Below are 135,397 nucleotides of genomic sequence, written 5' to 3'. Positions count from 1 at the left end.
ATCTGCTGTCATCTTCCCATCTTCCAACCCCTCACCCACCAGCAGTAGTATACAATACCCCTTTTTGATCTTTCTCTTACTGCTTGCCACTATTGCTCAAAAAGTCCTGTTCAGTCTGGGCTTGGTGATGTTTGCCCTGTAGTCACTGATTGGGGGAAGGTGGAGGCTTGGCAAATCACTATAGCTCAGGAGCTCATACCTTCAGTAGTACTAAAGCCCATCAGGTGTGTACACTAGGTTTTGCATTAATATGGTGAGACCCTGACATCAGAGAGCCACTGAACTACCTGAGGAGGGTTGAATTGACCCAGGTCAGAACTGGAGCAGGTCAAAGCTTCTTTACCAATCAGTATTGGGATTGGCTTATGAGCAGCCACATCTAGCCAGGGTGAGATAGACTCAATCTAAAATAAAATAAAATAAGTGAAAAGGCAGCTCTATTTCTTAGCCTTTTCGCCCTGACTTTTAGTTCATATGAAACAATTTTCACAAAACAATTTGTACATGTATTTTAACAACCTAAGTTGATTGATAAGTTTCTTGCACATTCTCGTCACACAACTTAGCCCTTACCTCATGTAATACTCCTTTGTCGTTCAATTGTGTCTAACTCTTCATACCCCCATTTGGGATTTTCTTGGCAAAGATACTGGAGTGGTTTGCCATTTCTTCTCCAGCTCAATTTACAGATAGGGAAACTGAGGCATTCAGAGTCACACATGCTAGTTAATATCTGAGGTCAGATTTGAACTCTCAAAAGATGTTTTCCTATTTCCAAGCCCAGTACTTTATCCACTTTGCCCATCAGTCTTAACTAAAATCCCTTTTTCTATAGGAAGACTTTTTCAGCCTCTCAACTCTGGTGCCTTCCTTCTTCTCTTTTTTCTTTTTCCCTATTTATCTTGTATATATAACTTGTTTGTGCATATTTGTCCATTAGACTGTGAGATTTTTGAGGGCAAGGATTGTCTTTTGCCTCTTTTTTTATCCCCAGGGTTTAGCACAATGACTTGCACATTGCAATGCTTATAAATGCTTATTGACTGACTGATTTCTAGTAGAGCAGGATCTCTAACAGATGTCTGGGATAGTTGAAATCTCTTACCACACTATATCATGCCTCTGAGTCAAGAGATTCATTCCTTGCATTCATCATTCATTTCTTCCTGCTGACCAGGTGGTCTTTAGTATATTTTTACTACAATACTACTTGAGTTTCTTCTTCCATTGAGGTTCTTCCAAGTAAGCTCCACCTTGCCTCTCCATTTGCTTCATGGATTTCCTCATATGAGCATATATTCCAGTGTACAGTGTTGCTTTACTACTCCTTTTTTCTAATTTTTTCCTTTTAAATAAAGGTAGAGTATTCTACAGCAGTTTCCCAGATTATAAGTTATATCCTATCAAAGTCTTAGCAAGACCTGGGAAGTCAAATCTGCCCCCTGGCATTATGATTTCTACTTTCTAATCCTTATTGTTATCCTTGATGCTTGAGCAGAGATCAGCCCCTCAGATTAACTAGTTCTCATAGGAATTCATAGAATTTGAGTTGGAAGAGACCATAGGGAGCAGCTGATCTCACCCATTCATTTTACCGATGAGGGAATTGAAAAAGAGGAAGGAATTTGCTTAAGACCATAAAGGCAGGAAATGAAAGAGCCAGGTCTGAAACTCAGGTCTTATGATCCCAAATCCAATATCCTTTTTACAATACCACAATGCTAGAGAACAGTGCCTTGAGTAAGTGGGATGTGACAGAGACAGTCCGTAAATATTTATTAAGCTCCTGCTATGTATCTGGCACTATACTAAGCCCAGGGGATACAAAGAAAGACATTACCTGCCCCAGAGGAGCTCACAATCCAATGGGGAAGTCTACATCTAAACAGCTATGTATAAACAAACTATATACAGGATAAATAGGAAGTAATTATTAGAGGGAAAAATTAGGAGAGGTTAGGAAAAGCTTTCTGTCTTAGGGTGAAGAGGAAGGAAGGGAAAGCATGTTGTGGAAACCAGGACTTGACTGGATGTAATATATGTAACTTGTGGAGTCAGTGGGCCATACTACAGTACTTGTCACAGTGCTGGGTATTTAGTAAGTGCTTAATAAATGCTTGTTGCTTCACGGGGGTGGGGGGCAGGTTCAGGATGAGTTTGAGGGGACTACAGGTGGAAGGTTACTTTCCCTGGCTTCCCACTTTTCCCTGGGTATGGTTCTCTATACTTCTTGCTATATTCCTTAATGAATCTGGTTTTAGATAAAACTATTAGGGCTATCTCAGAGTTCCAACCTCTCATCCCAAATGCCATGATTTTCCCAGCTACAGCCCTGGTCCTGTGAGAACTGCATATAGGTTGCACAGCATCCCAAGGTCAATAGACCACCACTATTTATTGTAGCATTTGTGTATTTCTTAACCATTTAATATATATAAAACTGTGCTACCATTTTTTATTATGTTCCTATCCTTTTCTTTTTAGTGTGTTACTAATGAAGTTTTAGAGTGTTGTGCTCCTAACCCCATTTTCCCCATAGGCTCATGATTTTTAGTGCATGATTTTGAATAGCCAGGTGATTTTCAGGAATCCATATGTTGTTATAAAAGAACTGAATGTGGTTATTGCCAGAAATACATGGTGCCATAATACCAATAATGGTTGATAGGCAGATATCACAAATCCTTCTCTATTTACCTAGTTTGACCAGTTTAAAGGGATTCTTTTGGTTTCTCTTTCAAAATTTAAAGATGAAGAAACTGAGACCAGAAAGGCTATGACTTGCCCCAGACTAGACAGATGGCAGAGCTGGAATCAAATCAAGTCCAGCTTGGACTCCAGATTCACAGTTTTTCCCCCACTGGACTTTAAAGTGACCTGTAAGAAGTTATAGGAGTGTACAAACCATTTGCATAAATAATATAAAAAGAAAATATAATTAAGATAAGGGGTTTTTGCTGTATGCCTTATATCCCCCATGAGAAGTAAAGCACCATCTCCTTTACGATTTTACAAAATAATACATACAACCAAACTGTAGATCTTTGGTTCTCAAACTTTTTTTTTGCTCATGGAACAGCATTCTTTGCCATAAAGATTTGTGTTGCAGGGAATATTTAAAAGTTAGTGACAGTATGGGAGAATTGGAAGAGTCACAGACTTGCAGTTTTCCTTCTATAAGAACAGTTGTTTTGCTGTGTTCTTTTCCAATTCAAGGTCTGAAGTGTTTTTAGGTTAGTGTTAATTCTAACAGGCAAGCTCTCTTTACTTTGTGAATACTTAATGAGCTTTATATATGCCAGAGAAGTTTATAATTTATATTAAACAAAATCATTTGTACATTACTTTTTATCAGCAACAATCTTGCTCTCTAAATTTTGCAGCATGCCTAGTGAAACTTATGACATGTCCTTGGAGAGCCATTTGCTGTCATTCCCCCAGATTTGAGAGTTTTGAGAACTCATTTTAAAACTCATTCAGATTTTCAATAGGTTTCTTGACCTTTGCCATTTCCTTTTTCCAGTTTGCCTAGGAAAGAGTACAGTTGGGTTTGGAATCCTCAGAAGGAAGACCACACATTGTATATGTTCTATAGGGCCATATCACAAACTGTAAGATGATAGATAATAGGCTATTAAAAATCCAGATGTAGGCGTGGACTTGCAGTGGACAGTTATTCAGAAGGTAGTTTAATGTGTGAATTAAAGTGACTTTACAATCTCCTCCATTTAGTTCACAGAAATAACCTGGGAAGGACAATTTGTTTCTTGTTTTTCTTAAGAGAACATTTCATATTGGACTTTTCCCATTTTCCTTTAATTTTCCATAGTGCAAAGCATAAATTTAGTATCTCTATATTTATAAGTGTGTATAAACAAAGATGTGAGTTCCTTGTCTCCTCACCCATCCCTTTCCCAGTCTTCAAAGACTCACAGAAGGTCAGATGGTCTGTGTGGGCCTATGGCCAAGCACCTTTGGTGGATAACACACTAATAAAAATGATGAAGGAGCAGGCTGTATATTATTATGTTTGCTTAGTAACCTAAGGATATATTTTTAGGGAGGAGGTAAACTAAATTAAGAAAATAAAACCTGGTTGGTTTTTCTAGGTAAGTGACAGAAAGCTTCAGGCCTGCTCTTTTTTTCCAGCATGGCTTGCTGATAAGTCAGAGGCTAGCTAGCATGAAGGTGGAGCCGTAGGCTGCCCCGAACTCATGGCCCCAGGTGAAGCCCCTTCTGTTACTAGGGGTTTTATCGTCCTCCTGGTTCTACAAATAATGAACTGCAAGCCCTTTTTGAATTTCCAAGCATACCAGTTGTGTTTGCACTACTAGGGTCTGCTTCCTCCCCTCTCCCCACCCACAGGCCTTCTAACCATCCATCCCTTTGGCCCCTTGCAATGACATCGGTGTGCGCTGTGCTGGAGGCTGCTGGCAGAGGAGCCCCAGGTCTCCCAACAGTTAATGGGATGGAAGAAATAGAACCGAACTGATGCTGGTCCAGCTCTTTTAACTGGTCCCTCTGTTCCTCTTTGGTGTCATGTGGGTAAATTCAGTCCAGAAGAAGCTGAATGTTGAGTGGAATTTGTGCCTTCATCTCTTGCAGCTGTGGAGACTTTAGACTAATCACCGCCCTCCCTGGGATGCTATCATCTTGGTAATTTGAAAAAGAATCAGGGGCCTGAAGGCTTGGAAAACCTTGAGAAACTGTTCCTGAAAATACATCATCACATGTGGAAAGACTGCTTGCTGCCTCATCCTTGAGTGTTTAAGAATGCTGAAATCAAGTTCTTCTCTGGCGGGATTTCAAGTGGCCTAAGACATCTGAGCACTTGCTTTTTCTTAACTGCAAAACAGATCCTTTCCTCTTCCATCAACCTCATTGCTGTCAATGGGTCTTATGTTTGGTGGCAAAAACAATGTGCAGTTTTTTAACGATAGCAGTACTAAGGTTAGCACTGCCATAGCAGTTTGTCTCAAGGATCTAAGAGGGTGTTTAAGCAATGCCCCCCTTTTCTCTCTCTGTATATACATATTGTATAGATATATCTTAATATGTGTATTAAGCTATGTATATAAAACTATATAAATACACATAAACATAATCTAAAAATAAAAATATTTACATATATAAATCTATGATCCTATGACATATACATATATAGGTATATAAATGTACCCCCCCATATGTATATACATATTTGTGTGTATATATACAAATTTATATATGCATGTGTATATATATATGTATATATATACACATACAAATCTATGATTCTATGACATATAGGATCATAGATTTAGAGCTACAGGGTACCCCAGAGGCCATTCAATTTAACCTTCTCATTTTAGAGATGAGAAAACTGAGGCCCAGAGAGATTGCTTTGAACTCAGGTCCTCTGATACAATTACAGTGAACTTTCTTTTGCTGCTCTCCTTCATTTCTGATCACATCCCTCTCTTTCCTCTCCCCTTTTCCAACAAGCCATCCTGTCTAACAGAAATAAATCAAGGAAAAAAAGCAGTTTAGCAAAATCAATCACTGTATCAACCCAGTATAATAGGATAGGGTGTTCCAAAAGTCTTAGTGCAATTTTAAGCTTTCATAGTTTAAAGCACAGTGACTTTTGGGACACCCTCTCTATATAAAATTCCACACAACTGATACGCCACCCCTGTGAGAGGAAGAGGAGGTATAACTCTTGTTTAAGTCTAGCTTCTTAGTTATTAGACTGACCAATTTTCAGTTTCCTTTTTTTCCCTTTTCATTTACCTGGTCAGTGTGTACCTTTCTTTTCTAGGACTGCCTATACATCAGTTCATACATGTTTACCCTTTCTTCCCTGACTTCACATTCATCATTTTTGTGGTATAGTAGCAGGCTATTACATTCATATGGGACATTAGAATGTGAGCTCCTGGAGATCAGGGACTGTCTTGCTTTCCTGTTTGTAGCCTGTGAGACTCTTAGATCACCCACTGAATCCTGGGCCACCTCTAGTCATCCTGACCTTTGTCTTATCACTGAACTAGGATGACTGTGGGGGAGAGACCAAGGCTGAGGACTTTGTCCAACTCTGCCTCACTTAAATCCAATGAAGACATAACGTTGTGATGTCATTGGCCCTCTTCAGGAAGAATGAACAACAGTGGCAACCATTCTTCCTACCTGGCCGATTTCATTAGTGTAAGGTACTCTTAATGAAGAACTTCCTCCATCAATGCAGATCAGCAACTGCTTTGTCAATTTTAAAAAGAGAATTGCCCTAGGGCACAGAGAGGCTAGGAGACTTACTATACATGTCCAGTATGTTTCAGAGGCAGGATTGGAACTCCAAGTCATTCCAGCTTGAGTCCATGGCTGGTTTCTATGCATGACACTACACTGCCTCTTATCACAAGAATGTTGATGTTAAAAAGACTCTAGTTTCATGAGAAGCTTGGGATCACTGAAAGAACCATGCAAATTCCCAAAAGCAAGCCAACATAATTTCTTCTTCCTATGCAGTTCTGGGTTTAATTCATTGTCTATCTGTAGTATCAGATATTCAAATTAATCAGTCAACAAGCATTATTAAGTACCTAGTATGTGCCAGGTACTATGCTAGGTTCTGGGCACATAAAGACCCAAAAAAACAGGCCATGCCCTCAAGCAGCTTAGAATCCAGATTGGGGAGACAACATGTATGTATATGTAGGTATGTACATAGTTTGTTCATTCATTTCAATCACATCTGACTCTTTGTGACCCCATTTGGGGTTTTCTTGGCAAAGACACTGAAGTGGTTTGCCATTTCCTTCTCCAGCTCATTTTACAGATGAGGAACTGAGGCAAATAGGGTTAAGTGACTTTCCCAGGATTTATACAGCTAATAGGTATTTGAGGTCAGATTTGAACTCAGAAAGATGAATATAGGAGGTTTCAGCTGTAAGTCAGATGAAAGAGTCCTTAGGGAAATCCTGGTAGATTGGCTTTTTGGGAAGCTGTCGCTGAAAGGCCGTTGCCTGATGGTGGAGCAATAGAGAAACAAGATAGCGGCACTGGTATAGGAGGATTTCACCTGTGGAATGGCCACTTTGGGGAGGAAGTATGTTATCTGGAAGCTTCTTGGTTTTGCTAATGACTCCTGCTAGCTAGGCACTAGGCTCAGTTGCTTCTGTCTGATGAAAGATTGAAAGTGTTATTAGCACTTTCCAAATTTCAGTCCTTTGAGGGAATGTCCTGGTACCCCAACCCTAGTTAAAGTTCTAGTAAGGGGAACAAACCAACCCCTTTTCCTCCCACCAAAAAAATTCTCCACACAGTTGTTTGAGGTTTAAAAAAGCAGTTTTCTTTATCTGTTAAAGTTCTCCACCATGTTGCCATAAGCATGCAAGACAAGCATTTGGAAATCCCCATTGTAATGCTCAGAAACAGGATTCTGCATGTCAGTAGTCCTATCTCTATGTTGGCATTAATCTGTCCATGTGGTCTTAGAGCTGGAAGAGGCCTTAGAGATAATTTGGTCTAAACTTTTCCTTTTACAATTGAGGAAACTGAGGTCCAGTGAGCAGGAGTGACTCAGACATCTTTTGGCAATGCAGAGATTTTCATTGTAACAGTATTTATTGTGATAGGCTTTGACCCATATTTCAATCAGAGCCCCATATGGGAAATCAAACTCTTCAAGTTCAACAAGATTGTATAAAGTAAAGAGATTATTCCTTTTCCTTGTGAAAATTTATCTTATTTCTTCATCCTGTTTGTTGTTTCAGCTGTGAGGATTTCTAGTGGTCATAAAATCATCTGTCTATCTTTAATACCCCGTCACAAGGTTGGGGATTGCTTATTCTGTGCCTGAGTTCTCCATAGCTTGATGTTAATAAAAAGAGCTCTCTTTTCTCTCTTCTCTGAACTATTGTAGAATTTATTATATTTGATTTTCTGAGTCTTATCATAGACCACATTGACTTGTACTGTAGTTATTTGTATAAACATCTGTGTTGTTAATATATTTTTGCTTAATTTGAAGATCTTTCCAATTCATTAATAGGCCCATGACCTGCTTAAATCACATGGAAGCCTAAGTCACATCTGGTGGGAGGAACTTCTGAACGGGTGGAACAGGAAGGGTGGAGCAGAACTAAGTGGAAGTTGATGAGAACACAGGCAAGCCCAGCCAGTGTTGTGAGTGTTTGTGGCAAGCCCCCAACAGGGGAAAGGGGAGAAGGTTTGAGAATGGCTTTGTCCTGTGCAGCGCTAATGTGTATTGACTTCTTGGGTACCATGATGGATTTGGCTTTCTGGCATCGGGGTTTGGCTTAATGATGTTGAGGTTTGGCTTTCTGGTGTCTGAATAAATGTTTTTCTTCTGTCTTCTATATGGAGAGTGTTATACTTTGTGATTCAGAACTATGCTGGCATATTCTTAATCACTGTTGATGCTGTGAATAATGCCTTGGTGATACAACATCTTATTTCTCCTACTGGAACATAAACTCAGATGGTCAAGATAATATTGTTTGTTTATTTCTATCACCTGAAAATATCTAATGTACATGTTTGTTGAATGAAGGAATAAATGGATGGAAAGAAGATACCTTTGAGTACTTTGAAACCATTCTAAACTCTTTAAATTCCTAATTTTCTTGCATAGGGCACCAGCATTACATTTTAAAGAGAAGCCAGATCTCTGACCTCTGAGATGGAAGCTAAGCACCTGAAATCTGTAGGTTATATATGCTTTCCCTTCTTTTTTTTTCTTCTATTCTCCCTAAAATAGGAGTAGAATACTCTTGCCTAAAGTCTCCATTGTGTTGGATTGCAAAATAAAAAGGCTATTTCTGCACAGTTTGTCTAGAGTGCATCAATAAACCCCACATAATATGCTATACAGAACTGTTTCAACACTCTAACCCCCAGCTCCCTGTCCCTCTCCCCCCCACCCCCCAAACTTCTCCAAATCTAAAAGAAAAGTGTCAGAGTCAATGACCACATATACTGTTATTGTTGGGAGAATGATTCCACCTTAACAGCTAATCATAGATTTAATTGCAGGAGAGATGGGAGGAACTGGGGGGTGAGGGGGTCTGAGTGTGAGTGAAGGAAGGGGGCAAGGGCAATGTGTATTCCCTGAAAGAGGGGAAAGTATCAATAAACGGTTTCAATAATGGTGTTGTTTTTTTCCTTGACTTTTTTTTCCCATCTTTTCTTTTTTCTTTGATGTTGACATGATCCTGGACTAGATAGGATCATAGTCTTGAAGACAATGTAAGGTTCATTGGCATAATAACATTGTACTTTGAAAAAATGTTAACTTTATATATTATTATTTATCTTAATGTGATTATACTCCTCCACCTCCCCCACATATTCAGAAAACATTCCTTTAAAATGTGGCCAGTTATTCTAACTACTGATGAGTCCTTGGCAGCTGATAGCACTCAACCAGATACCTTTATTCCTAAATTCTTTTCCTTAGGGAATCTTTCCAGGTCAGAGTTCATCATCAGTGTATGTTTATAATACTTTTGCCAGTTTTTAGCATTTCACATTTATCAAAATTCCCATGTGTTAAAAATCAGTCCACTCTTTCTTAACAATTTCCAGCAATCAACCTAAAAGCACAGATAAAACCAGATATGCAAGTGAAAGAAAACTCCAATGTGTCCATTCAGCCAAGAAAGTGGGGAAAAACAACCCACCACAATCTTGTCATAGTGAATCAATAGAGCAATACGTTTACTTAAGAACTTTTGATCAAAACATGGGTGAAACAGCATGACAACAAATTCTCCCGCAAGGAAAATCTCTGAATGATCAAATTTTCAAGTCACTTAACTTGTATCTACTTATTTTTCTGATAAATGAAGTTATATAAAATCAAGTGAGGTAGGTATGTGAAAACACTGCAGAAAGTGTTATAAGATACAGTAATTCTCACTTCTGGCAACCTCACCTATCACGACCAGGAATATGCTCTTGACTGATGAGCTAAATGAAAAAAACATGCCCTTTACTCTTGAGAGCTGAACTGTTGTAAGGTCCTCCAAAGGAAATTTTTTTGTAACATTAGGCAGAAGAGAGTTACTGTGGAAAAACAGAAACAAAAAAAGCTGAATTCTTGACCTGTCTCTGACACATATTGTCTGTGAGAGCCTGAGCAAATTTTTAACCTTGCGGTGGCTAGGGGAGGTGCAAATTAGGTGCTTATCTATATTGGTAGAGAGGTTTGGTTTTTTTTTTTCCTTCACCAAGAGTACCCTATGCCAATTCACAATTCTGTGCAAAATAACATGAAAAAGGCAGCAGATTTGAATTAGGGGTACACAACAATGATATCAAGACATAGAAGTTGACCACCTCCTGATGAGAGTGGAGCCAAAACTCTCTTAAGGGCATAGCAGTTTGGGGGGTCATATTTGGGTTTAAATAATAAGGATCAGGGCAATGGTGTATTCAAGCCAGCTCAAATCAGCCCTCTCCTGATCAGATTATTAAAATTTCAAGGTAAGCATTTACAATTGTTTTGTTGATTGTCTAGATGTAAGAAAGTGATGGATAAAATGTTAATAATGCAGATTAAACTTTAAAGTGAATCATGAGTACTTTTCCCCTCTCTGACTAGCCAGTTAAATATTTAATAATAATAATAGCATTTATATAGCACCTACTATGTGCTAGGTACTGTGATAAGTGCTTTACAAATATTATCTTATTTCATCCTCACAACAACTCTGGGAGGTAGGTGTTATTTTATTAACCCTATTTTATAATTGAGGAAACTGAGGAAAAAGAGTGTTAGTGACTTGTCCAAAGTCACACAGCTTGTAAATGTCTGAGGCTAGATTTGAACTCATCTTCCTGACCCCAAGCACAGAACTCAATTGTGGTTAGAGATTTTCTGGCTCAGGCCTCTTGCTGCCACTATATCAAGAGAAAGATTGATGGAAAAGAAACTCTGGCTCAGAATTCTTGCCATTACTATGGTTAAAAAGAGGACTCTGTCCCAGTCGGTATTTGGAGCTTCCAGAAATTATTCCTGAAAACTCAAAGGTCACAACTGCTGCAAAATAAAGGCTGGGAAAGAAGCCACAGCCCCTGCTTTGACTAGCTGGCACATGTCCCTCTCTTGCCCCTTCTGTTACTTGTTCTCAGACGTGTACCCTTATCTTCTGCTTTCTGTAAAAGTCCCCTTTTCTCGGCAGCTTATGTGTTCACATTCTTTATAAGTTTGCTGAAGCTGATGCTCTGTGCTTTCTGCTTTTTCATACAGAGCCTGTGCTCTAAAGGTAAATAAAACACGCAGATAGTTACCTCTGTGTATTGGTTCACTGGCAACAGTATTTAATCAGTCAACCCTTGGATAATTTTTAATCACACTAAACACTGTGCCGCCTAGTGGCCAATGCCTTACCAGCATATCCATAAATCAGAGCAAGAATGATCGTTAGCAGAGCTATGAATTGGCCCAAACATTTTGGAAACCGTTTGAATCATGCCCCCAAAAGTCATTAAACTGTACCTACCTTTTGACTCAGTGATAGCATTATTAGGTGTATAGACTCCAAGGAGGTCATGAACAGAAGGAAAGAAATGTATAGGAAAATGCATTAGTACTTTCTTGGTGGCAAACAATGGGAAACCAACTGGGTGCCCGTAACCTGGGGAATGACTAAAAATATTGTGATATGTGAATATAATGGAATATTACTATACTGTAGGAAATGATGAATATGAAGAATTCAGAGAAACCTCAAATTTGTTTGAATTGATATAGAATGAAAGAAATGGACCCAGAAGAACAATTTATACAGTGTCTAAAATAATGTAAAGAAAGACTTTGAACAACATTGAAAGACTTCAGAACTTCGATCAATCATAATTTTAGAAGACTGGTGATGAAGCATGCCTCCCAATTCTTGGCAGAAAGATGTATGTAAAGTAGATGTATGGAATGAGGCATCCATTTTTAGGTGCAACCAATGTATTGATTTGTTTTTATTGATAGTACTCATTTGATACAAAGGAGGGTCATAGATGAAAAGTGTGGGGAAGTGTTTTAAAAAGAAGAGAATCAGTATAACATAAAAAAGAAGTAAAAAAAAAAGGAGTACTTCCGAAATAAGCACATAGCACACACTTGTGGAGTCTGTTGCTATACCTGGTCGGGGGGAGTATGATAACCTTCCAGAGCCAGACAACTGAACTGTGACAGACAAGTTACTAAAACAAAAGGGGGAGAATTTCCATTAACTTACATTTTTTAGTCCTTCGATAGATCTGTGACCTCATGCAATGAATCCACATCCTCTTATCCTGTGTAGTTTCTTTTCATGCTTGTCCATTAATCCTCCATATCAGACCCATTTAAAGTATGGGAGAAATAGTGTGAGTGGTGGGCAGAACACTGGACTCAGAGTCAGGAGAACTGGATTCTACTCTTGGTTCCCACACTTGCTACCTATATGACTATGAGCAAATCATTTCTTTGAGTCTTAGTTTCCTCAGATGCAAAATAGAGATAATACTTGTACTCTTTCCTTCATAAGTTTCTTGTATGGAACATCTAAGTGGTATATGGATACACTGATTTTTAAGGCATTAAAAAAGAATAGAAACATTAGGATACTATGAAGGTGCTATGTTACCTGTTTCATGAGTCATAAGGGGCTGACATGGCAAGTGAATGAAATGCCTTTTGAGAGTTAGCCTGGGACCACACATGAGGCATCCTAAGCTGTGAATTATAGGAAGGAAGGGATGCTAAGTTGTGAATTATGAAGAAAAGCAATGCCTTTTGGATCCATTTCATTCATTCTATTCCCATGGCCGCTACTTCAGTTCGGGTCTTTAATGACCCATGGCTGGAGCACTCCCCAAAACTTCCTTACTGATCTTTTAGTGCTCAGTTTCTTTTATCTTGTAATCTATTCTCTAGGTTGCTGCCATATGAATCTTCTTAAGGCACTGTTATTCTTTTCTGTTTAATTCTTAAAACCTTTCAATGGCTCCCCAGTGCTGGCTGAATAAAGTCAAAATTCTTTAGGCCAAAATTCAAGACTTTTAGCCATCTGGGTCACATTATCTTTTCAATTTTATCTCCTCAACCTTATCTTCAACTATTCTTAGAACTTAGAATTGAAAGGGATTTCAGAGGTCATTTAATTTAACTCCTACCAAATCAAGAATTTTATCTTGAGGATCCCTACAATTGGTCATCCAATGTCTGCTCGAAAAACTACAACTGTGGGGAAGTCACTATTCCCTTCACTTGCCCTCCTTCCATCTTTCACTTTCCCCAGCACCATCTTTCCTATTTTAGGGGATAGTTCTAGTGGTTAGGAAGGTTTTCCTTCTGTTGTCTTCCTATTACTTCTACCCACTGATGCTAGTTCTGATCTGGGGCCAATTCTAGATCCTCTCCTACACGGTAACCCTTCAAATATTTGAACACTTCTTTATCCCCCTAAATTTTCTTTTCTCCAAGCTGAACTAGAAAGTTTGTTCAATCAATTTTCATATGATATAACTTTGAGTCCCTCAACACTCCTCTGGGTGTGCTTCCACTGGATATACTCTAACTCGTCAAATGTCTTCTAAAATATGATTCTCAGGAGACACAATATGCCAGATGTGGTCTGATGAGGTCAGAGAGTTCTAGTCAGAGCTTATTCCCTGCCCCTTCCCCTCTCTCCCCCCACTCCCCCACTGGACAATACTCAATAAAATTCACTTTGGCCATCTACATCAAATTGCTGAATCAGAGTTTTCAGGTCAGTAGAACTCTTTGGTTGTTGTTGTTGGTTTTTTTTTTTTTACATCAACCACTTTCTAAGTCTTTTTTCCTCTCTTGTAGTTGATTGTTTGAACCAAAGTGCAAGACTTCACATTTAGTGTAAACTAAATTTCAGTGATTGAATCCTCTTCTTATAATAGCTTCAATCTACTGTTGACCAACTGGCCTCCTAATTCTGAATTCTCTGTTTGAAGTACTATCTAACTTTTAAGGCTTAATTCAATTATAATCATTTCTGTGATGACTTCTTTCATTTCCCAAATCAGAAATGACCTCTCTCTTATGCAGTCTTTTATTTTGTATGAGTCTTGTGATATGTTATTTTAATACAGTCATTTGTGTACATGTTTTATCTCTGCTAGTAGATTATAAATTCCTTAAGAACATGTAATTTATAATCATCTCCCTTCAAACCATCATAACACATAGCAGGCAATCAACAAATATGTTGAATGACAGAATAAGTTTTTAAAGTTGTAATTTGAGAAGGGAAATTGAGATTATTCCAGGCTCTTAAAGTTAGAAACATTAATTTTATTTTGAATACACATAGAAATAAAATGAACAAGAACATTCAGAGACCCCTGGGTTGTTTCAAGTTTTTTTTTTTTTTTACACAAAAAGAAACCTCCAGTTGCTTGAGGAAGAGCCAATGTGGTACAGAGGAAAGAGTATTGACTCTGGTGTTAAACAACTTGAGTCCAAATCCTGCTTTTGACTCTGATTACATGTGTGACTTTTGGCAAAACACTTAACATGCTGGGCCTTAGTTTTCTCATCTGCAAAATAGGTGAAGTTGGACCAGATGGCTTCTGAAGTGTGTTCTCCAGATCTATGGTCCTGTGATGTCACAAAAAGAGTATTAGATATGGAGTTGGATTTCCATCTTGGCCCTGCTATTCAAAGCTGTGTTAAGTCAGTGAACAAGGATTTATTAAGCACCTGCTTAATGTGCCACTGGTGAGCGGCACTGTAATGGCACCTGCTTCTGCATCACTGGTGAGTTCGAAGGATTCAAAGAAAGGTAAAAGCACGATGCTCTAATTCTAATGGGGGAGACAGCATGCAAACAACTATATGCACGTATAAGATATATTCAGAATAGAAGCCAGATAATCTCAGGCAAAAGTAAGATAAGGTGAGAGCAACATAACTTCAGAGGAAGTAGGAGGAGCTTCCCTAACTTTCCATACTTCAGTTTCTTTATCCATAAAATGAAGGAATTGGACTAAATGACCTCAAAAACCATTCCAACTCTAAAATCTTATTTTTATTATAACAGTAATTATATTTATAATCATTTCCTAGAACCATTACTTTTTGTCCAATTCTATTGGTGCCATTTCTTGGCAATATTGAGCCTGAATCTGTACCGTGTGGTGGGAGAAGAGGGCAGGCTAGCATAAACATATTGTGGAATCCATTGATGGAGCAGTAAGTGTTCTCAGGCAAGAGACCTAAGAAGTGATTTCCAAACCAGGCTGGATAGTCCTTGGTGGTCATAATCCTTGGCAGCAGGGTGGGGGCCTGAGAAGCAAAGCTAGCTGCTCTATGATTCTCCCAGTCGTTGCTGTTAGGCTGCTGGAAGCCTCAGGACATTCTCTTGTTTCTTTGATTTGTGTTTCTCCTTCACTATAGGAGAGCACTTTTCTTCTTAAGCTAGTTATATCCTCCACGCTACCATAACTTGGCTTTACCACCTGTAGTCTGCGAAAATTCAGTAGGGAATTAAAGGAATCATTCCCCTCTCCAAATGTGGAATGTTGACATTTTTATACATGCAGAGGAGTGAACTGGGCTAATTACCTTTAATATTGTTGGACAGCCAGGCCATTGCATCTTTGGAGCTATTCTGACTTAGCTGCCTTTCTGCAGCTGCCGTGGATATTTGTCTCATTTTTAAGCTTCATTTTTCTTGCTTGACATCTTACATCTTCTTCAGGGGGTTTGCATACTAGAGTTTGCCTTTGAACAAAACAATTCAAGATGGTCATGGGAAGCTGATTGTTGGCTCTCCCCAATACTGGCCCTCAGGGACTTTGCCTCATACGCTAAGGCAACAAGTCGAATGTAAGTCTTCAGCCCCAAGACAGGCAGACCCTCTCCATTACTGAGATGTATGATGTAATAATTAAAATACTGAAGATCCCAAAGCCATGCAAACATCTGGTGGCAATTTATTGCTTAACACAACATTGGTTAGCATTTATTGAGTGTTGATAATATACTAGGTGTTGTGCAGTACAAAATGTAAAATTGGACACAGTCTCTGCCCAAATGGGGCTATACAATAAGGAAAAAAGGCAAATGCTAGTCTCATAGCAAAATAATTGAGGCTCATGTTAAGTAAAGGTTTTTCTAACGTTATCATCTCCACGTTAGTGACAGAGTTAGGATTCAGGCAGGACTGGTCCTTGTGTTACAGATTATTTCTGTTTCCCTTTTTGATGATTCCTATTCATGTCTCCTTTCTCTCCTCCTCCTCCCCCTTGTCTGTTATTCTTAAGTGCTCTCCCTACTTCCCCAAATTATTTTTCCTTTAAACTTACCTGTCTTTTATTTTTTTCTCTTCCAAGGTGACAACTAGCCAATCTGAGAAAACATCTGATAGCCAGTATGCTATTGGGGGAGTGATGAGAGTACTCTATTTTGAACCGTAAGACTTGACTGTGAATCCTGGCTATTCCACTTCTTAATTGTGCAACCCTAGGTAAGTCACTTCACTTCTTAGGGTATCATGCTACTCTCTAAGACTGTAATTCACAGAAGAATTATTGATCTGCATCAGCAGAGGAAGTTTCTACACTGACAGTTTACCAACTGATAAAATCTCTCTCTAAAACAACATAAAATTGATTTGAAAAATAAACTGCAACTCCCTGAGGTCAGATTGTTTAATTTTTGTCTTTGTCTCCATAGCAGCTAGAAAAATGCCTGGTATGTCTGAGGCGTCTAATAAATGCTTGTTGATTGATTGATTGATCAGCCCCTGAAAGTAGCCCTATAAATGGCTCACAGAATTCTTAAAGAACAGTGAGATTCCTGCAGGTTCACACTCCACCTTTATTCCCAGGAATGAAGTCCAGCTTCACCATTCAGAAGTACATAAATCACTTTAGGGTAGGTGAAAGTTCACCTAGCCCAACATTTCTCCTCTGTTTTGCTTTATCCTAATCCTGGTTTGCTATTTTTTCACCACACCCTCAATCTCTTCTGTCTCTAAAAGAAGCATAACTACCTCCCTTCAGCTCTTACAAACCCTCAGTTACAGCTACTTTTCTCAGTAACTTATTCCATATGTTTCAACATGCATGAGTTCTGTCGGGATTCCTCACTCATTCCTGGCTTCCTTATTTTTATGTGGCATTCCTCAGTTTCTAAACCAGTGAAGGAGAAAAAGAGCAAACTTTTCTCTTTATTTTATTGGTCTCTTTTCTTTATTTGAGCAAAGCTCTGCGAGGCTGTATCTCAGTTTCTCCAGTTTTCATGAGAATCTGTCCTCTCTTTCATTTCTTGAAACCCTAGGCTAGTTTGGTGGCTCTCTTTTTCACCCTAATCAAGGCAGGGTGCTTCCTGTGATAGGTCATGGGGACAGAATAGAGTTTTCCAGAGAGCAGTCTAATAAGAACTCTGAAAACTATTAGGATCTCATCTCTGACTTTCCATTCAAATCCCTTTGCCAGGACTGCCTCAGATTGTGTTTGTCTTCTTCGACCACAGCTGTGTACCCGGCTAATAACTTTCAAAGACGTTTTTCTTTTCCACTACGACCTCCACACCTTCCCTCCATCCAGTCCCTTCCCCAGATTGGTGCCCAGATCTGATTGTTCCATGAGACACATATTCCATCCATAGCTTGGCTCTCTGCTTCCAGACTAATTATCTCATTCTTTGCTAATAATAATTATTTTTATCTTTCAGACGGAAACATTTTTTCCCCATGATGAGATGTTTTCTTTCCTGGGCACCAACCAACCGGCTTTATCATCATTTCCCTCCTTCCGCTCTTCTTGGTTACAGGGACAGGTTCCTCCAGTCCCCATCTGTCCCTGATGCCAGGGAATGCAGGTGCACAGACCTCACAAAAAGCACACAGTGCTTGGCAATGCCCTGGTGGTGTGGAGTTGTCCTTAATTATTGTCTATTTGTAAGTCTGACCTTTTAGATACACAGCAGGACAGGATGAGGCCTTGCCAAAAAGCTGTTTTACAATGTTTATTATACCTCACAGCAGTCCCATTGTGGGTATAGTCACTGCTTGGAAGGCTGTGTCAAGGTTCATGAAAGGGATAGTGACCCCTTGGTAGTTATTTTTCACTGTACATGTTTTTTAAGACAAACAATTCTTTCCCCTCTTTCCCCTCCCCCCAAAAAAGGAAAAGAAAAAACTTCATTGTATTTTATCCCACCAGTTTAAATTCCTGCCTCTGTGAAAAGAAATAGTCTTGAGTTCTTGGACCCATGTGAGGGGACAGGAAAATAAGCATTTGTTAAGCACTTATGATGTGCCAGCTACTATATACAAGTGCTTTACAAATATTATTTTATTTGGTCCTCACAACAATCTTGGGAGGTAGGTACTGTTATTACCCTCAGTTTATAGATAAGAGACTGAGGCATACAGAGGGTAAGTGACTTGCTCAGGGTCACACAGCTATTAAGTGACTAAGGTAAGATTTGAACTCTGGTCTTCGTGATGGCAGCCCCATAGCTCTATCCACTGTGTTATTCAGTCAAGTTCAACTCTTCATGACTTCATTTGGGGTTTTCTTGGTAAAGATACTGGAATGGTTTGTCATTTCCTTCTCCAGTTCATTTTATAGATGAAGAGACTGAAGTAAACAGAGTTAAATGACTTTCCCAGGGTCTGAGCAAGTGTCTGAGGCTGGACTGGAACTCAGGAAGAGGAGTCTTCCTGATTGCAGACCTGAACTCTATCCACTGAGCTACCTAGCTCCCTTTCTACCCGTTGCACAACCTACCAACTTATGTTTTACACAGCTATTCGTTTTCTCTTTCCTCCTGCTACTAATTCTTACTGGACTAAGTGAACTTCAAGTTCAGACCATCTTTGGACTCCCATGTCCCACTGTTGGAGGCAGGTCTATCTATGAGCGTTATATGACTTAAAAAGTACAAGCATCAGTTGGTTGGTCAATAAGCATTTCTTTGTTTTTAAAAAAATATATATATTTCTTTTGTTAAATATTTCTTAATTAAAATGAACATTTTTGAAAATTTTCAAATTCTAAATCCTTTTTATCTCTCCCATCCCTGTCCTACCCATTGAGAAGGCAAGCAATATATTGATTATATGTGTGAAGTCATGTAAAACATACTTCCATGTTAACTCTGTTGCAAAAGAAAGACACATAAAACAAGCAAAATAACTTAAAAAAAAGGCATGCTTCAATCTACACTTAGAGTTCATCAGTTTTCTCTCTGGAGATGGATAGCATTTTTTGTCATGGATCCGTTGGAATTTAAGAAGCATTTCTTTAACACATGGGATTACAAAGAGAGGCAAAAAGAAGCCCTCCAAGGAGCTCACATCCTAACAGGGAAGACATATGAGAACAGGTAGGTATATACAAGATCTCTATAGAGTAGATGATAATAATCTCGGAGGGAAGGCGGTGGGCTAGGAGAAGGAGATTTGACTACCTAACTCACTAAACTTCAGTTTTCTCATCCATATAATGATGGTCCTAGTCTCAAGAAAGATATATTCTAACCCTAATTCCTTGGCTACTAAATTAATCAACTGTTTCCCTCTCTTGATTGAATTCTGGGATTTCTCTATTTATTCATCTTTAAATGTGTGAGGATAGAAAGTAAATTCCCTTTCAGCTTTTCTTTAGAATTAAAAAAAATCTTTTATTGAGTCTTTCACTGTCCTGTGTACTTTTTTAATTATTTGAAAATGTCTATTTACTTCCAGTGAAAGATTTGATCAATAAAAGGTAATTGTCTCTGACTGCTTTGATTGGGTCTGTACAAGTCCTCAGTTAGTATGATAAGTCAAGCTAGAGAAAATTTATAAGCAGAGTCTTCTGCCTCTTCATCCAGCCCAAGATCATATTTTGTATCCTGTTTGGGTTTTACTTTATCTTTGAGAGCAAATTTAGAAGATTTTTCCTGCTCCTTTTCATATTCCTTGAAATCATTCTTGGTACATTCTGCACTTTTCCCTCTTCCTTTAACTTTTGCAACAGACTGGCTAAAATTTACTCCTATTCTTCTGTCATCTATAAGCACATTATCCATTCTGAAAAAGACTTTTTCACAATATTCTTCCTTTTCAAATTCAATAAATGCATAACAAAGGGCCTCTTCTATCTTCCAGTCAGGAATAACGTCACAGTTTTTTTTATAGGCTCAAATCTTGAGAATATTATTTCCAGATCTTCATCTGTGGTCACTGGATTCAATTTGCACACAAATAGGACATTTTCTGAAAGTCTGATGTCTGCATTAGGTAAATCTCTCACCATTTCTAAAAGAATAACATGAGTTTTTGCTTCTTCTCAGCCACTTTCTTCAATGTCATCACCTGATCTCCCCTTAAATCATGGGCTTCTTCAAGTGCTACTATTTGAGCACTGTCTAGTTGTTTCTTGGTTGGTTGTGGTGATGGATCAAGAATTGGTAAGGCAGTTGAGTCATCAAATGGATCTTATGGTACAAAGTCTTTGTCAACAAAGGTCTCATTAATTTTCTTGATTATACCCATTCCTTCTGTTACTTCACCAAACGCTGTATGTACACCATCAAGATAATCTAGATTTCCTTCTGTTGTAATAAGAAATTGAGATCCATATTAATCACTGCCATTGTTCACTGCAAATACTGAGACCCTTCTTCTTGTGTTTCATTTGTGACATTTTTTTTCTGCCTCACCTTATAGTGATCTGCTTGATCACTATACAGTTGCACAAAAACTCATTCTCCTCCACAGCCAGTACCTATAGGACAACCAGTTAATATGTCTGTACATTGTGAATGAGATCATAATTATAATACTTTATTTTGTATAACTTCAGAAAATTCAAGCAAGTCTACAGTCACTCTTCCCTGTACAGATGGATAACGATGATTCACAAAATGGTCTCCTCCATGGGGGACTCCAGGGAACCACAGACTCTTGCAGCTCTTCCACCCTGTCACCATGGCTTAGTGTTATCCCTATGCCCCTCTTTCAGTTCTAAACCATAACCTGAATAACTGTGTTGTTGTTGTTGTGTTTGTCCTTCATTGCCAAAGAAGACCATGCCATCAGAGAAATGATGACATGACTTGCACTTGACTTTGTCTTGAGTGAGGGAGGGCTGTGCAGATCACCAGCCTCACTTCTCCTCCAGAGCCATCTGAATCCAGTGACCAGATATTCATCAGGATGACTAGAGAAGGCTCAGGATGCAATGGGAGACCTTGGCCCCTTAAAGCCAAGGTCTATTCAGGTACTCACTTAGGGTGAGGTAATGGCCATTAATTGAATAGGCCTGTTTAAGAAGGGGAATAGCCCCTTTAATGAGGCAAAAGAAAAAAATAAAGAGGCAAGGAGGATTGTACACCCAGTTGGACATCTCCATTATTATATAGTGCTTTCAATGATCCCAAACTGCTTACTGTTATGAACCCCTTTCTTTTTAAACTCAAATGTTCTGCTGGTGATATTCTGTGTTGACCAATCTTGGAATGTCAAAGTGACTGAAGAATCAAAGTTCAGGTCAAACAAAGGAAAATGGAGAAATGCATAGTGGGCACAAATGGGCTACATCATATTTTCAACCTTGACCTACATACCACGTAGTGGTATAAGGCATATTGCTGCAGAAATAGATGATTCTAAAGGTTCGTTATGTGGTAAGAGTAGAAACCAATAGATGAAGTGTTGCACTGGTACCCCCCAAATGTAAAAAGAATTAAAGGAATGTCTTTAGTACATTGGGGAGTTCCTTCTCTAAGGGCTCTAGGGGACAATATGGAAAAGAATGATATAGAATGAAGCGGATTGTTTGAGTTCAGATCTGCCCTGATGGAGGGAATGTTTTTAGCAATGAAATCATAGATCCTATCAAGTCCTGAAATACCAGTTTTGCTTTTTTTCATATTCTTATATTAAAAAATATTCTTCACATATGTATCTTTTTGGGGAAGGGGGCTTATTCCAGTAAAGCAAATACTGAATTCTGAAATTTTACGTGCTTAAGTACAGATACTTTACAGTAAAGTCAAAATCTTTAGAGCTAGAAAGGATCTTAGAGAACATCTAGTGTTAATGCCTCATTATTCAGGTAACAAATATTTGAGAACCAAAGAGTTAAAATAATCAAAATCACAGAATTCTTTAAGGAAGGAATAGGAAGAGGGATCATGGCAAAGTGTATACTGGAAAGGACTTAAAGTAAAAAGACCAGATTCAAATCCCATCTTTGATACTTACTAGCCATTTGACCACTTAATCTCCCTGAAACTCAGTTTCTGTAGGTTAGCCATGTATGAACATCATTGTGAACCCATGACTTCTCTATTATAGTATTCAGGGCAAGTAGGCAGTCCTGGACAGAGGTATTTGGAGTAGGGAAAACCATGAGGAATATGTGGATTTATTTTGATGACTGATTCAGTCGAGGTTTCCCTCCCTTTATTCGTTTAATGATTCCTCCTGAAGAACTTACTGATTGAGTTCATTGTGATGACTATATCTTTCAAAATAGCATTCAAAATTCCGGAAGCTTTTGAGAATTTTATCTAGCAAAAATAATAGCAGTGTGGCTCAGTGTTCCTAGTCATCCTTTGGGACTTTTTTTCCTTAATACTCTTTTTTTTTCATATCATAAAAAAAAGACCCACAAGGGCTTGACTACACAAGATACCCTTTCCTTCCCAGCTATCTAAGCACAGGTTCTTATGAAAACAAAACAAGAGGATGATAAAGGGAAGGTCAAGCACTCTAAATTTATTTGAGTGCTGAAATTTTATTAATCCCTCCTCAGGACCTCATTAAATTCATGAATTTCTTTTAGTCATTGAGTCATAAAATGGTAGAGTTGAAAGGGACCATAGAACTCATCTAGGCTAGCTCCCTGACTAATGTAAGAATAATCTTTACTTCATCGTCTGCAAGGGGTCATTCAGTTTCACCTTGAACATTTCCACTAATGGAAGGCTTCACAAGACAGTCAATTCCAACTTTTTTTGTTTACTTATAATTGTTAGAAAACACTTATAATGTGTCAGACTCTACCTCCCTATAACTCCCACTCATTGTTAATAGTTTTGCTCATTGAAGACATACATACTAATCTTTCTTCCAGATGACAATATATCAAATATTCAAATGTTGAATGGAATATTGAACTGAAATTGGATTGGAATCATTATTATTAAATCCATAAAGAGATGGTAGTCTTACCATCTTTATTTTAGAGCCATATTTCCTTTAGAATTTTTCCTCTTTCTGTCAATGGCACTTCCATTTCCTTAGTGAAACATATTTGAAACCAGGGAGTCTTCTTTGGTTTCTCCCTCTGTCATTCCCTATAAATAGGGTCTGTCACCAAATCTTATTGAATCTTTTAAATATTTCATGAATTTGTCTCTTACTTGACATAGCTAATGTCACCATCCTATTATAGGTCCTCATCTCTTCCCTGGACTCCTCCAAGCTTATCTTCCTTCAGAATCTAATTTTTCCTCCACTTCATTTTTCTCATCACTACCAGAATCAGGTTTCTAAACATGGATTTTATAATGTTATTCCCCTGGTCAAGAATTTTCATTAACTCCATCTTTCCCATAAAATTGGGTCAAAATTCCTCACTATTGCATTAATAATCTTTCTTTTCTACAACTTCTTCTCCCTTCCCCACCTGCCTCAAACCTATCCAAACTTATCTCCTTTCACTTACCAACCCCTGTTCTCCATTAAGTTCAGCCAGTTTCCTAGCCTCTCTCTCTGCACACACCATGTTTATTCCTGTCTTTGCTCTTTATGTGTTACTTCTTTTAACCTAAATTGGATAGTCTCTTATGATGCTCTTGTATGTGAGACAGATGTGGCATGGATGATAGTAAAATTTGGTATATTTGCAAATGAATAAATGACTGGTCCCAAAGAATTCGTCAATGAGTTGATGTCAACTTAGAGGTAACTAAGGTTTATTGGAATGTTTGTCATTTTGACCAATTCTGTTTAACAAATAGCTCTGTGTAGTGGATAGAGTGAGGGCTAGAAGTTAAGAGACCTGATTTAAAATGATCCCCCAAGTATTTAGTGGCTATAGAGTTAGCATCTTAATTTCTTAGAGCTTTACTTATCTGTAAAATGGGTATAATAATTCCTGTGCTACCTATTCTTTGAAATGGGGTTAGTCCCTTCCTAATAAGATAAAGTGGGGTACCCTACCACAAATTAAAGTACATGGAACAAATGAAGCTACTTTGGTACATGTGCCCCTGGAAATGATTGTCTGGGAAGCTAGAAGATGACTGGTGAAGAAGACTCTTTTCTCACTGAGTCAAAGAAGGTGTACCTGCATCTATCCCATGCATGTATGAAATGAGGTACAGAAGAGGAAAGCTACTTGCTTAGATCTTGGATGAGGGGTAATGGATCATGGTTAATACAAGCATATACCTATTTTGTAATAGTGTTGCATAGAACTGTTTCCACTTTTCTGGCACTGTGTTTTTGTTGGGGGACTGGTAGGGGAGGGGAGGGCAAAGCTGTAACCTGGTGTAATGAGATCTATCGTGCTGTTAAAAAAAAGTGCAAGCTTTGCCTCTTGACTTAAATAATTAACAATATTGGATAACATTAAATTAGTAAAGCAGTCCTATTATAGAAACAACTCTCCATGGGATTTGTTAGAATGAAAATACCATATTATCCTAGCTTTGAAGAAAAACCACAGCTTACTGTAGCTTTGTGGATTCAGGATAACCACAACATACTAGAGTTCTGTGCATTGGGAATTGTGAGCAAGGCAACAAAATGATTAAGGGACTGTAGGGAGTAGCTTATGAGAAAGGATTAAAAGAATTAGGTGTGTAGAGCTGGATGAAGAAAAGGAGGCCTTGTTATTGTCTCTAAGTATTCAAAGTATGCAGATCTTCAAGAAGGAGAGGAGTCTTCAAGGCAATCTAAAGGAGTGGAAGAACGGAGGAGAGGGAGGGAAAGGTCTGCACAGTGTAGAACAAAGAAAAGTATGATTTAGGCTGAAAATCAAGAAAAATTTCCCCAAAGGAACATTTATTAAACTCTGGATTAGTCTTCCAAAGCAAGCAGCAGAGTCTAAAATGGTGCCTTAAAAATATGAGGCATTAAAAAAAATACCCAATTCTTTGTGAGCAGCCCCACAGTGGTGAATTAGTAATAGGGGCTTAAAAAAACACCCTTTGCACCTCTTTAACTCTTTTCATCCAGGATCTCTAAGCACTCTATAAACTTTAATGAAGTAAAGTTCAGCATATTGGTGGTTACACCGTGAGGCTGCCAACTTTGCTTTCCATCTGGCATTCAAATGACATCTAGTGCCTAACTAGTAAGTTTCCATCAGTGGGTAGGAAAAATGAAGTACCAAGTTTCCTACTTTTCTCCCTAGGTTATCTTTAGGTTTATGCATTTTCCAAGTTGTATTTTTTTTTTAAATCAAGTCCTCTCACCTAGACCTAGCATTCTGTTCTCTCCACCATCCACCTAAGGATTTATGATTGAGGTGCTGGCTTCTCTATATATCAGCTTATTCCCAGGGACCTGAAGAGAAGCTGGAATCACTTGTCTGCTCTCTCATACATGGAAATCTGAAAACCAGGATTTCTTTTCTTCTAAGCTCTTGCCAATTCTGTCCCTCACATAGGCACAGAACATTGAATAATCAATCTCCACCAATGAAGAGTCTTATGCAAATGAACTTTGAGCCATAGGTTACACTCATAATCATGTAAGATTGATTCAAGTCTTTTCTTCATTTTGTATGCTCTTTAGCTTATTAACGTCCTTCTTATATTGTGGAGCCCATAACTGAACATAAAGCAGAGTACAGAGGAGTTGTTACTTATTCCAGAAAGTTTTGCTTAATGAAGCCCAAGTTTACATTAGCTTCTTTGAGTTCCATATCACTCTGCTGACTCATGTTGAACTTGCAGTCCATTAAAACCCCTAGAATTTGTATCGCCAAGGCAATATTCACAGCATCGAGGGCAACTATGAATATGCCAGTGTAGTTCTGAATCGTGAAGTATAACAGACTCTCCATATAGAAGGCAGTAGGAAATCATTTATTCAGACACCAGAAAGTCAAATCCCAACACCAGAAAGCCAAATCCATCATAGTAGCCAAGAAGTCAAAAAAAACGTTATCACTGCAAGGGGCAAAGCCGTTTCCAATCCTTCTCCCCCCATGTTGTCCCACTTCCCTGGGCCTTCCCACAAGCAAACACTCACAAGACTAGTCTTGCCTGCCTGTGTCCTCTCTCCTCTTCCCTAACTGCTCTCACCAACTTTCTCTTAGCTCTGCTCTACCCTTCTTGTTCTGCCTGTTCAACAAGCTCCTCCTACCACATGTGACTTAGGCTTCCATGGGATTTAAGCAGGTCACCTGGGCCTATTAATGGGTGAGAAACATCTTTAAATTAAGCAGAAATATATTAACAATACGTTTTATCAGAAAATATTGCTTTCTAATAATTCATTTCTTCATCTTGTACTTTTATGATTAATTTTTTTGAAATACAAGTAAAAACTTTTACAAAGCCTTGTTGAATTTCATCTTATTAGATTCTTTACAATGCTCTAGAAGATTATCAGGACAATTTTGGATCCTGACACTCATCCAAAAGCTTACCTCTCCCTCCCTGCTTCAAATTGCCTACAAATTCAGCAAACATTTCATCATAACATTGAATACATTATGCAATTACGCTGAGTTTGTCCATTCAACTGGATCCAAATCCACTTAATTGCATCATCAGCTAATCCATAGTTCTCCATCCTTTGATAAAATACTTTATTAAATGTGTTACTAAAATAGAGGTAAACTCTATTTACAAAATTTCTTGGATATACCAGTGCAGTAAACCCTGTCCAAAAAAGTAAGGGAGGATAGTCTAGAATGATCTATTCTAGATGAAGTTATGCTGGCCATTTATAATCACTACTTCCCTTTCTAGGTGTTTATGAGCCATCTCTTTTAATGATCTGTTCTAGAAATTTGCCAAGAACTGAAGTTTAGTTCACTGGTCTGTAGTTTGTAGACTATTTTTTCCCCTTTTTGAAAATTGGGACATTTTAAAAATCCTTCAGTGGCTTTCCCCTTCATATATCAAAGCACTGATAATATTTCAGCAATCACATTTGTCAGTTCTTTTGAATTCTGTCGCTGCTACTTATAACCTATATGACTTTAGGTGAATCACTCACTTTTTTTGGACCACAATTTTTTTCTCTGTAAATGGGGCTGGATTTGATGACTTTTATTGTCCCTTTCAGGTTTTAATCTATGATCCTACTATGAATATGGGACCTGTGCAAGGACCTATGAACCAGACAACTGAGACAGAGGGTAATGACTTACTAAAACTTTGTAAGATCATAAATATAGACCTGGCAGGTATCTCAGAGGCTAAAGAGTCCAACTCCCTCATTTGACACATGAGGGAACTGAGGAACATTGAGAGTAAGTGACTTGCTCAAAATCACATAGCTACTAAGTATTACAGGAAGGATTTAATCCCAAATCTTCCTTAGTCCAGGTCCATAGTAGTTATATAACTAATAAGTAGAATAACCATGACTTGAACCCAGGTTTTCTGAGTTTAAGGTCCATGATCTATAGCATACTTCTCTATGGCATGCTCAATTCTGATATATCTTTTTCTTTTAAAAAAAAATTATTTAATTAATTTATTTTTAGTTTACACCATTCAGTTCCACAAGCTTTTGACACATCTTTTTCTTTTGATTATTTCTGTATACTCCATCTCTCCTTTGATATTGCTGCTCTTCTGGCTTAGGCCCTTATCACCTTCCGCCTAGACCACCGAAATAGCCTTCTGGTCTTCCTGACTCAAGTCTCTTCTCACTCTAGACCACCCTTCACTTAGCTGTTAAATTGATCTTTCAAAAGCATAGGTTTGACTATGTATCCCCTCCCTTTCCCTACAAAATTCAATAAACTCCAGGGGCTCCCTGTCACTTCCAGGACCAAATATAAAATTCTCTGTCATTCCAGGCCCTTTATAACCCAATCCACCCTACGTTTCCAGTTTTCTTTTACCTTATTTACTCTCTGCAATCCTGCACAATCCTTGCGTTCCTTCACTAAGACATTCTAGCTCAATGCCTTGTATTTTCTTCTGGTATTCCTTCCCTGAAACTCTCCCTCTCCTTATCTCTACCTCCTCCTCTCCCTGGCTTCCTTCAGGTCCCAGCTAAAATCTCACCTTCTACAAGATATCTTTTCTAATCCTCCTTAACGCTAATGCCTTTCCTCTGTTGATTATCTCCAATTTATTTTGTGTCTATCTTGTTTTACCTAGCTGTTTGCATGTTGTCCTCCCATTAGACTGTTAGTTCCTTGAGAACAAGAACTGTCTTTTGCATTTCTTTACACTCCCAGTACTTAGCACAATGCCTCCTACTTAATAGGTGCTTAATAAATGCTTATTGACTGAACTTGATGGAAGGGAAAGATGAAGTGTGAAGATTCCTATTGAGATGATTTGGAGTATGGCATGCAACTTAGGTAAAGTGGTAGGCTGAAGGACTATCAGGTAATAGAAAGGTGTTTGGCAGCTGGAAGGACATGCTGAGAAAGATGGGGATGTTAACCTTTTATTGGCTCATTATCACCTAGTACAAAATTTTGATGTTGGATAGAGATTAAGTTCTTGAGGTCTCAGTTGGATGAATGAAGAGATTGCAAAATGAAAAACATCAGGTGAGAAGGAAGAGTAGAAAACAAGACAGAAACTAGGCCACTACAAGGTACTTATCATCTTAGGTCAAATGTTGAACAAAGGATTGACTTGATGAATATCATTTGAGCAATTAACTGGGAACAATAGACTTGGTTATTAAACCTTGTCTTAATGGATTAATAAATTAAAAATTAATACATACTATTAAAATAATAAAACTAAAAACAATAAATTAACTAATAATCATTAATTAAAATTAATAAATAATGTCAAAATAAATTAATTCAGTTATCCTAAGGATGATGGATGATGATGATGATGATGATAATAATGTTAGTGTCATATTGACAGAGTCAAAACACCTATATTTACTGTGGCCATTCCTTTTTGTTCTCTTTTTTAGTAATATGACCACTGAGTGGGTGGTTTGGGACAATACATTAGATGGATCAGTGGTCTGCAAGCTCCTTGAGAGCAGGGTTTATTTTGTTTGGGTTTTGTTTCTTTGCTAAGTGCTATTCTTTCCTTCTTTTTTGTTTTATAGTGTTTTTAAATTTGTATTTTCAAAGGCCAGAACACAAATACAGAATACAGAAGAAAAACATATCAAACTTAAATATTAGAATTTAAATACAAAGAAAGAAAAAAAAGCATGTCATGTACATAGCAGAACATGAGAGGATTCAAAATATGTAACAATACATTTTTCATTTCAAGAAAGCCCATATGATAAGTAATATACTTTGTGTTGAGAACTGTCTATCTTTTCTTTGCTTTCTTGAAGATTTTCTTTTGTCCTTTGCTGTGCACTTTTTAATTTTGTTTTTCCTCCCCCCAAGCTAGTTAAGTTTGGGTGTTTTTCAAATATATCTCATTTGATCCTCACAACAACTCTGGGAGATAGGTACTACCCCACAGCTGGTAAGTCTCTGAGGCTTCATTTGAACTCAAGTCTTCTCCACTTGGGGCCAGTGCTCTATCCACTGGGCTATATATTAGTGGATTCCATTAGTCTGAAGTCTTTGAGCTCAGGGATGTTGTTTTTTTTCCTTTCTTTGTATCCTCAGCACTTAGCACAATGCTTGGCACATTAGGAGACGCTTCTTGACTTGCGTAGGGAGGGCCTTCTTATAGGTTTTTGCTTTCTAGTGGTGTTTTAGGGGTGGGCACCCATGTATGACTTGATCTCTTCAGGAGCCTGTTCCTGCCCAAGCTTGGCTGACTTTTGCCTCAAGGGCTCACCTCTCTGCCTGTAGGTTTCTCTGGTTGTAATAACTCATGTTTGTTTAGGGGTAGGATATCAGTATTCCTCTCCTGCTTTTGACACTTGCAAATGGGATGATAGTCTGCTCCTCCCTACCCTTGCCATAATGTCTCCTATCTTTTTGAGAGCAAACATCTCTTCTTGAAATTGTACCCGCTGCCAGCACAAGCAGGGATTTACAGTCCCCAAATTTTTATTTTATTAAGAAGATTAAGGTGAGAGCAATGAAAGTACAGTGAGCAATGTTGGGAAATAGTTCATTTGACAGGAAGAAGTTGGCAGTTCATCTCTGTTAGTCAATAAATATTTATGAAATGCCTGTTATGTACACTATTAGGGGCAACTAGGTGATAAAGTGGACAGAGTGCTGCCTGGGAGTCAGGAGGACCTGAGACCCTTAGTAGCTGGGTGACCCCGGGAAAGTCACGTCACTGTTTGCCTCAGTTTCCTCATCTGTAAAATATGCTGGAGAAGGAAATGGCAAATAACTTCAGTATTATTTGCCAAGAAAATCCCAAATGAGGTCATGGAGAGTTGGACATGACTGAAACAACTCAGCAATACTGTATGCCAGTCATTGGAAAAGACCTGACATTGGGCAAGGTTGAAGGCAAAAGGAGAAGGGCACAGAAGATAGTGCCTTGGAAACAACAAACATGAACACCAACATTATATGCCAGGCCCTGTGTTAGGTGCCAGGGATACAAATACTTGTAAAAGCAGACAATCCCTGCTTTCAAGGAGACAACAAACGAAAGGGCAAGAGAGTTAATCAACAAATACTTATTAAGTGCCTATTATGTACCAGGGAGTGATTGGGGTAAATTGCATTATGTTGCATAATATTGAATTAGCTTCTTCCTTCTTTAACTTCTGGCCACAAGGGATGAGAGACAGAATTTGAAATGAGCAGTACATGGGAGTAGGGGGAGGATGCTGCTCTCTCACCTGGAACTGAGACTTAGGGAGAAGGAGGTGATCAGCCTTAGATCAGGCATTATTTCACCTACCATCATTCTTAGCTCTCAGTCATCTCATGGGCACTCCACAAGTTGGACCATTCCATCCTGCCACAAGAATTTCAGTGCACAGGGGACTGCAGGGTAGGGGGAAGGGTGCCCAGTACCACATGTGTCCTTCCAGTAACCCAAACTGGCCCATGCTTTTGTAGGGTCAGACAAGGTGGATGATCTAACTCTTCTCCTTTGCCTTTGCTCTCCCAGAAGCCTCTGAAAACAGTTCCTGAAAATCAGTTCAAAGATGTCAGCAACCTGGTGAACTCTGAGTCGAACTCTGGTATAAGTGTCTTCTTGAGTCTCCCATTCTACAGAAGCATTTGTGACACAGATGTCCCAAGCTCCTGCATGATGGGGGGAAGGGAAAGGTAAGCTTTTGAACCAGGACCTCTAAGTCCTTTGTGCCTCTCCTAATTTAAAAAAAAAATATTTTCATGGTACTATAAAGGGAAGAAAGGAATTATCCTGGAGAAAGCCTGGTGTAAGGTAGAGACCAACGGATTAAATCAGGGGACACAAATTTTCTTCCTGAGTTTTCCATTAAATAGCTGTGTAATTGGGAAAGTCAGCTAACTTCTCTGTTCTTTGGTTTCTTCAGGGGCAAAAAGGGAAGACGAGTAGCTGTCTTCTGTGCCTCACAGGGGTGTTGATTGTTGTGAAGACTGACTGCACCTGAAAGTGATTTGGAAAGCAAAAAGTGCCTGTAGCTTTATATAGTAAGGTATTCTATAAAAACAGCAGGGCCTAAGCAAAAGTGGGATGTTGAGGATATTTGTCTCTGGTGTTGTGCCCTTCTTTTGTTACTGGTTCTGGGTGCCATGTATTAGAAACAACATGGATAAACTGAAAAGGGTCCTGGGGAATGGTTAAAGGCCCAAGATCAGGCTGTCTGAGGACTGGTTGAAAGAGCTGGGGATTTTAACCTGGAGGAGAAAAGACTTATTGGAGCTACGTGATAGCTGTCTTCAACCATTTGAAAGACTGTCCTGCTGAAGAGGGATTAGCCTTAATTCTGTTTCCTCTAGAAATAATGGGTGGACTTGCAAAGATGCTATCTATCTTCCTAACCTATTGTATGTCTCTGTCCTAGGCTTCCTGCATTCACTCTGAATCTCTCACTCCTGCCCTAGGACTGAGTTTATTGGTAAAAACTCTCTACAACTGGTGATGGTATCATATAATCCAGTCAAGATTGCTATTGTTGCTTATTCTTCACTTTTGTAGAAGGCCATGACATCAGAGCGATGATGCCATGACATGCAAGTGAATTGGATTGAAGTGATGGAGGGCTATGCAAAGTCACCAGCCTCACTTTCTCCTCTGGAGCCATATGGGTCCAGTGGCCAGATATAGATCAGGAGGGCTGGAGATGGCCCTGAATACAATGCGATACCTTGGCCCTTTTAAGCTAAGGTCTTTAACGGTTTCAGTTTGACTGAGGCAATGCCTCAGTGATTAAGGCTAGGTAAGAAAAGAAGTGGAGAATGGCCTTTTTTAACCTATAAAAAAAAAAAAACCAATCTGAGAGGGTTAGACCCTCAGGGTTTCTGGCCAAAACAGAAACAACTGCTATTTACGTTAGCTCTGAGCCAATCAGGGCCCAAACAATGACCAAGTGGGGCTTGGACTGGGATCTATAGTTGGTCAATCAATGAGAGTTGGAGTGATTTGGGTTTAAGTCTTGGTCCTTAAGAAAATCTAGCCTGTAAATCCCAAGATATCTTGTGAGGTTTCAGTGATCAAAATTTACATTCTTTTGTGCAGAGCAGCTGCAGGAAAGGGTCTGATACCCTATGTGGACACTGGGAAGGGAAAGAAGAAAGAGCGAGCTGTGTTGTCCAACCGGCCAGTTCTAGTACTCACAGAAATGGTTTGTTTATGATCCAGTCAAGGTTACTATTGCTTCTGGAAAGGATAAGTCAGTCAGTAATCAATTGCCCAATGGCTCCTTTAGCTATTCACTTCATTTTTCCCTGGCCTGTCTAGGTATACAGTCCTCTGGAGAGTATATGCTTTCTCTTCTCATTAGAATGTGAATTCTCAGGGATGGTTTTTGTATTTGTGTGCTAATTTTAGCAGAGTACTTGGTGCATAGAAGTACTTAATAAATGCTCATTCATTCTTTCATTCCTGCTTTGGTGAAAGGAAACACTTCCTATTAATCAGATAAACAGGATAAATTAGAGATGAACAATGGAGGAAAGGCACAAGCATTAAGTGGGATGGGGAAAAGGCTTTTATAGAAGGTGGGATTTTAGCTAGAACTCAAAGGAATCCAGAAAAGCTTGATGGAAGAAACTGCTGCAGGAATTAGTGGATTCTTCCTCCTTGGAGGCCTTCAGAGTAAGTCTAAATGACCACTTGCAAGGTACGTCATAGGATAGATTCTTGCTTATTGGAAGAGGTGGCCTCCTATTCACAAAGCTCTAGTGGCTTTCTAAAACCTCTAGGATCAAATAAATACATAGGGAAACCCAGCTGCATGAAGACTTTTGGGACACTGCATAAAACTTGGCTCTCTCCTTACCCTTCCAGTCTTCTTACACTCTCCACCTTCCCCCACCCTCCATCTTCTGGGATCCAGGGACACTGGCCGCCTTGCTTGTCACAGAAGACACTAACAACTCCTAACCCTAGGATATTTTTGGTGGCTATCCCTCATGCCTGGAATTTCTTCCCTCCTTATCTCTGCCTCTTGACTTCCTGGCTTCCTTCAAGTCCCAGATAAAATCCCACCTTCTTCTATAAGAAGCCTTTCCCCATTCCCCTTAATGCTAATGTCTTCCCTTTGTTGCATATCTCCAACTTATCCTGTTTATAGCTTGTTTATACATAGTTGTTTGCATTTTGTCTCCTCCATTAAGCTGTGAGCTTCCTGAGAGCAGGGGCTGTTTTTGCCTTTCTTTGTGTCCCAGGCATTTTAGCACAGTGTTAATGTCATATAGTAGGTTCTTAATAGGGCAGCTAAGTGGCACAGTAGAGTGCCAGGACTGCAGTCAAGAAAACTCATCTTCCTTAGTACAAAATCCAGTCTCAAACACCTACAAGCTGTGTGACCCTGGGGACATCACTTAACCCTGTTTGCCTCGGTTTCCTCATCAGTAAAATGAGTTGGAGAGGGAAATGGCAGACCATTCCAGTGTGTCTGCCAGGAAAACCCCAAATGGGGTTATTGAGGGTCAGATATGACTGAAAACTCAATAACAAAAGGTGTTTAGTACATACTTCCTCCAGACTGTCTGAAGTCTCTTCTAATTTGAGAATTTATGATTGTGGGAACTCCTCTTTCCCCACCCGGACCACTGAGTGTTCTCATGCTGCGGGCCCACTGAGGTTGTAGAAGCTCATCCTTGGAAGGTTTTACCTTTAGTCCTACATCATCTATCCCCCTACTCTTCCCCAGTAGCATAATCTTGTTCCTTAGTTCACCTAGGGAGTACCTGCATTTTCAAAAAGTAATTTATTAGCCCAAAGGTATGACTCTCTGATGGGAGCATTTTAGTTAAGACAATTTGGGGCAGGTGAGCCTCTTCAGTTCTGTATGAGTGACTCTTCTGCACAGAAATCACAAGAGTGACCTTTTAGAAAAGATCACCTTTGTCTTTTGCTTCCCTGCTTAAAGTACACCCTGCAACCTGTCCCTGCATATTATAGTCCCAGCAGAATCTAGGATCCCATCCCTTTGCTTGGCTCTGCAATGAGGCAAAATGTCTTCTAAGTGTGATCCTAGCTCAGTAGCTTCTATTTGAAAAAGTATGTAGCCAAGGAAGGAGAGCTGGGAGAGAGGAAACAAAAGGAAACCTCCACATACAACCTAAAACTGTTTTCTGCTAGAGAGCTAGGGATTTCTCATTTAACTTTATTTTGTCCAACACTAGAATGATCTACTGGGTCACTTTGGATTCAATTTCATGATTCTCAGATTTGGGTTCCCTTGAATCTTCTAGGATTGGTCGGCAGGGGGCACTGCAGGGCGAGTTTTCCCCCCTAGCCCAAGCAAAAAAAGACTTGGTCTGTGTATGACATAAATTAACTTTCAGGTGTTGTTTATTTTTAGCTATGCTATTTACTGGTGCAAGTGAGTAATTATAAGTTTAAAGTCAAAAGTTGTTCTTGGGATGTGAATAGCGGAGGAGAAAGAAAACTTCAGACTTAAGGAAGGCTGCCAGGTTTGAATTTAGAGACTCCAGGTGTGGTGTGGCTGGGTGGGGGGGAAAGGGGAACTCATTGGTAGAGGGGACCAGAGACTTGTGGGTGTGAATTTGTGTCCCTGCTGACAGTTGTCCCCAGGTTCCTTTAAAGAACCAAGTTTTTCCCCAAAATGAAGGCACTGAAACAGACAAAAAAACTGTACATGAGGATGCTTGGAAGCTCTTCAATATAAGAGAATTTGGTGCAAAATATCCCTGAAAGCAAAATCTTCCTCTTAGATCACAGCATACACACATCCTGCATTGCTTTTATAGGATGCTGGGAACTCGGGGGTTGTGGCTTCCAGACAAAAGTAAACTTGTTGCATAATAACCAAAGGAAGAAGGGATAAGCAAGCATTTTCTCCAAGGAAGGAAAAGAACTTGAAATGCCAGGAAGGAAATAGACTGAAAAGCAATCACAGGGCTGATTAAAAAAATGATTTAAATATATTAATGACTAAAAAGATCTTAATACAGACATTGCTTTTGTATTCTCCTTCCCCAGGAAAAAAATTCAGGAATAATCTGACCTCCTTTTAGCCTTATCCGAAAAGGTATTTTACTGGGAGTTACAAGACAGATACAATTTTAACCTTTTTTCACCCATACTAGGGTCTTATAGCCTGAATTCTGAGGTGCCATCTTATTGTCTGCTACTTGTTACTGGGGTAACAAGAATTTTTGGAGAGCTAGAAACAGTTACAGATTTGCAATCTATAAATATTTGTAGCTTTTTTATAGATGATGGAAATTGCCCAGAAAAGAAACAATCAAGAGTAGTCTCTGCTACAGAAGAATTAGTCACCGAGAATTTTTTAAATACCTACCATGTGTGAGGTACTATGTTACACACTGTGGATTCAGACAGAAACAAATTTCCACCCTCAAAGTATCTTGCCTTCTGTAGAGTTTGACAAGCACAACTATAAATAGGTACAGTTATGATCAAAATTAAAGTAAACTGAGGCACAAAATTTCGAGCACTATTGGATTTATTAAAAAAGTGTGAATTTACCAATAATTGGGATCTTGGTTTCTCCAAAAAAGCTAAGTAAGATCTTGAATGAGGGAGATAGCTCTCTTTTATAGTTTTTAGGGAAGGGCAGAACAAGGAACAAGACTTTGTAGGTAGGGAACAAGCTACGATTAATTAGAAGAACTTGACATCACAATTGGTGAAATCAACATGATTGCTTACAAAGCTGAGGCAGAGGGGACAACAAGAAATGTTCATTGTTTGAGTCTACCTGCAAGGTTGGATAGAGATAGTGAATCACACTTCTTTGGAAAGCAAATCAGACATCCTGGAAGGATAGCTTGATGGTACAAAGATACTAAACCAGACTGCTTGGTGTCCATCTGCATCCTTCAAGGATGTTAATTAATTATCAGGAGAACTGAACTTCTAAACTTAACTCATTACAGGCCAGCTAAATTTCTGAATTAAGTTCAGAGGCAAAGAATTATGACTGAGGCAGTTACAAGACAAAATCAATTAATTGTAAAGAGGATCAATTAAAAAAAGGCAGAATCAATTAGTACAAAAAGTAGTCATAGTAAACAGAAAGTACCCTGGGAAAGGTACCAACAGGTGAAAGGATCAAGAAAGACCTTGGAGGAGGTGACTCAGGGGTTGGGCTTTGAAAGAAGCTAGGTAATCTAAGAGATGGAGGTGGGGTATTGTAAGTTACTGGCCTTAGAGTACAGTTTGTGCAAAAGCATGAAAATGAGGGAGGGAACAAGAAAAGAGGGAGGGACCAGACAGAGTTTAGAAAAATGAATAAAAATAGGAGTGATGTTATAAATATTCAACATAAATTTTGCTAATTTAGAGCATTACTGAAGAAGCAGCAGAGTTTTGGAAAACTGATTGAACTTAAAGTGCTTAGATCTGAGTTTTAGCTGTGCCATTCATTTACTGTGAAGCTTTGGGCAAGTCGCTTACTCTCACTTAGCCTGTAATAGGATGACAATAAAACCTGTATGAAATAAAATCGCCTTTCAGGCTTTATCTGAGTGATGATTGTTCTGTGATGTAACTGTGTGCAACACAATATTGTACAATTTCTTCATATCCAATGAGTTCAGTTGTTTCAGTTGTGTCCAATTCTCCGTGACCTCATTTGGAGTTTTCTTGGCAAAGATACTTGTTTGCCATTTTCTTCTCCAGTCCATTTTACAGACAATGAATTGAGGCAAATAGGGTTAAGTGACTTGCCCAAGATCACATAGCTGGTAAGTAAGTCTGAGGCTGGATTTGAACTCGGAAAGATGAAATTTCCTGTCTGGAGGCCTTGCACTCTATCCACTGTTCATCTAGCTGCCCTATGAAATGAGTTACCAAATGTAAAGTACTTCTTGGCCCAGGGGGCTAATTTGGGTAGTACAAATGAAATAGGCATTTCCTCCTTCCTTGGAGAAAATACTTGCTTGTCCCTTCCTCCTTCCTCCCTCACTCAAAACAAAGTCAAGTGCAAGTCATGTCATCATTTCTCTGATGGCATGGTCTTCTTCAGCAATGAAGGACGAACACACAGATTGTGCAACCATGTAGGTGGAATGAGGAAATTATAAAATTGTAAAATTTATAAAATATTTATAAAATTTATAAATTTATAAAAATTTAAAAATTTAAAGATTTTAAGTTATGGGATAGAAGAAAAATGACTTAGTGGATAAAAATGCCTTTGGAGCTAGGAAGATCTGAGGGTAAATCTTGCCTAAGAGACGACAAATGGCTGTGTGATCTTGGGCAAGTCACTTAACCTTGAAGTGCTCCTATGAAAACTTCTGAGTGCAGAACAACGGATGATCTATTTTGGTGGAGGGAGCAGAGTGGCTTAGCAGATAAACCAAGTCAGATAGACTTGAGTTTGAATCCTGCCTCATACAGTCCCTAGCAGGATGACTCTGGATAAATCTTTTAACTTCTCTATGTATTAGTTTCTTCACCTGTAAATGGGGAAAATAATAGTGCCTACCTCACAGGGTTGATTCCAGGCTCAAATGAGTTAACTTGTAAAAAATACTTTGCAAACCTTAAATTGCTACATAAATACTAGCTGTTATTATTATTATTAATCATTAATAGTTCCCTCACTGGGAGTTCCCCATATCAACAAAATCATAGGCCCAACTGCCTCCCACCTCCTAAACTCACCATAAAAAGTTATAGAAGAAAATTTGGTGATCAGGAGGACCTGGGTTCACATCCTGTCCCCAAGACTAGCTGTGTGATTATGGTCAAGTTACTGAACATCAGTTCCCTTACCTATAAAATGAAGAGATTGGATTAAATGGCTTCTAAGGTCTCTTCCACCCTATATAGTCCTTTATGTTTCTGAGTTTCTAATCCTATGTCACTATGATCATAGCATGATCTTGCTGTTCTGGCTAACCACTGTGAAGTTAAGCCAACCAGAGGCAACAAGAGCTAGGGTTTTTTCCTCCATTCTTTACCCCTTCCCAGGAGCTTTAGGAGAATGCATAGTATTCCTAGTGGCATTCCTGCCCTGAATTTAGAAAAACACTCTTCTTGAGGAGGACTGGAAACTAGCAGAGACTCTTGATAGTTTGGAATGATTTGAATAGTCCTGTGCAGTTTTTTAAAGAGAAAAAACTGAAGAGTCATTGGGGTCCTTGGAGTGAGGAGTGTCTCCTTGGATGGAAGGCACCTTCAAGGTGTCAGAGGCAAAGAAGGATATCAAGATTTTGAGTCACTATATATAGACATTCCTGAAGCTACTATAACTTTGCTTATCTGTCAGACTGGTTCCTTTTACAAAAATTATCACTTACTGTAGGGGTAGCAGAATATCAGTTGACTGACCAAGATGAAATATGACTTAACCTCTAGCATGTAATGGAGAATAGTGCCATTATTTTTGTGACCAGCAGGTGGCACTGTCTGGCAAGGTTTGAAGATCTAAGGTGAAGGTCATCTCCCTCATCTTAGAAATTTGGGCAAGTTCACTTTTTCCCTTAGCTCCTTGTTGGGAGGAGTTGAGAAGATGGAGAGATATGATTTTCCTTAAGTAAGTGTCAAAACTATTCCCATCACTAGGGGCAAAGGACACAGTAACCTTAAAAGAAAAGAAAAAACAAAGAATGCAAACTCTGCCTGTGGCTACCCTCTACTGAGGAAGTTTCTTGCCTTTGCCAAGCTTTCTATATGTTCTAAATCTATTTATTCTGGAAAGGCTAGGGTAAATGATCTTAAATTACATGGCCAATCTACTTTGCTATTTAGTAGCTTGTATTACTAATGTAACCCCAACCACAAGATTCTCATGATAATAGCTCAGAGCCCCCAAGCTGTGATAAAATCCTAGCTAATTTAAAAATCCATTCAAACCTCTGTTCACTTTAGTTTTGTGTACTACAAACCATTCCAGATCTCCTCCATTGTAGTCCCCCTGTATTCAACTAATTATAGACATGAATCTAATAACAGTTATGACTAGTCATAGTCCTAGATGGAAAAACATTAAAAATTAGGGAACAACTTAAAGAAATAGAAACTTGGAAGTAAAATCTTTGCCATATGAATGTGGGGTTGAAGGAGAGACAGAAATTAAAAGGGCTTTATCAGCTTTTTGCAGAAGTCAGAGGGACAACAACTCAGGAAATTTCATTCCTTGTCAGTGATACTTGTCCATTTTTCCCCCTAAGAAACGGAGGCTATTTTTTGCTAGATGCAGGGCTACAATACTTAGACTCTTGTTTCTGAACTATTCTGTCTCTCTTTCTCAGAATATCAACATTCTACCAGTGTCACTGTATAACACTGAGATATGGCACAAAACTGCTTTAGATGAACTAAACATTAATATCATACAGAGGACAATAGAGAGTTGCGTGATGGATGTGAGCAGGCTGCAAAATGTGACCAATGAAGAACATTGAAGAACAATAGGACTAATAGATATCAATGAATTGTGTGATAGAGAAAATGGGCATCTCTCATATGGCAAAAAAAATGAGAGATGACAGATAGAGTACTCTATTGATGTCCTGACAATCAGGAGAAAGTGAGGAAGGCCTCCAGGACATTGGATAGACCTTCTGTCACACACTTTTGAGAGAATATAGCGAAGAGTTGTACGGGATGTTGGGCATAAATGGTTTTGATCTCAAATTGATGAGATTACAGATCCATTTGAGTTTTGAGATGGGTCAAATGATAACTGTGCAGCTCAGTGAGGGACAACTATGCCTGGAGCCATCTTCTGGGAGTAATATGGAAATAGAGCATGAAGCAATATGCTCAAGTACAGTGGTTCTCAGGTTTTTTTTTTTGTTGTTCTGAGTACCCCTTTCAACAATAAGAAAATGTGAACCCTAGGGGAATTGAATATACTACTCATTATACTCTTTTATATTTATTAAGTGCTTGCAATAACCACAACTTTTGCTTCCAAAAACTCCAAATTAAATTTTGCATCATATAACTATAATTATAAAATGTAAAATTTATTCTACCTATAATCATGAAACTGAAAAATATAAGCCTATAAAACTCTAATTATAAAATAAATATGAAAACTTTATATGAGATTCTGTAAGAATTAAAAAAACAATCCAGCAAGACTTCATATCCTTACTATTGTTCACAAACTTTCACATTAAATTACCTTATTTTATAGGATTTATTGGATACAAATAACATTTTTAATGATATAACTTACAACTTGGAAGTTGTTTAACATAATGTAATAATCACATGTAAACTTAATGTTGGAATATTATATTTGAACAAAAGTTTGCATTATTTGGGGTAATACCAGATGACATAGTCTTAAGTCTGGTTCCCTAAAGAGTTTATAGTGCACATGGTTCTCAAAGAGCCTGTATGCACTTTAAGAACACAAACACTGGCAATGTCTTGATTGTGTAATTACAAATGATATGTATATGGTTACAAGGCAACAGGAATTACTTTGGTGCAGTAAACAACACAAATGAGGATATGTTCATGTGCCTGACTACAAGTTGTGAATACATTTGCCCTTGAATGTCAAATCCTTGTGGCAATTTGGAAACAATTTGATGATGGGTTGAGAAATTACAGGAATCTGTTGTGCATAGTTGGAAGTAGTCAGATTTTGATGTCATCTCTATGGTCATGTGCTCATGATCATGATGATTTGTAGTTACTGTAGGTGTTTATGTTATTGCTGCAGAAACAAATTTACTGCCTCAAACATGCAGATGTTTCTTATCACAGAAGAAAAATACATTTGTAATATAATTAGGCAATTATTTAGTGCTTAAGGTACCATTAAATAATTTTTAGCATGAATCTTTTGGAACACTGTTGTAAGCCCCTTTGCTCTAGAACCACTAATAGGGGAAAGAACACAAGCATTAGAGATTCAAAGAATTAGATTCAAATGCCAACTCTGCCACTTAGTGGTGTGACCTTGGAGCAAGTGTCTTTCCCTGTTTGGCCTTCAATTTCCTCATCTACAAAATGTAGGAATTGAATTACATACTCTCTAAGGTCTCTTCCCACTTTAACATTTTGTGAGTCTGAGTCTATAAGCCAGAACAAGAGAGAGAGAGAGCACAAGGCTTGATGTCACCTGCTGGGAACATAATGGATCTGTAGAAGGAGCCAAGACAGAGTATAAAAGCTTGGTAACGCCTGCTGGGAGCTACTGGGGACTACAGAGTGAACTTTACCACTGAAACCACTCCATTAGCAGAGGGCATGAGGCAGGCTATAGAAATCATCAGAGAAACAGCATGGAAACTCATCTGCATTCAGCTACAGTGAGAGGGATCTCTGAGTGACTAGAAATTTACACATATCTTTGGGAGGCACTTGCTCATTGGAGAATTTCTTTGTATTTTTCTAAGGGTTCTATTTTCTTTTTCTTGGTCTTTCAACAAAACTTTCTTTAATGTTGTAAACAGTATGCTTTCAAGGGAACTTGGTTTTAGTACACTGTGTTTTTCAGGTAGTGTGATTTCTCCATTATTTTTGGTGGGGGGAAGTAAGGAGCATAAGCCAGAGAAATGAAGAATCCCCCAAAGTATAAGTAGGCACTTTAGGTCATGAGAGTTTCTAACATGAAGGCTATACTTACAGTAACATCTTTTAGTCTTCTCTGATTCTGCTGTGGTTGCATATGATGTTTCTAGGGTCTGATAGAAGGAGGCATCATTAACATTTTACAATAAACCTGATTCTTCAACTGACAGACTAGAGACGGGGGTGTTATAACCCGCTTTGGGAAGTCCTCTGTAGGTTTGCAGGGGGTATGGGTATTTAGTTACAAGAGGAATAGACAGAGGTCTTTCCTTTCTATATGACAAAGCACTACGTCCCATACTTGTCCCCTGTGGAGCTGTAACAGGAGAATCAGACTGAATGCATTGGGTTTCATGCAATAGGTATTCTGATTTGTGAGACCCATCCAAAAGCTTCTAGTCTCCTCCTCCTCCCCTACAGTGATTTAACAGCTAATTCTCTCATAAATCCAACTTCAGAAAAATTCCCAGCATTCCCAAACTAAGCACTTAGCAGCCTTTTTAAACTTATGAAATACCAATATAGTTTATAACCATAAAATTAGGGTTATGTGGGCTTATAACTTTTTACTTTAGATTGGAGCCTCTGTGAATCTCTTGGAAAACTCTAAGGCTTTCTGGTCTCAGGGTTTACATGTGAGCTCTAATATAAGGCAAAAAGGGGGCAAAGAGGAGGGGGCCCTTGGGGACTGATTGTGAAGGGGGTGGGAAGAGAGCCATAGACTTTATTTAGAGCTTCCTGAGTGTACAAAGGTATCAGAAACAAAGCTTGAAATTTCTTGGTTTTTAAAAGGGAGGCTGTCAAACTGCCTGGAAGGAATTTCTTCTGTTCCAGTTAAAGGTTGCTCAGTAGCTCAGTGCAGTCACTGAGGTACTTGAAGAAAATGAAAATGAATCAGGGGTCCAAAGTGTGCCCTATGGTCCACATACTCTAATTTTTTGAACATTTAATATGGTGTGGGTTGATGGGCTATACTTGTGACTGGGGATATTTAGAGCCCTTGAAAGTTGATACTTCTTTGGAGTTCCATTTTCAGGCCAAAGGTAGAGAAATTCTGTGGGACTTCAAAGTATAAGGCAGAGAACTTGTCATCTGCCCTGAGTTGCCTTTAGTTGGAAGCTATTCTGTTCAAGAAGTGCCTCACTGTGGTTCAGGGGATATTCTAATTCTTTTGACTCAGATGTGCTGGAATAGACCAAAAAATAGGAAAAGAAAGAACAAAGATAATTCAGTGTGAAATATTAGTCTAGGAATAAAGTTCCCCTGTCTGGAGCATGGTACTGAGGCCAATGGGTCATGCCTGGGATTTCTTCCAGGCCAGTAAACTTTGGCATCCCAACCTTAGCTAGCCTTGTAAATGCATGATGTTGGTCACAAGTGGGGATAAGCTCAATGTGGATCTGTCATCACTACTGGAAAAAACAAATCAAAGCTGCTAATGATGCTGGGTTGAGATGATCATCTTTGTATGTGAAACAAAAGCCATGTCTTTATGAGTAGGAGCCAATTGGAAGGGACTGATACAATGAACTCATGCAAATAGATGGACCTTATTTATAGAGTCATTCAGAACCAGTAAGACAATCCTGCACAGATAAAAATCACTAAATGTTTTAGTCCTTATTCAATTGTAGTCTTATAGACTAGGGCAGAGTGGTGGCAGGATATCCAATTTTGATAGACAAAGTATTATTTTGAAAAAAATGGGCAGCAGTTACTTTTATATCTTAAGAGGATCTAAAGCTTATTAAATGAATTTTAAAATAAAGTTTGATGAAGTAATTAGCTCCACAAGAACAGGAACTGTTTCTTTTAATATGGACCCAACTTCTTAGCATCTAAAAAATCCTTACTTGGATTTGGTCTATTGTGAGTTTTTTGGGTGCCTCTACAGCTATTTCTTCCTCTTCTCTTGGAAGACTACAGGCAAATACATTTTTACTGGTGCTAGTTATGAGCACTCCATCCTTAGTCAAGAGCTTGTCATTCTTATATTTTAATTTGTGGTCCAGAAATCCAAAGTCTATTGTCAAACACCATTTTCTTAACTGTTGTTGTTTTGTTTTTACATGTCAAATCTGGCTTACTCTTCTGAAGCTCTTATATTCAGTCAGTGACTGTAGTAGAAATACCAGCTATGTTTCTGACATTTTCTTTCCCTAAACTGCATAACCCTTAGAGATGCTTTATAGATTCCTCTTTGGTGGTATCATTTTTGCCTGTGTAAATCATCAGAAGGACATAGAGGTCATTAGATTTGACAAGTTTTGGGAAGTTCTATGTTGTGTTCTGGATACAAGCCCTAGGAAGACAGTAAATCTTTCTATCATAATTATCAAGGTTATTTTTGAATAAGTTGATGAGTTTTGGTTTTCCATAAATTATAATTGATTTTTTCCTAGTAACATTATGATGAATAATTTCAGCACATAAGGTTGAATTGTGGTCCATATTACATTCCATGTAATATACATCCATGTTACAATTAACGTGTTAATGATCAAGCTATCTCCCCACCCAGGAGATAGGGATGTAGCACCTTCTCCTGGCTCACTTTCCCAACCTATTCTGGACTAGTAGATTAGGTTTCCCAAAGGGCAATGACTACTGCTGTCCTAGAGGTTATAGGGGTAACACTGAGAGATTAAGGTTTCTAACATTGTCACCGGTAAGTCCCAATTTGGTATGCTTTCCATTACCAATCCATCAATTAAGCTCCATTAGTTTTTACAAAAAATATTTACTGAGAAAGGAGAATAAGAATAGTGGCTACAAAACCATCTCTCCAAATCAGGATGCATTGTCTGCTCACACGCACCTGAAGTCCCCAGGAAGAGAAGACTCGCAGACTCAAAGAAAAGAGATCACCAAGAACACGGGGGTCTGAGAAAGTTCTTTAAGGCTCTTGCTTTATTTTTCGCATGCTCTCCACCAAGTTTGATTCTGGCTTTTTCAGTTGGCTTGGTTCTTTACAGGGTACACTGTCTTAGAAGACTGGGTAATACACTCATGGGTTGGGTCAAGCAGATGGCTTGGTTGCTGTGCTGACTATTGGTCTTAACTGTTACTGCTACTAGTTTTGGTTGCCAGTAAAAATGAGGGCTTAGATGCATCTCCTGGTCTTACTCACTGCCTGGGCACTCCTTTCTCTGAATCCTTGTTTATTGAAAATCAAGAAGGAATAAACACAGAAGACATTGAAGTGCCATGCATTTTTGAATGAATGGAAATCATTGCTCCTTCTCCTCACCCGGCAACTCAAAGCAACTCAAAAATTGACTTTGAACCTCAATGGCCACCAGGAAAGAAAAGTGCAAAAAGGCCAAGGCTTAGTGATCCTTTTGTATGTACACAGTTCTTTCTCCATGCCTCCTGAATCCTCAGTCCTTCCAGCTCCAATATCAATTAGAAGGCTTTTTGTCACCACATAATATGAATCCCTGAATCATCTTGCCTGAAACTAGCTTCCAAAGTTCCTGTAACAGCAAGGACCCCAGCATACACAGGAGTGCCTCCTGTACAGGTTCTTAGATCTACTTTTCTAAAAGGAAAACATCCTTTGAAGGGGTCAGCAATCTACTTTAATCAAGCACATATATCATGCACTTAGTTCAGGGTAAAAAGCACCCTGAACTTCCGAGAAAATACAAACAGAAATTACGAACAGAAAGACCAACAGACAGGGCTTCCAGCTGTCTGACCATACACAATATAAACATCATTATCAGAGAGAGAAGCACCATCCTCTGGGTTTTCAAAGCCAGAGGCTTCTTAGTGGCTACCCAGAGTCTCATCTGGCACAACAGCAGGCAGAAAATGTCCATGATTGCTTCGAGGACTGGACCTTTTTTGTCTCCTTCCCTTCTCCCAACTCCCATTGTGGGGTTGGGGGGGAGAACTACATTAGAAATTCAGTGACCAAGCTGGGTTTGGGACTCAGGACTTCTCAATCTCTATTTGATGGGGGTACATAGTACATGTATTGTGGAAACATGGTCTCATTGTAAGTTTATGATAATACTTGTAGGAAGGTAGCATGATTATTTTTTTTTCTGGCCAAAATATAGTACTTAAACCAGATAAGTTTACTCTTTAAAGATACTGAATAAGATCTGGAATTTAAGCCAAGAGAATGAAAAGAAATGACCTTGTCTCCTTTGATTAGATTTTGTACTGGCTCAAATTAATTCACCTGGCAAGCTGGAGAAGAGTTTGGGGACTTCTAAACTTAAGTCAGATAATTATCTGAGTCAAAGGAATGGACTTTAGCCTTAGACATAGGAAGTCAAAAAACATACTTAATTTTATTCAGACTTCTTAGTTATGTGCTGGCTTATCACTGGCTAACACTAAACATTTGTCAGCCTGCCTTTATCCAGAGGAGGCTTTCTAGTCACTGCATTAGAGCTGAGATGGCTAATTGAGGGTCCTGAATAGATAAAAGCTGGTAGTAGAGAGTAATACTCAGCAGTAACTATCACAGCAGCACAGTGATATATCTAGTAGTGAACAGCAGAGAGTAGAATGATGATATGGAGGATGCTAGTCACACTGTAGCTTCAGTGGTATGGCCATGTCTGTGCTCTGTTCTCATGCCCTCTATGTATATGTCCTCTGCTTGTGTGCCAATCAATTAGCCAGTCAACAAACATTTATTAATTTCTCAACCTTCGCAATTTTCTCAGCCACCAACATTCACCTGTAGACTTAGCCTTTTTCACTTGGATACAGATTCTGGGACATCTCTGACTTCCTGACCATGTCCTAGGAACGAAATTTTCATTAGAAAAATCTCATCAGTAAATCAGCTTTGGAAATTACACCTTATCATTACCCTCTGCCTCTCTGATTGGAGAGTGGAGCTATGAGTTCTTTCAAAGTCTTCCTTTAGGGAGGGGACTCAGGACACACATCTCATTTCCCACCTGGCTTTACTACTCTGTGACTTCTCCACCATGCCCTCCGTGCTGCATACCTTCTCCCCCTCCTTTTCAGTTTTCTCTTGTGTGTCATTTTCTCCACTAGACCACAAGCTCCTTGTGGACAACTCTTTCTTTTTCTCTTCTCCATATTTATATCTCCAAAGCTTAGTGCAGTGCCTGACACAGAGTAGGTATGCTTACAGACTACTTGCTGTGTGTCTGGGTATGCGAAGGCAAACGTGAAACAATCCTTGCTCCTAAAGAGCTTACATTCTAACAGAGACAACATGAGCACTCATGATCAGGTGTAGAATGCAAAATGAATACAAGGCAGTTTTGGGAGGGGGAGCCCTATAAGAAAATGGTGCTTGAGAAGACTGTTGAAGGAAACCAGGGATTCCAGGATGTGGAGGAGAGGAAGCATTGGATTCTTGGTATGGGGTTAGCTATTGCAAAAGCATGGAGACTGGAGACACAGGACTTCTCAGTTCCAATGTGGCTGAAATACAGAGTGTAAGGAGAGGACTGTGTAAGATAACTGGAGAGGAAGGGAAGGATTCAGGTTGTAAAGGACTTTATATGCCAAAGGGAGGGAGCACTTTATATATTAACCTTGAGGCAATAAGGAGCCTGTGGAGTTTGTTGAATAGTGGACTAACGTGATCAAACTTATGCTTTAGGAAATCACTTTGGCTGTTGTAGGGGAGAGGTTTAAGGCAGGGAAACCAAATGGGAAGTTGCCTCAGTAGTCTAGGAAAGAAGTGATAAAGACCTAAGCTTGGGAGTAGTAATGACCATGAAAGTACAGAGGAGGAAAAATGTGCTAGAGATATTGTCAAGATAAAAATGGCAGGATTTGGCAGCTAATTACATATATGGAACGAGTCTGTGCTTCTGAATGCATGTTCCCTGGTCACATGTTCCCTACGTGTGTGTTCTCTGAGTGTGTGCCTCTCCCACAGTAACCTGTGAGAGGGTGGATCTCATCTGTGCTCTCTTGTTACTTCACTCAATATGTTGTTTGATTAAATTTGTGTGTGTGAACTAACATGTCCTCTGCTTGATGAGTAAAGACAAAGACATCAGTGGGACTTTATGAGCTATAATTCTGAAGAAGTTCTGACCCATGTGATACCTTGATGTGATTAGCATTTCTGGGAAGCCTACTTGAAAGAGGGTTGGACCAATATTTACTTAAGAATTCCAATTTAATTTTTATTTTCTCCTTATTTTTTGAACCATTATACTACTTGACATTTGTCTCTAGTAAATTTCATCTTAATACATACAGCCCATGCATCGATTCCATGGAATTCTCTTTGGACTTGACTCTGATATTCACTATGTTAGCCATCCCTCCATATTTCATGTTATTAGCAAATTTGATAATAGAAACACAAAAGGGATGTCAATTAAGGGAACCATCAGAATGAAGTGAGATTAGTCAGGGAATTAGTTTTATATATCCACAAAATATTTGAAGAACCAGTGAAATGTCCCTAGAAATTGGGTGCACCTCCTATGGAAGATTTATAGAAAGATAATTACAAAAACTACTCAAGATGCGAGGATAAGGAGGGGTTGCTATTTGTATAGATAGAAGGAATGCCAGTGGCAATGAGATTGTGATCCACTGACATCTGATGTACTTTTCCTTTTTTTTTTTGAATAGCAAAAAATAGGAAGCACTGATCTACAAATTCCTATTATTTTGTAGGACTTCTTTTATTCAATGGAAAGCTTAAGTAGATAAAGTTATTTCAAAAAGTATAGGGGGCAGCTATGTGGCAGCCAGGTGGTACAGTGGAGCACCAGCCTTGGAATCAAGAGGACATGAGTTCAAATTTGACCTTAGACACTTATTAATTGTGTGACCCAGGACAAATCACGTAACCCTAATTTCCTCCAAAAACAAACAAAAAGCATAGGGGATGACCATCTTATTTTTAGGGATATCTATCTTCTTTTCTCTCTGCATTTCCACTTCCAGTGCTCCCTTTCTGGTTTTTGTGCAGTTCTTTTACTTCACAAGTCAGCCCAATAGTGACCTGGGAGCAGGTGAATGGTGGGTGGCTGATGTAATTCCTGATGCCGCTGTCAGATGCCGACTTCAGGGCTGGCTCACTGGAAAAGTGACCAACTTGGTCTGTCAAGTTCTGGCTCTCTATTGCAAGTAGTTGGCAAAGCTGTTTGTCCTTTTTTCTTTTTATTGCTTGTTCCACAGTCTGCAGAGGATACACAGCTGGTTGGCAATTTTGCCCCTAATTCCATAGCTCTCACTAAGTTAGATCTGGCTGAGGCGCCTGATAAGCAGGGACAATGACAGGTAATGTCAAGACAGCTCATTCCCCCATACATCTCTATGGGGCAGATCTTTGTGGAGTCTGAAGATAGAGATGAATTTCTAGCATTCCCTAAAAACTGATTACATTTCATGCCAGCCTTTACCTTCACAGGTAAAGGAATCAGTGCTTGCAACCCTTTCGGTGGAGGTATTTTCTTCCTTTTGGAGGAGAGAGAAAAATAAGTACAATGAATAACCCCTCACCCTTCTGGTGAATGCCTATTTCCAGTTTTATTCTGTCCTGGTATTACCCTCTGTACATGGAAATCACCCAGTGTGAAGTAAACCACAGCACTTTCCAAAACTGTTTTTCTGTTTTTGCAACTGCAGATGTCCGGGAAACAGTAAACTGTTGTTTTGAAGGCTTTTTTAATATTTATTTTTTATTGAGCTTTGGATTCCAAGCGATTGAAAATGGTTCCTGTTTATGCTTCTTATTGGTGATAGTTTAACTAGCTGAATTTTGTTTTCTCTGGATTATGGTTTTTTATGGTTTTCCTCTCACAGTTTATTAGTCCCCTGAGGTCACTGGTAGCAGAGAAAAAAATGCCCAGAGAAAACGAAATTTGTTTTATATCCACCTTTTCTGTGCCACATAGAGAGGTGTCAGTTTCTATTGCAGGGTTAGTATGTGATTTCTTTCCTGGGGGTTCATGGATTCAAACACACAAGGAAAATCTGGGTAACATTAATGCTTTCTTTTGGCAGGCTCTATGGACACAAAAGGCAGGATAGAGTAGTGGAAAGAACCTTGACTTAAAATCAGAAGTGCAAGGAAGACCTGGCTTCCATTGACTCTTCCAAGTCATGGGACTCTGGCGAAGTCACTCAGCTTTACTGGGACTCCATTTCCTCATCTGTAAAATGAGGCTAAGAATATTTGTGTCACTTACCTCAAAGGGTTGTTGTGAAGCAAGTGTTTTCTAAAGTGCTGTAAAGGTGTGACCACTTTTATGCTTGATCAGAAACCCGCAAGTTAGGAGATTCGGGTTCTACCCTTCACTTCACCACTAACTTGCTTTGTGACTTTAGACAAGCCATGTCTCTTCAATGGGTTTCATTTTACATTTGATGCATGCCATGATCCTGAGAAAAATCATAGAAACATAGCTTTAGAGTTGGATGTCACCTTTAGCATCTAGTCCAACTCCCTCATTTTACAAAAGAGGAAACAGAAGTCCAGAGAATTTAAGTGACTTGCCCAGGGTCACCCAGCTAGTAAATGTAAGAGCCAAGGTTTTCCTTACTTGTAAAATGAAGGAGTTGGTGATCTCTAAGGTCCTTTCCAGATCTAATATAATATGACTTTGGAAAATGAATAATTAAGTAAAAACCTCTACCTTATTTCTGAAATTTTTGAAAGATGGGATAATTATCTCAAATTCTCCCACTAATTTCTGTCCTCAGGTATTTATTCTTGAATTCTTTGGGTGATTATGACTGGTACTCAAGAAAAGGTAAACAGTTTATACAAATATCATAGGGCAGTAGGATCTGAGCTTCCCTTTTTGTCAGTCTTACAGATAAATCCCCCAAACTTATTAACCTATGGAATTTATGCCAGAAATTCAATTTAATTCAATTTATATTTATTAAGTGACTACTACATGTACTAAGCATGGAGGATGCAAGGAGGATCTTATATTCTGTATTAGCTCCCCACATTTACCAATTCAACAGCTATTCCACCAATGTCTGCTCTTTGCACAGCACTGTACTAGGTCCTGGATCAAAAAGGAAACTTGTGCATGTTGCATTCCACAGCTTTCAAATCCTAGGAGAATGTAAACTTCTTGAGGTAAGGGTTTTCTCTTTGTATTCCCCAGAGCCTAGCACACAGGCATATAGTAAGTGCTCATTGGATTGAAGGAAGTAAAAGATATGGAGTAAAGGAGAAGGATTTAATTCTCTCTCCAGTTGATCTAACCAGAGCTAGCAAGGGTCAGATGAGCAAGATAATGAAGTGTTACTATGTTAATAAAGTGCAAAGATGTGTTCAACACCTTGTCATCCCTTTGCAAAGTATGAGTTTCTCCTTGATGGAATTAGAGGAGCAGTGGCGTTGGATTAATACTGACCAAACCCTTGGGGGTCTTTTTAAAAAGCTGAGCTCATCAGTTCTGGAGGATTCAAGGAAGGAAGCAGCTTTTAGAAATGTTACCTCTGGGCAGCAAAGAGAGGCAGCTATGGATTCAAGGGAGAATTAGCCTGGGCAGAGAGGAGCTAATGAGGTGAAGGGAACACATCGTGGGAGCCCGGCTGAATGATCTGTCCAACAGAGACATTGAGCCTGGAAGTGTGAGGAATCCATAAGGAGGGTAAGGATATTGGGGACCTGATGTACCAGAGGAGTGAGCTGCTTTGTTTAAATGTGAGATTCATTACTGTCACTAAGTTTATGCCGATCTTTTCAATGGGCATTGTGAAGGGTGGGTATATGAAGACACAACTTTCTTGGGATAGGATTGGAGCAATTTTGGATAGAAAATGAACTATGGCATAAATCTACCTCACATCACTTTTTGCTTAATGTAGAATGACCTCTTGCTTATATGTGAACAATATGGTATTTAAAGAGGCAGAGAAGTAACTGTCTACTGAAAACTAGAGAAACATAAATGTAAAGAAACACAATTTCAAGGACACCAAATGTGATGTTGGACCATATTAAAGACTACAGAGAATTATGGCACCCAAGCTTATTTGTATATATAATGTGTAATATAACATATACACTATAATATAATATATTTGTATATTTGTATAAAACTTGTGATTAAAGAGGCCAAAACTAAAAGAAAACTAAAAAGAATTTAAAAAACTAAAAGAAAAAAGATGTTATATAAATAATATGGACATTGAGGTATGATTTGAAAAACTATTGATTTCAAATGAGGAATTTGAGGAGTTGTGGTTTTTTAAAATGAAAAGTAGACTGAAGAGGCAATTATTGAAGTCACTGAAGGTATAGGAATGTTAAAGAGGAATCTGGAGAGTCGAACTGTAGAAAGGAAGTGGTCGGAAATTTGCTTTATTGGAACTGCGGTAGCTAGAAGCAGTCAATTGACAGAAGACTTCAGATTTAGCGATTTGTGGGAGAGAGGATTGATTTCATTGGCCAAGATCTTTAGTAATAACTGTTGACCTCTATAGAATGACCTAGAGTCAGAGAGAGGAACAACTTCTCACAAGTGCTCTCTAAGCTTAAAGGAAACAGATATCCATATTTAGAGAGAACATTTTCCAAATACCCCTTTCAACGTGATTATACATTGAAAGAACTTGTCAGTGCTCCTTTTGAGTACAGTAGAAAATATTTCACCAGCTGAAGAGTGGTAAGGACCAGTAGGCCATTTCGTATGGTCAAGATGTTCCTGGATGGAACAATGAAATCAAAGCTTGACCTCTGTTGGTGTGAGTTACCCTAAGTGCTTCTCTGCTCGAATCCTATGTGTGCCTATTGTTCACCATAGATACTGAGTACATTTTGTGAGAAAATGGTGTGATTTAGGTTTACATTTGGATTGCAGCATAATTTATTATTTGGGCATTTACTTTCATCAGTGAATATCTATGATATTATTGCTTTTGCTTTATTGTGAAATTAGTTTTTATATTTTAATGTCTTTGTGAGTAGCAGGCTATGTATATGTCATGCAAAGTAGGACAACAACTAGGACCCTGAGAGAATTTGAATGTAACTGTGTTGTGATGGTCCATCTTTGGAAAAGTAGCTCTGTCAGTGTGAGGGCAGAGATTGGAGTGAGCAGACTCATTGGGTGAGTAGGTGTCAACACTCCCTGAGCAAGTATGATCTAATCTGTAACATTGGTGAGTAGCTATTCCATGTCACCCACTTTCCTATACTACTATTGTTCTGTTGTTGGAATGGTGACCACCATACACTGGCCATGCCATATTTGTGTTACACTAGGCTGAATTTAGATTTGAGTTGATGGTTAATAGGGAGACACTAGTGGTTCTTGAGCAGGGGAGGAACATGAGTAATGATTGAGGGGGATGATTACGGCATTCACAAAGCAGTGTCATAATAATGAAATAGCTGATGGCAATGGTCATCCAAAATAAGTTTCTTAGAATTTGGTGTTGGCAACTATCTCCTTGCTGGCTTCTCTGCCTCTAGTCTCTTTTTTAAAATTGGTCCTCTCGCAAGAAGTATAGATCACTTTGTTTAAATATTATTTTAATCAAATTAGTCATCCATCAAAACAGTTCAATGAGGTTCAAGATAAAGATATTTTCCAACTTAAGTTGCAAGGCTTTCTATGAAATAACTATGAATACCTGAAATTATAACTGTTTATAGCAATGCTTATGATTTGTAATTGTTATAGTTGGTATGTTTGCACAATTTTATAGTGCTGGATTTGGAGTGAGGAGACCTGGGTTAAAAACTTGCCTTGGACTCTTACTAGCTGTAATATCATACACAAGTCTGATTCCCACAGCCTGTGGGAATGGAGATCATAATATTTTCACTGCTTACCTTATGGGGTTGTTGTGAGTAGAGTGCTTTTTAAAGTTACATTCTGACTTTCCTGTAGTCTGATTTCCTTAAGGCCTAGCCTAATTTCTTCCAGACTATAGAATTTCAGGCTCTCTCTTTTTTTAAGTTTAAAAATTTATTTTATTTTTAATTTATGGGATAGAACAAGCATTTCCATAACACAATAAAAAAAGATGATTGCACACGAAACTGCAAATCTATTGTGTACAATTTTCTATTCCTTTTAAATATAGAATAAATCTATCATGTAAATTTCTTTTTTTCTTCCTTCTCTAGCATCCCCCACCCCAACCTAGAGATGGCTGCCATTAGACACAAATATGTGTAAAATATATGGAAAACCATTCTATACATAATTCTATCAGTTCTTTCTCTGGATGCAGATAGCGTCTTCCTTCAAATGTCTGTTGTAGTTAAGTTGGTATTTAAAGTAATCAAAATCACATAGTCACTTAAAGTGGTCTTAAAATAGTATTGATGTTACTACATACAGTGTTCTCTTGGCTCTGCTTATTTTGCTCTTCATTATTTCATGCAAGTCTATCCATGGTTTTCTAAGATCACTCTCTTTTGCATCCTTGGTAGGTGAGGAGACAGAAAAACATTCAAATGGATTTGTGGTCTCATTCATGTGAGTATTGTAGATTGTAAGCCATCTAGACCTACCTATTCTGTATGACTGTTGTTCAGGTTTGCTGGGGGCAGGGGGTCCCACCCAATGTATTGGGAGTCTTCCTTGACTTTTTTTGACCTCTTTCCGAAGATATGAGTGCAGCACACAGGTTGCCCATCAGTTGTCTATCATTCTTACAATGTGTCCAGCCCATTTTCTCATTTGTCTCATTATGTCTTTCATTCTTGCACTCTTTTGTAATTTTTTGTAATGTCTTACACAGTTCTCTCATATTCTCTCTAGTGCCCTCTGGGTGATACGATTCTGGGTTTGTAATAATTTCCATGACTCATGGTTGTACAGCAACAGGTGAAGAGATGGTTAACGAAAATCACTTCCACTAGTCTAATTTGTATTATTTTTTTATTAAAGAAGAAAATGGAATTTATCTTTTAAGGCTTCATCTTTTCTCCACAACTCCTTGGCATTTTTTTTTGGTGGGGTTTCCAACTGTCTACCCCTCCCTAATCTTGCTAAAGTCTAATGTAAACACACAGAGCTCTGCCTGGTCTGTTGATGAAGCTCCAGCAGAGCCACACACAGCAGGGAAGTCCAACACAAAAACTGGATGGCTGCCGGTGGAGCTGCGGCTTCTGATTAGGCAAAAAAGGGAGGGAGTACTTATGTGTGTCTCTTGGTACCTGCTTCACTACCTCGCCTACGTTTGAAGGTTTACTGCTGGGCCAAAATCTCCTCTTCCTTATTAAAACCAGGTGTTTGATATCTAGTCCAGGCCTTTGTGGTATACCTTAATTTGGATTAGTACAGCAGTCTCCAATTTACTTAAACATGAGGCCCCTTATGCACACTTAGATATATGGTTCTTAAGCACAGTGGGAAAATGCAAGGTTGATTTGGCCCATCTCCATCACCTTCCCTCCATGTCACGTAATTGCTCTGGGGTTACAAAAACACCATGACCATCTTTAAGAGAGCCTATTTGGGTGAAGATGATAAAATGGTCCAAACTTAGTAAGACTGGAGGGGTTCTTCTGTCATTATCTCCTACTGAGAATGTATTTCTTTTGGATGTAGCCCTTAAAGTCACACCTCCTCCCTGAAGTCTTTCTGGACTGACTAGAACCAAGGTGAATGATTTTTTCCTGACCTTGCCCCAGCAGAACTTTCAACTCCTACTATGCATCACATCAAATACTGTTGCAAACAGAGACTTGGAGAATGTTGAAACCAAAAAGGACCCAAGAGCTCTAGCCCATCTCTCTAATGGAATTCTTTCCATCCTTGATAGCTTGTCTCCGATGTCCTCTCTTATATGAAGCTTTTGTTTTTTCTGTCTTCTCAGATCTCAAATGGCTTTTCATGCATTTCCTAGGTATTTATGTTTTCTTTTGTGTCCCAGCTGATTACTAATTATCTGGGGCTAAGGCAGACCTGGAAAAAGGAGATAGCAAGAGTTAGAGTTAGTGTTAACTTGGTAAGTGGATTGGCCGTCTCTTATCTTATATGGTCAGAAAACTTTGGGAGGAGAGGGAGACAGGAGTCATGGTATAGGGAAGAACTCTACCACGTCTCCAGAGTGAAGTCTTAAGTGTCTTTTCTATTTCCAGGCTTGCTCTCAAACTCTTCTAAGGATGTTAGTTCAGTGATATCTCAGAACATTGCCACATCTGAGAGGCAGCTTTTATCTATCTGAGAAAAACTTGATCATCCCAGACTCTGCTTACTATCAAAAGACTGACTTCAGTCAAAGAAATGGCTTTTGATATAGATACAGCAAACAAAATCTGACAATAGTGATGTATAGTGGATACTTTTGGCTTACACCATGTAGCTTGGCATGCACTATAATCCTTTATGGTCTTTGATATAAGGAATCTAAGCTACCAGGAATGAATTCTAGCCAATGACTTCATGTCAATAATTCTTCAATTACTGAATATGGTATGGTATGTGGTTACTCTCTTTTAGAAATGAGAATGATTTTCCATCTTTTAGAAGAGGTAACTCAAGTTAAACTCAGATAACTCATGAAAAGATTGAATTCCTCAGGCAATTTCTCTGCTTTCCATTCCATCCATACCCAGTTAAATATACCATGCAGGTGAGTCTGTGAAATTTAAATCCTTCAATGATGACAGTTCAGGGATACTTCAAGACAACTTGAGAATAGTGTGGCCATACCATCCATAACCATCCCACCACATATACCAGAGAACATGCCCCTGGATGAACTTCTGCTCTGGGATCTCATTCTCCAAATTCCCTTCCCTCTTCTTTCCATTCTGGAACCATTGTTGTTCAGTCATTAAGTCTTGTTGGACTCTTTGTGACTCCATGGACAATGCTGTCCTTGGGTTTTCTTGGCAAAGATACTGGAGTAGTTTGCCATATCCTTCTCTAATCCATTAAGGCAAACAGAAGTTAAGTGACTTGCCCAGGGATGCACAGCTAGTAAGTGTTTGAGGTGGATTTGAAATTTGATCTTCCTGACTCCAGACCTCTCTGTCCACTGAGCTACCTAGCCCTCTCTGGAACCATTAAATCAACTTCCAGTTCTGCCATTGTTCCTGGATCGTATGTGTCAATCCACTCCCTGAACGTCCTTACACACTAAATTTCTGGGCCGAAGTGCTCCTTCCTGGCCTCCACTCTTTTATGTGTATGTTTCCCTTATTAGAATATGAGCTGCCTGAGAGCAGGGGCTGTCTTTGCTTTTGTATTTCCAAACAGAGTACTTGGCATGTAGTAAGAGCTTAATAAATGCTCATTCATTTATTCAAAATATTTAACACTATCTTATTTTCAAGAATGTGAACAGAAAGGTAGTGGTAAATGACAATAAGCTTGAGGTCCTATCTAATTACATATTGGATATGATAATTGTTTGTGTGTTTTTTTATGTGTAAGTTTACATTTGTTAAAATCCTGCCCAACGTTGAAAATCTGACTCTTTTTTGAAGCCTTCTAAGAACAAATTAGGCTACCGTGTTACACTATCCTCTGAAATCATATTACTTGACGTTTACCTAGTAATAAATTCATATTGTTATTTGATGTTTCTATTTGTATTCTATCTTGTCTCCCCAGTTAGACTGTAAGTTCGTAGAGAGAAGGAACCATGTCTTCTATTTCCTTGTTTCTCTTGTGATGATAAGTGCAGGGTCTTGCCTTTTAGCGAATATTAGTAAGTGCTTAATACAAATTCATTGACTGTCAATTGATTTGTGACTTGTAGGTTAATGTTCATGTCAGAACTGTGGGGAAAGGTAAAAGCACTGCAAGTCAAACCTCTCAAAACAGAAAAGAGATTGATAAAAAAATCCCAATCATGCAGGTCCTTAGAGAGGGAGTAGTTCATGACTCAAACCTTCCCTGTACCATTGGAAATCTTAGTCCCTTCCCTACTGTTTCCCATCAGATTATTCAAAGGTGAATCAAACAGCTGCCTCCCTATGGGCGAAAAAGTCACTGAAGCCAAAAAGTACATGGGAGATAAGAGTTTGTGGTTTGAACAGAGATCCTTTTATTTGAGAATTCTCCAGTGATTCTGTTTTTTTGGATTATCTGATGAAGAGTCCAAGGAATGATTTCAGCTCTTTGCCTCACCCCTCTTCGCAAACTGCAGCAAAGGGCAGGGAAGCTCTGTTGCTGGCTAGCTGGACGTCCTTGGGCACATTCTTTCTTCTCTTTGGGCTTCAGTTTCTTCATTTGTAAAAATGAGGGTAGTGGAGTCATAAATCTCCAAAGTCCCTTCCACATCTAAAATTCAGGACCCTTTGACTGTTTCTTTATCATCCACTTGTATCTCACAATCCATTTGTATCTTACAATCTGTTTTCTATCCCTTCCACTAGATTGATACTCTTTCCTTAGAGGCAACTAGGGATCTCTAAATTGCTAACTTGAAAAAAAAGTTGTCCTTTTTGCAGCCTTTAAGGCTTTTATCTTGTTTGTTATCCTTACCTCTGATTTTTTCTCCTCCATTTGCTTCCATGACAATACTCTCTCCTGGTTCTTCTACCTGTCTGAATACGCCTCAGTTCTTTTTGCTGACATTATCTATCTTCTTTCAAGCATTACTATACTCTAAGACTTATCTTGGTTTGTGTTCTCACCACATACTCTCTTCCTTGCATGTCCTTTAACTCAGATAATACCAGATATATTAGGCCTATATTCAAAAGAGATCAAAGAAATAAGGAAAGGTTCTATATATACCAAAAAGAAATGTGTGGTAGCTCTCATTGTAGTGGCAAAAACCCTGATAACTAAAGGGATGATGATTAATTGAAGAATTACTGAATGAATTGTGGTATATGAATGGGATAGAGTAGTATTATTCTGTAAGAAATGAGGAAGTAGATGATTTCAGAGAGACATAGAAAGACATATATGAAGCAAGCGGAACCAGAAGAATAGTAGTATGACATCAATATTATAGCGATAAGCAATTTTGAAGACCATTATGAACTGATGAAGAATGAAGTGAGCAGAGCTGGGAGAACCTTTGTACAATAAGAAGGGTGTTTTAGCATGTTGACTTTGAGGTGCTGGTGGGACATTCAGGTAGACATGCTGTGCAGGCAGTTAGAGACATGGATTTTAATCTTAGGAGAGATGTCAGGACTGAAGATGTAGATTGAGAAGTCATCTGATTAGAGGTGAAAGCTGAAATTATAGGAATAATAATTATTGGAAATAGTATTTTCTATTTCCATGGGAAAAAAATATAGAGATGAAAGAGATGGAGGCCATCACAGAACCTTGATGAACTTTGGGAATGGGAAATAAGAAATAGGTTGGAAACACATTGTGGAAGGCCTTAAATACTTGTGCTTGTAATTTTCTTGGTTTTGATGATTTTCCTTAGTATCTGTTCATATAAATCTTCCCATGTTTTTCTTCATTTTTCATATTTATTCTTATGGCACACTAATATTCCATTATATTTGTATATCACAATCTGCTTAGCTATTGTCAGTCCTTGGTTACCTACTTTGTTTCCAATTCTCTGCTCCTACACAAGATTCTGCTATAAATATTTTGGTATATATGGGACTTTCCCCTTTGATCTTTGACCTCCTTATGGCATATGTATATATATGTATACATATATGTATATACCTTCTTTTATATGAAACCACAGCTTTACTTTGTGAAATTCTGATAACCATAACTTAAGAAATATATAATGGAATTAGAGAAGATTCAGGGAAAGAAAACCAACATAATAGGAGTAGATTCATTTTGGTGATGGGAGGAAAGAGGAGGATACATTACTCATAAGGATAGACTATGAAGAATAGTGAGAATAGTCAGTAGAAAACTGAGAGGGGCTGATATAAAGTATGGAGCTAAATTTATCAAATCACAGAGAGCACAGAAAGTATATTGTAATCCATAGAATGTAGCCTTGAACAAATTTTTTTTTTTAAAATGTCATTTGACCAAATCCTGACCATGTCACTCCTTTTCTTAAATAATTTCAATAGCTCCCTTTTGCTTATAGAACAGGTTGGCAAATTAGGGCCTACTGGGCCAAATTCAGTCTATATCTGTTTTCCTATGGTCAAACGTAGAATTGTTTTGCATTTTAAAATAAAGTTTCATTGTGTTAAAAAATGGAAGAACCATTCTTAGTTCCAGGACTGCTCTCAGGCTACAGTTTGCAGACCCCCTGATCTACAAGATATAAATTTTTTACTTTTGCCCAAGTTAATAGTCCTCTGCCACTTTTTTGCTCACTTGAACAGATTTATAATATCTTCCTTGTAAACCGTTCCAATCAACTTGGCTTTTTTATCCTAAAAAGAGTTTATTATCATGTGCAAATTTGGAGATTTCACTATACTTCCTTTTCTAGAAGATTTGTTCTTAAATATTTCCAATGTCTGTGATTCCCTCAGCACTGGGAATCCTTCCACTGACATAGATCAAAACATCCCTTGAGTTTTGGGGATACTCTTCAAGAGTCATGGTGGCTGAAAAATCCATCCCCTGTTGACCAGCCTGGTATTGGTCTCTCTAGCCTTAGGGAGGCTGGTTTTGGAACAACACACATACTATCCATTTTTGGTTTCACACTTGACATAGTAACTTCTAGAGCTTCTGCAGCTGGCTCAGCTTGCAAGAATGTAGAGTTCACCTCTATACCATGGCGAAGTCTCAAAGTAAGACTTTAGTGCTCTTACCACATGTATGACCTCCAGTAAGTCTTTTCATCTCTTTGGGCCTCAGTTTCCTTGCCAAATAAGGGGATTAGATTAGACAGCCTTTGAAGTACTTTCTTGCTCCAGATCTATGGTTTTATGCATTCATTTTTTTTGAAGATGTTAAATATTAGTCCTAGGGTAAATCCCTGAAATGACGCTTTACATTTCAGCTAAGTGCTTTTGGCTTGCTAACCTTTGTGTCTTCTCTGAAGCCAGTTTATTGTCTAGGAAAAAAAATAGTGAGCCAGTTCTTGTGTGTGAAACCTTGTGAAAGTCTTTCTTTTCTTCTTAAATATATTTTTATTTAAGTATTTCCCAATTGCATGTGAAATTTTTAACATTAATTTAAAAAAAAATTTAGTTCCAAATTCTTTCCCATCCTTACCTCATCCCTTGAGATGGCAAGCAATATAATAACATCAATTTTACATATGAAGTCAGGCAAAACATATTTCCCTATCAGAAAGGTTTTTTCTTTACACTACATATCTTTATTTCACCTAGGCTGGAAGTACAGTTCCTTCCTATGGGTTTGATGCCAACATTGATTGGCATGGGACCATTGCATTGCTTTATTTCTGACCTGGGCCAGAATTAGTATAGATCAGCTTAGCTGAATGCATCTTACAATTCTTTTCTTTTCTTTTTGGTTTGTCTTTTGTACTTTTTCTATGTTTATTTATTTATTTGTAGTTTTCAACACTCATTTCCACAAAATTTTGAGTTCCAGATTTTCTCCCCATCTCTTCCCTCCCTCACCCCAAAATGCCATGCATTCTGATTACTCCTTCCCCAATCTGCCCTCCCTTCTATCACACCTCTCCCTTCCCTTATCCTCATCTTCTGTCTTGTCTTGTAGGGCAAGATAGATTTCAATATCCCGTTATATATATTTCTTATTTCCCAGTTGCATGTAAAAACAATTCTCAACATTCATTCCTAAAACTTTGAGTTCCAGCTTTTCTCCCTTCCTACTTCTCTACTCGTCCCCACTGTGAAGGCAAGCAATTCAATATAGGTTATATATGTGTAGTTTTGCCAAAGACTTCCATAATAGTCATGTTACGTAAGACTAGATATTTCCCTTCATCCTATCCTGCCCCCATTTCTTCTATTCTCTCTTTTGAACTTGTCCCTCCCCAAAAGTGTTTACTCCCTCCTCCCATTTACCCTCCCTTCTATCATCCTCCCCACCCTACTTATGCCTTTCTCCCCTACTTTCCTATAGTGTAAGATAGATTTTCATACAAATTGAGTGTGCATGTTATTCCCTCTTTAAACCAAATGTGACAAGAGTGAACTTCACTTTCTCCCTCTCACCTCCCTCTTTTTCCTCTCCATTGCAAAAGCTTTTTCTTGCCTCTTTTATGAGAGATAATTTGCCCCATTCCATTTTCCCTTTCTCCTCCCAATATATTCCTCTCTCATCCCTTAATTTTATTTTTTTTAGATATCATCCCTTCCTATTCAGCTTACCCTGTGCTCTCTGTCTATATAATCCCTCCAACTACCCAAATACTGAGAAAAGTTTGAAGAGTTACAAATATTATCTTTGTAAGTCCCTTGTGTTTGAAAGACAAATTTTCTATTCAGCTCTGGTCTTTTCATCAAGAATGCTTGAAAGTCCTCTATCTCATTGAATGGCCATTCTTCCCCCTGAAGTATTATACTCAGTTTTGCTGGGTAGGTGATTCTTTGTTTTAATCCTAGTTCCTTTGACTTATGGAATATCATATTCCAAGTCCTTTGATCCCTTAATGGTATCTTGATTGTATTTCCACAATACTTGAATTGTTTCTTTCTAGCTGCTTGCAATATTTTCTCCTTGACCTGGGAACTCTGGAATTTGGCCACAGTGTTCCTAGGAGTTTTTCTTTTTGGATTACTTTCAGGAGGTGATTGGTGGATTCTTTCAATATTTATTTTGCCTTCTGGTTCTAGAATGTCAGGGCAGTTTTCCTTGATAATTTCACGAAAGATGATGTCTAGGCTCTTTTTTTGATCATGGCTTTCAGGTAGTCCCATAATTTTTATCTCTCCTGGCTCTACGTTCTAGGTCAGTTGTTTTTCCAATAAGATGTTTCAAATTTCATTCTTTTGGTTTTGTTTTGTAATTTCTTGGTTTCTCATAAAGTCATTAGCTTCCATCTGCTCCATTCTAATTTTTAAAGAACTATTTTCTTTAGTGAGCATTTCATCCTTTTCCATTTGGCTAATTCTGCTTTTAAAAACATTATTCTCCTCATTGGCTTTTTGGACCTCTTTTTCCAATTGAATTAGCTTATTTTTGAAGGTGTTATTTTCTTCAGCACTTTTTTGGGTCTTCTTTAGCACACTGTTGACTTGCTTTTCATGATTTTCTTGCATCGCTCTCATTTCTCTTCCCAATTTTTCCTTCCTCTCTCTTACTTGATTTTCAGAATCCTTTCTGAGATCTTTCATGGCCTGAGACCACTGCATATTTATTTTGGAGGATGCAGAAGCCTTGGTTAGGTCTTCCTCTGATAATATGCATTGTTCTTCCTCACCCAAAAGGATGGAAGAAAATACCTGTTCACCAAGAAAGTAGCTTTCTATAGTCTTATTTTTTTCCCCTTTTTTGGACATTTTCCCATCCAGTTACTTGACTTTTGAGTCCTTTATCAAGAGGAGGGTATACTCTAGGGGCCTGTAAGTTCTCAGTTCTTTCAAGGTGGCACAATCAAAGGAGAGGAGTTTACTCCTCTCCTGGCCTGCACTCTTGTCTGTGAGCAATCACAAGCACTCTATTCTGCCCAGGATCTGCCAGTAGGGTTCCCTCTCCAGAGCCTCCACTAGCTCCACTGCCAGCTTTCCTCCTCACCCCAGGGCCACCACTCAGGGTGGAGATCCACATCAGTGGCTCAATTCCCCCAGGGGCTTTAGGCTGAGAGCTCCAAAAATGGACACTGCTGTAGTTGCCACAGGGCCAGACCACATTCCCTTCTCACAAAGGTGAGAGAGCTTTCTCACTGACCTTTGAAGCTGTCTTTGGTGTTTGTGGGTTGAGGAATCTGGGAACCACAGCTGTTGTTTGGGGATTCTGCCCCCTGAGGCCTGCTCTGGTCCTGTTCCTACTGGTGCTGCGTGGCCAAGGCTGGGCTGCACTCCATGGGCTGCACTCTGCCCTGAGCCCAGTGCAATAGACCTTTCCTGTTGGCCTTCCAGGCTGCCTTGGGTTGGAAATCTATTTCACTGTGTCGTTTTGTGGCTTCTGCTGCTCTAGGATTTGTTTAGAGTCATTTTTTACAGGTATTTTATGGGCTATGGTGGGGGAGAGCTTCTACAGGTCCTTCTTTCTACTCCACTATCTTGGGTCTGCCCCTCATGTCTTAGAATTCTTGAGCTCAAGAAATCCACCAGTCTCATCTTGAGCTGAAGAAATCCACCAGTCTCATCCTCCTTGATAGCAAGGATTACAGGCCATGTGCCATCATAGTGGTAATTAAAGACTTTTAAAAAGGCTGAATAAATTATATCCATTGGGCCTCCCTTTATCTATATGCCTATTTATTTCCTCAAAGAACTAAAATGAATTAAGACAGACTTTCTCCTGGTAGAAAATATTTATTTTTGTGTGTGTGGTGCTCCTATTCTATTTTGATTCCCCCCCCCCAAAAAAATCCTTTTATTTGCTAATAGAAAAGGTAGAATATCATTCAAATATTTTCAGAGCATATTTTGTTACTTTCTTTAAAAAAAGTTAAATGTTGGCTTTTGTTTTGATATCACAGTAATTTCTAGAAACATCTTCCTTCCCCTCATCACCACCTCCTCAAAATTTAAACATCTCTTCTAATAAAGGAAAAAAAATACTCACTATGGTGATCTTATATGACAATGTATACAACATTTTGCCATAGAAGTCTCCTAACTTGCTGCCACAAGGATGGAGATATATATTTCATTGCCTGTTCTCTGGAGCCTGCACTGATTTTTCTGTCATTTGGAGTACTATCCTATCAGATTCTGCCATGATCAATGTTTGTTCTGGAGGAAGCCAAATATTTCTATTAGGTATAGGCCAATAGAATCACTAATTTAGCTGTTCCATTCAGTTGAAACCGTTGATCTTGTACCTTTGCTTAGGCACAAGCTGAATTGTATCTGGTGATAGATGTCAACCCTCCTATTTATGTGATAGGCAACACCTCAGGGTCAGCCCTAGACAAACATCTAAGTGTTGAGATGGTAACATACTGGACAACGATGGGCAATCTGCCTAAAATCTACATGCAACCAAAATTCTGTGGTGTTTGAGCTCTGCAGTTGTTGAATTTCGAACTGAACTTGAACTATTAGGGATCTAAGTTCATTTACTCTTGGCAAAGCATCTCTAAGGAAAAGGCTTTAAAAGGCTTATAAAAACTTAAAAGGCCCTTGGACATCAAATGGCTCTTACAAATTAATCAGAAACATACGGATTAAATTTCTCTTAAAATACATTTAAGTTTAAAAATTATGGGAAAAAGTGCTGGGCAAAATATCTTTTAGGTTTGTCCAAACCAAACCCTAAATTCTTGAGAAATGGTTGGAAACCATTTGACAACAGCAGGATTAGTCTAACCCTATGTGTGGTAGGCAACTTTAGGTATCATAAGAAACCATAGAGCTCACATGTCCTCCAATAGGGTGTAGAGTGGCCTCATGTCCAACTGAAAAATGAAGGTGGTCTCTGGCAGGTTTTCATGAAGCAAGATGCTGGGAGAGGTATGGGGTACAAGATAGGACATGGGAAGCAGAAAAGGACAGTACGGAGAACATTTTTTTTTGTTGCCATTTTAATGCCAGTAGTCTCTATAAGAAGTATCTCTGTTTTATTATGGTCCATACATTCCTGAATATTCTAAGAGCAGACATGAAAAAGTTATGGACTATGGACCAGAAGAGCTAGGATCTAGTTCTACCTATTATGACTTTATCCTTTTGGATTTAATATCCTCATCCATGAAATGAAAGAATTGGACTAGGATAGAGTTCCTTAACCTGAGGTTTGTACTTTAAAAAATTTTAAGATAAACTACATTTCAATGTAATTGTTTTCCCTTGTAATCTTATATATTTTATTTTATGCATTTAAGATTACTCTAAGAAGATACCCATAAGCTTCACCAGGTTGTCCCAGAGGGCCATGATACACAAAAAACTTGAAAATCCTGACCTAGAAGATCTTTACGGTCCCTTTCAGCTTCACTTTTTATGATTCTGTGACCTAGTCTTGAGGCATCTGTTTTGCCAATTCTTTGCCAGTTGGGCATTCTAATCTAAGAGCTAACTGCCACCCAGGTGTCAACCTTTGGGAGGAAAAACTGAGGCTGGAGAAGGTGACTAAAGAGGAAGGGATGGAAGAAGGCACTGTTAACACCCTCCTGTCCTAAACTGACTTGTATTGATTTATTCTGTTTCTACTTCTAGATGTGCATTCTCTTTCCTGGTAGATTCTAAAGAATTCCTTGACAGCAAGGACCATTTCATTTTTGCCTTTATGTCTTCAGTGCCTAGCACAGTGCCTTGTATGTAGTAGGATCTTTATTGATTGATGGACTGAAGAGCCTTTTTCTGTAGCTGAAGACATCACTTCAGAACAGAATATAGAGCAGAAGAGAAAGCAGAAAGGGTTTCTTTGCTGCTCCACTTGGACCCTGGTGTTGGGCCCTGGTTTTCTCCCATGCCTAGAATGCTCTTCCTCCTCTGCTCTAACTACTGATGTCTCTGGCTTCCTTTAAGTCCCAGCTGAAATCTCACCTTCTACAGGAAGCCTTCCCAAGCCCCCTTTTGTTAATTTTTTTCCATTTATCTTCTATATAACTTGCTATATGTATTTGCTTACATGTTGTCCTCCTCATTAGATTTATGAACTTCTTGAGGGTAGGGACTGTCCCTTTCTTTGTATTCCCAGCACTTATCACAGTGCCTGGAATATAGTAGACATTAGTAAATGTTTATTTGTTGATTAATATTGACAGCAAACAGTGCCTACACCTTATTGGGATAGCCCAGTAAAGTACAGAACTCGAGCTCAAGAAATCTAACACTCTCAGCCTCCCCGATAGCTGGAATTCCAGGTAGGCACTATCACACCTAGCATGTTAGTTAACTCTATACAAAAATTATTGATTTTTTTTGTTTTTACATCATATTTATTTCCAAGTATTTAATGAATTGACTTTTTCTGTCTGTACCTGTCTCTCTCTCTCTTTTTCTCTGTCACTCTTTTCTCTTTCTCTCTCTTTTCTATTTCTGTTTCTGTGTCTTTGTCTCTCTCTCAGCTGGATCTAATATACCATGAGTCTAGGTAACTAGCACTGAGGATCAGCACCCTCTCTGAGAGTTATAGGCTTAGGGAGCTGATGAGGGCACAGAGATGTTAGGAGTGAGGGAGAGAAAGAATCAATTCATTCATCGCTATGTGCCAGATGTTGTGTTAAGGGGTTTACAAATATTAACTCATTGGATTCTTACAATGACCCTGGGAGGTAGGTGCTCCTATTATCTCCATTTTATAATTAAGGAAACTGAGTCACATAGAGGTTAAGTAACTTGTCTGGGGACACACAGCTAGGAGGCACTTGAGGCTGAATTTGAACTCTTGTCTTTCTGACTCTAAGCCCAGAATAGCACCACTTAGCTGTTTCTAAGTTAAGAGACTTTCCTAGTGTCCCATAGCCAGTATGTGTTAGAAATAGCACTTGAACTTCCTGATTTGAAGTCAGCTCTCTACTATACCATACTTCCTCTCTAATTCTTCCTTATGGGTCAGCTAGGTGGTGCAGTGGATAGACTGCTAGGCCTGGAGTCAGGAGGACCAGAGTTAAAATCTAGCCTTAGACACTTATTAGCTGTGTGACCCTGGAAAAGTCACTTAACCCTGTTTGCCTCAGTTTTCTCATCCGTAAAATGAGATGGAGAAGAAAAGGCAAACTGCTCCAGTATCTTTGCCAAGAAAACCCCCAGATGGGGTCATGAAGAGTCAGACATGACTGGAAAGACTGAACAACAACAATTCTCTCTTGGTTATTTAGAGTGTTTGCACTTCTGCTTTATTTAGAAATGAATGAATGAAAATGACCAGGCTTTCAGATAATTGTAGAGAATCATAGGTTTTAGAGTTGAAAGGGACCATAGAAATCATCTCCTCCAATCCCTTTATTTAAGAGGTGAAGAAACTGATGTCTGGAGGGGGGAAGTGACTTCTCTAAGACCACAAAAATAAATAACAGAGCATGTGGGATCTGGATCCCAAGTCCTTTTGGCTTCCACATGCTGGCCCTTGCTCTGAACCTCTACAAGGGCCACGCTCATCATCTTTGAGGGGTCTCAGTTTTCACATTTGTTAAATGAGAACTAGATGGAATCTATGTTCTCTCAGATCTCTTCAAACTCCAAAATTTCATGACTCTACAAGTCTATTTTGAAAGGAAAGAGGCCCAAACCCCAGTCTTAACATAGGTGATGTCAGTGGTTTGGTGGCCATTAAGATGCTCCAAATATTTTCACCAGAATTGGAGCAATCAGTTGTGTTAAGGGAGTCATTATTTTGATTGATTTCTTATTGACAGAATCATAGATTTTGAGTTTGAAGGGATCTCTGTGACCATCTAATATAACTCATCTCTCAAAGGAAGTCACTAAAATATACCTGCCAAGTGATTATTCAACATTTTCTTGAAGATCTCCAGTGATGAATAACTCACCACTTCCCAAGACAACCCATTTTGCTCATGGATTGCTTTAATTGTTGGGCAGTTTTCCTTCACATTAAGCCTAAATTTGTTTCCTTGCAGCTTCCATTCATTGTTCTTATTTATGCTTTCTGGGGTCAAACAGAATGAGTCTAAATCTCTCTTCTGTCAAATACTTGAAGACAGCTATCTTATTTTGATCTCTTTTTCAGGCTCAGTAATCCACATTTCCCTTCAAACAATCCTCATTTGGCATGACTAAAAGTCCTTCACTCTCCTGACACCCTATGATTATCAAGTTATTTCCTAAACCATGGTACCCAGAATTAAATACAATATTCCCGATGTAACCTAACCAAATCTGAATAGAGAGGGACCATCTCCTTCCTTCTGGAATCAAGGTCTTTGTTACTACAGCCTGAAATCACTCTAGCTCTTTGGGCTGCCATATTGCAATGCTGACTCATCTTGAGCTTGGGAGTCCACAAAAATTTCCACACCTTGTTCAGGCTATTCTCTAACCATACTTTCCCAATCTCATATTTGCAAAATTTCTTTTCCCAACACTCCCCCACCCAACTTTAGGCTCTCTTATTTCTTACATAATGAAGTAGTGACTGTAAATGATGGACAGCTCTATAAAGGGAATTCATGGCTAGATAAAAACAGTGTTTAATTCTAAGCAACCAGTACATTTTTCCAGATTCAAAATTTATTCTTATCCCAATATTTTTAGTTTTTTGGAAGCCTCTCCCTCAAAAAAGGAAAACAAAAAAATTTTTTGTTCCTTAAAGATATTTCTGTTGTTGAAACAATGAAGATGGTACAAAGGAAGTCTGGACCAAGATGTTTCAATTGGCTGCACTGTGTAGACACAGCCTTCCTCTTTGGGGATGTACTCTGAATTTTTTGATGCAAATGCTAACTAAAGTTAAAAAAATTACAAACCAATGCATATATTTTGTTAATAATTTGGGATATTGGATAGTTCTTCATATTTCTTTTCATATTCACATTTACTTATTTAAATTCCTTTAAGTTCACTACTAAATTCTCAGGCTATTAAACAATACCAGGCATCAAATAAAACACATCTGTCTCGTCTGGGAAAATGCATGGGACTCTTGGGTTACTGGTTGATTTACCATTTGTTCAATTGTGTGACTACATACATATTTTATTTAATCAACAGATTTAAACTGAAAGGAGGAGTGCTTAGATACTCTAACCTAATGTGAGCATGAGAATCCAATTTGTTTTATGATCCCTCCATTTGTGGAAAACTGTAGTTTTGCTTATACGCTATTGTGGCTGCAAGTTTTAGTGCTATGTCAGCAATGGAAAAAAAAAAGTCATCAGCTGCCGAGAACCTCTAGTTAAAATTGGATTGCATAAGCCCACAGCAGTGTGTTACATAATGAGACAATTTACAACCAGCATGATAACGGCTTTGTTTGTTGGAAAGAAGAGATAGCGAGATCTGTAGAGCTGCACCTGCAGTCCAGCCATAATTTCTGTGTGGCTACGACAGAAAATGTGAATCATGGATTATTACAGATTTTTTTTTTTGAGCACAACATGCACTTTCCATTATTTATTACAATTCCTGGAGGACTTACCCGAGGTTTGAGTAAGTGTACTCACATGGTTTGAGATAGATATATGTTCCCATGTACCCAGATGTGTATATAGAGATACACATACACACATATGTTATATATACGCACACATTCTGCATGTAATTTATGGAAAAGAAAATAAATAACCTCAATGTTTAAAGCCATGCAAGATACTGGAAGTCAGACAAAGGGAACTTTTACATCTGCAGGTTAAACCCAAGACTGAGTTCCTAGTAGGACTATCAAAAGCTGTTGCCCCAATATTTTAAGGGGAAACCTCAATTTGGTTCATGAGCTATAGTCAAAGGCCAAGCTTCCCCCTCCTGTGTACGTACACAGTGGGCCCATTTTTCATTGTCCTCTGGGCTCTGCTGAGCTGCCCCAAAGCTGGAGCTTCCTTTGATGTCACTGGAGTTGTGTGAAACAAAATGGGGCCCTCTCTCTGCCCTTTCCTATTATCATTACAAACCATTTATAACCTCCATCCTCCCTGTGTCTAGGCTACTCCCTGTTGTAAATTAAGCACCTTTGGAAGCTGTATTAGCTTGCAGGCCACCAGGGTATCATTTATTAAGTAGTCGTACTTTAGTCTTTTTGATTTTCACTAAATGTTTGGCTGTAAAGGGCAGCTGTGGACAGTGGGCCAGCCTTGGAGTCAGGAAGTCCAGCTTCTGACATATATTGGCTGGGAGACCCCTTGGCTGGGCAAGTCACTTAAACTCTTGGTGCCTCTCCATGACTTGAAGACTTGAAATTTGCAGAACAGCTGCTAATAGCTTTCATTGATGAAATCACTGATCTGTACCAAAAAAAAAAAACCCAAAACAAAAAACTATGGCTTTACAAAATCTGGGAAAATTCTTGGAAGGAGGTAAAGTTTATCTTCCATCCCTAGGCTCCCTATTCTGAGCATCCCAGGGCCTCTTCTCTGATATCTTTCAGTAAAGGATCTCATCAGTTCATTTACACTGGAGCTTACCTGATTCATTAGATTTAAAGTAGGGTAATGTAGTGAGAAAAAGGCTAGACTAGAGAGCCAGAGGACCTGAATCTGAAGTTGGGATTTGCCACTTTGGCCACCTGTGTGATCTTGGGCAGGTCACAAAATTTCTAGACCCTGGTTTCTGAACCTATAAAATGAAAGCATTGGGCTAGAAATGAGATGATCTGTAAGGTTCTTTGTAGTTTCTAAATCTAAAAATGTATCACCTCTTCCAGGAATATATATCTACATTTTAGAAAAATAGCAATAACAAGGTTTTAGTTCAAAGAATGGAATTCTAAGGGTAAAATTTAATTATTAGTCAATGGAGGTGTTGTAGAGTTTTCTTTTCTTTTTTGGGTTGTTATTGGGTTGGTCTAGTGCCTAGGAAATCACATAAGATGGGTTACTGCTCCATCTAGATGGAAGACAGGCCCAATCCCATAAAAGGTTACTGGAAAAAGCTACTTTAAAACAAAGGAATAACTGAAGTTTTGGGAAAATTTGACACCTTATGTGAGTTGCTGTTTTAGAGAAATATATTGGAATAGATTCTATCACTCCTGGCTTTGGCAGGCATGACAATGAATGTTTCCAAGTCATAGAGGAGACCACTTTCTTGAGATGGCTTGCACGAATACTTGTGGCTGTTTCCTGAAGCCTGTTCAAGTTTTACACAATTCTCTCAAGTTGTAAAAGGGAAGTGGGACTCTACAAGGTCTGACCATTATCTCTTGGTAACTATGTTCTATGGACCTGTGAAACTACCTACTATTAAGCTTAATACACAAATACATATGTCACTCACATTACTGACTTATGATTGGCTGATGGTTCACTAGGACTTTTAGAGCTGCATACTTCATACTTGTGCATCTATAACCTGGGCTCATCTGGGCATGTCTAGTTTTCCTAAAATGGCGGCATTCTGGTCCCCTACCACATGGAGCATAAAAGGGGGAGGAGGTAGCAAGAGGAAGTGCTTTCTCTCTCACCGGTTCAGTTCATGACAACCATACTGTGGTTAAGTGTGTTTTTAACCCTCTAGACACAACAGGAAAGAGTGTTGGAGAAAACACAAGCCAGAAAACATGAAGGAGGTTTAGGATTTGAAACTAGGACTGTTTGCTCTATAAGAACTGAGTTTAATTATGAACCTATAGTTAGGACCTATAAAACGAATCTATTTAGAACTTATAGAACACTCCCCAGAGGTGGAGGTGGTATGGTGGTGGGAGATTATGCCTTTCACTTCCAGTTGGGGAATAAGTTTCTATATTTGTCATTATATCTTTTGGAGTAAATATTTCTTTGTAAAAGCTAATCTGACTGGTAGCTAAATGGAATTGGGGTGCAAGGGACTCCCCTACCATTGAGGAAACACCATCAGTTGGAGTTGGAGCCATTGGCAGAGAGTCCAGACACCCTGATTCCTTTAAGGGTGTCAGGCAACCCTAGGGGAGAGGGGTGGAAATGTCTTAAGGCCTTAAAAGTGGCTAGTGTTATACTAGTTTTCCCACCACTGGTACTTTTTGCTTTTCTTTTAAAAATCTCAATCAGCATGTTCTATGACTACTTTAAATATTTATGAATGTCTTTTTTTACATAAGTCATTTCTTGACTTTTCCCCCCTACCCTTATCCAATGTCGTTTCCCCTTTGTCAGAGTAAAACAGTTGACCAATCAAACAATTGACTAATAACCAAGTGATTGAATTTTGAGAGTGTACTAAATATTCAGGTTTTATAGTCTTGTACCTCTCTACCTAGAAGAAGTAGAGGTTGATCATTTGTCTTTGTGGTGAATCTGAGTTTAGCTCCCCTTTAATGTTGTTTTCATTTATATTATTGTGGTCATTCTGAATATTGTTCTCTTGGTTCTGGTCCTGCTTATTTTTCTCTGTATCCATTCATACATGTCTTCGCATGAATCTCTGTAGTCTTCCCTTCCCTTTCCCTTTTCCTTCCCCTCCCCACCATATTAATGACAAACCTAGTTCAGATGTGAAATTGTCATATCCTTTCTGTGGTTCAGGCTTCCAGAGCTTAAGAGATCCATCAGCCTAATTATTCCCAGTAGGTAGGATTACAGGTATGTAGCGTCATGTTTAATTAAATTTATTGCTTCTTACAGCACAATGATATTCCATTACATCAATGTGTTCTGGTTTCTTCAGTTTCTTCATTCTCTAATTTTTGGGTATCTACTTTGTTTTAATGTTTTGCTACAACAAGAAATGCTGATGATAACAATCTGAATATATACATATATAATATATATATATATGATACGTGTATAATACATTTGTTGTATGTAATATATATTTGTAATATCTATACATTTATATTTAGGACCTTTATGTCTTTAATTACCTTTGTGGTGGTCTGTTTTTCAATTTGTCCATAGTTATATGGTATGGAATACATATATTAGTAAAATATCATTAAGAAGTAGATTTTGTGTGGTTGCAAAGAAGTGATGGAATGTCTTCCAAAAGGCAATGGGAATTATTTCTGAATTATTTACTATCTTTATTGTGAATTTTGCATATTTCCTCTCTATTGGTACAGATAATTGAACTTCCTCTGAGGTTTTACTTCTGAAAATTCTCTTATTTAATAACAATAACTGCCATTCATATGGAACTTTAATATTTGCAAAGTGCTCCATGAACATTTTCTCCTTTGAACTCCTCACCTACTCTGTATACTAGAGGCATTATTTCCTCCTTTATACAGATGAGGAAGGTGAGGTTCAGAGATGGGAAAATATTTGCCCAGGGGCATACAGTAAGTGTCAGAGGTGGGATTTGAACTGAGTTCCTCCAGACTCCAGGTCAAGTATGTTGTCTACTCTAGCTGTTGTCGTGCAACAACTCTTTCTATTTTGCCATATCCTAAAGGTTTCTGTGACTGTCATCGTTAAGAAGGACCATGGTACAGTGGGGAAAAAAAGCAGTGATTTTGGAGTCAGAGTAACTCAGTTCAGTTCCTACCTGTCACTTACTACCTGTGTGACCCTGAGCAAGTCCCTTAACCTCTCTGTTCTTCAGTTTGTTCATGTAATGCTAATGAGAGTTAAAGATCTTTCCCACTTATTAACGAGCCTGCCCATTAAAGGAAGCTTGATTACCTTGTGCACCTTTTGCTAATTTCTATTGAGTCACTGGGTCAGAGGCTCCTGTCCTCTGGCTCTGAAAAGTACACAAATACTCTGAGGTAAGGTTTTACTTTGGGACTTAGTGTCTGGAAGAAGGTTTGTGTGCCAGATGAGACTCTGGGAAGCTGCTAAGGAGCCCCCCAGCTTTGAAAACCCAGATGTTGGTGCTTCTCTCTCTGGTAATTATATAATTATGTAATGGTCAGACAGTTGGACCTGTCTGTTGATCTCTGACGTATGTATTGCTTATAGTCAGACAGTTGGAAGCCCTGTCTGTTGATTATTATTTCTTTGTATTTTCTCTGAAGTTCAGGGTGCTAACATTTTCCCCTGAACAAAGTGAATGATATATGTGCTTGATTAAAGTAGTTTGCCGACCCCTCAAAAGTTGCTTTCCTTTTGGAAAAGCAAATCTAGGAACCTGTACAGCAGGTCCTCCTGTGTATGTTCGGGTCCTTGCTCGTACAATTCATCATCTGTAAAATGAGGGGTTAGACCAGATGATCTGTCTTTCAGATCTAGACCCTTGGTTCTGTAATCTTTAGTGGAAAAGCACACAGAAAAGAATTAATTATTGGATAATAGAGAGGTAGCATAGGATAGTCTAAATCTGGCACTAACTACTTTCAGTTGAATCTCTTAACTTTATTATTATTTTTTGTCATCTGTAAAATCAGGGATCTGGACTAGATGGTACCTAAAGAAGCCTTCCACCCTCCTAAATTCTAAGTAGAGGATCAAAGCATTAATCATTTGTGTTTGGAAATTTTTTGATGGGTTCTTTTCACTTTTTAGCCTGTATAGATGGTTCATAAAGAACATGTCCCTTAGGAAAATTGGTGAGTCTATAATGCTTCATATCCTCACACCCTAGCTCTCCTTGGCTTGCTTTCTGTGTTTGGTTTGAAAATGAGCTCCGTGCTCTTACAGTACTTCTTTGATTTACTGCCAGTATTTACTGGAGCAAATTGAAGAGAGAGTTCAGGCTACAGTACAGTAAAGAATGACAAATTACAAAAATATAGTGCATTTTCCAACCAATGCATTGAGCCCAAATCACCCTCTTAATGGTGGGGAGGCTTCTGCAAGTGTCCCCTCCCCACCTCTGACAGGACAAAATCAATGGAACCATACATTCTACTGTAGTAGATCTTTTAGGCCTATTTTCCTTTCAATTCATTACCTTAGGAGGCTTCCAAGACCCCCAAAATAGTCCAGACATGAACTAGATTAAGGTGGGGGTGGGGCACCAGATGGTTTCACAAGGTTCACATTGGTGTGTGCTGCTAGTCAGAGAGAATATGAGGATGGTTGATGGGGCCCTGAAATGATAAACCCCTATGTAAAATAAAAACACAGAACCATCCATTCAAGAGCTGGATGGCAAGCCTGGCCATAATTTGGATTTCTCTCACTGTACTTCAAGTGTTATGGGTCAGAAAAGCATAAAGCATGTTTTGCCCAGCACTTTTTCTTTATAATTCTTAAGCCCATGTGTATTTTAATGGAAATTTAATCGTATGTTTCTGATTTATTTACACTTAACTCATCAAAATGTTGTTTTGCAAGAGTGATTCAAGGTCCAAGAAGCCTTTTGAGTTTTTTTTAACAAGCTTTTTAAGGACCTTTTTCTTATAAACAGGAAATCATGTATCACTGAGAGCAAACAAACTTGAACCCCAAAAGGTTCAAGTTTGGTTTGAAACTCAGAAGCCATAAACAAGGGGAATGCCCCAAGCATGGTAAATTGGACCTCCTCATTTACTTTGTCTATAGTCAGTTGGAGGGAAACAAATATGAATTTCAGTAGAGCATTATCTATTTTTCTAAAACCAGTGAATGATCTGAAATGTGATATCCAAACTGAATATCTTATAGCAATTTAAAAAATCACTTGCTTTTTGACATATTTCTTAATTTTTTTCTGAATGAAAATTTAGCTAAGTGCAAAACCACTTGTAAGCAGAGATTTCATTTCATGTTAAGTCACTTAATAGCATTAAGGTGATTACGAAAAATATTGAGCAAATAAAAAGTGTCATTTTTAAAGTATACTGATGATGCATGCATTCTGGTCATTCTGAAAGACTGTCTACACAGGTTATGTCTATACAAACAAAACAAAGTACATAGTTGATAGATTTAAAAGAAACATTAATTGTATATAGCCCTCCTCTTCTTAAGGAATAATAGAATTATCAGGGATTTCAGGTAAAACAAAAACTGAAATGTTGAAGAAAAAAACGTTTTTAGTGAATCTACATTATCTGAATTGATTCTTTATCTAGATGTGGACCCAACTTTCATTATAGCTCATAGTTTTATAATGCTTTTAGTTTTATAATACCATTTACAATACCATTTATAATATCATTTGTAATGCCATTTGAAACTCATAACAAACCTGTGAGGGAGGTGCTATTATCACTCTTATTTTATAAGGAAAGAAATTAAAACTAATGAGATTAAGCAACTTGCCTAGGCTTAACCAACTAGGAATTGTCTGCAATGGCATTTGAACCAGGTTCTTCCTTTCCATGAACATAGGCTGTGTCAATATTCTTCCTTGTTCCTAGCAAAGTCAACCATTTAGGGATCTGGTTGCTTGTTTTTTGCCAACATAATGGTTATGTATATAGATTTACTGGCAAATGGTTGATGTAATTTAATTGTTAAGAAGTTTGCTGGTTTGACCATTGAACTGTCAGTTGATTGCTCATTATTGGATAATTGTGATGACCAAGAAACGCAATTTACCTAAAAGCTGATTTAGTGATGTCAGAGAGCCATGGTTATGGAATAAAGGCAGTGGATTGAGTATAGGACGGAAAAATTTCCCTTAGGATTGCCCAGGAGAAAACCCTTGGGATTGTTTCTAAGTAAAATGGAAGCCCTCAGTAGAATGCATGCTCCTCTAGTACACTATTCTTGAGGGCAATCTTTTGCTTTTGTCTCTGTGTGCTCAATGTAGAGCAGGCATTTAAAGAAGGCTGATTGTACCATTATGTGTTCAGTGTTCCCTGTCCTCATGGTACTTACATTCCATTGGGCAGATACAATATGTACTCAGAGAAATAGGTATAAAGTAATTTCAAGATAGAGTTTTCAAGACTGTGAGTGTGAGGAAAGGCTTCCTACAGGAGGTGGCACCCAGGGAATGTCTTGAAGAATGCTAAGGTTTTAAAATGGGTGATATATATGTATGTATGTAGATATATGCATATATGTATACATATACACATATACATATGAATATATACAAGCATATGTATATATACAATTGAATAAGCATGTATATATGTAGCAGACAATGGAAGAATTAAAATTTGGACCTTGCCTTAAATCTCATTTCTAGAGCAAATGGCTTAATGTTTGTTGAATTGTTATCCACACAGAAAGCCTTCAATAAAATATGGGGCATAAATTAATTTAACATTCTTTAAAAATGTGAGTCAGAAATCTTAATATTCTCTTATAAACTCCAAGAGATACAGAGATAGGTCTATCTAAATACTGTATCACTATGTAAGTGTTGTATCACCTGGAATATACCATAAAGTCATATATGCATTAGGTGCTTGGTAAATGTTTGTTGAATTGTAGTGGGAAAAAAAGATGCTTGTTGAGCTGCGTTGAATTGAAGATAACTTGTTTTTAAGTACTGAAAAAAGTGATTAATCTTTGGGACTGTCCTTTTAAAAGGTTTTTACTGCAGGATAGGTCTTCCTAGATCTCATCCATCTTTCAGGCTCGTGGACTTTGGTTGGTTTAAATCCAATTTGATAGCAGTTGTATAGATTTGGCCTCAGGGAGTGTGTGAAGAAATCTCCTCCACATCATACTTTTAAGCAGTTCTTTACTACATACATGGAATTAGATATAGAAAATCCTACTAAAAGGTTGGAAGAATCCAGTGGATATTTTCAATAACATCAGACATATGCATAAGAAGTTTGGGTTTAGCATGAACATTTTACTGTGGCACAAAATAAATAACCAAAGGAAGCACCTTTTGGAGCAATAAGTGGCGTCTTTTTAATGAGCCACAAAAATAAATTCATAAATGATATAATTGCAAGCCAGTGAAGCAGTTGGCTGAGAGCCGCTAAAGGTTGACATCCTTTTCCGGCTCTGAGGAGAAACTCCCTATCAGGTCTGCTTTAGAGGAGCCATAAAGAGAAACTGGGTGGTGAAACTCTACAAAAATAATTGTGCATCCTGTGTAAGATGCCCGCACCATCCGCCATCCGCTTTGGGTAAACCTCCTCAAGGCAGGACGAAGCCAGGTAACATGGAATCAAAGGGTAAGTGATTTTTGCCAAGTGGGGACCCAGAGCCAACTGGCAAGGAGAGGACCTTGTGGGAGTAGACCCAGATTTGAAGGGTGAATGCCAACGGAAAAACAAAGATTGCACCGACCTCAGAAATCGGCACTTCGTAGCCTCACCAAGCAAGGCATGGGGGAATTCAAACAAACGGGGAGGGGGAGAGGATTTTATAGACCCGGTGCAGGGTGCTGGCTGTTCCGGGGCTTCTGCAGATGCCCACGGATGCGTCATTGGGGCTGATTATAGTTTTTGGAAAAATGTAGAGTTGTGTTGGTTTGACCTGGCTAAGTTGATTTTTTATGTGGTTGGTCAAACTTCTCTCTTGTGATCACTTACTAAATTGAATTCAAATGTGTTCTGCATGTACTGTTAATACATTTACTGTCACTTTGAATATTACTGAATTATCTTAGATCATTGTCTTTTAATACTCACTGTCCCCCATGAGTTGAAGTATAAATGCTTACAATCACTTAAACTTAGAATGGAAATGAACCTTAGAGGACATTTAGTTCTGTCTAGGGAGGTAAACTAACTTGACCAATAATGCCCTACATAATGTGTGGAAACATGCTCAGGATTTGAGCTCATGGTCTCTTGCTTCATATTCTGGGGAGAAGCCCTTGTTTTCTAGAAGCTTGTACTTTAAGGGGACACAAAAATATGTCATACATACAGATGCATATATACGTGACCCTAAGTAAGGGTCTTTTCTTAGCCTCAGTTTCCTCATTTGTCAAAAAGGGTTTTGGAGTTCAAGCAGTCTATGATAATATATGCTGATCATTTTCAAAGTTTTAATTCATATTTTGTCTTACTTTTCTTTTTACAAAATTTGGTAGATTTGACACAGATCTCAGAGGAAAGGTGAATTTCTAGAGAAGCTGGGAGAAAGTCTGAATTCTTCTGGTTAAAATGGCAGTTTAGAATTTTTACCCAGTAATTATTAGGTCTGCTCTGCTGGCATACTAAATGATGAGAATTATTCCACATCTTTTCATTCAAAAAACAGAAAGCAAAAGTAAAAGCAGAAACAAACCCTAAAAAATAAAAACAAGGAAAATCAGAAAAAAAATAATTTTACCAAAAAACCTCCCTAGCCCAAACAGAACCCAAACACCCATTCCAATTTTATTTCATCTTTTAACTGGCCTTTCTCAGGGGATCCAAAGGACTTGGCTATAGAGACATTTTCCTGGAAACACTTGCTTTGTTCTTTGTGGCATAGACTGTTGCTGTTAAAGAGACTTTCAGCTCAACGTGTAATTAATAGTTTGGCATTTCCCAAAGGCTTTTTCTTGGACCCTTTCTGTATCTGTTTTGTATTATAGAGCTCCCTTGCTAAATATTTCCAGATCATATAGATTTAGATAAGACAAGTTCCAGAACTTAGAGTATTTTTTATTTTGACATTTACAGTATTTATTAGTGTAATGAAAATAATACTTTGACAAGTTCCCAGGTAATAAATGGTAATATTCTCAGCCTCTGGGTAGTTTAGAGTAATTTTCAGTGCTTGGTGACCACTAGATATCTGACTGCTCTTCCTTCAGATGTGTTTGTGAGTTTCACATACCTTGGCAGGCACCCTTTTTGAATGCTTTCTTGAGATATCGCATTTTCTTGAATCCCTCTGGGTGGCCAGCAAGCCTGAGGATATCTTGTTCCTTCATCTGTGAAAGAATTAAATAAGCAGGAGAGGATGAACTGGGGAGCTGGGGTAAGTTACATTCTTCTCTGCTCATGTACATACCAAACTCACATCCAGTGTATGCTCCAAGTGTGATCTGACAATAAACAGTGGACTTTCTTTAACCAGCAGTGACTATCCCACATGATACCTGAAAGCCTATTAGAAGAAGAGCGCACTCTGACTGTCCTGAGATATAGTTCAGCTGAGGCCAGGGATAATCATAATTTCCTTGTGTTTGTTCCAGGACACTTGTCCAGGTATTGTGTGCATAGGCAGGATTGCTATCCTTCCCAGAGAGGAATGCCCATGAAGAAAAAAAATCATAAAGTCAGATAAATAGCAGTTTTTATTGATGTCTTCTGTTTCTTACAGCATCATAATTATCCCAAGTATTCTTTCTCCTCCCTCTCACAGACAGCCATCCCACTTGACAAATAGTATTTTTTAGAGGAAAAAACCCACAATCAATCGAATCATTGAAAAAGTCAGAAATGTGCAATGTGTAATACCTGTGATTGTAAATTTGTAATTTGTAAATTGTAAACCCACAAATGGGTGGCTTCTACTTATACCTCTTCATTCAATTTCTGCTTGTTCTTTATAATTTTATTAGATTCACTTTTGAATTTTTGATTAGATTCACTTTGATTTTGTTTCCATTTATATAGTTGTAGTTGCATATTGTTTTCTTCTCCTTACTTCACTCTGCATCAGTTCATGTAGATCTCTCCTTCTTCTCTGGATTCATGACATCCATCACTTCTAACAGAACAATAATATTCCATTATATTCAACTTCCACAATTTGTTTAGCCATTCCCCAAATGTTGGACATTCACTTGGTTTCTAATTCTTTGCTATGACAAAAAGTGTGCCGCTATAATTATTTTGGTGCATATGGCACCTTTCTTCTTATTGATGGCTTATTTGGGATGAAAGCATAGCCATGGAGTTCAAAGGGTTTGCGCCTTTCAGTCACTTTATGTATATAATTGCAAATCGCTTTCCAATAACGTTTACCACTTTACAGCTCTACCATGCATTTTGTAGAGATTTGGAATGGAATTTCTCTTTCTGCTCTTGCTCCTTAGATTTTGCTATTATTATATAGAAAGGGGCTATCAATATTTGAAGGTTTATTTACTGCCTGAAACTTTACTGAAACTATTAGTTATCTCATTTATAAACTTTGTTGATTCCCTAGGATTTTTCGAGTATGTCACAATATCACCAACAAATAGCTATGTCTATCTTTATGGCTTTAATTTCTTTATCTTATCTTATTGCTGTTGCTAGCATGTCCAAAACTTTATCAAATAATATTGGGAAGAGTGGTCATCCTTGCTTCACTCCTCAATTAAAAAGGAAATAAGGAAATGTTCTAGTCTATACCCATTGAATATGGTGTTTGCTTTTGGTTTTAGATAAATACTTTTTTAAAAAAAGGTATTAAAAAAGTCCTTTTATGCCTATATTTTATATCTTTTTTCTAACATAAAAGAGTACTTTACTTTGTCAAACCTTTTCTGTATCTATTGAGGTGACGTAGTTTTGAATGATATTGTTTTTAATGTGATTATGTTGATTGTTTTTCTAATGTTGAACCATTCTTGCATTCCTGGTATACATACCACTTGATAAGCATGAATGGTTTCTTGGATGTATTGCTGTGGTCTGTGTGACAGAATTTTGTTAAAAACATTTTGAGTCAAAATTCATTAATGATATCTACCTATAGTTTTCCTTCTTTGTTTTATATTTCCCTGGCCTAGGTATTAAAATTATATTTGCATTGGAGAGGGGTGGAGTTAAGATGGCGGACTGAAGGGTCACAGCTGCCAAACTTTCCCCAAAAACTCTCCTACAAAATGACCACAGAAAACATGAAATTGAATTCTGAGTGGAAAAACAAACAAAAAGTCAGAGTGAGTCATTGTTCTAGCCCACGGGCACATTGTAGAGGGCCTCAACATTGGGGTGGGTACTGATCCCAAGCACAGCATGAGTTGTGGTTTAAGTGGCACTAAATTGGGCCTTGAAGGAAGCAGCTGCGAAAGAAGCAGCAGGAGAACTAGGCTTGTGCAACACACAGGGATGGTAAGGTGACTGAACACATGATCAGAAAGAGATTCTAGGGGACTTCTGTGCTAGCATTGGATATAGGATCTGGGACTATTTGGCAGCTGCATAGCCCTTTACTCAGTTTCAGGTTCCAATTCCAGAGCAGAGGGGAACTGTCACATAGGAAGCAGGGGACCTGCTTGGGTAAGGACCAGAGCACAGAGCAGGAAGGTCGTGATTAGACCTCTCCTTGGATCATACTACCTTGGAAGCACCCAAAACCTACAGGCTGAGCTATATAAGCTCAGACCAGCCACACTGCACAGAATGGAGCAGAACTCTAACATAAAGTTCAAAGTCAGGAAATAGGCTGGAAAAACGAGCCATCTCTAGGGCAGGGGTGGGAAGGAAAAAAAAGTGACCTGATAAATTTATTATATATTTAAAAGTAAGAAAAAATTATACATAGTAAATTTGTAGTTTCATGTGCAATCATATTTTTAAAAGTTGTACTATTTCATGGAAATACTTGTGTTATTTCATAAATTAAAAATTTTAAAAAATGGAAAAATAAGATGAAAATACCTACAAGCAAAGCCTTAAAGAAAAAATAAAGATCAAAAACAAACCTAACAAGAATTCTCAGAGGAATTAAATAGATTAAGAAAAGAACAAAAAAAGATTTTAAAAATAAAATAATAGTGGTAGAGGAAAAATTATGAAAAGAAATGAGAGCAATGCAAGAAAATTATGAAAAGAGAATTAGCAGCTTGGTAAAAGAGGTATAAAATCTCACTAAAAAAACTCCTTAAAATTAGAATTGGGTAAATGGAAACGAAGGACTCCATGAAACATTAAGAAAGAAAGAAACAAACAAAAAAAATCAAAAGAAAAAATAGAAGAAAATGTGAAATAGCTCATTGGAAGAGCAAATGTGTTGGAATATAAGTGAAGGAGAGATAATTTAAGAATTATTGGACAACCTGAAAACTATGATAGAAAAAAGAGCATAGACATCATATTTCAAAAAATTATAAAACTACCCAGATAGCATATAACCAGAGGGCAAAGTAGCAGTTGAAAGAACCCAGTAATTGCTTCCTGAAAGAGATACTCAAATGAAAACTTCCAGAAATATTGTAGCCAAATTCCCAGAGTTCCTAGGTCAATAAGAAAATACTACAAGCAGCCAGAAAGTAATAATTTAGATGATGGTTGTTGTCCTTCATCTTCAAAGAGGACCAAAATGACATCAGCATGATAAAGTGAAATTTCAGTGTGTCCAACTGTGATTGATCAGACCTATACAAGCTTGGAATGCTTTACCACAGGTTGGGCACAGATAGTCCATGTGAATATTTGGGGTGGATATCCCAGATTTGCGCGTCGTGTGTTTACTTTGTATTGTCTCAATTCTGCTTTTCTCAAAGAGCACAGCACCCTTTCTGATATGGGCACACCATGCTGAGTGGTCCTGTGCCAGTGTCTCCCATGTTCCACAGTCAAATCCAAAGTTCTTGAGAGAGACCTTGAGAGTGTCCTCTTATCATTTCTTCTGGCCACCATGTGATCGCCTGCCCCATGTGAGTTCTCCGTAAAATAGCCTATTTGGCAAGTATACATTTTGCATTCAAGTAATGTGACCAGCCCATCAATGTTTCGCTTTCTGAAGCATAGTTTGAATATTTGGCAGTTCAGCTTGAGCAAGGACTTCAGTGTCTGATACCTTATCCGGCCAGGTGATCCTCCGAATCTTCCTAAGACAGTTCAAATGGAATTTAGATAACATACAGCCACAGTAAGGATCATGAAAGGCTTATCAGCTACTGCTGTAAAGAAGTAAAGAGTTTGGAACATTATGTTCTAGAAGGCAAAAGAGCTAGGCTTACAACCAAGAATAACCTATCTAGCAAAACTAAGTATAATTCTTGAGGGGAAAAAATGGATATTCAATGATATAGATGACTTTCTGTATTCCCAATGAAAAGACCAGACCTGAATAGAAAATTTGATATTCAAACACAAGACCAAAAAAAAAAACCATAAAAAAGATAAATGTGAATGAGAAATCGTAAGGGACTTAATAAGGTTAAACGGTTTATATTCCTTAATGGGAAGATGATACATGCATCTCCTAAGAACTAAGAAAGAAACCTAACAAGCTGAAATAAAAGCCTAGAGCAAAATCTATTATGCTTCAATTTAATTTGAAAAGACAGGGGTAGCAATCATGATCCCAGACAAAGCAAAAGCCAAAAAAACCCTAAAAAACTAGATCTAATTAAAAGGGATAATCAGGAAAATTTCATTTTGCTAAAAGGTACCACAGACAACACATTAATATCAGTACTGAAATGGCATAACACAAATTCTTGAAGGAGAACTTAAATGAATTACCATGAGGAAATAGACAGTAAAACTAGACTAGTGAGGGACCTCAATTTATTCCTCTCAGATCTAGAGAAATCTTCTCTTAAATAAGAAAGAAATTGAGATGAATACACGTCTAGAAAAGTTAGATATGATAGATCTCTGGAGAATATTGAATGGGAATAGGGAGGAGTACAATATACCTTTTTCTCAGTTGTCCATGGCATATTCACAAAAACTGACCATATATCAAGGCATAAAAACTTCACAAATAAATGTAGAAAAGCAGAAATACTAAATGTACCCTTTTGGACCATAATATGATAAAAGATAGCATCCAACAAAGGCCTTTAAAGCATAGACTAAAAATTAATTGAAAACTAATCTAATACCAAAGAATGAGTGGGTCAATGAATAAATTGTAGAAACAACCAATAATTTCATTAAAGATAATAACAACAAGTTCACATACTAGAATTTGTGAGATGCAGCCAAAGCAGTACTTAGGGGAAAATTTATATTTCTAAACACTTATATTGATAAAAGAGAAATAGCAGAGCACGTAATTGAAAAAATTAGAAAAAGAACAAATTTAAAGTCCCTAATCTGAAATAGAAATCTTGACAATTAAAGGAAAGATTAATAAAATTGAAAGTAAAAAACATCATTGAACCAACAATCAAACTAGATGCTGGTTTTATGATTGGTTAATTTAATTTAAAAAAGAAAGAAGAAAACCAAATTACCAGTGTCAAAAATGAAATGAAGATGATATTAAAGCAATTGTTTGGAGTTATTTTGCCCAAATATATGCCAGTTAAACTGACAATCTAAATGAAGTTGAATATTTACTAAAATATAAATTTCCTAGATAAACAGAAGAGTAAATAGGGAATACTTAAGTAACTCTGTCTTAGAAAAAGTAATTAGACAAGCCATAAATGAGCACCTTAAAGAAAACCCTGCAGGACCAGATGGATTTACAAGAGAATTCTACCAAACATTTAAAAAACAATTAATTCTATGTATCTATGTAAACTATTTGAAAAAATAGGCAAAGGAGTCTTGCCAAATTCCTTCTATGAGACAAATATGGTTTTGATATCTAAATCAGGGAGAGCAAAAACAGAGAAAGTAATAGATCAATTTCCCTAATGAATATTGATGCAAAAATTTGAAAATAAAATACTAGCAAGGAGATTGCAGCAATATATCGCAAATATCATATGCTATGATCAGGCTGGATTTATACCAGGAATGCAGGAATGGTTCAATATTAGGAAAACTATGAGCATAATTGACTATATCAATAGCAAAACCAACAAAAATCATGTGATTATATAATGAATACTGAAAAAACTTTTAACAAAATACAACACCCATTCCTATAAGAACACTAGAAAACAGGAATAAAAGGAACTTTTCTTAAAATGATAAGTAGTCTCTGTCTAAAACCATAAGCAAGCATCTATAATAGGGATAAACCAGAAGCTTTTCTAGTTAGATCAGGGTGAAGCAAGTATAGTCATTATTAACAAAATATTATATTAGAAATGTAGCTATAAGAAGAAAAAGAAATTGAAGGAATAAAAAATAGGCCATAAGGAAACAAAACTATCATTCTTTACAGATGATGTAATGGGACAATTAAAGAATCCTTGAGAATCAACTGAAAAGCTAGTTAGAACAATTGCCAACTTTAGCAAAGTTGCAGGATATAAAATAAACTCATATGAATCATCAGCATTTTTATATAAAACCAACAATACCTATCAGGAAGAGATAGAAAAATTCTATTAAAATAAGTACAAACAGTATAAAATACTTAGAAGAGCCTACCTGCCAAAACATACACTAGAACTATATGAATATAATTACAAAACTCTTGATACAAATAATGACAGATCTAAATAGTTGGAGAAATATTAATTGCTTATGGGTAGGCTATGCTAATATAGAAAGAATTATAGTGCTACCTAAATTAATTTTTTAATTCACTGCCAGGCCCATTAAACTACCAAGGAATTATTTTATAGAGTTAGGAAAAATAACCAAATTCATCTGGGAGAACAAAAGGTCAAGAATATCAAGGGAATCAATGAAAAAAAGAGGGAAGGTACTAAATCTCAAACTATATTATAAACTAGTAATCATGAAAACAATCTGGTAATGGATAAGAAATAGAGTGATCGATTAATGAAATAGATTTGGTGTACAATATATAGAAGTAAATGACTGTACTAATATAGCATTTGATAAACCCAAAAATCTCAGCTATTGGAACAAGAACTCACTATTTGACATGAACTGCTGGGAAAATGGAAAGCAGATTGAGAGAAACTAGGCATAGGCCAACATCTCACACCATATACCAAAATAAGCTCAAACTGGGTCCATGGGGGTATCATAAGCAAATTAGGAAAACATGGAGAAAAATCAGCTTTCAGATCTATGGATAAGGGAGCAATTCATGACCGAGCAAGAGACAGAGAGAATCATGGGAGGTAAAATAGATAATTTTGATTATATGAAATTTACAAGGTTTTGCACAAATGAAAACAATGCAGCCAAAGTTAGAAGGAAAGCAAGAAACTGGGAAGATTTATAGCAAGTTTCCCTGATAAAGATTCCATTTCTCAAATATAAATAACTGAGCTAAATTTATGAAAATAAGAGCCATTTCTCAATTGATAAATGAGTCTAAGATGTGAACAGGTAGTTTTCATAAGAATTAAAAACTATCAATAGTTATATGAAAATTACTCTAAATAACTAATAATTAGAGAAATGTAAATTAAAACAACTCTGAGATACTATTTCACACCCATCAGTGTGGCTATAATGACGGAAAAAGAAAATTAAAAATGTTGAAGTAGATATGAAAAAATAGGTACTCTAATGCATTGTTGGTGGAGTTGTGAACTGGTCTGAGAAGAACAGTTTGAAACTATGCCCCAAATTTGGAGCTATCAAATTGTGCTTACCCTTTGACCCATCAATAGTGCTATTAGGTCTGTACCCCACAAAGTTCAAAGAAAAGGGAAAGGACCCACATATACAAACATATTTATAGCCATTCTTTTTGAGGTAGCAAAGAATTGGAAACTGAGGGGGGATGGCCATCAATTAGGGAAGGGCTTAATAAGTTGTGGTATATAATTGTGATGCAATGCTATTGTGTTATAACATGATGAAGGGGAAGGTTTCAGAAAAACCTGAGATTACATATATGAACTGATGCAAAGTGAGGAAAGCAAAACTAGGAGAACATTGTACACAGCAACAGCAATATTATAATTAACTGTGAAAGACTAAGCTACTCTGATACAGTGATCCATGACAACTCCAAAGGACTAGTGATGAAAAATGCTATCCACCTCCAGAGAGAGAGAGAGAGAGAGAGAGAGAGAGAGAGAGAGAGAGAGAGAGAGAGAGAGAGAGAGCGCTAATAGACTCCAAATGCAGATTGAAGCATATTTTTTCTTCTTTATTATTGTTTTGGTTTTTTCCCATTCCAAGCCCCTGCAAGATGCCTAATGTGGCAATGTGGAAATGCTATGCATGACTTCATATGTGTAGTGGGTATATTCTTTACCCTCTCAATAGGTGAGTGAGAGGATGAAGGCAGGGAGACAATTTGGTACCGAAAATTAAAAAAAATAAAATAACATAAACAAAGATATATTTTCCTCATGCAAGCATTCTGGTAGGGTGCTTTCTCAATTTTTGAGAATAATTTATAAAGTATGAGTATTAATTATTCTTTAAAAATTTGATCACATTCTTGTGTGAATCCAGTGGGACCATAAACTTTCCTCCTTTAGTTGTTCCTTTATAGCTAGATCTATTTCCTTTTCTGAGATTGTTATTTAACATCTCTATCTGGTCTTCTGATAGTTTGAGTATCTCCTACTTTTGAAGGTTTTTTATTTCTTTTGTGTTCTCACCTTTCTTAGTATATAACTGTGCATAATATACTCTGTTTTTTAATTTCTTTTCATTTTGTTGTGATTTTACCTCATTCATTTGATATATTATTGATTTGATTTTTTAAAAATTTAAAAAAAATTTAAAAATTTAAAAATAATCTGATTAAAAAATGAGATTAGCTAAAGGGTTGCCAATTTTATCAGTCTTTTCAGGGAACCAAATTATACTTGTATTTATTTTTTCTATGCTTTTTTTTGGTTTCTAGTTTATTTTTCCTATAATTTTTACTATCTCCTTATCTATGCTCATTTTACATGCTTATACATTCTTGTTTTAGATTTATTTGTTAGCTTTCTAATTTGTAAAAGAAATGCATTTTCAGCTTCTTAATACTCTATTTGCTAATATAGGTTTGTAGAGATGTGTTCTCATCTGTCCATTTTGCTGGAGGGAATCTTCACCTGCTTGGGGTAGACATTCCCCCAACTCACTGACTAGTTTGAGACCTGTTGATTATCCTTAATCTGGTTTAGCCCTTTTGCCAAGAAGGATTTACTAGCTATGGCTGTTGTGCATACTACGGCTTTTTGGAGCCTCAGGTGAGAGTGTACATCATAGAGATAGGAGAAAGGAAGGCTATATCTCAGTGGACACAAAGTCCTCTATTTCTGCAAGGCACTATATTGTATGTTGCAAACTTGTTTGCCATACCTCCTAGCCAGAGTTATATGGGTATTAAAATACTTAGATATGTAAAGGGTTGATTAATTTGATGAGGTTATGGGAAGGTACATCTTCCTATGGAGACTGATCAGGGGAATCTGATGGAACTGCTAAGTTTCAAGGAAGGCTGCTATCACTGGGCTTTATTCCAGTGACAGGAAGTCAGGAAGACCCAAGTTCAAATCTGACCTCATACACTTACTAGCTTTGTGACCCTGAGAAAGTCACTCAACCTCTGTCTCAGTTTCCTCAGTTGTAGAAAGGGGATCATAATAGCACCTACTTTCCAGGGTTGTAGTGAGGATCAAATGAGATATTTGTAAAGTGCTTGGCATAAGGTAGGTGCTTAATAACACCTTAATAATAACATGTTCCCTTTCCTTCCCCTTCCCTCTTTTTCATGACAGCTCAAGAAACAACGTAGTGTAGTGGGCAGAGGGCCAAACTCGCAGTCAGGATCACCAGACACATTCTGATTGTCTAATTTCTGGGCAAGTCACTTGGCAAGTCTCAGTGCATCAGGTAACTCTTTAGTTTATAGGTTGTAGAATAGTTGCCTCTCTAAATCGATGGAGAAGTTTCATTGGGAATTCTCTGTATCAATGAAATCCCAGCTCCTAAACTCTCAAAAGATTATAGTTCATAGCTTTAAAGTTAATCAAAGCGCTTTGCTTTCAGCAACCTCGTAAAGTAGATGGTTTAAGTATTGTGATGCCCATTTTATAGATCCAGAACTTAAGGTATAGAGAAGTTAATTGGACTGTCCATAGTCAGACCAGTACCTAAATTGGTTGCTCTCACACTGCGGTCCAGTGGGTTTCTCTGAACACTCTAACAGTCCCAGGGGTGGGGAATCCTGTGACCTTGAGGCCACATGGAACCCTTTACATCCTCAAGTGCGGCCCTTTGTTGGATTCAGTGAAAGGGTTGCACTTGAGGAACTAGAGGGCCATATGTGGCCTTGAGACCACAGAATTCCCCACCCCTAGTAGATTGCTGGTATCTACCATGGTCTTTCATCATGAGCTGGAACCACTAACTAGGTGCTTCTTAGCTCCTGATTTCTGTTTTGGATACAGCCTGTACACCAGTCTGGTTTCATTCACTTTTCAGTGGCTAACTTATTGGTAAGTTAAAAAAAAAAAATTGATTTTACATCCTCAGATAATAAGTAAAACAAGCAGATAACACATTTGTCCCTCAACCTCTTTTCACACACACACACACACACACACACACACACACACACACAGATACACACACAAAGTTATGATTTCTGAAATTGATCATTTCTTTGACAAAAAGGCATCTTCAAGCACACATGCATCAAACACATTGCAGAGGTGGTGATGAGGAGTTGGTCAAGCCAATTAATTTTCCCTTTATCCTAGTTGATGAAATTATGAAAGATAAGGGTCAGATAACAGAAGCAACCAGGTGTCAAGGTCTTTACTATTGTTGTTCAGTTGTTTCAGTCATATCCGAATCTCCCTAAACCCATTTGGGGTTTTCTTAGAAAAGATAATGGAGTAGTTTGCTATTTTCTTCTCCAACTAATTTTACAGATGAGGAAACTGAGGTAGTAAGTATCTGAGGCCAGATTTGAACTCTAGTCTTCTTGACTTCTAGTGTTCTGTGCCACCTAGGAAGTGCAAAGAACTGTTTATATTATTAAACAATTTATGAGGAATTAAGAAATTCTTCTATCAGATTTAGAGAATGGCTAGGTATTGGCTGGCTGAAGGATCAATAGCCATATAGAAAGCAAGAAATATTCTCTAGGGAACAGTTGAGTCAAGAGGTTGCTCTGGTAGTCAAGAAGAGAGCCCTGGGAAAAGTGTTGGTTGAGGAAGGAGACTGACATTAGGAACTACAAGGAAGTTTGGGCTATTAACTGTGAATTTCACTTTTCTAAATCAATTTAAGTATTTATGAAGTGCCTACAATATGTAAAGCCTCCACAAAGTCCTAATCTAATACTTTGTCATGTGTGGAGGTGTTCAATGTTTCTCAAAGGCTGTGCTAGTGAACTTTAAGGATTAAAAAGGATAATAATTGTAGAGCAGTTAGCATAGTGCCTGGTATATTGCTATTTGTTATTCACTTATTTCAGTTGTATCTGACTTTTCATGACCCCATTTGGGGTTTTTTGAACAAGATACTAGAGTGTCTTGCCATTTCCTTGTCCAGCTTGTTTTACAGATGAGGAAACTGAGGCAAACAGTTAAATGACTTGCCAAGGGTGGCACAGCTAGAGTCTGAGGCTGGATTTGACCTTGGGTCTTCCTGACTCTGGAGGAGAGAATGAGGTTCTTGACTTCATGAAGCTCTGCCTCATTTAAATCCAGTTCACTTTCAAGTCAAGACCTTACCCTTCTGATGTCATTGATCCTTTTCCAGAATGAAGAACAAACAATAACTTTGGAAAGCAGATAAAGTCTATTACCAGAAGGAGAGTTGAAAAAAAATGGAAGAAGCAGGAGGAGGAGAAAGAAGAGATGAAAAAGATTTATATAATATTTTGAGGCTTACGAGTATGTTAATTATAATAATAATAAGTAACATTTTAATAGCATTTACTGTATCCCAGATGGGGCAGCTAGGTGACATATATAGAGAGTGCTAAGTGGGAGACATACTTGGTAAAGGTGCTCACCATTGTCGTGGAGGAGATCCAATGAACAGTCCGTAGAATCAACCAAGAAGACTTGGAGGCACATTATAGAAATGTAAAAATATAATTTTTTTGTCATGCAGCTTGAACACAACATAACACAAACTTTGGTTCCCTATAAAGCTGAAAATGGTAGTGATCTAAGAGCTTGCAATTTCCTTGAAGATTCTGAACCTACCCCAGATTTTTCCTTTCTAAACCAATGTGTTTTTAATAATTTTCTCAAACTTCCGGATTCTTAGGTCTATTGGTAAATGCCATCCAGCCTGTAAACTAATTGGACCCAAATGAAATGAACATGAAGATGTGCTTGTAATCTGGTCTGCCTGCACTCTACTACTGTATTTGTGAAATGGCCAGGGTTTGTCCTATCTTTCTTCTTCTGGTTCTTCAAAAAGCACAAATCAAATGATGAATACCAGATGTTGGGCTATCAAGTGCTCCTGGGGCCAAATATATTATATAGTTCAGGGTGAATAAATGTATTTTTTCTTGGGATTAAAAGGCTAAATAGCAGGTCACGCATACCTATGCATGTGAAACAGTATTTATATTTTTGATCAGGTGAAGGGCACCTGGGGACCCTTAAAATTTTAGTGCACATGCACACAAAAGCCTGCTGTAACATAATTGAGTCCTAGTGTTTGAGGACTGACTTTTCTCCTGGTCAGTTCTTTCCTTTCTTCAAAGGTAATAATAATTCCCTCCTAGCAGGAATGAATATACAATCAATTGCCAAGTCAAGTTGATTCTATCTCCACCACTTTTCTCCTATCTTTTCTATTCACGTAGCCATCACCCCAGTCCAGGCCCTCATCACCTCTTGCTTGTATTACTATAATGACCTTCTAGTTGGCCTTCTTGCCTCTAGCCTCTCCCCTCTCTAATCCACCCTCCACATTTCTTTCCAAGGTGATATTCTTAATGACCAGGTCTTATCATGTGTCTACTCAAGAAACTTCAATGAATTCTGTTTGTTTCTAGGATAAAGCACAAACTCCTTCATTAGTATTTAAAAGCTTTTCAGTCTGGCTCCAATCATCTGACTGATTTTGCTTCACCTCCCTCCCATACTCTTTGTTATAACCAAACTGGTGAATATGCTGTTCTCTGTACAGGCAATTCTATCTTCTGCCTCCATCCCTTTGGGCTTTCTGCAGGCCTGAAATGATCTGCCTCTGCATCTTGTGGCTTCTATTTATCTATGTATAAGTCCCACCTCTCCTTCTGTTAGATTATAAGCTCCTTGAGGGCAGGGAATATTTTGGTTTTGTTTTTGTATCTGTGGTACCTAAAAAATCCAGTTCAGTGCCCGTGGTCTGAATTTAATAAATGTATTTTGAATAAAATATCAGCACTGGGCTCTTGAAGTTTAGACCTTTTTTTTTCTAATTGTTGAGAACCTTACTCCTGATTCACCAAAGCAAAAAGATTTATTAAAATGGCATAAAACAGTAGTTTAGGGATCTGTAAGTTATAGTAGGATTTATATTATGTAAAAATCATAATATCTTTGAGTTGATAGAGACTTCAGAAATCATCTAGTCTAAACTGAAAAAAACAGTCTTCTCTATCATATCTCTGACAAGCCCTGCCTTCCACTTCTACTTGACTTAAACTTCCTGAGGTAAGATATTTAACTTTTAGATATCTCTACACCTGCTGCTATGAGTCTTCCTCCTCCTCCTCTTCCTTTTCCTCCTAAGTTTTGTAATCACCAAATTGGAGAAATATTCCACCTATACCTTCATCCAAGTAATTGCTAAAAATGTTGAGCAGTGCATATCCTTGAGTCATGCCATTAGAGGCACTGGACCATTGAGTCTTTACTTTTTCTCATTCAACTAGTTTTGAACATACCTAACTATTGTGCAGGGTCAGCTTGGTGGCACAGTGGATCTGGAGAAAGCAAGACTCATTTTCCTGAGTTCACTCTGATACTTACTAGCTATGTGACCCTAAGCAAGTCACTTAATCCTGTTTGCCTCAGTTTCCTCATCTGCAAAATGACCTTAGTCTTAAACCACTCCAGTATCTTTGCCAAGAAAACTCCAGACAGGGTCATGGAGAGTCAGACATGACTGAAATAACTGAACAACAATAAACTATTGTCCACATGGACAGCCAGGCAACTAGGTGGTACAGTGGGTGGAACACTGCACCTGGATATAGGAAGACTTCAGTTATTCAAATATTGCCTCAGACACTCAATAGCTGTGTGACCCCTGCAAGTCATTTAACATCAGTTTCTTCATTTATAAAAATGGATATAATAACACCATCTACCTCCCAGGATTGTGAGGATCAAAGGCGATATTTTTAAATGCTTTGCAAACCTTAAAGTGCTATATAAATGCTAGCAATTATTATTATAGGTGAAAAGATATGGTCAAATATTGGGTTAAAATCTAGGTGTTTGATTTGAAATAGAAGACTGGGATTGGTCAGTGATTTCAGTCTTGATCAGTAGGCTCTGTTGATGCAATCCTCATGTGTACTTCAGAACATGTGTGGGTATTGTCTCTGTTTCCTATTGTAAAAGCTAATTGACGTTAATTTGTTAAATATTACTAGGATGATAAACTTCAACAGTTATCATTGGGCAGGATGCACTAGAAGGGGGCATAAACTAGCATTAGCTATCACCTTCAAGTCAATAAGGGTACTCTTAGCACCTTGAGATGGGAGATATAACCTTGCTCAGGGACCTAATACTAGGAGAATGGGAGTTTGAATAAGGTTACTTCTAACAACATTTGGGGTATATCTACAACATTCACCTCATTTCTCAGTCTGGGGAATAGAAAGGCTCATGGTGGACATGAGTAATGACCAACATTTTTTCCTATTTAAAAATTAAAAATAAACCCCAAAGTTCCGGTAATAAGATTTTAGAAATAATAATCTGTCCTTCCCAGTATTCTCTTTCCCTACAGAGAAAATTGAAAAACAAACAAAATAAAACCAAGAAAGAAATCACTCCATATATATCTATGTAGGTAGGCAAAGCAAATTACCACATTAGACATGTTCAAAAATATATGATTTTTTCCTGGATTTTGAGTTCATCACCCTTTTTTCAGGAGATCAGTGGCATTTTCATCTTCATTTTCTTTGAACTGGGGGTTTATAATTGTATTGCTCAGAGTTCTAAAGTCTTCCAAAGTTATTTTTCTCTATAATGTTATTGTTTCAAAACCTGTTCTGGTTCTGCCCACTTTTCTCTACCTTGGTTTATAAAGGTCTTCCCACTTTCTTCTGAGATTGTCTACTTCATCATTTCTTATGGCACAGTAATATTGCATTACATTTATATACCTCAACTTGCTTATTCATTTGTAATAGAACAGAGCCTTAGTTTCCAATTTTTAGTTGTCATCCCAGTCATTGCTATAAATATTTTTGTATATGTAGATCCCTTTTCTTCTTTCCTTACTTTCTTTGGGAGTATTGGCTTAGTTATAGTATAGGCTGGTATTCAGTTTGATAACTTTCTGGGCATACTTCCAAATTGCTTTCTGGAATGGCTAGAACTAGATTAATTCACAACTACGGCTCCCTGTGCACTTGTGTACCTGTTTCCCCAAAGCTACTTCACGGTCATCATTGTCATTTTCCTCTTTTATCATCTTGACTAGTCTGATAGGTGTGATGTGGAACCTCAACATTGTTTTAATTTTCATTTCTCTAATTATTAGTGATTCAGAGACCTTTTTCAACTCACATTGTTGTTGATAGAATAAATTTCTTCCTTTGAAAATTGCCTGTTCAAATCCTTTGATCATTAATCTGTTGGGGAATGGTTCTTAGTCTTATCAATCTGAATAGGTTCTTTATATGTCTTGAAAATGAGACCTTTCTTAGAGAAACTTGTAAAGATTTTTTTCCCTAGTGCTATTTGCTTTCTAATTTTTACTACATTAGATTTGACTAAAAACTTTAAAAAATTGTTCATATGATTCTTGTCTGAAAATTCCTTAATATCAGGCAAGTAAATGCAAACCCATTCTCAGAAACTTGGAGTTGTCGGTCAATGAATTACAAATAATAACAGAACTGTGTTTGCTTCAGCAGAAATTTGAGACGTATCTGTGGTTCACTGAGGTATTTCTTCTCACCTGTGCAGATTCTCAGCCTTCTTACTGGGGAGATTCTCAGTGAGTCAGTCAGTCAACTAACATTACTTTAGTAGGTGATAAAAGAAAATTCTCCTGCTCAAGGCAGGAAAGCACAGAAGGAGCCCCCTCCACCCCCAGTCTTCAAACATCCTGGAAAAATTGAGAGCCAAGACCAGAGGGCAGCTGCCTCTGGAGCCTTAGACTCCCTGCCTAAACTCCAGACACCCAAACTGACTATGCCTAAGCCCCACATAAGGCCTGTGGCTGGCTAGCTAACTTCAGGAGGTAGCAGCCTCTGAGTGTTCTGTCAGAGTCAACAAACATTTATTAAATGCCTACTATGTGCCAGGTACTGTGCTAAGCAATGGGGATAAAAAAAAACAGTTCCTGCCCTCAAGGAGCAAATTATCTAATGGGAGGAAAGACAACACCCAAAAACAACAGAAACGGGGAGGGGTGGGAAGGAAGGTACCCAACTTGAGGCCATGTCAGAAAAGTCAGAGAAGTTCGGTTAGTTTGTAGTTCATTGACTGACTTACTTCAGAGAATAGATCTCAGGTCAGTTCTGATTCAGCGTGCATTTTCAATTACTTTGTTATTGTTTTTTCCACTTACATTGTTATAGTCATCATGAATATGGTTTTCTTGGTTCTGTTTATTTCCCTTTATACCAGTTCATATGTCTGTCTATGCTTCTCTGTATTTATTTCTTATGGCATAGCAATATTCCGTCCTGTCCATGTACCAAAATTTGTTTAGCTATTGCCAGAAATGATGGTCATTTACTATGTTTCCAGTTCTCTGCTTCCACAAAAAGGGGTGGTTATATACAGTTTGGTGTACGTGGGACCTTTGTTTTGTCAATGCCCTCCTTGGGATATATGTGCCTGAGAGTAGAATCTCTGGACCAAAGGGTATAGATATTTTAGTCACTTTATTTTCATAATTCCAAATTGTTTTCCAGAATGGATGTGTCAATTCACAGCTCCGCCAACAATGGATTAATGTGCTTCCTATAATCCCACAAACCAATATATCAAAAAATACTGAGATTATATGCAAGACTCCAAGGTCCCCCATTTCCATAAAAAAAAAACCCAACAAAAAACTTGTCCTGTTTAGTCATCTTTTCCACTCAGAAAACTTTTTTTTATATGTAGCACCTACCATGTACAAAGCACTATTAGATATTTTTTTTTTACCTGAAGAAACTGAAAAAAACTGAAGAGAATAGATGATTGCTGATTGGCTAGGAGAATGCTGAGCAAGATACTGCAACTCTGCATAGGAGAGCTAATTCCTCTGATCCTGCAGGTCCTCATCATCTCACACCTGAATTATTGCAATAGCTGGATGGTGGGTCTGCCTGCCACAAGTCTTTCCCCACTCCTCCATTCTCCTTTGAGCCACCAAAGTACTTTTCCTAAAGTGCACATCTGATCATGTCACTTCTCTCTTTCACTCCATAAACTCCAGCGGCACCCTACTGCCTCCAGGATCAAATACAAAATGATCTATTTTGCATTTTAAGCCCTCTACAATCTAGTCCCCTCCTACCTTTCCAGTTCTTCTTACGCTTTACTCCCTAACATGCATTCTTTGATCCTGTGACACTGGCTTCCTGACTGTTCCGTAAATAAGACTCTCCTTGTTTTTGGCTGGAGGCATTTTTCTCCCCATTCCAAACCTGGAATGTTTTCCTTTCTCTGCTCTGACTGCTGACCTCCCCAGCTTCCTTTATGTCCCAACTAAAATCCCATCTTTTACTAGAAGCGTTCCCCACCCTCTCTTAATTCAAATGCCTCCCATTTGTTAATTATTTCCTCTTTATTTAGTTTATGGCTTGCTTTATATTTGCTGTCTTTCCCATTAGTTTAAGAGAGGTGATAGATTCAAGATACACAATAATACATACATTTTCAAACATGATAATTGTGGGCAATTCTTTTGACTATCCATATTTGACACAAGGGTTTTGCTTTTCTTTTGATCAGGAGGAGGGAGAAGGGAGTACCAAATGAAGGGTTGGAGGTGTGGGAAGAGAAAGAAGAGAAAGAAAAATTAGAAATTTGGGTCATTAAGGCATTTTTTTAAATGCACAGAAGGAAAGTCAGTAGGAAAGGCTTTTCTTTGTATCCCTATCAACGAGCACAATATCTGTCACCAGGTAGGCACTTAGTGAATTTTATTGATTGATTAAACTGAACTCAAAATAAGTGCAATACATCTGGAGATCATATGACTATGGATGTGGCAGACCTGGATAGACAATTACCTTATTGATTAATTTGGCTTGACTGTATTACAAAAGAAGGTTGAAGATGTGTGGGAAAAGGTATGAAGGGAAAGGATTCTGACTATAAAAAACAAAGACAATAAAAATAGTTAAGGAGCACCACTGTAGGCAGATCAAGTAAGAGCTGTCTTTATCTTAGAATTCTTGGTACACAGTCTAAGATGCCATGGGTCATCTCAGGGCTGTATATTAAACCCTGGCCAATCCCAGTGGAGGGATGGGAAGGACAGGAGAAAGGATGACAGAAGAACTATTTGAATTTCAGCTCATGACTATGGTTCAATGCATTTCCATGCCACTTTTTTTTAACTTTAAGGGAATTTCTTTTGGCACATGGGTAGACAATTTTAGCTCTATAGATGGCACTCTGTGATTAGTCAAGATATATTTTCCAAGGAGGCTTGTGTTATGCTGAACATGCACATGTGTACCAAATCCAATCAATGACATGATTAAGTGACATTGAAGATAGCCTACATTTAGAAAACACAGGCTGAGTGAAGTCTGACAGACAAGCCATCAGATCACTGACTGCCTTCTGAGTTCTGCTTAGAAGGACTCTCTCATTCTGGCCTATGCTCAGGGGAGGCAGGCAATGCTAGATTTTCTAGAAAAGCTGTTCTTTCCATAAATGTGGCTGAGAAAAACTGTCAGGCCACTTGAACAAGCAGATTCCTGGTTTCCCCTACCAGTTTTCCCCCTTTTTCCCGTTGTGATGTCTGACAAAAATCAAGTTGAAAATGATGGCTAAGAAGGATGAAGTCAGCAATACGTTGCCCAAATCATGCCATGGTCACAAAGGGAAGAAAAAGAAACATTGAACTTCAAGCTGAATCACTTCATGGGAACAAGGAAAGTGGATTTTGTCTCCCTCCAGTTAACTTCTGCTTTTTTTCTCCTCTCCAGGTGCTTTTATACCATGCTATCTACCATTATGGAATAATCATGATGGCTAAGACGATGGTGATGATGATTCACATTCACATATTGTTTTAAGTTTTCCTGGTCATAACTAGGGTAGGGTCACTGGGGCTTTGTCCAGGGTGCCAAAATCTAGAAGCCTTTGAGAGTAGAAGTAAACTGAGCTTAGCACTTAGCAAGAACATAAATCATGAGATCTTGTTTTTCTGAGCTGTAAGGGTCTCTAGAAATCATTGAGTACAGTTCTCTCATTTTACAGATGAGGCAAGTGAGGCCCATAGAGATACATAACTTGTCTAGGGTCACCCAGCAAGTAAATCTGGAGACGAATTTGAATTAGGATCTTCCTTATTCTAGGTCTAGGACTTTATCCATGGTGCCACCTCATTATCTGCCAAAATTTGTTTAAACCTTACTTAAAGAGAAAGCAACCAAAGAACCTGCTTATTTCTCTCTCCCCCTACCCAAGCAATACCCCAGGTGAGTTATTCCCTAATCTTCCCCTGCCCTGCCCTTGATGATCTCATTAATAACCTAGTTTCCCTGGTATGTCTGCCCATGAGACCTTGTATTCAGAAGCCTCAGCCCCAACCCTACTAACTGAATTTGTATTACAAAGTTGATTTGAAGGTTCTTTGATTGGTGGTTGCTCCAGGCATGAGAATTGCTAGTTATGACTCTGGATTTTTCCAAAGCTTTCTTCTTACAACCTTCTTCTGAGGTAGGTTATTATTCCTATTATTATTCCTATTTAAAGATTTTTCAGAGGTTCAGTTAGCTGAAGAGTTTGCTCATAATTGCATAGGTAATGTCAGAATTGAAACTAAGGTCTCAAGTTGCTCTTCCTTATCCACTATATTGCTGCTCTCCCTCTTACAGAGCTGACTACTTCTTTAATTTACCCCCCAGTCTATTTTGTATTTACCGTATGAACTTTTCTACTGATGGAATGAAAGCTCAGGAGGGGAAAGACTTCTTCAGTCCTGTGGTACCAGTCCCATTCTCCATGATCTTTTAGAATGATCACTGGCAGTGACTCAGTAGTTACATTCACCAGTTTCTTTGGTCCTCTGGGTTATAGTTTATCTGCTATAAATTGGAGAAGAGTGACCATAGAAAGAACAAATGCAAGTGTTGGGGCAGGCAGAGGGGAGACCACAGTAGAGGCTGAGTAGAAGAACAGCAGTGACCAGGACCTCTCATGTCCAGCCTGTCCATGGGACTAATGAGCAATGGGAAGGGGGAGGTTTGAACCTGAGCAGCTGAACTGTGTTTTTTTGAGATGTTGTGTTGTGGCTTGATTTCAGACAATGGGATTTCTGGTTGTCTGATCTGGGAAGGATTTGTGGGTTGTCGGTTCAGGCTAGTTGCTTTAATTCAATGGATTTTATTCCTTTCTAATATCATTAGAACTCTAACTTTAAAGAACTGTATCCAGCTGTACTATTCAGTGTTTTTGTGAATAACTAATTATTCTAATTATATAACTAAATATAGCCTTTAAGAACCTCCTCCCTGCATGAATTAGTCCATTCTTCTTGGACCTCCACCCCAGGGCTAAGCTGGAATGTCCAGCAAGAGAATAAAAACACATCACAAAGCCTAGATCTTCCTGGGTTCCCTCAATGCTTCACATCTATTCATCTTGGACATCTTATTGTCCATTCTACCACCATGAATGTCCTCTTCTCCTAACTTCCCCTTTCCTGAGTTCCTGGCCTGCATTTAACTCTTGCTCTGGGAACAGTAATGCATTCAATACCACCAGAGCTTCTGGAAAGAGCATGCCACAAGGGCATGACAATTGCCTGCCTTATGGTGCTCCTCATCATTCCTTTGACTCAGCAAAACCAAAAAACCCCAACTAAAACATTTCCCTGGCCACCGCTCCTCTACATGTGTTACTTTCCTCCGTTTGAATATAAATTCCTTGAGGACAAAGATTGTCTTACTTTTGTCTTTGTATTCTTGGTACCTAGCACACTGCCTGGAAAATAGTAGGCATTTAATAAATTTTAAAAATTAAGCAATTAATTCAAATAAAATGCAGATGTTATGGAAATGAGGGACAAATTCTTCCTCAGTTTGGTGGGTTTTAGAATAGAGAGTCAGATTGTATAAATCTACACTAACCCACCAAAGGGTGAACCAAGGCGGGAGAGGGGTAGCCAGCTCTCTAAGAGGCAAGAATACTGGGCAGTGACCTAGAGAACTCTTCAGCGAGAGTTATCTGTGGCCGCTGGGAAAGAGCCTTTGACTCATATCACTTAGCCCTTATTAATGAATAGTATTGAGCACTGGTCAGTACTTCCACATAACTAGACAAATAACGTCCAAACTTCAACCTAGTCCTCTACAATTTGAATCTATTCTACTTTTTGGCTCTATTGCTTGTTCTTTCGCTACACGGACCATTCATTAACTCTAACCAAATTGGTCTCCTCAATGCTTCCTAGTTATCACATACATTTCTACCTTTGTCCCTAAATTCATGTCTCTGTCACTATTTATTTCATTGAATGCCATTCATACTTCTAGGTCTGGCTCAAATAATTTCCTCCATGGTTTCCTTGGCCTGAAATGATCTTTCTCTTCATCACAGCACTTTCCCAAGTACTTAGCCATCTACTTTGTTGTATATACAGTGATGTGAGCTTGGAGCTGAGGTACATACACTTCTTGTGGGTAGTTTGTTCTGTAGGTCTTCAAAAATATCATGAGGTTTAGGTGGGGGAAAAAGGAAAAATCCCCTAAATTTCTAGTTGAAAAGACTACCTGGATTTGACTGATCTTATTTAACTTAGGCAGTCAGCATGTATCAGAATCATTTGCAAGGCAATCTTTTTATTTACTGTCCATAGATGGCAGGAGAAACTACAGGCAGATTTAGTTATATAAAATCCAGTCAGATATAAGGAAATCATTTATTTTTCATTTTTTATTTTTCATTTTTTAACACAGTTTATAATAGATAAAACAATTCAAACTTTTGGTCAGGTGATGCTTCTTTTACAATATGGACCACAAAAGAATTTTTTTTTAAACATTAACCAACTGAGACACAAATAATATTTAAGTTGCTAACTTCATAAGCTCTTGACCTAATTGTCTCCACAGTATTGCTAAGAATTAAAGGACCCTAACTTATTGTTATTGGTCTAAAATCCTAAGCCTAATAGCTTAATTTTAGACTTAACCTCGGATGTTCCCCTACCAATAATCTATAAATGAATAGATCTGGTATTAAGCTTGCAAACCTTTTGACTATAGGAAATTGCCACCAAGAGTAGGTTCATTGCAGGAATACAGTATCTCCCTGACTTCATGTTGTTCCAGGCAGGATTAGATTATCCACTTGCATTCAGTCAGGCTTAAGGTTTGCCAGGTGTCAGTGGGGAAATTGAGTCAGGAGAATCCTACCTCAGCCCAGGCTGAGCAGCTGCTCTCCCACCCTTCCCATGAGATCACCTTTTGCAGTTCCTACCAGCATCTCACCAGCTTACTGACATTATGGGTTGGAGGCTCAGATTGTCTTTCTTGCTACCCATACCTGGAGTTAGACTCAGAAGAACAGTCACTTAATAGTCCCATAGCATCTAAAAAATGGCAAGTTCCAATAATCAGGTTTCAAATATGATTGTAATTTTCACTTTGGCTTAGGAACATCTTTTGAGGAAGTGGCTTACATGCCCTTCTATACATATTCTAGTTCCTGATTAAATAGCAATCATAAAATCAAATTTACCATTAAAACCTTAACTTTTCCATCAATGCAAATTTTACCCGAGGCTACCTTCCTCTAGGAAATTTAGACTGAAATTCTTTTCCCCAAACTGAAGATGTCATTGATTTACTCTCAGTAATTAATTCAGTCAATTGTTTTGATACTAATTGCTTTTACCTCACTTTGTAACATGTCCAATTTTTCTCCCCACCACTCCCCTCCCCCTGCTTCTTAATACCTTGCATTCTGATTACTCCTTCCCTCAGTGTACCCTCTCTTCTATCACACCCCACCCTTCCCTTATCCCCATCTTCTCTGTTTTCTTGTAGGGCAAGATAAATTTCTATACCCCATTCCCTGTAGTTCTTATTTCCAGATTATATGCAATAAAAATTCTCAGCATTTGTTTCTAACACTTTGAATTCCAACTTCTCTCCCTCCTCCCCTCCCTCCCCAGCCCCACTGAGAAGGGAAGCAATTCAATACATACTAAATATGTGTTCTTTTGCAAAAGACTTCCGTAATAATCATGTTGTGTAGTACTAATTATATTGCCCTCTGTCCTATTCTATTCCCCCTTATTTTTTCCCCCTACAATTGACCTTGTCCCTTCTTGAAAGTGTTTATTTCTAGTGACTCCCTTCTCCCATTTGCCCTCCCTTCTAACAATCCCCTCACCCCACTTCTCACCTCTTCTCCTTCTTTCCTGTGGTGTGATATAAATTTTCATATCAAATTTAGTGAGCATGTTATTCCCTCCTTCAGCCACATGTGGAGAGAGTAGCTTTATTTCCCCCCCTCCCCTTCTCCCTTATCTCCTCCATTGAATAAGATTTTTCTTATCTCTTTTATGAGTTATAGCCTGCCCTGTTCCATTTCTCCCTTTTCTCTTCCAGGAATTATCCTCCTTCACCCCTTAATTTTTTATTTTATTTTATTTTTTATGTGGATATCATCTCTTCTGATATAACACACCGTGTACTCTCTATCTATCTATGTGTATGTGTGTGTGTGTGTGTGTGTGTGTGTATGTACAATTTCTCCATCTACCCAAATACTGAGAAAAGATTCAAGAGTTAAAAATATTTTCTTTCCATGTAGTAATGTAAACAGTTCAACTTTAGAGAGTCTTTTATGATTTTTCTTTCCTGTTTACCTTTACATGCTTCTTTTGATTCTTGTCTTAGGAAGTCAAATTTTTCTATACAGATCTGGTCTTTTCCTTAACAGGAATGATTGAAAGTCATATATATCACTGAATGACTATTTTTTCCCTTGAAGTATTATACTCAGATTTGCTAGGTAGGTGATTCTTGGTTTCAATCCCAGTTCCTTTGACTTCTGAAATATCTCATTCCAAGCCCTTTGATCCCTTAATGTTGAAGCTGCTAGATCCTGTGTTATTCAAAATTTGTATTCAAATTGTTTCTTTCTAGCTGCTTGCAGTATTTTCTCCTTGATCTGGGAACTCTGAAATTTGGCCACAATATTCCTAGGAGTTTCTCTGTTCAGGTCTTTTTCAGGAGATGATTGGTGAATTCTTTCAATATTTATTTTGCCCTCTGATTCTAGAATATCAGGGCAGTTTTTCTTCATAATTTCATGGAAGATAATGTCTAGGCTCTTTTTTTGATCATGGCTTTCAGGTAGAACAATAATTTTTAAATTATTTCTCCTGGATCTATTTTCCAGGTCAGTTGTTTTTCCAATGAGTTGTTTCACATTATTTTCTATTTTTTCAGATTTTTGGTTTTGTTTACTAACTGCTTAGTTTAACTCAAAGTCATTTGTTTCCTTGAACTCAATTCTCTCTTTCAATGAATTATTTTGTTCAGTGAGCTTTTGAACCTTCTCCTCCATTTGGCTAATTCTACTTTTTAAAACCTCCTTCTCCTTGTTGGCTTTTTGGACCTCTTTTTCCAATTGAGTTAGCCTCTTTTTTTTTTTTTTTTTGGCTTTTCCAAAAGGTATTTATTACTTTTGACATTTTTTTTGACATTTTTTTTTATTTAGCTTTTAACATTCATTTTCACAAAATTTTGGGTTACAAATTTTCTCCCCTTTTCTCCCCTCCCCCCCAAACGCCAAGCATTCTAATTGCCCCTATGACCAATCTGCTCTCTCTTCTATCATCCCTCTCTGCCCTTGTCTCTGTCTTCTCTTTTGTCCTGTAGGGCCAGATAGCTTTCTATACCCCTTTACCTGTATTTCTTATTTCCTAGTGGTAAGAACATTACAGTTGATCCTAACACTTTGAGTTCCAACTTCTTTTCCTCCCTCCCTCTCCACCCCTTCCCTTTGGAAGGCAAGCAATTCAATATAGGCCAAATCTGTGTAGTTTTGCAAATGACTTCCATAATAGTTGTGTTGTATAGGACTAACTATATTTCCCTCCATCCTATCCTGTCCCCCATTACTTCTATTCTCTTTTGATCCTATCCTTCCCCATGAGTGTTGACCTCAAATTGCACTCTCCTCCCCATGCCCTCCCTTCTATCATCCCCCCCCACTCTGCTTATCCCCTTATCCTCCACTTTCCTGTATTGTAAGATAGGTTTTCATACCAAAATGAGTAGGCATTTTATTCTTTCCTTTAGTGGAATGTGATGAGAGTAGACTTCATGTTTTTCTCTCACCTCCCCTCTTTATCCCTCCACTAATGAGTCTTTTGCTTGCCTCTTTTATGAGAGATAATTTGCCCCATTCAGTTCTCCCTTTCTCCTCCCAATATCTTTCTCTCTCACTGCTTGATTTCATTTTTTTTAAGATATGATCCCATCCTCTTCAATTCACTCTGTGCACTCTGTCTCTATGTGTGTGTGCGTGTGTGCATGTGTGTGTGTGTAATCCCACCCAGTACCCAGATACTGAAATGTTTCAAGAGTTACAAATATTGTCTTTCCATGTAGGAATGTAAACAGTTCAACTTTAGTAAGTCCCTTATGACTTCTCTTTGCTGTTCACCTTTTCATGCTTCTCTTCATTCTTGTGTTTGAAAGTCAAATTTTCTTTTCAGCTCTGGTCTTTTCATCAAGAATGCTTGAAAATCCTCTATTTCATTGAAAGACCAATTTTTCCCCTGAAGTATTATACTCAGTTTTGCTGGGTAGGTGATTCTTGGTTTTAGTCCTAGTTCCTTTGACTTCTGGAATATCCTATTCCATGCCCTTCGATCCCTTAATGTAGAAGCTGCTAGATCTTGTGTTATCCTGATTGTATTTCCACAATACTTGAATTGTTTCTTTCTAACTGCTTGCAATATTTTCTCCTTGATCTGGGAACTCTGGAATTTGGCCACAATGTTCCTAGGAGTTTCTCTTTTTGGATCTCTTTCATGCGGTGTTCTGTGGATTCCTTGAATATTTATTTTGCCCTCTGGTTCTAGAATCTCAGGGCAGTTTTCATTGATAATTTCATGAAAGATGATGTCTAGGCTCTTCTTTTGATCATGGCTTTCAGGTAGTCCCATAATTTTTAAATTGTCTCTCCTGGATCTATTTTCAAGGTCAGTTGTTTTTCCAATGAGATATTTCACATTATCTTCCATTTTTCCATTCCTCTGGCTTTGTTCTGTGATTTCTTGCTTTCTCATAAAGTCCTTAGCCTCCATCTGTGCCATTCTAATTTTGAAAGAACTATTTTCTTCAGTGAGCTTTTGAATCTCCTTTTCCATTTGGCTAATTCTGCTTTTGAAAGCATTCTTCTCCTCATTGGCTTTTTGAACCTCTTTTGCCAATTGAGTTAGGCTAGTTTTCAAGGTGTTATTTTCTTCACCATTTTTTTGGGTCTCCTTTAGCAGGGAGCTGATTTGCTGTTCATGCTTTGACTTCATGTCTCTCATTTCTCTTCCCAGCTTTTCCTCCACCTCTCTAACTTGATTTTCAAAATTCTTTTTGAGCTCTTCCATGGCCTGAGCCCATTGAGTGGGCTGAGACACAGAAGCCTTGATTTCTGTGTCTTTGCCTGATGGTAAGCATTGTTCTTCCTCATCAGAAAGGAAGGGAGGAAATGCCTGTTCACCAAGAAAGTAACCTTCTATAGTCTTATTTCTTTTCCCTTTTCTGGGCATTTTCCCAGCCAGTGACTTGACCTCTGAATATTTTCCTCACACCCACCTCACCTCCTGATCCTCCCAGCCAGTGTTTGGGGTCTGAGATTCAAATGCTGCTTCCAGCCTCAGGGCTTTGGGCGGGGGCAGGGCTGCTATTCAGTGTGAGATTAAATTCAGATGCTCAGGTGAGGGCAGGGCTGCCTCTCAGGCTCAGTTCCCTCAGGGAGTTTATGCACAGACCTTCAACAATGGATCCAGGCTCCTGCCTGCTTGGGGAGCCCTGGTCTGCCACTGCCCCTCAGCTTCTGTCTCCCGAGGGGGCCCGAGCCATGGGGGCACCCCACTCCCCCCTCGACCCGCCAAAGAGACTCTCTCACCGACCCCCGTCACCTGTGGGTGGAGGTACTTGTGCGGCCGCTGGAGATCCCGTCCCTGAAGCCCGCTCGGATCTGTTCCTCTGGGTGCCGCGGCCACGGCAGGGCTGTACTCAGCTCCCAGTCCCGGCGCCCAGTCCGCAGCACGAAGGACCTTTTACGAGAGGTTTGCAGGTCTCTCTGGAACAGAAATCTCCCTTGCTCCAATGTTCTGTGGCCTCTGGGTGCAGAATTCGCCGTGAGTTACTTCTTTGTAGTTGTTCTATGGGTTGTGGGTTCGGAGCTATGTGTATGTGCGTCTTTCTACTACGCCATCTTGGCTCCGCCCCCCGAGTTAGCCTCTTTTTAAAGCTGCTATTTTCCTCAGCATTTTTTTTGGTTCTCCTTTACTAAGCTGCTAACTTGTTTTTTAAGATCTTCTATTGCCTGAGCCCAGTTTAAGTTTCCTTTGGAGGCAGAGGCCTTGACTTCCTCTGACAGTATGCCTTGTTCTTCCTCATCTGAAAGGATGGGGGGAGACACCTGTTCTCCAAGAAAGTAACCTTCTATGGTCTTATTTTTTTTTCCTTTTTTTGGGCATTTTCCCAGCCAGTTACTTGACTTCTGAGTTTCTTCTCCACATCCACCTCACCTCCAGTTTCACCAAGCCAGCATTGGGGGCTGAGATTCAGATGAGCTGTTCCCAAGCCTCAGGGGCTTTAGATGGGGGCAGAGCTGCTATTCAGTGTGAGATTAAGATCATCTGCTCAAGTCGGGGCAGGGCCACCACACAGGGTTCAGTTCCCTCAGGGGGTTTATGATGAGACCTTCAACAATGGATGTGGGCTACTGCCTGCTTTGGGAGCCCCGTCTGCTGTTGCCTCTATTGCTGCCACCTGAGGAGGTCTGCTCCCCTCTCGGCAAGCCAAAAGGACCATCTCACTGACCTTTGGGGCCTGTGGGTTGATGAATCTGTGCTGCTGCTGGAGATTCTGTCCCTGAAGCCTGCTCAGATCTGCTCCTCTCGGTGCCATGTGGCCAAGTCAGGGCTGGGCTCTGCTCCACGTCCTGTGTAGGACAGACCTTTCCTGTTGGTCTTTCAGGTTTCTCTGGGACAGAAATCTCATCCACTCTATTGTTCTGTGCTGCTGCTCTAGAATTTGTTGAGAGTTCTTTACAGGTATTTTATGGGCTGTGGGGAAGAGCTAAGCACATATGCTTCTTTCTACTCTGCCATCTTGGCTCCTCCCCCAGATATAAGGAAATCATTGAGAGCTTTCAGTTGGAAAGATGGCCTCATATATGTTGGCTCCAGAAATTCCAAGTCGCTGACCATTAACAGGGGTATGTAGACAGGTCACAAAAAATTGCAACATCAAAATTTTTCCTATGGGTCCTATTAGGCAGTATGCAAGTTTAAATTAACCTTTCTCTATTAAAAACATCTTCTTTCAGTACAATGGCTAGCACATAGTGGGCACTTAATAAATGCTTGTTGATTGATTTCTTTTAGGTTCAAATATTAAAGTTTTCACTTTAAAAAAATACTGCCTCATTGATCTTGACAAACTTTCATTCATTGTTCAACTTTAATCCATTCACTCTTAGAAACAAATTCATGTGTTATGAAATATGGAATACTTAAGAATGAAACCTATGTTTTATTGAAAAGTACCAACTTAATAACTCATTTGTAAGCCTACTGTCTCAAGCACGTTACCCATTGCAGAAAATGTCAGACTCCATCTACAACATGGAGAAAAAAATCACTCCTGGCTCCTGTTCTTTGGGCTGTCTCCATGATTGAGTTTATGGAAATGGACTGGATTGCAGTGATCCGATTTGGTTAACATGGCCAAAGTAACCAGCTCGCTAGGGGCCATGCTTGAGTTATTGTGTTTGGCTTTAGAGGCAATGGGGAATAGTGAAAAGTTGTTGAACGTGGAGTCAGGAGAGATCTAATTTGGAATGATACCACCTCCCATATTCATTAGCTCTATGACTGTTAACTGTATCATTAGCCATTATTAGCTGTGTTAACTTTTCTGAATTTCAGTTTCCTCTTCTGTAAAATGTGAACTATAATACAAATAGCATGGCATAGAGGAAGGAAGCCAGATACCTATAGAGTCAGGAAAACCTGGATTCAAGTCCTGCCCTTAACAAATACTGCCTGTGCAACTTTGGAAAAGTCACTTAATCTCTCACTCCAGTAGGTTACTCTTTAAGTTAGAGATGAGTTGATGCTCTCTATTGGAGGAGAGAGTTTTCATACCAGGGAGTTCCCCTACATGGATAAAATCAGAGGTCCAGACTAGATAATATATTCATGCACTGTTCCAACAACATTATTCATATGAGGATGCAATGAAACCATTTTTTCTGTCTGTCTAGATACTTATATCTTACTTTGGAAATCTTAAAATACTTAGCTATTTTAGCTTTTGTAGGTGTATCTTCTTTGTAGCCATATGACTAGATCAAGCAATGGCCCGAGAGTTCATGGCTATGTTGCTCCCCATTTGGCCAGAATGTTTGCTAAGCCTAACAAATGCTGTTAAATGCCACGGGTATCCCTCCCATTCCCATGTTTCTAGAATTACCTTGAAGTTTCTCAGAGCCTCAGGGTAATTTGCATGCCCCTGGTACTAGTGGGGGTACTTTGTTTAAGTTGGAAAGATAATGGGAGAGGGGTTAAGAATTTTTCTGAAGCTTCAGAAAGATTCACTGGGATAAATGTTGACTCTGTGTGAGAGGCACAATGCCTATGCTTTAAGGCATACAAGAGAACAAAATTCATTCAATGTGGAAAATCCATTTAAAACTATGAATCTCAACACCCATGCCACCACTGCTACTGCTCTTCCACTGACACTGAAGAAATGAAAGTGAGCCACATAGGACTGAGGACCATTTTGTATTTATCTTTGTTTCATAGGTTGCCATAGCCAGAGAATTCAACATCCAATGAGCAGGCTATTGATGAGGAGCCTTTTTATAATTCATTGGTCTGATCCTTGGAGAGAAGACATAGTCTGTTGTCAGTACTGTATTAGGAACTTTTCCATTATGGAAAAATTTTGAGACAACTCTATTAACAAAAAGACCTTATGCCAGGGGTGTATGTCCAGGTTATTTTGGAGAAACATCTATGACTTGTCAACTTGTTCACATTCATGTGAGCATAAATTATATGACTAGAAGAAAACTAGAATTAGTTAATAAAAAAAAATTTATGAAATCTTGGGCAAGAAACTGAACTCTTTAGGGACTATGGTTGTTGTTTAGTTGTTTCAGTTATGTCTGACTCTTTATGACCTCATCTGGGTCACCTCATTTCTTGGCAAATATACTGGAGTAGTATGCCATTTCCTTCTCCAGCTCATTTTGCTGATGGGAAAGCTAAGGCAAATAGGGTTAAGTGACCTGCTTAGGGTCACACAGCTAGTAAATGTCTCAGATCAGATTTGAACCCAGGAAGATGAGTCTTTCTGACTCCAGACCCCATACTCTATCCACTACTCCCCCTAGCTGCTCTTTAGGGGTACAGGTAGCATTTTCATTACTCCTGCCAATCTAAGGCAAGGAATTCAGAGGTGAAAGGCAGATTTGATTTAAGAAGATATTCTTTGAGGATAGTATTTGGAATTCTGAGTCATAGCATAAAATTTAGGATTGATGGTTTCTTTGAGCTTTGTTTTTGTGGCTGTTGGGGTTAAGTGACTTGCCCAGCTAATAAGTGTCTAAGGCTGGATTTGAACTCAAGTCCTCCTGATTTCAGGGCTGCTACTCTATTCATTGTATCACCCAGCTATCCCTAACCACCTTAAATTTCAAAGATAGGTGCCAAAGGTGGAAACAAAGTTGGACAACAGAGGATGATTGCAAAAGTATGAATCTAAAAATATCTGTCCTGTAAGAATACCATTTGGGCTGCTAAAATTCAGAATAAATTGAGAATTATGAGAAATGCTAAGGATGATAAAGTCACCAAATGTAGGCAAACCCTCCTCAGAGGGCTGGTTGATATGATTTCTGAGCCACTATTAGTCACCTTTGTGATGGAGGAGGTGCCAAAGGACTAGAGAAATGCTAATGTCCCATTTTTTTTTAAAGGGAGGAAGAATAAGAATGCGGTCTGAAAACTTTGAGAGCTTGAATTCTTAGCAAAGTTCTGTAATATAAAGGGAATGGCAGTGGATATCTAGAAAGGGAGAAATAATTACAAAGATCTATCATGACTTTATCAAGAACTGGTCATTTTAAACTAATCAAATTTCCTGGGGTTTATTTTGTGCTGTGTTATTAGACTGGTAGAGTATCAGAAGTCTGTAGGCAGATTTTAACTAGCTTTTAATGAAACATTTGCCAAAGTCTCGTGCTGTTCTAGTGGAAAATATGGAGATGTGTGGGTTTACCCTAATTAGGTCACAGAGTTATTTTTATGAATGAAACTGTGCTTAAATATAATAAAAATCTAGGTTTTAGTCTCTGGAATCTCTGTGTTGTGATGGTGTTATTCGGCCACCATTACCTATTGCATGACTTCAGTGGGAGTATTTTTTCCTTTAACATGGCTGCCTATAGTGGAGTGCCTCAGATATCTATTTTTGGTCCCATATTATCTAACTTAAAAAAAAAAATCAATGACTTGCATAAAGATATAGGTGTTATCATTATTCATTTTTTGTTTTGATGATTCAAAGCCAGGAGGGATGGCTAACATTGTACAACAGAGTCAGGTTTAAAAAAACAAAACCAGAACTCTTGATAGCCTGTTGGGCCAAATCAAATAAGAAGACAGGGGTAAAGGCCAAAGTATTATATGTAGGTTCAAAAATGCTAAGGCCTAGTTCTACTTGTTGTTTGTACAAGCCTTGGGGTAGGGTGGGGTAGGGTGGCTGTTTGTAAATGTTTGAAAGATCATCTGTGTAGGAGAGATTAGGTTTTTTCTGCCCAGGTAGAATTAGGAACAATTTGTAGAAGTTTCAGAGAGACAGATTTTGAGTTTATGTAAAAACAACAACAAAAAACCTTCCTAATAATAAGTCCATCTAAAAGTAGAATGAGCTTCCTTGGAAGGGTGGTGAATTTCCCCTTACTGCTCTCTATAGCTTTTCAAGAGTAGGTCAGATGTCTACTTGTCAAAAATCCTGTAGGATGAATTCTTTTTCAAGTATGGGTTAGACCTGTTGGCCTGTGAGACTCTCTTTCAACTCTGAGATTCTACTTCTTTGAGAATCTAAAGTCATCTCTACCATGTGATATCAGAGCAAGTCATTTTGGGGGTGGGGGAGCATAATGCATGTACTTCTCTGATCAATAAATTTTCAAGAAGGTCTTGATTACTAATAATAGTGTCAGTCAATCAATAAATATTCATTAAGTACCTACTATGTGCCAAGCACTGTGTTAAGTATAAGAAAGCAGTGTGGCATATTGGATTGCATTCTGTATTGGAAATTCTGTGTTCAGATGCTACCTCTGATATTTATTAACTCTATGTCTATGAAATCTTTCATGGGGCATTTTTGTTCAAGAAGAAATGGATACCAGCAGTTCCTTGAATCAGAGGGAAGAATCTCTGATTGTGGAATTATAGTCATTATGATTGGGATGGATTTAGGTGTATGGAGGGGACTTGAAAATCAAGCCTTTTAGGCTATAAAATTGTATATACTCTTTGAGCCAGCAATACCACTAATAGATTTGTATTCCAAAGAGATTTTTTTAAAAAGGAAAAGGTCCTATATGTACAAAAATATTTATAGCAGCTCTTTTTATGGTAACAAAGAACTGGAAATTGAATGGATGTCCATCAATTAGGGACTGGCTAAATAAGTCATGGTATATAATTATGGTATAAGAAATGATAAGAAAAGTATAAGAAAAGAAAACAAGATGCTTTCAGAAAAACCTGGGAAGACTTATATGGACTGAAGTACAGAAGTGAACAGAATCAGAACATTGTACACAGTGATAATCCTTTTTTTATATAAACTCTAGATTTTAGTAAAGGCCAGAGTTTGAAGAATCTGGACCTTGACAATCCTTTGATATAAACTTTAGATTTTGAATTAAGAAGAGCCTGGACCTAATAATCTCCTTTGTTTAGAGGATGCCTTTTGATGTCAAGCAAATGGGACTTCCTTACCAGATCCTCCTTCTAGCATCCTAGTGATAAGAGAAAAACACAGATACCTTGGGTTGTAACTTCAGCTTTGTCAACTCTGTTAAGATGAACAACTTCAAAGGCCTGTTTAGGACAGGATGTCTGTAATCTGGATGATGGGACTTTTCCTTATCTTGAATCACAAAGGCATACTAGGGAAAGAAGATGCTCATAGCTTGGGATCATAAAACCCAACTGATGCTACTTTGTTTACAGTGTGTTTATCTAAGAGAACTCCTTTCTCACGGCAAAATGTATATAAGCCAGAAGATTTCTGTACTGGGTAGCCAGAACATCTTTCTGGCTCCATAATGCATTATGTTACCGTTTTCTTTAATAGGGAATTGATTAATTAATTAATTAAATCATAAAATGTATGCATTTAGCCTGTTGCCTTTTCTTTAACCAAGTTTTCAGGTCAACAACAGTAACAGTAACATTGTGTGATGTTCAACTGTGAATGACTTAACTATTCTCAGCAATAAAATGATCTAAGACAATTTCAAAGGACTTATGATAAAAAATACTATCCACTTCCAGAAAAAAACTGATGGAGTATGAATGGAGATTGAAGTGTACTTTCTTTTGCTTTCTTTTTCTTGTTTTTTTGATTTTTTTTTTGATATGTGTTTTCTTTTGCAACATGGCTAATATGGAATATATTTTGCATGACTGAACATGTATAATCTATATCAAATTGCTTGCCTTCTCAAGGAGGAGGATGGGAGGGAGAAAAGGAGAGAATTTAGAACTCAAAAATTAAAAAAATGAATGCTAAAATTTGTTTTTACATGTTATCCAGAAAAACCACCCCCAGAGGAAATCAAGCCCTTTCACTTATAACACATAGCAGAACACCTACTAGTATTGTGTAGAAAATGGCAGTCCAGCCTGCAAGGAGAGTGAGGGTGAGGGAAAATGTGGACTTTCCTTGTTTTTTCTGCTGTTGGGGCCAATCCAGTCAGACTTTCTAGGAGAGCAATACCAATGAGAAAGGTGAGCCCTGGGGCAGTCTGAGAAGCCTTCCGAGTTCTGCCAAGGAGATTTACAGGCATATGGTGAGTTGGTAGTCATTGGGATTTCTCCTTCATGTGACTCATTTTTCCTTGTTTCCTACTGCAGCTTCCTTTCCAGGCTGTGCACCCCAGGATGCATTGGAAGCTCTTGCTGGTTTCTTGGCCACTTCTAGGGACTGCACTTTTGAAGGTTTCCTCAGTTTCTTTCTTTCTTTCTTTCTTTCTTTCTTTCTTTCTTTCTTTCTTTCTTTCTTTCTTTCTTTCTTTCTTTCTTTCTTTCTTTCTCTCTCTCTCTCTCTCTCTCTTTCTTTCTTTCTTTCTTTCTTTCTTTCTCTCTCTCTCTTTCTCTCTCTTTCTCTCTCTCTCTCCCTCCCTCCCTTCCTTCCTTCCTTCCTTCCTTCCTTCCTTCCTTCCTTCCTTCCTTCCTTCCTTCCTTCCTTCCTTCCTTCCTTTCTCCCTCCCTCCCTCCCTCCCTTCCTTCCTTCAACAGATGTCAGCAAGCTGCAGGAGAACTCAGCAAACACTTCAGGGTGCAGAGTATGCAGAGCTGGGCTGGTGCAAGAGGGAGTAAAAAGGGGAAGAGTGCATTAGGGTGAGAGGGTGTAGAAGAGAGCTCTCCTCTGGAGTTAGGAGAACTGGGTTTGAATCCTGCCCCTGTACTTGCTAAGTAATTTGATCTTGTATAAATCCATCTGTTCCCTATAGGTCTCAGTATTCCTGTTACTAAAATGGGCACAGATCATACAAAGAGTGCCTGTGAGGCTCATATGAGATCATCTGGATCAGAGATGTCAAACAGTGGCCAGGGAAACTCCTAAGTGGACCGGAAACAGATTAAGATGTAATTGGGAAGCATTTAATAAAATAAAATAACAACATAATAGAACACAGATAATGTTAATTTGTGGTTTTCCAAGTCAATATGTAGCCTGTAGACATTCTTTTACATAATTTAGTGGCCTCTTATTTCTATTTGAGTTTGGTGCCATGATCTGGATAAAGGTGAAAACTGTAAAACATCATTATGTTTCTAGAGTTCAAGGAATATGGTTTTGCCTTAGATGTTTTATGTAAAACTCCACTGAAATCTGGATCTTTAAATGAGGATGGTCTACAGTTCATTCATTTAAGAAGCATTTATTAAGTGCCTACTATACATGGAGTGGTGTATGAAATGCTCAGGGAGAACTAGCATCTCTGGTGTAAGGACTCACTGAGCCCTTTTCATGGTTGCTCATCCACCTGTGGTATCCACCTGCCACTCAGCTCTCACCTGTGTCCCAAGAAGCTCCAGCATGTGCAGCAGCCTGACCTTGGTAAAAAACCATTTCAGCAGATGGCCTAAACCAGGCTGAGAGTAACCAACAGGCCACAAACCCCTTGGTGAGTTAGTAGGGTGTCTACCCCAAGCATGCGAAGATCCCCATGGGACAATGGGCTGATAACGGTTTGTTTCATTGACCACGAAAGTGACTGAAGCCGGTGCTGTTTAGTGCTTAGAGCTGGGTCAGACGCTGAAAACGCCAAGGTCATCCACTGCATCCTAGGTCATCACCAGACATCTGGCGATGACTCTGGAAGAGAGAGTAAGACTTATGTCTTTCTTTAATTCTGCTTCACTTCAACCCAGTTCATGTGCAAGATATCACCTCATGATGTCATTGGCCCTCTTTGAAAATGAAAGAAGAGTAACAGCCATAAACTGAATACTGTACTGGGCAAAGCGAAAATATTTTTCTCAGGGAGAGGACATGTTATGTGGACAAGTAAGTTTAGAACATATATAAACATAAATAAAGTAAGTTTTTTTGGGGAAATGGGGATATAGATTTCTATTTCCATTGCTGTGGGGAACTCCTTATTGAAGAGATTCCCACATCTAATATAGATGAGTAATTTTTAGTCTTAGACAATTGCCTAAGGCCACTGAGAGCCTGAGCGACATGTTCAGGGTGGCATAGCTGGTTACACTGTAGGAGCAGAACCTGATTTGGGATTTGACTCTATCTATTATCTTGTACTATCTCTTCTACAAAATTAGTACCAATGATTATTATTACTATAATTTTCTTTTGGTTGTAGGGAAGGCACTAACAACTGGGAAATAAAGAGAGGCCTTATAGAGGGGTACCAACTGGTTTCCCTTTTAAAAGATACTTTGAATCCTTTCTAGTGAAGGAATCCTGTTGTTCTTGTCTGGCTCCACAACAGGAGATTACTTGTTGGGTGGATGTTGAAAATAAGACCACTTGCTGCTGATAGCTCGGCATGTAGTTTTCTGTTCCCAAGAATGACTTTCAGGTTCAAGAAAGATGTGCCTTTTTCTTGATAGCTGCTTTTTGGAATTTGGTGGTTTCTGTTTTCTGTTGGATGTTGTTAGCACTAAACTGCAACAGTTCCCTGAGCTCTTAGCCTTTCCATTCTTGCTGTTTAAAAGGCAAGCAGAGCTGTAAATCTTGTTGACGGTGACTTCTATAGCTATTGGCAGGCACTCATCCACATTTCAGGCAACCGTGGGAACAGTTGAAGCCAAATGCCAACACCCAGAATTGATCTCCTCAGCTTTTTGCAGAGCAAGGCTAACACATCTCTCCCAGGTGAAAGGCCTTCTTCACCATGAGCAAAGGGACATTTGGTCCAAAACACCAATAAGTTTATGTTAGGATTTTGCTTTTCAGCAGTATTTACAATGTGTTCTGATAAGAAGCCAATAAACAGTTTGGGGTAGAAATGAAAATTTAAGAATTGGTAGTGACTGTGAGAAGGTGATGGGGGAAAGGTATTGGAATCTCTGGGAAACACTCTTCATCCATGCTTTTCATCCTTCCATTACCCCATAGAGCTTGCTGGCAAAGGTAGAAAGGAGATTAATGGGCTGGCTCTGTGCTCCTTTCCAATTTCTACTAGGTTGTTGAAAGGAGAGAATAGTCCTAATCTCTTTAAGATGACCATAACTATTTTCTCTAGGACACCACCATCAGGGTAACAGCTGGATGGGAGAGTATTGTTTGCTTGTTTGTTTTAAAGACCAGATCTGTGATTTTATTTCTAAGTCCCTTCATTGGAGTTTTGCAATTTCTAATCTTAGAGAAGTGCTTGGAGGTGTCAAGAGGTTAAATCAGTTGCTGGAGGTCATTCAATTCAATGAAAGTAAGTTTTTTTTTAAGTGCCTACAAGGTGCCAGGGACTGTGGTAAATGCTGGGGAAACACACACACACACACACACACACACACGCACACACTCACACACACACACACACACACACACACACACACATGCAAAAGGCAAAAGACAATCCTTGCCCTCAAGGAGCTTCCAGTCGAAGGGGAGAGACATCATACAAACAAGTCAATCATCAGCTTTTGCTGGCTAACATTCCTAGAAAATGACTGGAAAGTCAAAAATGCAAATGTTGATACATTGAACCTAGGGTAAATAGAAGGTTAAACCACCAAAACCTGTAATCCTTTGTTAAAGATTCCTTAAAATATATGTTTTTCCCCTGCATACAATTTTTTATTACAAAACATTAATTTTGATAATATGTACTTTTCCTGACATACTACCATGAAATACAATGAAATATATTGAATAAAATTATTAACATGCAAAATATTTTTTCTGGCTAATAATTCCCTAGAATTTTGTGAACTTTTGTGCTAACATCTCAATTAAAAACATGGATTTCAGATAATATTCATTTTTCACAACATATGAAATCTACTGTACTATAAATACTGTACAGCAAATAAAATTCTTAAAACTAAAACATTTAAGAAAATGAATCTTTTTTTCTCCTGTGTGAGATGGCTATGTAAGGGCGTTGTACTGTATGCTATGTTGCTGTATATCTTTCTACATTGGTCCCCCTTTGAAAACTAAGGGGGACGTTGCTGGTTCTTTAGTTGCTGCTGGAAGACCCCAACATTAGTGAGGTCTTGACATCACCTCCAACACTCTGTCCTTCACAGCTGGTGGACGTTGTTAGAGATTGTGATGGAAGAACCTTGAAATAAATCATTAGTTACATCTACTTCATGAACTTTTAAGAGTCTTGGAGTATGAGAGAATAGCAGAGTTGACATTTAACTTTGAGGTTGCAGTCTGTTAGGATAGGTGATGAGAATATGCAATGAATGTACAAGTAGCTCTTTACAAGTTAGGGTGAATAAGACCAATGAAGTACCAGCTGTTCCACAAACTTGTCTGCATTATATTTCTCATTTGTTTTTCTCTACTGCTCATAACTGGGAATGTGCATGATTGCCAACCCAAAAGTGAAAACGAAGTTATTAATAAAATCATGGGAATGCTTGAAGTTGCAAAAATTAAAGGTGTAAATATTGGTGATTGATTATATATAAAAGGTAAGCTTTATGGAAGATGAATGGGAAATAATTTACAAAGGAAAGGAATTGGGATTAGGAAGGCTTCCTGTAGGAGGTGGGGTTTTAGTTGTGTTTGTGTGTTCATCCTTTGTTGCCCAAGAAGACCATGCCATCAGAGAAATGATGACATGACTTTCACTTGACTTTGTTTTGAGTGAGGGAGGGCTCTGCAGGTCACCAGCCGCACTTCTCCTCCAGAGCCATCTGAATCCAGTGACCAGATATTCACCAGGATGACTGGAGATGACCCAGGATGAGGCAATTGGGGTTAAGTGACTTGCCCAAGGTCACCCAGCTAGTGAGTGTCAAGTGTCTGAGATGAGATTTGAACTCAGGTCCTCCTGACTCCTGCACTGGTACTCTATCCACTGCACCACTTAGCTGCCTCTGGGGTTTTAGTTAGGATTTGAAGGATGCTAAGGAGGTCAGTAGTTGGAATGGAGGAGGGAGAGCATTCCAGGTCCAGGGGGTAGCCAGAGCTGAGAGGTGGAGTGTTGTGTTTGTGGTCCAGCCAGGAAGCATGTATCACTGGATCAAAGACTGTGTGTTGGGGAGCAAAGTAGAAGACTAGAAAGGTAGGAGGGGGCCAGTTTGTATGAGAGGCAGGATTTGAACCCTCTTTTAAGCATTTCTTTTTTATCTAGTATATATTTTGTACATATTTATTTCCTTATTGTCTCCCCCATTGGATCATGAGTTCCTTGAGGGCAGGGACTGTTTTTTCCCTTTTTTTGTATCCTCAAGTATTTAGATAGTACCTGGGACACTGTAATAAATGTTTGTTCGCTGACAGCTTTACCTGTTGAGCCGTGCTGCTTCTTAGAGGGCAGTTTTGAGGGCAAATTTTGCCTTGAGTGCTTCCATCCTCATGGTTTTTTTTGCCCTTTGTTTTATCTGATGGCACCCCAGTCCAGGCTGAGAGACAGTATGTTATAGCAGAAAGAATGTTTGACTTAGAGTCAAGAGAGATGTGGGTTCTAATCTTTTTTTTCCTGTTGGACAAATCACAACCTCTCTGAACCTGTTTTCTTTTCCTTTCTTTCTTTCTTTCTTTCTTTCTTTCTTTCTTTCTTTCTTTCTTTCTTTCTTTCTTTCTTTCTTTCTTTCTTTCTTTCTTTCTTTCTTTCTTTCTTTCTTTCCTTCCTTCCTTCCTTCCTTCCTTCCTTCTTTCTTTCTTCTTTTTGGTGAGGCAAAGAGGATTAAGTGACTTGCCCAGGGTCACACAGCTAGTAAGTGTCTAAGGTAAGATTTGAACTCAGATCCTCCTGACTCCAGGACCGGTGCTTTATTCTCTGTGCCTCCCAGCTGCCCTTGCACCTGTTTTCTTATCTATAAATTGAGACCAACATCAGTTCTTCCTTTATTACCTAGGATTTTGTGACAAAAGTATTTCATGAACCTGAAAGTGCTATATTAATATGAATGTTACAATGAATCTTCCCAAGGGGCTCAGTGCCTTCATGTTGTCTGTTCTTTCTTCCCCTTTCAAAATCTGCTTTCAGAAAAGGAGCTGAAACTACTCACACTCAGGTGTCAGTCAATCAAAGAGCCTTTATTAAGCAACTGCTGTGTTTTAGGCACTAGGGATACAGACACCAAAATGAAAGTCTCTGCCCTCAAGAGGCTTATATTCTCTAGGTGGAGGAAGCACGCAAACTTCTAAGTATGTACAAGATCGGTTTAGGCAAAAATATAGACAAAGGGAAAGGTCATTTTTGGGGGGAGAGGGTATGCACAGGCAGCGAGGGAGGAAAAAGTTTCATATAGGAGGTGACATTTGAGCTGACCTTCAAAGGAAGCAAAGGATTTCAGGAGATGGAAGTGAAAAGGGAAGGCATTTCAAGCACTTGGTGGGTAGGGGCCCTAGTTCAGACTGCAAAGACATGAAAATGTAAGCTAGATATGCAGGAGGAACAGAAAGCAGGCTGGTTTGGTTGTTCAGAAGGGTGCATGAGGGAGAGTAAGGTGTCCCAAAAGTCTTAGTGACAATTTTAAGCTTTAACAGAATAAACTGAACTAGTACTTTTGGGTAACCAAACCTGTATAATAAAGCCAGAAGAAAATAAATATTTGTGGAAGCTTTAGGTATGTGGGGGAAAAGGGGGAGGGAAAAGTGCTTTTGTGGTCATGGATATGATGTTTTCCCCAGATGTTACTTGGTGCCACCATCAGAGGGCTAGATGGAGATGGATTTGGGGTGATGTTGGGGCTCTAATTAAAGTTGTTCAAAGAAGAGAAATAGAGGATTATCTTATCCAGGAGAGGAGAGAAATCTTCAGTACAGAAAGATGAAAGTTAAGATGAAGACTACGTGTGAATGATATTGATACTTATTGCTATGTTATTTTGTGTTTATTGTATGTTATTGATGTTGACGAAGTCATCAGATTTAGGACTGAAAGGGAATTTAGAGACCATTTACATCAGTGTCCAATTGCCTTATTGTATAGATAGTAATAACATATTTAATATTTTAGTGCCTGCAAAGTGCTTTCCTCATAACAACTCTCCGAGATAGGGAGTATACGATGTTTTTCTTTTCTTTTTTTTAAAATTAAATTATTTTATTTGTTTTCAGTGTTCTACAATCACTTCCATATATCTTAGATTTTTTCTCTCTCTCCCCCTTATTGTCCCCCTCCCTCCCTGAGACAGCATACAATCTTATATAGGTTCTACATGTACTTTCCTATTAAATACATGTTGCATAGAAGAATTAAAATGAATGAGAGAAACCATAAAACAAAACAAAACATAATACAAAAGAAAATGGTGTACTTCTATCTGCAATCCAATTCCACAGGTCTTTCTCTGGATGTGGAAGGCATTTTGCTGCAAGAGTCCGTTGGAAATTTTTTAAGTTCTTGCATTGTAATGAATTACTAAGTCTACCAGAAAAATTCCTCACATATTGTGGTTGTTGCTGTGTACAAAGTTCTCCTGGTTCTGCTCTTTTCACTCAGCATCAGTTCATATAAGTCTTTCCAGGCCTCTCTGAAGTCTTCCTGTTCATTGTTTCTCATAGCACAACAGTATTCCATTACATTCATATACCACAATTTATTCAGCCATTCCCCAATTGATGGGCATCCCCTTGATTTCCAGTTTTTGGCCACCACAAAGAGAGCTGTCATAAATATTTTTGTACATGTGGGCCCCTTTCCCATTTCTATGATCTCTTTGGGATATAGTATAAGATGTTTTTCTAACTGGACAAGTGATTTCACCATTGTGGAGATAAATTCCCCCAGTCAGTCTAGGCTGGTGCCTATTCTGCAATTTACTGTCTTAAAATGTTTCTTGGTGGTACCAAGATACTAAGTGATTTATCTAATGTTACATTGAATATATTACCAGTGGTCCTTGAACCCAGCTCTTTATCCAATTAATCATTCTGCTTCTCAGTGTACTGTTTTTCCTCTTTTATCTGGGAGGAAAATGAGGCTCTTAGAAGTTGTGACATGCCAGTACATAACTATATAAGTAGCAGAGGACTGGGACAGGATTCAAAGCCAAGTCTATTGTCTCCAAGTCTGACACTTTTTCCATTATACCACATTGTTTCCCAAGTCATGGATGGCTGCTAACACAGATATTCACCAAATAAAAAATCCTACAACTAAAGGGCTCCCCTCAAGGTTCAAAAGAGCTAAATTAGGGCAAATTAAAGTTTCCTACTCAGCATGTAGTATACTTGGGAATGTTTAGCCTGGAGAAAAGAAGATGTAGAGAAGACATAATACTTGTCTTCAAGTATTTAAAAGGTCACTGCACTGAAGAAGGATTAGACTTTTTTTTGCTGGTTCCCTTGAAGGCAGAAATATCAACATTTTGTAAAAGTTATAGAAAGAAATATCTTGGCTTAATACATGGAAAAACTTCCTAAGAATTACATCTGTCCCCGAGTGGAATAAACTACTTCGGGAGGTAGTGAGTTTTTTTTTTTAATTGATGGAAATATGTGATCAGAGGCTGGATGATTTATTATTAGGGATATTATTGATGGAATTTGTAATTTGAGAAAGGTTTAAGCCAGATGAAGTCTTAGGTCCCTTCCCAGTCTGACCGTAGCAACAACAACAAGCATAGCCATGATGATGATGAAGATGATAGCTATCATTTTTATAGTGCCTTATGGTTTGCAGAGCACTTTAAAAATCTTATCTCATTTGATACTCTGAATAACCCTGGGAGGAAGGTGGTATTACTATCTCCATTTTACTGGTGGGGAAACTGAGGCAGACAGTGATTAAGTGACTTTCCCAGGGTCAAATAGCAAGGAAGTGACTGAGCCCAAACTTTGACTTGGGTTTTTTCTGCCTCCAGAGTCAATGTTCTGTTCACTGTATGACCTAGTCCCTCTAGGTACAATGACAAAAGCGTGAACAGCTCATTTTTATGTGGAGCTTTAGGTTTCATCTCAATAATTACATCTATCAAGGAATATTGGAGAATTTCCATGCCTGGATGGGAAAAATCATGGAGGCCCTGGTTCTAATTCCAGCTGCGGGAGAACTGGGGCAAATTAATGTATATCTCTTGGACTCAGTTTCATTATCTATGACATCAGAAGAATTGGACAATTGGTCTCTTCCAGCTGCCAGGTTCCCTGACTCTAGAGTTGGAAGGGACCACAGAGATCATTTGGTTCAACTCCTTCTTAGGTTTACAGTGACTCTAGATAATAACTGCTTCTCTTTGGCTTCAGGGCACAGTGCTAGGTTCTGAAGTACATTGGATTGATAATATATTGTGATATATATATTTTTTAAACTAGATTGTAAACCTTAGGAGCATAGAAAGTCTTTGCCCAAGGTAGCGTAGGTAACATGCTGCAGAATTGGTTGTAACCTAGGTCTTCTGACTACTAGTTCTTTCCATCAAAATTAGACATTAGCATTCTGAGTATGTGTGTGTGTGTGTGTGTGTGTGTGTGTGTGTCTGTGCGTGTGTGTGTCTGTGCGTGTGTGTGTGCATGCTTGTGAAAGAGTATGGATGACTACACAAGCTTTGGGAAAGACAGTATGACATTGTGGGTAGAATGAGAAATTTGGAATTAGGAAGGCCTAGATTAAATCCTACCTCTTAAAACCTCCTAGCTATGTAGCCAATTGGCAAACCACTTAAGCTTTCTTTGTTGTTCTGTCATATCAGTCATGTCTGACTCTTTGTGACCCCATTTGGGGTTTTCTTTTTTTTTATTAATTTATTTAACTTTTAACATTCATTTTCACAAAATTTTGGGTTCCACATTTTCTCCCCTTTTGTCCCCTCCCCCCACCCCAAAACACCAAGCGTTCTAATTGCCCCTGTCTGCCAATCTGCCCTCCCTCCCTCCCCACCCCTTCCCTTTGGAAGGCAAGCAATTCAATATAGGCCAGATCTGTGTAGTTTTGCAAATGACTTCCATAATAGTAGTGTTCTGTAAGAACTAATTATATTTCCCTCCATCCTATCCTGTCCCCCATTACTTCTGTTCTCTCTTTTGATCCTGACCCTCCCCATGAGTGTTGACCTCAAATTTCTCCCTCCTCCCCGTGCCCTCCCTTCCATCATCCCCCCCCACCCTGCTTATCCCTTTATCCCCCACTTTCCTGTATTGTAAGATAGGTTTTCATACCAAAATGACTGCATTTTATTGGTTCCTTTAGTGGAATGTGATGAGATTAAACTTCATGTTTTTCTCTCACCTCCCCTCTTTTTCCCTTCACTAAAAAGTCTTTTGCTTGCCTCTTTTATGAGAGATAATTTGCCCCATTCCATTTCTCCCTTTCTCCTCCCAATATATTTCTCTCTCACTGCTTGATTTCATTTTTTTTTTAAGATATGATCCCCTCCTCTTCAGTTCACTCTGTGCACTCTGTCTCTATGTGTGTGTGCGTGTGCGTGTGCATGTGTGTGTGTGTTATCCCACCCCGTACCCAGATACTGAAAAGTTTCAAGAGTTACAAATATTGTCTTTCCATGTAGGAATGTAAACAGTTCAACTTTTGTAAAGTCCCTTATGACTTCTCTTTGCTATTTACTTTTTCATGCTTCTCTTCATTCTTGTGTTTGAAAGTCAAATTTTCTTTTCAGCTCTGGTCCTTTCATCAAGAATGCTTGAAAGTCCTCTATTTCATTGAAAGACCAATTTTTCCCCTGAAGTATTATATTCAGTTTTGCTGGGTAGGTGATTCTTGGTTTTAGTCCTAGTTCCTTTGACTTCTGGAATATCCTATTCCACGCCCTTCGATCCCTTAATGTGGAAGCTGCTAGATCTTGTGTTATCCTGATTGTATTTCCACAATACTTGAATTGTTTCTTTCTAGCTGCTTGCAATATTTTCTCCTTGATCTGGGAACTCTGGAATTTGGCCACAATGTTCCTAGGAGTTTCTCTTTTTGGATCTCTTTCAGGCAGTGTTCTGTGGATTCCTTGAATACTTATTTTGCCCTCTGGTTCTAGAATCTCAGGGCAGTTTTCCTTGATAATTTCATGAAAGATGATGTCTAGGCTCTTTTTTTGATCCTGGCTTTCAGGTAGGCCCATAATTTTTAAATTGTCTCTCCTGGATCTATTCTCCAGGTCAGTTGTTTTTCCAATGAGATATTTCACATTATCTTCCATTTTTTCATTCTTTTGGTTTTGTTTTGTGATTTCTTGCTTTCTCATAAAGTCATTAGCCTCCATCTGTTCCATTCTAATTTTGAAAGAATTATTTTCCTCAGTGAGCTTTTGAATCTCCTTTTCCATTTGGCTAATTCTGCTTTTGAAAGCATTCTTCTCCTCATTGGCTTTTTGACCCTCTTTTTCCAATTGAGTTAGCCTATTTTTCAAGGTGTTATTTTCTTCGGCATTTTTTTGGGTCTCCTTTAGCAGGGAGCTGATCTGCTGTTCATGCTTTGACTGCATGTCTCTCATTTCTCTTCCCAGCTTTTCTTCCACCTCTCTAACTTGATTTTCTATGAGCTCTTCTATGGCCTGAGCCCATTGAGTGGGCTGGGATATAGAGGCCTTGACTTCTGTGTCTTTGCCTGATGGTAAGCATTGTTCTTCCTCATCAGAAAGGAAGGGAGGAAATGCCTGTTCCCCAAGAAAGTAACCTTCTATGGTCTTATTTCTTTTCCCTTTTCTGGGCATTTTCCCAGCCAGTGATTTGACTTCTGAATATTCTCTTCACACCCACTTCGCCTCCAGATCCTCCCAGCCAGCGCTTGGGGTCTGAGATTCAAATGCTGCTTGCCAGCCTCAGGGCTTTTGGTGGGGGCAGGGCTGCTATTCAGTGTGAGATTGAGTTTAGGTGCTCAGGTCAGGGCAGGGCCCCCTCACGGGCTCAGTTCCCTCAGGGGGTTTATGCAGAGACCTTCAACAATGGATCCAGGCTCCTGCCTGCTTGGGGAGTCCCGGTCTGCTCCAGTCTCCGCTGTTGCCTCCCGAGGGGGCCTGAGTTATGGGGGCACCCCAATCCCCTCTCGACCTGCCAAACAGACCCTCTCACCGACCCCTGTCACCTGTGGGTGGAGGGACCCGCGTGGCCACTGGAGATTCCGTCCCTGAAGCCCGCTCGGATCTTTTCCTCTCGGTGCCGCGGCTGCAGCGGGGCTGTACTCAGCTCCCAGTCCTGGCGCCCAGTCCGCGGCATGAAGGACCTTTTGTGAGAGGTTTTCAGGTCTCTCTGGAACAGAAATCTCCCTTGCTCCAATGTTCTGTGGCCTCTGGGTGCAGAATTCGCCATGAGTTACTTTTTTGTAGATGTTCTATGGGTTGTGGGTTCGGAGCTATGTGTGTGTGCGTCTTTCTACTCCGCCATCTTAGCTCTGCCCCCCGGGGTTTTCTTAACAAAGATATTGGAGTGACTTGCCATTTCCTTTTCTAGCTCATTTTAGAGATGAGGAAACTGAGGTAAACAGGGTGAACTGACTTGTCCAGGGTCACACAGCTACTAAGGGTCTGTGGCTGGATTTGAAGTAAGGAAGAGGAGTTTTTCTGACTCCAGGTCTGGTACTCTATCCACTGTGCCACCTGGCTGTTTCTAAGCTTTCTTAGCTTCAGGTAAATCTTTAAGATATATTTACTAAATTATAGTCAGGTTGTAAGTTGTGGACAGATTTCACACACCGAAAAAATTGTACCTTTTTGATGTATTAACATTGATGAATATATATGCATATGTATATGTACATATATGTATATACACATATATGTTTATGTATACATAAATGTGTGTGTGTGTGTGTGTGTGTTGAGGCCCTTTGTCAATGATACTGATGAGTCCTAGCTCTTCTTTTGGGAAGGTTGGTCATTACTATCATAAGAAGTTGGCTTGGCATGGTGGCACATGCTGCTGAGGAGGCTGAATTGGCCAGCTGGTAGATTGTTGGAGCTTGAGGTTCTGAGCTATAGTAGGACTAAAGCTGATCTGCACTAAGTCTGGCACCAGTACGTCCCTGGAAGGGACTGGTGGCTGCCTAAGTTGGGGCAAACCTACCCAGACAGGAAAAACATCTGCTTGAACCTATATCTGAACACGTATTTCCTCTAGTAGACAAATGGCTATCTTACCTTTACTTGAAGGCCTTTAGTGATAGAGAACCCACTGTTTCTTAGGACAAACTATTCTGCCCTGGACAGATCTAATAAACAGTTAAATTTTCATTTGTATGGAACCTCTTTCTGCTCATTGAATTCCTTTTCCACATGACAATCCTCCAAATGCTTGAAGACAGTTGTCTTACTCCCATTAAGTTTTTCCTTCTTTTGGTAAACACCTTTAAATCCTTTAACTTGTCTTTATATGTTCTTTATCCCTTCTTTGTTTAGGTGTCTACTCTAGATTGGGTTCATTAGTCATTGTTCTTTCTAAAATATGACACCAAGAATTGAAAATAGTCCTCTAGATGTGTCTGACAGGGACAAAGTATGATGAGACCCACAGATCTTTTCACATGTTCTTTTGGTTGCTTAGCCTCTCTCATCCTGTATTTTTTTTCAAGAGAGAAAACAAAAAGATTCAAAGGAAAACAAGGAAGAAAAAGAAACCTAAACAATGCTTACCTTTGTCAGGAAGGTGGAAGGATTTGACACAGAAAAAGGAGGTAGGAGGGAGTCTTTTGAACTTTTATTATGAAAGTGGCTCTTCCCACAGAGAGAATTGCTGGATCCTCTGAGGAAGAAGTTTCTGGTATTTCAAAGAATAATGAGGATCCACAGGTGTCACCAAGATAGTGACTGTCTAGTAGAGGAAAAAGAAACAAATAGTGGTGGTTGATGCTGAGGACTGAGGGCTTTCAGGGCCATGGTCTCTATGTAGAGATGACACAGACAAGAGTGGAGTATAATGTCTTCCAAGAGCATATATCTCAGATATGATGGAGGCTGGCTTCTTTGGGGGACAGAAATAACTTTTTTTTGGAATTGGGAAGTGAATGTGCAGGATTCTCTCATGAAAGCATCAGTTCTGATGAATAAAATCTTTCTTTACATAAGCATATTCTTGGAAACTCTTCTACTATGCCTACTTGTAGCAGGGTAGTGAACCTGAATTCTTCAAGGTTGTACCAAAAAAAATAAGCTTTGGCAACTTCTAACATTGCTGGAAATACTTCTTAAATGGACCCCTCAGTGGACTGGATGTCTGGTGTCTGGAAGCCAGCCTAGCCAAGAGGCTTATCACCAAGCTGGCCAAGGAGGGGGTGAAATTTTCAGATACAGAAACTCAAAAGTAAACTACTTGCAAGGTATAAATAGGTTGCAATTTTATCAGTGGGGGGAGGTATCCACATTGATGAAGTCTCCAGTCCTAGGAGTGTTTAAGAAATATATAGTCCCTCCATTATAAGGCCCTCCACAGTAGTCTCCTTATGGCGAGGAGGTAACCCTGGAAACTAGACTGGCAAGTCACCAAGTACCTTGCCAACAGAGTACCAGTTACAAATGACCAACTTTTCAGGCACAGATACTCATGAAGACTGTCTACTAAGGTACAGAGGAGATCTGATCTGCATTGGTGGAGGGAGTACCTACATGGAAAAAAATGACAGCTCCTTCAATCAATCGACAAGCATTTATTAAGCACTTACTATATGCCAGTTATCATTAGGTGCTGGGGATAAACATATAAAGAATGAAACAATCATTACTCACAAGGAGTTTAAATTCAAATGGGGGAGAAATGTTTCCTAAAGTAACTATGTAGACCATCCAATCCTGGTGTCTACTTGGGCCATTCTGTTATTGATCCTGTGCCACCTTTTCTTACCTGGAACACCCATGCTCCTTTGGAAGCTAATGCGCTTCTGGCATTTCTTCTCACCTGTTGGCCTCAGGAAGTTGTCCTAGGTTTGTGACAGCTTACCTTCCCCCATGAAGTGGGTCAGCACCCACTCAAAACCACAGTTCATAAGGCTATATTGATGTGATTATTTTCACCAGCCAGCCAGAAGATACATTGGTTAAAACAAAATCTATTTCATTAGACAGCATAGCAAATAAAATTCCCCATACCTTATGGGTACATTGTTCTAAAGTTTAATACATCATTAATAGGAGAAGGCATACCTATGAAGAAAGAACACACATGACCAAGGAACATACATGGAAGGCACAGATGGGGATCGCAGAATACATTGGGAACTCAAGTGACCAGAGTAAATGTGTAGGGGACATGTGTGTCCAGTATACATGTATATCCAGGACAACTAGCATTGACACTGAAGGATTGTAAATACCCTCTTATGATATTACCATACTGCTGTCTATGGGGTGCACTGTTTCTTCTCGATGCATTATTTCTGTGCTGGATAACATTGTCTTTTCTGGGTGGTGCCTCTCTGCCTTGCTCTTCATATGAACATTGTCTATTGGATGTCTCCACTCTTTTCAATGTCAATGAGCTTCCCTTGCTACCAACTTCTGGGCTTCCTCTCCTCACAGCCACTTGCTGACTATCTTGCCTTCTATCTACTAAAATGCATTGGTTGGACCCTGGTAAGAGTATGATGAGTCTATGTACCACAACCCTCACAGGCAGGAAAGCAAAACCAAGGAAGGCTTCAGTCTAAGGTTTTTTATTCTCTTGGACTTTCTGTGTTTGGGGCTGAATTAAAGTCTATTGTTCTAGGTAATTATCTGACTTAAGTTTAGAAATTCCTTATACTTCTTTTAAAAATGCTTATGGTAATTCTGTGCCTTCTCTACTCTCTTCTCCCCCCTCCATTCTCCGTGCCCCCCCCCACCCCATTTCAGTGTTTTTTGTTCAAAGAAACCTTATAGGAGCTATTTGGAGACTGGGATTACAAATCTTACCTTTTTTGGGTTGGGAGATGGGGAGGAGGGCAGGAGATTTAAACCCTGCTTTTTTAAAAAATTAAATTATTTTATTTGTTTTCAGTGTTCTACAATCACTTCCATATATCTTAGATTTTTTTCCCCCTTCTTCCCCCTTCTCCCTCCCTCCCTACTCCCTCCCTGAGATAGCATACAATCTTATATAGATTCTACACATACATTCTTATTAAATACATTTTCACTTTAGTCATGTTGCTTAGAGCAATTAAAATGAATGGAAGAAATCATAAAACAAAACAAAATATAATACAGAAGAAAATGGTCTGCTTCATTTTGCGATCAAATTCCACAATTCTTTCTCTGGATGTGGAAGGCATTTTGCCTCAAGAGTCCATTGGGAATTTTTTAAGTCCTTGCATTGCAGTGAAGGAGTAAGTTTACCAGAAAAATTCCTCACACACTGTGGTTGTTGCTGTGTACAAAGTTCTCCTGGTTCTGCTCCTTTCTCTCAGTAGCAAGTCTTCCCCAGCCTCTCTGAAGTCTTCCTGTTCATCCGTTCTTATAGCACAATAGTATTCCATTACATTTATATACCACAATTTATTCAGCCATTCCTCAATTGATGGGCATCCCCTTGATTTCCAGTTTTTGGCCTCCACAAAGAGAGCTGCTATAAATATTTTTGTACATGTAGGACCCTTTCCCATTTTTATGATCTCTTGAGGATACAGTCCTAGAAGCAATATTGTTGGGTCAAAGGGTATGCACATTTTTGTAGCCCTTTGGGCATAGTTCCAAATTGCTCTCCAGAATGATTGGATCAGCTCACAGCTCCACCAATGATGAATTAGTGTTCCAATTCTCCCACATCTTCTCCAACATTTATCATCTTCCTTAAACCCTGCTTTTAATACTTGCTCACTGTTGCCCCATGGGTAAATAATTTATCCTTTCTGAGTCTGATTCTTCATCTATAAAATAAAGTGGTCTGACTAGATCAGGGGTGGAGAACCTGCGGCCTCGACGCCACATGTGTTTGGATTCACAGTTTAAATTCACTCCAAGGGTTGCACTTGAGGACCTAGAGGCCCACATATGGGGCCTCGAGGCCATTAGTTCCATACCAGTGGACTAGATCAATCAACAAACATTTATGTGTCAGTTAGTTAATCAAAAAGTATTTATCATAAGAAATGCTTATCCTGAAAATCACTCTGCTAAACACTAGGGATATAGAGAAAAAAATAAAAACAGTCCCCGCCTTCAAGGAATGTATTACATTCTAATGGAGGAAGCAAGAAGTAGATAAAGCCCAGTTGCTGCCTATGTGAATAGGCATATACAAGATACATACAAAATAGAAAGCCATCTCTGAGGGGAAGGCACTAGTGGCTGGGAAATTGAGAAAGACATCCTATAGAAGGTGACCCTGCATCTTGAAAGGAACCAGGCATTTTAAGAGATGGAGATGAGGTTATGAGTATTCCAGGCAAGGGAGACAGCCAGCCTAAAGTGCTCAACCTGGAAGATGGCATGTCATGTGTGAGGAAAAGTAAAAAGCAGAGTATGGCTGCATTGTGGAGTGCATTGAAGAGACTGATATATAAGAAGACTGGAAAGCCAGGTTGTGAAGACCTCTAAATGTTAGAGGAATTCCTATTTGATCTGGAGACAATAGGGAGCCACTGAAGTTTATTGAGTAGAGGTACAGGTGAAGCATCAGATCAACACTTGAGAAAAATCACTTTGGAGGTGATATGAAGAATGGATTAAGGTAGGGAGAGTATTGGGGGAGAGTGACCAGATAGAAAGCTATTACCAGATATCTAGGTGGGAGGTCATTAGGGCTTAAATAGGGTAATATGAGGGAAGAAAAGGGATGTACCTGAGATTTGTTGTAGAGAAAGAAAGCACAGATTGGATATGTTGAGCTGAAGGAGAGTGAGGAGTGAAAGATGACCCTGAGGCTGTGGACATGCATGCCTGGAGGGATGTTAGTGGCCCCAATATTAGTAGGGAAGTTCAGAATAAAAGTGGGTTTGGAGGCACCCCTTTCAAGCTCTAAATCAGCGGTTCCTAACTCTTTTTGTGTGTCATAGACTCGGGCATAATGGATTCTTTCTTACCATGTTTTTAAATGGCTAAAATAAAATTCATAGTATTGCAAAGGAAACTAATTATATGGAAACACTTTCCAAAATATAGAAAAAATAATTTTGTGTTATCATAATATATCTAGTGATCAGTTAACTATAACTATATATATATATAACTGAATATTATAACTATGATAACCATAGCAATTTGAAGCAGTGAGGAGTGAAAATAATGCTTTTCAACATGTGCAGTAACTGTAATGTGATACAAAAAATATCTGTGATTTCTACTGGGGACGAATTAGAGGTACTGCTCATATTCCTAATTAAGGGAAATGCTAAATTTTAGTTAGGTGTAAAACAAATATGTAATTTTCCCCCAGTCCAAGTTAGCACACCCCTTTGGGGGGTCCACTATGCTAGGTTAAGAATTCCTGTTATGATCCTAAGTGATGGAAGCAAGGTCTTTCACTCGCTTGACCTTTATTCCTTCTTTTATTATTATATGTTGTCTGTTAGTAGCAAAGAAAAAAAAAGACCAACAGTGGGTTTGTGTTGTGTTTTGTCCAGTGCTAAACCTTGCTTTTCCCCTACACAAATATCCACAGGGGAAATAACGCCCTGTGAAACTTGAAAACAAACACTAAATATCCCTACTGACCATGCTAAAGGAATTAAGGACCCCTTTTTCTGAACGCTGACATTCAACACTACTGATGTCCTTATATTACCTTGTCAAGTCAAATAAACAAATATTTCTTATGTGTCTACTATCTGACAAGCTGCTAGGTGGTGCAGTGAATAGAGTGCCAGGTCTAAAATCAGGAAGACTCATGTTCATGAGTTCAAATCTGGCCTCAGACACTTACTACCTATGTCATCCTGGGCAAGTCAGTTCACCCTATTTGCCTCAGTTTCCTTATCCTTAAAATGAGCTGAAGAAGGAATGACAAACTACTCCATTATCTGCCAAGAAAATCCCAGATGAGGTCACAGAGAGTCGGACATGACTGAAATGACTGAATAACAAAAAAGTGTCTACTATATGTCAGGCACCATCCTTCCCTTTGAAGAACTGGGGATACAAAGAAAGGGAGAAGACAGTCTGCCCTCAAGGAGCTCCCAGTTTAATGGGAGAGAAAACATAAAAACAACAGTATAATATAATTAGATACACACATGATAAATTAGAGATAATCTCAGAGGGAAGGCACTAACTAACATTAAAAGGGGACCAGATTCATATCCCTTCTGCAGCAAACAAGATGTCATTTGGCTTTGCTTGAAAGCCCTTCACAAAGGATGCAGAGCCCTCCCCCAAACTGCTCTGGGGGTCCAACATGGAAAAAAGGGACATTTTCTTGGAATGTGTCCCACTCACTATCTCATGCCTGTAGCATTCTCTGAGGTCAGACTCCAGCATCACCCACTGGTGGGGGATATGACCAGTTCCATGAAACCCCAGAGTGCATGGTCACATGGAGAGTTTTCTACGCGTCGTCCTTTTGGAAATTAGGTCACATTTTTAACCTGAAAGGAAAGGAATCTAACACCCCCCATTAAAAACCCTTGAGGAGACTGGAAAAAGATGGATGGGGGGAGGCTGGTCTCCTTGTGCTAATGGTGGGCCCCTGTAGGACGTCCTATAGCTGTAACCTGAGAACGACAGCCAGCCAGGCTGTTCTGTCCATAGTGTGCTGGCTGTTAGAGTGGGCGAAGCCAGCTGTTGTAGCCTTGCCAGTTGGGGAGGGGGTAGATTGGACCTGTTCCTAGGTGTGTGCCTGGATGTGATTTGCTTTCCTCAATAGCATACACGTACTTTGCCTGAATTGACAGAGGGATAGGAAACTACCAGCAGAAATCACATCATCTGGCTCCCTTTCAGACAGGCTTTTCTTTGTGCATAGGCGGTACTGATTCATATGGTACTTACTGTGTTGCTGATAGAAAAAGAGAAATAAGGGAATACCTTTCCTCCTCTGGGTTCAGGATTGCAGTTTTGTTCAAACAGTGCTCTTGAAATGCAGGTGCCTCGTTGCTCGAACCATGAAGATGGATCATTAGGGCTAGGCACTTTCTAGACTAGGGTAGTTACAATGAACATAGGTATTCCAGGGAGTAAGGGAAAAGGCTATTTTGAGAGCATTCTTGTTGTTAATAGAAATTTTAGTGGTGGCCAGAGGGAATTGGGGAAGTCCCAGTTAGTATATTAAGATGAAGAATTGTTTGAATCACAAAATTCTCTGGTTCTTTTCAAGGAGGAGGAGCTTTCTTTTGGGGACTTCGTTACTTACTTTTTTTTTCTTCTTGCTATCTTTTAAAATAAAAAATGATCTTTTTTGTTTTAATGTCAACTCAACTTTTGAATATATCCTTCTCTTTTCTCCCTATCTAGCAAGCCAATCCTTATATAATAAAGAGTAAAAGAAAGAGAAAGAAAGAAGTTCAGAAAAGTCAATATAGGAACGAAGTTTGAATATAAATGCAATAGCTTGTACCCTTAGCACTGGATATATTTTGCTACCTATACATCCCCAAGATTTATATTGGGAAGAAGCAATAAGGCATAAACTAAAAAATGTGGAATTCTGAAATCAATTCTTCAGTGAATTAAAAAAACAAATAAAAGTCCAATTATGAAACACAAATTTTAGTAATACCTCTCAGAAGTTATGAGATGAAAGCTAGGAACTCTAGTGGTTCAGTTAGTATGGTAGAGAAAGGTCGAAAGATGAGATTTCAAAACCTTGATCAGACTAGTACTTACTAGCTTGTGACCCTGGGCAAGTCCCTTAACTTCTCTATGCCTCACTTTCCTCTTCTGTAACATGAGAATAGGAATAGCCATTGCACTTGCTTCACAGGGTTGTTGTGAGGATCAAATGAGATGGAGTTTGTAAAGT

The 135,397-nt window shown here is 38.6% G+C and overlaps 1 pseudogene; it reads right to left on the bottom strand.

Annotated features, from left to right (window-relative positions):
• Positions 1–19,798: 19,798 nt before the first annotated feature.
• Positions 19,799–78,870, bottom strand: LOC140502363 (peptidyl-prolyl cis-trans isomerase-like 4; annotated as a pseudogene).
• Positions 78,871–135,397: the final 56,527 nt, after the last annotated feature.

The sequence above is a fragment of the Notamacropus eugenii genome, chromosome 4 (assembly GCF_028372415.1).
Source record: "Notamacropus eugenii isolate mMacEug1 chromosome 4, mMacEug1.pri_v2, whole genome shotgun sequence".
In the NCBI taxonomy this organism is placed as follows: domain Eukaryota; kingdom Metazoa; phylum Chordata; class Mammalia; order Diprotodontia; family Macropodidae; genus Notamacropus; species Notamacropus eugenii.
Note: the sequence above shows the minus strand (reverse complement) of the source record. Positions and strands in the feature narration are given on the sequence as shown.